Source organism: Hippoglossus hippoglossus, chromosome 9 (assembly GCF_009819705.1).
Source record: "Hippoglossus hippoglossus isolate fHipHip1 chromosome 9, fHipHip1.pri, whole genome shotgun sequence".
Classification (NCBI taxonomy): Eukaryota; Metazoa; Chordata; class Actinopteri; order Pleuronectiformes; family Pleuronectidae; genus Hippoglossus; species Hippoglossus hippoglossus.
This window is the reverse complement of record NC_047159.1, coordinates 26,098,159-26,217,532: the sequence shown is the minus strand read 5'-3', so window position 1 is coordinate 26,217,532 and position 119,374 is coordinate 26,098,159. Positions and strand designations below refer to the sequence as shown.

Below are 119,374 nucleotides of genomic sequence, written 5' to 3'. Positions count from 1 at the left end.
GAAAATCTAAAAATGATAAATAATAAAGATCTGTTGATATGTTTGACCCTATGGGGTTAACAGGACTGGTGGAGGTGTTTAATGCCTCAAAATGGCAGAGATCTAATGACACGACTATCAGCTGCCAGAAAACTGGAAAAAAGTACAAATAAATCTTCACTCAACAATATGTCACACGTCAATAGAAAAATACAGCATTTAGGCATCATTTAAGAAAATTATATCTAGACATGTCCTCTGGTCTGATACAGTTAACATGTCAGTGGTGCCTAAGGTCAATATGATAATATATATTTGTATAATAAGTGTATAATAATCATGTAGCGTATAATAATCACAATACAGTAGTAATGATGATGGAAGGATAAATGTAAAACCACAATAAATGTTTAAAAAAACGAATTTGACAAAAGAGCTGGGTAATGAATTTGATTTCACCTAAGAATTATTTATTTTTCAGTTATTTGCCAAAACATATAGAATATGTAGACAGTTAGCCATTAATAGACAATACAGTCCAAATTAAAAATGAAAGGTCAATTAAATTAAAATAAATACAAGTAAAATTACATATAAACAAACAAGTTCATTTAATTTAAATATATATAAATAAAAGAGATGTCAATACATGTGATAAATGAAATCCAGGGTCATAGAAAGTCATTCTTTATAGTAAAACAGTGCATTAACTTTTTGGTAAGGGCTAATGTCTCCATGTACAAATTATATTATATAATAAAATCATTAAAGTTTGTGGAGGACTGATTTGACCAATCATCATTATAAGGAATTATTTTATCCGGAAGAAAGAGGAGGAGGAGTCTTGTCGTCATTTCCGGTGCTTCTGTAAGTGGCTGGCGGGAAGCAGCAGTGTGAACACAGCAGCAGCGTCAGTGTCCAGCTCTGTGACAAAATGTCCCGTATTCTGAACGGAATCGTGGCGGTGTGTCCTGACCTGGGGATCGGGAACAGGGGGAACCTGCCCTGGCACCCTGTCAGACTCAGGTTAGTCACTTTCATGGAAATCATGAAAAGCTTCAGTCTGTTTAACAGACGAGCCGCAGGTTAGCATCTGTTTACACAACAGAGGAAGACACATGGCGGCGGCTCACTGCAGCAGAAACAAATAAATCCTGTCGTCTTCTCTTTCAGCAACGAATTCAAACATTTCAGAAGCATGACAGCGACTCCATCTGAGAAAGGTACCGAAGTTCACCTGGTTCACTATAATCATGCCTGGTTCAGAGGTCAAAGTGTCTTCCACAGTTAAACATTCACTGTTTACAAGTTTATTGAAACCACAGACTGCACGACTGTACACACTAAAGCCTGAAAGAGTTTTATATCCTAGTTAAACATTCACTTTATTGAGGTATTTTGAAACCACAGACTGTAAACATAAGAAACAAATAATACATGAACGTACTAGAGCAGAAGCTGAGATAAACTGAAGTAAGGAAACAGGTTTAGTGTGTACAACCAGACAACAGCTAAAGGATTTACACTGCCTATAAAATATTTGTAATGTAACATTATAGTCATTACACCAAGCTTATTGTGTAAATAGTCTGGATGTAGTATCAGGCTATGCAGTTCCTATGAACAATCACCCATTTTATTTGTATAGCCCATATTCACAAATTTGTCTCAGACAGAAGAGCAGTACATGTTCATGATAAAAGACAGTGTCTAACTTAAATGTAAAAGTATTTATACAAAAAAAATGTCTGAATGAGATGAAGGGAGCAGTAATGGTAGTATATGTGAGGAGGAATATTGTATATCTATGCAATCTAGTTGTAATCATACTCTATCAGCTGCCACCACTATGCATCATCATGATCCTCGATCACGATCGACTATGTGGCCGCAGCAATGATCCTAGATCTGCAATGATAAAGCACAAGGACTTCTGGGAAGAGGTCAACTCCATAACATGTATTGATGAGACATTAATGTTATAAAGAGGGAGAAGAGGAAAGAGAAGCTCCGTGTGTCATGTGTCCTCCGGCATTCTAGTCCTACAGCATAACTAAGAGCAGGTCTAAGACAAGCCTGTACCAGCTCTAACTATAAGCTTTATCGTAAAGGAAGGTTTTAAGCCGACTCTTAAACGTACAGATGGTGTCTGCCTCCCGAACTGAAAGTGGGAGATGATTCCACAGGAGAGGAGCATGATAGCTGAAAGCTCTGGCTCCTACTCTACTTTTAGAGACTTTATGGACAACAAGAAATACTGAGTTCTGGGAGCGCAGTGCTCTAGTGGGGTGATGTGGTACCTACTGTATATATAAACGTTTTTCTTAACAGCCATTTTGTAAAAAAGGACAAATACTTAAATGACATAAAGCCATCATCTCAACAGATGAAGCCAGTGATGTGAACAGCACTTTATATCTACTGATTTCCTTTATAGTATCGTGGAGAGGACTCTAACCTTGTTGTCCTGCAGGTAAACAGAATGTGGTGATCATGGGCAGGAAGACGTGGTTTTCCATCCCGGAGAAGAACAGACCTCTGAACAACAGGATCAACATCGTCCTCAGCAGGCAGTGCAAGTATGTGTCACACACAGTTATAGCTGACGCACGACAGTGTGTACAAATGAAATACACTGTAGATACACTGCAACCTGCTTGTAGTGCTTTCTATTTGACTGAGTTTCTCAGTGTGTTCAGGTTCTTTTGTGAGCCTCTACAGCAGTAGTCCAGTAACCCTGCCTCATATAAATAAACACTGAGTGCTATTAACATGTAATTGCTGGCTGGATTGCATTCAGAGGCCATGTTCCTTTCTTTTTGAATGAATGAGTTAATGCTACATATAATAACAGCAGTGTAGTTATCGGGTGATTGTTACACCCAGGTTCACATCCACAGTCCTGTCTGATTAGGTTCAGACACTTCAAATCTCTGTAATTCATGAATTCTTGTTTGACAGAAATTGTAGTTTGATGAAGTCCAAAAACAATTATCAGCATGAATTGATGCCATTAGAGGTGAGGAAATGTTTTTAGTAATGTAGGTGAAGCGACCCTGTAAGTCAATAAGTAACACGATGGTCAGTTGGCAGGATGTTAGCTGCTCAGAGTCACTTGAGCAGGGGCTACGGGGGCTAACGTGGAACGTGCTTCACTTTGCATCAGTGAACCAGATCAGACCTGGTAATTACATCTGTCCTGAGTGATCAACACCCAAACGCGACCCGTGATCTGATCAGTCCGACCAAATTCAGATGTGGTCTGGGACGGACGTGGCCACCTTCTGTGTGAACGCAAATGTGCTGATGTTATCTGACCCGCTACAGTTTCACAGCATATTTTAACACTTCTCAGTGCACAAACGTTGATTTGTTTGTGGCAACCGTACACTAGGTAAAAACAACAGCATTTGGTCTTCGTGAACAGAATGTTTATTTGCATCTAGAGCGGAGGAGAAACATTCAGGACACATTTTAATACCAGGTGTGAAGAGACGAACGCCGAGCTGTCCACTTGTAATTGGGTCTCTCAGGACGGATGTTAATACCTGGTTTGAACAGGGCCAGTGACCTAATACAACTCCTTGTGTTCCCACAGAGCGCCCCCTGCAGGAGCACACCATCTATCGGCAGACTTCAGCTCGGCTCTCAGGCTCGTCGACACAGAGCTCGCTGACCAGGCCGACCAGGTCTGGGTTATAGGAGGCAGCTCTCTCTACAAGGTACTGCATGGAGCACCCAGGGTGTGCACTGGTCACAAGTGATTTTCTAACAATATAAATAAATAACCACAATGGGGGAGAATTTTAAGTCACAGAAATTCTTACTTCATAAACGTTTTTGGTTTAAAAAAAAAAAAAGAAACTGCTGAAGAAATTGGTCTTTTTTTAAACAGAATTCAATGAAGTGCTTCTGGAAAAAGAAAGGAAATAATATCCAAATACTATTTAATTTAGCAGAATTTTACTGTTTTAAAATCTGATGGTCGTGGTGAACCACCTCAGGATACAATTAAACTCCACACAATCCTGCATCATATACAAACCCCTTTTCTCTCTGTAATAATTATTCCTTGAATGCTTTGGGTTACCAGGAGATGATGGAGAGCCCGGGGACCAGAAGACTGTTTGTCACACGAATACTGAAGCAGTTTGACTGTGACACTTTCCTCCCGGAAATCAGTCCAGACAAATACCGGCAGCTGCCAGAGTAAGATCAGCACACATGTACATCACCATTTTGTGGGTCATTTAGGATTAAACTACAACCACATTCGCAGATGCCGATATTGGGGAGTAGAAATTTACAGATACTGATATATCGGCCAATATATATATTTAAACACTATTTGATTAATGATTCCTAAGAAGTCATTATAAATCCCTTATGACAAAAAAGAAATTGAGGCTTTTTACAGGATATTTTACAGTTGAACCATAACCTTTAAAAAATGATAATCGAGATGAAAACACAATTACAACCAACTATGTAAAACTTGAAGTAAGAACATTAACATGTATTTATGTAAAATGTCAACACAAATTCACATCTTTTCTGCATTGTTTTACTCTGTAAAATACAAGTTTTAATATCGACGTAAATCACAAACATAATATGATATTGATATGTCTGTGAAAGGCAAATATTAGTTAGTTAGGTTTGTATTGTACTAACTAGTTAATTGCTGAGGTCTTGGGGCACAAAGAACGCATCAGATGAGTGAAGAAATCAGATGATCCGACTGCTTTGAAAGAAACCAACAGTTTAAAATAAAACCCACGTTGTCCTTTAATGCTGATGTAAGCTAACATCTGCATCATGGTCACAAAACCAGATTTATTTTCAGTAATGTCTCTCCAGGCGTATCTGGTTAATACAGCTCTTGGCTGTTGAATTTACACAAATAGTGTTGTTGAACCTTTTAACATTCATGTATACACCAGATGGGCTGCACAGTAAAGTTTGTGTCTGCCACAGGTTCCCAGGAGTGCCACAGGAGCTGCAGGAGGAGAACGGTATCCAGTACAGATTTGAAGTCTATGAGAGCATAGAGCCATGAAGAGGAAACATTTTTAAAAAGCCTTGTGATTTTGTAAATGGCACCAGAGTAATGTAACTGCTGGTTTTTAATGTGATTTGTACAGTTGGGTGCTGTCATACAAAGTTGTATTTTCTATATATTTTCTTGCAATAAATTTTGATTTCAGCTATACTGCAGTCATTTACAGGGGGGGATGTAATTATTAGAAAAGGGTTTATCTTAAATACAATCATATTTTATTCGACATTTTACAGCAACACCAGCTAAATAGATTGTTACTGTGTGCTCCTCAGCTGCGAGGGACACATAATCAACTCCAGTTATGGAATCAAAGGCTAACAACTTAAATCTAATCTATTTCTCATGATTTCATCCATCACATTTGGCTACATTGTGCTTCTCTGAGCTGCATCTGCAGCTCTCTGCACCCTGTTCTATATGAAGACACTCTTGTGTTGTCTTGGCTGTTTTGATATACAACTACAAGCAAATTTTTCTGGACATTTTTTAATTTCCTTTACAAAACCACAACATAATTTTTCATATTAGAATTTTGTGTGTAAATTAGACTCCAATTTCTGCTACATGTGCATGTAAATAAACCCAGATCCACAGAGGAATAATTTTCCTCATGGAGGACACAATGAATGCTGGACGAGTGCCTGGGATGGAGCAGACAACAGCTTTGTTCCCAGGTGTATTTCAAGAGATGGCATTGTGACATATCACCTGACATAACAGCACATATGTTGGATTACATTCCAGAGCTGAGTTTGATGTGAAAATGTCCGTATAATGTATCAAGTTACACAGTAAACAGGAAATTGTAAGAGATGAATCAGTATGAGGAAAAGAACAGTAAATTTAAACCTCATGGGTTGTGTGTTCACACATAGGAGAAAATATTTTTTCTCCTCAAGTTAGAAAATCTAAATCAATCTCAGGCCAATAGGTGACTTCTATTTTACTCCATCACTAACTTCAGAATATAGTAATGTGTCCTCAAAGTGAGTGAAAATTCCTGTTGTGTAATCCTCACCAAAACAAATCTGTCTGCAGCCTTGAACTTTTCGGTGACGTCAGCTGCACCATTGTCATCGCGCACATCTTAAGTCTAAATACGTGAAGGTGAAAAAATTAGTCGTACCTGCGCAAATGCTTCACCAAAGACCACCGTCTGCTGCTCATAATAGGATGTGCTGTCATTGGCTGCGTGCTTCCTGCTCCTCAGCAGCCATAGGCCAGCCTCTCGCTCTCATCTGATGAATATCTGTCTCCACACTCTTCACTTTCATCAGTCATTCCCCTGCACGGATGTCTGCTCTCCACACTCCTCCTCAGCCTGCACAGCGACGCTGACCCATCAGCTGTAGGGGTCCTGCAGTTTGAACAGCCTCCATGGTAAAGAACCAGACACATCCAGGTAAGTTTGTGCACATACCAACGATAACCTGAAGTGTTGAAAGTAGTGTCAATGTTAACAGTTGTGCTTTTGGAAATAATCTTATATTGTGTTGCTGCATTTGTGTGCCATACATTTTCTAAAATGTTCTCTTAATTATGCAGTAAAAATTATACGTATAACAGTAGAAATGATGATAAACACCTCATCATGCTCAAGTCGGGAGGATACAACTCATGTAAAACCGTTACTTCTACCTCAAAAAACGTTTTACGGCCTTGAAACAGGACTCGTCACTGAGGATGTTTCATCCTGGTTTGGTAGACAACAATGTGGTATATCCAGTAAATAATGCATAGATAATCATCTGCTTGTTCTGATAGCCACATGTAATCATAATTTTGAATATGTTCATGTGGTAAATGACAGGCAGCACAGGATTCTTTTCATTAAAATTGTCCTTGCAGGGTTATTTCTGTCGCTTTCAAAAAAAAGAATATATTCCTGGTACATAAAACCCCAGTACTTTACTTGGATAAATAATCATACTGATGTCTTTACCTGAGAGAATGGAATGAAACATATCTAGCCTTCACTTGTGGAGTAATGGTAAGGAATGACATTTTCTCTGCGGTCTCTGTCATTAGCTATTCTGTCTGTTTTGGTGCGAGCTGAAGGCCAGGCTCAAAGAAGCACAGATGAGGCTGAATGTCAACCAACTGAACAGGCTGCTAACAAAGGTTAAACCCTCCTGATCTCCACATATACAGCTTTAGTCCTGCCTAATTAACCATTACAGCATTGTACAGATAGTTACAATAGCACTAGGTTCAGTAATGCATACCCATAAAGTTAGGGGACTTATGAGAGGCAGATTGAAGGAACAATGTTCAACCTCTGTTCAGAAGAGCACAAGATATCTCTATTTGTAGTTGTTATGTTGCACCTATAGTTGTGTTTAAAATGTTTAGTTCCTTTATTTCCCATAATGCTATCAATAGTATCTTTATGTCCCGTCCCTGTTGGGTGAATCCCAGTGTCTTCAAGCACCCAATTTGTAAAACAGGTTAGTTTCCAATCTCCTGTGGTTAATATTATTGGTTATTTTATTGGTTACAGATTTTACACACTAAACTATTAACTTCTAAAATATGATTCAGTGTTACAGATCAAACAAACAACAGTTTATACCGCAGTTAAAATGAGCTCCTCTCCAACCAGTTACACTGGTGAAATGTTGCTAATGTGATGCTGCATTAAAAACAATAGCTCAATTATATAGTATCTACATCTCTGATGGTCTAAATCAAGCCATGCTGTATATTTCACAAGAGCTTCAACAATCAGCCCACAAACTCTGCTCTCATGTTGTTTCAAACATTTTAGTAACAATTTATAAAATTACTTAAAATTGATGTTTAATGTTCAATGTTTTGAAAACTTAAAATGTTTGGCGTTTAGATTGGTAGTAGGATAGTTTAAAGGGGAAGTCCAGTATTTTTCAACCTTGGCCCTATATGTTTATAAATGTGGGCACGTACAGGAAATGAATGGCACTTTTGGAATCTGTGTACTAAGGGCCTGTCCCAATTCACCCCTTAGCCCTACCACTAAAAATCCATGAAAAGTACAGTTTTACATTCACCCATTCACACACACATTCATACAGTGTATCTATGTGCAGCACTTCTCTATGGGAATAAGCTATTTAGGGTTCAGTATCTTGCACAACTTCGGCATGCGGACTCGGCCAAAGGCAAAATCTTTTGTAAGTACCATTCTTTTACACATCCACATTTATAAACCTAGAACCCAGGTTGAAAAATACCAGTTTCCCTTTAACATTAGCTTAAAGAGTTAGTGTGAAGGCCATAAAGCACAATATGGCCTGATCATTAACAGTATTACACATGCATGTAACATTGTGGAGGTGATATCATTGGGTAAAATCTAGTTTCAGGATCAGACAGACGTGCAGTGATGGGACTTTATCTGTTTGGTTAATAAAGGTGGTCTCTGTTAGGCTAGGCTACGGCACAATCAGGATGTACAGATAATTCAGATGCCACAGTGTATACACTGAAAAGTACACCAACACTTTGACCACTTAAAATGTGTCATCTAATGTATTCACGTACATGCGTACCCAACTGACACACACACACTCTACTCTCAGTCACAGTTTGATAGATTCTGAGAAACTCAAGGGCACACACACAATTTGCTGCAGGAATGAATAGTGGCTGTTCAGGAGAGGATGAAAATCTATTTGTGTTCTCATGTCTGATGCTGGAAAAAGGACCGAACAGATGTTGTGCCCTTAACTGTCGCTTTTGCGTCGCTTCCCATCTTCTGAACAAACAGCTGATGGAATGTTTGGAGTTTTAACTGTTACCATTGTGAAACCTCATTGTACACTGGCAACTATACAAGGAATTCTTGAAGTATTTTACAAATGCAGACATGTGCGTCATCTTCAGAGTTCAAGGTTGAAAAAGCAACATCACCTCAGATATAAAGACATATGTTATCATTTCTATGGGCTGTGTAGGTGAGTGCCGTTCATATAAGGGCCTCACCTGCAGCAGCAGAGTAACAGAGAAGAGCAAAGACAGCACATCAGACGAGCATGTATCGTAAGTATGCCAATATTTCTGTTTGCAATCTGATCGTAATACATGCAGAGAAGCCTGGGAATGAGTTTGTGATTGTGGATCAGAGAAAAAAAAAGATGTGAACTTTGCAGTTTATCTGAGGCTCTGACTTGAGGACCCACAATGTAAAGCCACCAACAGCTGCCCACCTCATACCTGAGAACTTCCTCTTCCTCTATTGCAGGCACTCGGCTGTGGATCTCCCATCAAACACTGAAGGTGAACTGAAGTTATCAAAGATCCTTACAATGGATGAGTCATCAGAGGTTCGAACAGATGGCAATTCTCTGCTAAAGGCAGTGTGTCTGAGTCGTCTGCGTCTGACTCGGCTGCTCTTGGAGGGCGGGGCCTACATAAATGAGAGTAACGAACATGGAGAGACACCGCTTATGGTAGCCTGCAAGACACGCCACACAGATTCCCAGAGTGTACCCAAACACAAGATGGTTCGGTAAGTTCATGATTGGTGAAAGTACGTGTTTTTTGTTGAGGATTACTAGCTTCCACTTTCTTGGTGTAATAAATGTGATCTTCACTCCCAATAGGTATCTTTTGGAAAGTGGAGCTGATCCAAACATCCAAGACAAGACAGGGAAAACGGCTCTGATGCACGCATGCCTCGAACAAGCTGGAGCTGAAATCCTTTCACTTCTTCTGAGCAGTGGAGCTGATCCAACTCTGGAGGATCACACAGGATTATCAGCATTGGTTTATGCAGTCAATTCAGGAAACAGGGATGTCCTCAGGGTCCTCCTGGATGCCTGCAAGGTGAAGGGTAAAGAAGTTATCATCATCACCACCAACAAACTGCCATCTGGCCATCAGGTGACTAAACAGTACCTCAATGTTCCTCCACCTCCTGACCTCGAGGAGCGTCTCCATTACACTCCACCTTGTTGCATGTCTGCATATGAGGTCCAGCTGCAAACCTCTCCAAAGGGCTCCTCAGTGGGTGCTTCCCCTTTTCTTGGCCACAGGGATTCCCAGTGTTTATGCTCAGGGCCTGGCATAGTCATATCTCAACCAGGTTCTCCAATCCAACATCCTAGTCCTTTATGTGTTCCTACAGTGGATAAGCGACTTAATCTCCACAGACTACACTCGGAGCCTCGGACCAAAAGTCCTTCCCTGCTGCTCCAGCAGAGCCAGACCTGCTCCCTGACGGAGGAGCCAGTGGAAGTTACAGCTGAGGAGGACTGGTCTCTCAAATTCACCAGCTTTGCAATCCATGGAAGACCTCCTGCTGTTTCACGCCACCTCAGTATCGATGTCAAAGAAACAACAGGGCTACTGAAAGCACTAGAGAACACGCCAGGACATGAGAATAGGGGAGGAGGTGGAAGAAGAGGCTTTGGTAGAAAGATGTCATATGACAGTGCTGCAAGTTCACTGCATTTTACTTCACACCCAAACCTGCATCAGGACAGTGTCCCCTTTCCTCATGAATCCAGTCCTTTGGAGGAAGATTCCTCCCTCTGTCTTAGACAACTGAATGTTTCAAGTCTAAAAAATGTGGTCCGTCGGCGGAACATTGGTATGAACCACTACAGTTCAGACTCTCAGTTACCACAGTTTGGCAGCAGAGAAAATAGCACCAAGAACAGTGGTGGAGCTGGAGTGGGATCAGAAAGGCACAAGTTAGTCAACAGCAGGTCCTCCACTCTCTCAGGATCCAGGGAGTCCTTGGAGAGCGCAGCCCAGAGACGAGACACAGCCAGGCTTGAGCGTAGAGGCTCAGGGACCTATCTTCTGGATCACATTGCCCACACTCGCCCTGGATACCTTCCTCCCCTGAATCCCCATGCTCCCATACCTGATATCGGGGTCAGCTCTAGCACTTCCCACCCTTTGAGTGGAAGTAGTAAGACGCTGAATGGTGTAAATACAGGGTCAAAGCCTATTCTACCATGTGCACCTGTTTTTCCGAGGAATCTAAAAGCCAAGAAAATGCTGTGGAGACGCCACTCAATGCAGAGTGAGCTTATAAATCAGCTGGTCAACTTTGAGGAAACTTTTGGCCACTAGTATAGAAGATGTAAGTGCTTTTGTCCATATCATACATTTCTGTACCATACATGTGGTACCATTGCTGATGCCAGTTCATGTGACCTCGGTATGAAACTCAGTGCGAAAAAAGAAACTAAACAAATGTTTCATTTTCTAAATTTGCATATGCTGAAACAATTTTCCTCAACAGCTCCTACAACAGAAAAGTTTCAAAAGTGAGAAATAATATTGCAAATATGAAACACAATTCAATGCTTACAACATGGTAGTTCCAGAAGAGTAAAACACTGCATTAATGTACCAGTCTCAATATGTAAAGCTCACACAGATCTGCTGGGTCTTTAGTCAGCATGTCTAGTCCAGTGCATGTCAACGGTTGGCACCTACAAATCTCTCCATCCCAAGGCTACAAGAAAGATTAAGCTAAAATGACATGCATACGGGTGCTGCCACTTTTGACATCATTTGGAGTTAGAATCTGCACAGTAGTAATCGTAGAGTAGAGCTGCAGTATCGAGGTTCCACCGATACACATGCTTAACCAATGGCAAGTCAGTCTTAGATGTCAATCATGACTTTTCATTTTTTATAGCATCAAATTATTGATACAAAAAAATTATACAAACATGAACATTTGAACATTTATTTGTCTACATTACATGCAGTAAGACATTGTCTTGTTTGTCAGTGATGGTGTCTTCTATGTATACTGGCATTATGCCAATTGGTTTGTGTTATAAGAAATACCTAAAATCATGGAAACCATTTTTGCGAAAGATTTATTTGATGTGTTCTTTGCCTTTTAACCTTTTAATTCAGCCCATGTCCTCTTCACTAACATGGAGGAGGCAGCAATTTATTATCCATACTCGAGCCAGCCACCAGGGAGCAATGAAGATGGTTTGGCTTCACTTTTGGGGAGCTGTCATTCTGTCCATCTTTATATACAGTCAATGCTGAAATAAGTATAATTGGTCCCACACAGTCATGAAACAGATTTAAAGCAGCTGAAGTGACTTTGAGCAGCTTTGTCAAACCTGACTGTTGCTCACTGCTCCTCGCGTATTTAATTAATGCTGATTGAGCGGCTTCCCTCTGTTCAGCGCACAGGAGAAAGAACCCAAGTATTGTTGCTTGCAGCTAAGGTAAATATATATAAAAATATATTATGTATATCAAGTCTTATATTTTCATTTTACAGTGGCATTATCAATGTATAATTGTTTTGCTGGCCTGAATTGTAAAGATACATGTATAATAATCAACAACATTCACCTGTACTTCAAAGTTACAACTTTTTATACTGAAACAGTTGTCAGGGGTGTCATAAATGATGTCACAGCATATCAAGGAGCTGTGCGTATGTACATAGGCTACAGGACTTGAAGATTCTTCACCTCTCACCCATAAGGCTTCTTCTTGATTCCCGGTACTGAGCTGTCTTTATGAATGTGTCTGTTGTCTACTATAGTGGTGTGGGTTTAGTGAAGGTGCTCCGGTTTCCTCCAACAATAAAATAATACATTTATTATATCATTCATCTGGCTTTATTGTCATTTTTTTATAATAAAATATATTCCTTATCAATTTCCACAAGGGGGTCTCCTCTCCCTATAGTTTTACTTGTATTTGCTATTACTGTCCATATGCAGTATGTTTTCATTTCCATTATCTTTAACATAGTCGAGCTATTTCATTGGGTGTATTGGATGTATTTCATTTGTCAATCATTTGTCTTTGTGTGTGATTTTTTTGTACATGAGAAAGACTGTGTGGTCAATATGCTGTTTTTTGTTGTTTTTAATCATCGAGTCATAATAACTATACTATATAGTAAGTATAATAATATTTTACTACTGTAAAAGTAGTTTGGAAGTCCATGGCTTCATTTGTGGGCAGTAATTGTCTTCCTGTGCACCAAGAACACCGCTCAGATCCAGGTCATGTTTCCCTACAGAGTGGCCAGAAGCAACACTTTAGTGGTACATTCAACCTTCAATGTTCCTCTACAAACTGTGTAGTATTATACTCTGTATTTTCAGTAAAGCTATTCAATTGAAAATGAGTTGCTTTGTATCAGGATGAGTCACTTTAAGTTATGATGATGTTATATTTTGGTGAACATTGTGCATAAAGTGAAAACAAGGTTGCTTCGGACTTTTTCCTCAGCGTTTTATTTGCAGAGAATAAAAGCCGTTATCAGCAGAGCTCTCACAGCAGAACTGTGATGCCAGTGATAATGAGACCAAACAACTTGAGTAAATATTTTATTAAAAGAGGATTGTCCCAGGATCCATCTCACATCCATACACTGTAAACACGATGCTGTTAACATCTGCTGATGTCTTCAACCTCACAGTTTGATAGAAAATCATCTGACAAATCTCTGCTCAACACAGATCATCCAAACTAATATTTCCCTCCAGCTCATTGACACCAGTTAGAGGACAAATACCATTTCCATTGACATTGTTCACTACAATGTCTTAGTGAGTGGATTATCTGAACTACTCAAGTGCATTCGTAAAGTCTGAATTAACCAGATGTGATACAATACACATACAGTATTTGGTGGACTTATTTACTTACTTCATTGTTTAGGGTTCTATGTAATATGTAAAGTATAAAAAAAAATCTACATTTGAAAACATTCCTATTCATATTGTCTCTTGTACTTTGTCACTTGATCTCTTAACCATAGTTTTAAATGGAAAAATGGTCTGTGTATTTAAAAAGAGCCTTTATAGCCTTCATGACCACTCAAAGCACTTTACAGTACAGGTTTTTGCCATTCCCCAATTCACACACACATTCATACACTGCATCTATGTGCAGTACTTTGTCTATACTTTGGCATGCGGAGTGAGCAAGACTGGGATCAAAATACCAAATTCTGGTAAGAGGATGACCACTCTCCCCCCTGAGCCACAGCTGCCCAATCACCACTGTACACTACTTTATACACTGTACTTACTATTACTTCTATTTTACAGCTTCAGTTTCTAATTACTTTGCATATAAAGATTTTACATCTGAAGATCAACTTGATATCAATGTAAAATAGGTGCATTTTCATACAGCACATTAAACCAATGTACTGCTTTGATACCAAGTATCAAGGCATTACATCAGCTACAGCTAAAACAGCTACAACAGTGAAACACTACTGCTACAGGCAGCTCTGGTTCAGGAAGTAGAGCGGGTTGTCCACTAACCAGAAGATCAGCGGTTCGATCGCTCTCTCCCCCATTCCACATGCCAAAGTGTCCTTAGGCAAGATACTGAATCCCAAATTGCCCCTGACAACTCCAGTGGTTAAACTTGTCACCTGTGACTACAGTGATGTACAGGGGTACGCCATGACCCTGTCACTAAAATCAACTTTGCTGTGTGTGGTCAGACGGGAAACAGACTTTGTAACAGAGACTTCATCAATATACTTCACTTTAGTTCCTCTTGTTAAGATCCTGAGTGATTCTGATATTGCCACTAGAAATGTAACTCAAAGGTACATTTTGGAGGATTTGTCAGTGGCTGTTTGTAAACACACTATTCAAAGATGGCCCCTCTTCCCCAGCTAAAAGACAGAGCAAAGGGCAGCACCACCACACACTTCTAGTGGGTAAGAAACCCAAGTTATGCATTAGGGAAAGGTCTTAAGACTTAAGTCAACTCCTTGAGTGGTCCTGACTCCCCTGGTTAGACAGAGCCAAGTTTCACAGTCCTCTCTCTCCACCTGGGGGCATCAGTCGTCTGTCAGAGTTCAGAAAACAACTTGGTTTGCAGTGTAGTTATTCTAAGTGATTGTCTCCTCCTGTCAGACTGAGCTCTGTCCTTTGACAGTCAGGCAGGTCATAGTAGATTCTACTAATGTCAACATTTTTTCTGTAGGGCATTAAGTCCTGTGGTGAAAATATGTCACTCTGGCTGGTCCACACAGTTAGACTGTACCTGTGAACGACATGGGACATCATAAACATTTCGGTGAGATATGTCAGCGCCACAAATAATTACTCATTCAAGATGTTATCTGTGGCTATCTGTTACCATAATTAAAAAAAGACTTTTCTCTACTCTTAACCTGAACTGTTATCAACTGTGACATCGGGCTCATAGTGTGTGTGTGTGTGTGTGTGTGTGTGTGTGTGTGTGTGTGTGTGTGTGTGTGTGTGTGTGTGTGTGTGTGTGAATGACACTGGATCTGTTCCTTTGTTAACCCACAAGCAAGCAGTGGATTCAAATCTTTAGCTTTAATAATTGCAAATCTTAGATGCATTAACTTTGCCATTTACCTGTTGCTGAATCAAAAAGTGTTATTTGAGTATTTTTATTATCAAAATTGCTCCCTTTCCTGAAAAATATTAAAATGCACTGATGGCCCAATATATTCTGTTTTCTAAGTCAACAGAGGTTGAGAGCAAAGTTAGTACAACCCACATTTACAACATGGCATAATGACGTAGTGATGAGGCAGTGATGAAGTAATGTTGATGTGACTGACTGGCCTCACCATGTATATAATTACCTGTCTGACTGCTGCAGCAGCCATGTGAGCTGAGAGAACGACTGGGCCAGGAGAGCTGCACGTACTGGGAAGGTGACTGGATGTTTCAGGGATCTACATATCTCCTCAATCACATGCACCATATCCCAGCTGTATCCTGGAAGAAATGAAAACAAAACATCAATGGATGCCTACTCACGGTATCTACAGTTTTACAAACCATCTACTGCAATTCTTCAAATAATGACCAGAGCCTTTGTTTACCTCAACTGCTTAAGGTTATAGGTCTTATTTGGTTGTTTTCATCCGCACCTGTTTAAGTTAGCAGTGTGCTGTTACTACAAATTCAACATTCAACCGTTTCAAAGTAAAAGCCCTCTAGTATTTCAGTAGACAAACCCTTACAGGTGAATACAAAAATATATATATATTTTTCATCAGTTATTTAAGAAAGTGAAAATCTAATATATTTTAGACTCATTACAAGTCAACTTAAATGTTTTAAATAAATTATTTTGATTTCGATAATCACGATCTACAGCTCAAAAAAACAACAACACTTATCTCAGAATATTTGAATTTGAGTATGGGTTTAATTATAGTCTTGGTTAGGATGATAAGTTTACAACATCATGCTCGAAATCCTTTAGACTGATGTTGGCTTGCTGTGTCAGAGTGGTGACTTTTAATGTCTAGAATCTAGACCAGTGGTCGCCAACCCATCGATCGCGATCTACCGGTCGATCTCCCAGTCTTCACTGTCGATCCCCCAACTCTCTGGACTCACTGGCTGTCGTCGCGCCGCAGATCAGCTGTGTGTCGGTTGTCTGTTTTTCACACGCGCTGTGTGTCCGCTACTGGCGGTGGAGTTGCAGGTTCTTGTCCTTCAAGAACAAGTTGGTTTATGTACTAAACTAAATGTCAGGACTCTACGGTATGAAGATGCGCATCTTTCGGTCTGTCGATAACAATCAGAACCCCAATGGAACAAATGATTGGATTCACAAAGTGAAACGCTGTAGTGCTTTTACTTTGAAACGGGTTCGGAAAGTGTTGTAAATACATTTGTGTCATAAACAGATAAACATTGTGGTTCACAGCAGAATAAACAGAGAAAATGATCTTTCACCTGAGTTTTAATGTTTATCCAATGAATTTATGTCACAAACAAATGGTTGCAACACTTTCTGTATGCCTTTTTCAAAATAAAAGCACTCCAGCATTTCTGTTGATGGAATCCATTCCCTTGTTTAAAAAGTTTTTTTTATTGTGAAATATTTGCAGGAGTGGAAGATGCACAGCTTCATACTGTGTAGTACTGGTATTTATTTGAGTACAAGGGACTTCTTTCATACAAGGCAATAATCATATTTGTGGCCATATTAAAATCAAAGCCTATATGTAAAAACATTGTGCTGCAGTAGCAGCTCCTCTGCACAACATGATGTGGAACTGAGAAGCTACATATTATGGATATTATTTTGAATATTGTGCATTGAATAGAAAAAGTTGCACAACTGCCTCTCTTTGTGTATATTTATTTCTTGTACATTCAGCCTTTAACAGAAATTGCAAAATATAATAAATATGACCCTCCTACGTGGGTATTTTGGAAGATATCAGGGTGGTAGATCTCGGCTTACGTTTGGAATTAAAAAGTGATCTTGGGCTCGAAAAGGTTGGTGACCACTGCTCTAGACCTTAGTATGTACAGTGCCTTGAGATAATGTATGTTATAATTTCGAGCAATACAAATAGAATTTAATTGAATTTTCTCACCTGCTGAATCTCAACAAAAGAGAGTGAAGACTTTGAGGAGTTAACTTGATACAGATCTACATGCAAACACAGCCAATGGTAATGAAGTGTCATCACCTGGGTTGTCTGTCCCAGCAGTCCATCCTGTCGTCCAGCCGAGGGAGAGCACAGCGTGAGTGGGGAGAGTTGTCACGGCAGAAAGAAAAGCGTGAGGGTCCAGAGGTGTGGCCCGTCCACCAGGACCAGAGACAATATCTGCGTTGATCCACACAGGACGGCTCAGGTCAGGCAGCACTTTCTCCAGCAGAGCCACAGATGGAGACACTGCCTCCAGGCTGCAGGGAGAGTTAACCACAGGGTTAGCATCACACACAAAGCAGCGCATTAGTTAGAGGGAATAGAAGGGAGTCTCACCTCTTAAAGTCAAGTTTTATTCCCATGTGGTGCTCTTTCACTGCTTCCAGCCACTCCTTCAGTGTGATGTCGCTGTCTGTGTCAGGGGGGTGTGCCATGATTGGCTCTTTGGGGTCATGACCTCTCATGATTATGTCTGCCTCAATCATATGAGTGGGACCTAAGGGTCACAGTTGGTCAAACTGGTCATTGAAAAACCCATTAGCTGATATTATACCAAGACTTTTGAAAAACAATATGCACAATTTGCATATTTGATTTACTCATTTAGGGTTGTGTATATTTAAACCTACACAATGGGAAGTTTTTATTGTAAAAAATAAGTTGAACAAACTAAATCCTTCTTCCTTTAATGTTAATGTTGCACAATTGATTTGGTGTTGGCTATATTATCATAATTTTTATTATTAATAAATATACTAATGAAATATACGTTGTGAACTTACTTCAGTTTGTGTATCAGTACTTGAACATCTTTAGGAAATTGTAACAATATTGCGTTTACACTGATAACTGTGATACTCTAGTCATATGATAAGTCTTTATAATAAGCTTTGAATTATTCCTTACTGTAAGACGAACAGGTCAAAGTCACAAATCCACGAGCTTTAAACTAGTTTCTCTGTCATTCTCACTAAAACTGAGAAAAAAAACTCACTATGTCGCTCTGTGTCAGTGATGGCTGGTCCGTTTTTTGCAGCATTTTATCCTGATGTATTGTGCAACTTATATAACTGACTATGTCATTATGTATGTAAATTAACTATAAAATGAAAAAATCTATTCATTCAGTATTTAACATGTATCTAAAAAGGACTCCAAGTCCAATGATACTAGTTAGTCAGCAGGATTACACAAAAACTACTCCACTGATTTCCATGATATTTTGTGGAGAAGTGAGGCATGACCCACCCCTCTGACCCCCTTCCGTTAACATAGTGAGATAGGGAATAATGTAGGGATGCACGATATGGATTTTTAACCGATAATTACATACTCCACATGGCCGATACCGATAATAATTTCACGTTTCTTAAGAAGAAGTTCATGGCGTGTAGTTCATGCACACCTGAGGGTAAAACTGCAAAATATAGTAAGCAAATATGGATGAATAAATATTACAGTTATAACAGTTCTGACTCAGTTCTGAGTATACATTTAGTATTTTAGTGAAGTGCATCAGAAAACTTCAAACAACTTTAGGTGGAAGAGGAAAATTTCTCCTTCAAAAAGACTTTAAATGAAATATTTTGACATCTCAAATAAGACATGTCAATGTATTAAAATACTAATTCAGATAAAATACTGAGCTGCAAAGCTAGTCGCCAGCAGCTTTAAGTTTAAGAGTTTGTAAGTTTTCACATGGTTCATTTAATAAAGATGCTGAAAAGAACCAGTACCATCTCTGGCTGTGTGTGGGAGAACCCGGTGGCATGGTCTACTGCCACAGAGGCGCCCAATGTGGGGCTCCACGCAGCCAGAAACGCGGACCGGCGAGCGGAGATGGCGCGGGTACTGTTGGCGGAGGACTTCGGAGCGATATAGATCGTGCATCCCTAGAATAATGTATGGATTTTGAAGAAAAGAATCTGACATATTTAGAAAACTGATATCTATGAGTGTGTGAAATGATTGAATTTAAGGAGAGTTTTGGGACAAAATGCACTCCAGTGCCAGTCTAATTGCCTAACGGATTACTCTGTTAAAGTGTACTGTTTAGTTTATAGACAATCCTGCTGAAACTTATGTAGTCTAAGAGAAGGCCCCTCCATTCATCCTGCCTTTCTGAAGCTTCAGTTTTTTGCTCAGGCTTGTCTAGAGAGTTGTTGATTCAACGTATTTAGAAGTCTGTTGACTTGAAGTACATGGAGAGGTGTGTGAAGTTCTCTCTGGCGGTATATCTGATAAACTGGCAACTGAATGTGTATGGAAGGTTAAAATAATATGCCCAACTCACACAGCCTGACAAACCACCATAGATTTAAATCAGTGTCTCTGTGACAAGGAGTCAACAACACTGGACCTTAGAGGGTAGGATTAATAGGTGGAAATGCTTCTAATATGTAATAAATGTTCAGATAACTTGATATTGGCCTAGTCCCACCAGGATATGAGCACTTATTTTTCATCTCATTGGGACTGTAGTGCTGTAGTTTTGGATCAATTCATCATGTAGGAATCATAAAATCAACAAAACGTCTGAGCATGACTGAGGCACGCATTTGTATTTAAGCTCTAACTAGTAACTTCTTTCTTCTTGACAGATTGATCTACAGATTATATTCTTGATTATCTGTCTGATCAATAAAATGAATTCTACATTATAGCAGTACAGAGGAGAGATAAGCTGCAAATCGTCACATTGAATAAGTAAAAGATTGTGTTAATATATCAGTTTCTCCTTTTATCTAATGGATCAGTCAGTCAGCTCTGCTCCACATACATTCTCAACAGGCAGTTTGATGACTACAGTGTCTACAGAGACAGACTACAGTCAGCTGTAGTGTTATACTGAAAGCAAAGTTTTATAGTGTTTATAATAATCAGCGTTGCCACAGGACCAGTATTTTATTAGTCTATATGATCTGGTAACACATGTATGAATGACACAATTAACTACCACCGACAGTGAAACAGGTTTTTCTACAAACTGACATAATGAGAACAGTTGGCTTTTATGTCAACACCAATGAAACCACCAGGAGGTGAGCAGAGTGCAGTCATGGAGAGAATGTATCATTTTAACTTCTGCAGCCACATTTCAGCATTTAAAAGACAGCTGGTGATTAGGAAACAGATAAAACGGTTTGAAAATAAAGTTTGTTCCTTGGACCAACACAAAGTCTGATTTAAAGACACATAACAGTGCCTTCAATTTTATTTGTAACATCAAATGAGCTGATATCTTGGGAAGCCCTATTTCTGACAATGAAATAAAAAAACAAGGCCTTGATATTAGAAACACAAAGTTATAGTTATAATATAAAACTTTGAAGCTCTATTTTATACTTTTTATCTCATAATAGCATGTGTATTTTATATTATCGAGGATGAATTCCCATTTTCTTTCTCTTTCACTGGTGGAAATGGTCTTCAGCAGACCAATGTGTGGTGAGCTGGGTGGAGGTGTTATCATGATAAAGTCCATCAGTGATGTGATCAGTCATGTTGTAGTGGACACACACCTGTCACCGCCTCGTGCAGTCTGCTCCTTCTGTTCACTGCGTGACACCATCTCACCTCAGCACCGTCCCTCCGCCTTATCTGCCTCCGACTCAACAAGTAGTCCAGAGTCCCGTCACACATCCTGCCTGTGAACTCAAGAGTTAATGGTCGTGTCCATGTTCACCACCACACCAGAGCCATGACACGCAGCTCAGCTGACTTAAGCGACAAGAGTCCGCCGTGATGTTAGCTAACAGGACATGTGTGAATAATATCACGGAGCGCAGCTGAAAATAGTTCGCACACTTCACATGTTTCTGTCCTTTCACTTCCAAACAACATAAAATGTAAAACAAGCGCTTCAAAGGAAACCAGTGAGACAGAAGTTGAAATATTAGTGTCTCACCTCCACTAAGAGACACAAGCTCACACGGTCACGTCAGCAGTGAAATACACACTCCACTTCCGGTTAGGCGCTTTCAAAATAAAAGAAGGGCCACCTCCGGTGGGAGGCCCTATTGTATTTCGAAGGATTTGTATTTCCCTTTTGGGGCTTTTTCAGGGCCTAGACATGCTCAAATTGTTACCAAAGTTTGCAGGGAATTCAAAACCCCAAAAAGTAATTGTATTCTGGAGTAATTTGAAATGGGCGTGGAAAATTGGCTCAACAGCGCCATCTAAGGAAAAGCCCCTCAGTTAGCTTTCACCGATCTTCACAAAAATCGTAGCCCAGGTGTATCATGACCAGACAAACAAAAAAGGTCAGAGGTGCAATTGGAAAAAAGCAACAGGAAGCCTGCCATTTTGACTTTAATGGCCATTTTCCACATTTTCCACATTTTTACTTTGACGAACTTGTCATAGGACTTTCATCAGATTTCACCCGAGGTTGGGAGGCCCTATTGAAATTGAAAGGATTATTATTATTATTATTATTATTATTATTATTATTATTATTATTATTATTATTATTATTATTACCCTTTGGGGGACTTTTTCAGGGCCTAGACATGCTCAAAAGATCATGAAACTTTGCAGGAAATTCAAGACCTACGGTAATTAATTAATTCTGGAGTAATTTGAAATGGGCGTGGCAAAATGGCTCAACAGCGCCCCCTGGAACGCAGCCCCTATGTTTTGGTATATTTGATTTTATCACATGGTTTGACCGTGACGTGGCGTTAAAGTTTGATGAGTTAAATCAAGATGATTGAGCTACACCTGCAATATTGGTCACTAGAGGGCAGTGTAAGACCATGGTTTGCCCAAGGCACAAACTCTTCACCCCAGGGCTGAAGAGTTCGTTCACACATTGTTAATATGTTACAAACTAAATTAAACTTACGGATGCTTGTCAATTAATGTTGAGAGATAACTTTAGTTCATGATTAAGAGTAAAATGACAATTTTTAAGTGTACGTTACACGCTCTGACCGTGGCGTGGCGTAGAATTTTGATGATTCGCCAAAAAAGAGGGATTTCATATAACTCCTGTGCATTGTTCCATCAGCCTCAAACCTCATTCACACATTCACAGTCCCGCCCTGATCAGATCCATGTGTCAATATTGACTCGTCGTCAAAGCCCCCCCTGCTGGCTACAGGAAGTGACATGTTTTATACTTTGATGCACTGCTCCTGGCTGCTTTACAATACACAGCTCAAATGAGCTCAGTCAAGTCATTGGACCATGGTCAGAATTGTGACATTTTCTCAAACCTTGTAAACATTGAGGTGCGACGAAGGTTCATCCTTCGCCAAAGGAGACGATGTTGTCATAACTCCGCTGTGCATTGTCCTATCACTACCAAACTTCTGTCTCCTGATCAGAGTCCAAGCCTGAACAGCTCTATGTGTCAGTATTTCCTCAGTGTCATAGCGCCACCTACTGATTCGCCATGAAACAGGAAGTACTTTGTAAATCCACTCTGCATTATCCAACTGGCCCCCAAATGCTGACCTATAATCACAATCCTGACCTGAACAGCTCCATATATTAATATTAGTGCAGGGTCATAGCGCCACCTACTGATCAGTGTGAAAATGAAGTTGTGGTAACATTGTCCAATTGACACAATATTGCTCACGCTACCTCAGAGCCCCTACTTGAACAGATCTATTAGTCTGTACGTAATAATAGTGATGGCGCCACCTACTGGCAACAGGAAGTAAGCTTTGTTTTACAACTATCATTCGATTTACATAACATTTTCAGTGTGATGTGCAAATGATAGCGTGGACCGTAATGAGCAATTAGCAGGCAAGGATAGTCATCGCGTGACGGACGCAGGAAGTGAAGTGTTTGTCCTTGCCGCAGTGCGCAAAACGCATGCAACGCGGAGATGTGCGCTTGGACATTGATCGATCTCTCCACTAACCGCAACAGGCTTCAAAATGCCTGTGCTCGGGCCCGTTAGTGCTACAACGTAGCCCTAGTTGTAATTAAAACCTTTAACCCTCCGTCTTTCGCTCCCCTGTCCTCTTCTACCTGTCATTTTTATCATGAGCATTTTAACCAATTTTAGCATTTATTCAATATTTTACAGAGTGCCTCCTGTGCATACAATATATTATGTGCTTTTATTATTCAAGACATGTTTAATATGCATTTAAATAACAAGAAACCCCTTTATTCAAGCACTTATTACAGGGTTTCAGTGTATGTGTATGAGTTATTTCAGTTTCCTAAGCATTAATGTCCATATACTGAACAGAATTTTAAAAACAACCCTCTGGATATGAAATAAATGTCATTACGTGCACTTATTAAAACCAGCAGAAGAGCCAGTGAGAACAGATGTTTCACTATCAGACAGAACGTCTTCACCAGGCCGCAGTGATTGTGGAGCTGGACGGGACCCACACTCCTGACATGATGGTGCAGGACTAAACATGAACATGCTGAACATGTGAGTTTCATCATGAAGAAAATTTACTTCTCTGTAGTAAATTGTTTCAGTATCTGTAGACTGTGAATCTGGTTCATCAAAATAAAGAAAAATTGCTCAACTGTATGTTAAAGAAAGAAAAAGTATTTAAGATATTTAGTTGTACTTGATGTGTCCCAGCTTTTCATGGGCTCCGTACATTAATTATAATGGAGAGAAATCACAATTCATTTACACACCATGCAGCTTGGTGAAGAGACTTCCCTGCTCCAACATGAAAGTGCAGCACCCTGCACAATTAAAGCCAGGTCCATGAAGAAATGCTTGTTCCTCTTTGGGTGTTGAAGAAATTGTTCTGCCTTTATAGAGGCCTGATTTAGATCCCAGCCTGCACCTTTGGGATGAACTAGAACACAAGCTCAACCAGCCAACACAGGTGGTATCACAGTGGTCATACAGGACCTAAGAGCAGACACGGAAGCAGGTTCCAGCTAAAAGAAAACAGCTTTTTAATGCAGATTTCAGTACACAGGAATCAATCCGATGAAAGCTAAAGTACCAGAAATCCACAGGCTTAAAGGCAAAACTCGAAAGGTGATAAAGGTCATACACATAGGAACTGGACTGACTAAATGCTGGAATGCTATGCTCAAGGTAACAAGACAAACTGACAAAAACAGGAGGGAAACACAGATACTAAATACTAAAGAGAGGTATGACACATTTGGACATGATAGGATATCTGGGCGCAGGGAAAACAGGAGAATCAGAATTGAATGACCTGAAACGAAACCAGATGTAAGTTTCTAAATAAAACAGGAAATGAGACAACAAACATGAGGACTGACAAAAGGTATCTTTACTAAATGCAAGGATTTTACTGAGACTCTTTTGGCTGAATGGTAGCAAATCTTGGTACCGATACACACAATCTAGGTGAGTGGAAAAATACTCTAAGGGGCCTGTGGGAGGGAGGGGGGCCATTAGACTTTTTACAGGTTAGCCCCCTCAGAAACTTTAACTTAGCTTGAATTTATGGCCTAGCCATCACCAAGTCGGCTGGTCCTCTGCATTCAGTTGGTGAACTGGGAGGTTAGAGATGATGCTAATCCTTTATATGTGAGACATATAGAGATTATCATATGTGAGATTGATCCTATGTAAAGTTTACTGTAAGATCTACTCTCAGTGTCGAGGCAATGCAGGACTTTGTGGAAATTCACATGACCAAACAATGGTTTGAGGATTTGATCATGCCAAGGTCACATCATAAGGAGGTAACAGGACAGGATTTTATCTCATGCCCTGAGAGATGCTAGAGAGGCAAATCAATGTTGGCTAAGGGTATACTTGTGTCATCGTAACTATAATCATGTATTTTAACACACTGTTATGATGTTTGAGGCCAGGTCCGTTATCAAAGTGCTGCTCATTGTGGGAACTGTTGGGTTTCTGTAAAATTCTTAAGGTCTTAACCTTCGATGTAAAGTGCCTTGAGATAATGAATATCACGATTTGGCGCTATACAAATAAAATTGAAATTGAATTAAAGTTACACCATCTCTCCTGATCCTGTGAAAGGACAAACTTTAAAATCTCATCACTGGTATAGGGTGACTGCTCTCTTCAGGATTACCTCCTTGTAGAACAGGAAAGAAAAATAACACGCCACACACCTTTGCTTGTGCATGTGGCACACCCTGCAGAGCTTGTCTAACCTGCCAGGAATGCGGAGCTAGTAGGAGGGCGCAGTATATCCACAAAGGCAAGACAGACTGTGTGGGCAGACAAATTGTGTGAACCATTTGCTGTGTTTTATAGTCCCAGCAAGACGGTCCAGGTAAGAGCTCCCTGAATATATACAGTACTATATATATATATATATACAGTACTTGTGTGTTTAGCTTTTCAGGACAAATCATATGTTTTTACCTAATGAGGCTTCTCTCTTTGATAGAACAGTGTACTCAGCCCTGCCTGTAGTATGGCTGTTTAAACTGCCCTGAGTATGTGTGTATCTACATTTAACAACTTAAGGTTTATTCTTAAACCTTTATTATGCTCTTTGGTTTATGCTTATTGTTTTTTATGTAACACAAACATAAAATTCTGTGTAATGATTCAAATTTATGGCTACATTTGTGTATGCAAAATGACATAGTTCGTTTTTAAATTATAGTTGTCTCTTTTTATCCATATACTGAATTTATGAAATGTTAATGTCCATAAAGCCTGATGAATAGATTATTAATACTACTACTACTACTACTATTTCATGTTTAACTGAGTTAATGCCTTTTTGTTGAACTGATGTCTGTCTGGCAGCACAGATGCCACGGAAAAAAGCTGTCGGCACATCCGGCGCCACCAGGCGAAGGGTCTGGTGGCGTTTGAGACAGCAGTGGAGGATGTTGGGGGTGTTTGAGATCAACCCAGAGCACGAGTTCTATCATCTGACATGCGTAATTAAAGAAGGCATGCAGGCTGTAATCCAGGCCTCTATGGACACACCACCTGAGGTGAACGCTCATCTCATTTAAGGCCACTGGTTGGATGTAAACATGATCATGATCTTAGGAACTCTTGGCCTTTTTACACAGGATACACTCACAGAGGAGCATTTCAAGGCAGAGGAAACTCAAACCCACGAGGCAAGTGATCATATCACTTGTTATTCTAACAGCAACTTTGAATGCTTTGAATATTTGAATGCCCTTGGCCATTCATAATTTAATTTTGTTGTTCTATGAGTTCCTCTAAAATGTGTTTTAATCCTTAACTTCCAGGGCTTTGAGATACAGACGTTTGCAGCACCAGTATTTGCTAAACTGAGGCGTTCACTGGACATCACAGAGGAGGAATATCTGAACTCCCTCTGCTTGGGTGGCTACTACCTCCAGTTTGTCAGCAACTCTAAAAGCAAGGCAGATTTCTTTGTCACGTGAGCATGATCATCTGAAACACACATTGACTAACCCTTTACCTAATTTCATGATGACTCTGATTTCAAACTAATCTGACACCAAAGTGCTCATTTTCAAGCACAAAAACACACATACATATTCACATGTACATGCTTCAGCCCAGGAACTATGTCCACTTTTAAGGATTCTGCACCTCAAACCTGCAGGGCCAGTGGAGGAAGTAGTGTGGCTCTTATAAAGGTGTTAGGGGTTTGGAGGTTGAGTGAAACGTATGACAATAATGACAATAAGTGATTGGGTCATATGCTGTGTGTTGTACCCCCACACAGAGAAGATCCACATTGGTTTGTGTGTTTTTAAGAAAGATTTTTATCATTTTCTATTTCAACATTTTTGTTTGTATAATTTGTTGGGTTCCCAGCAGGGGTATGGGATCTACCATTTTGGTAGTTATTATTTTGTTCTAAGATTTAAGATCTGCTTCAGAATGGTAAAGTAAGGATTTAAAATATGCTATCAGCATTTTTACTGTTAGGTTTGCAGAACTGGTGCCTCTGTTGCCATAGTTCATGTCAGCAGCTGTGGCACAAAAAGCAGCACATCTAACTCTGCCAATACAGTCAAATAATTAACCTTAAACCATGAGCTTTCTCTAACCTTAACTATACAGTTCCACGCAAGTGTAGAGAGGGAGAATTTTAAAATTGTTGACTCTAGATATGAAAAAAACACTGTCATTTATCATATTCAGGGTTTTTCTGGTAATGAGATTGACGTGGCTGTGCTTGGTTTCAGAAATGACAAGTGGTTCTTCCTAAAGACCCAGAGCAGAAGGGAGGTCAGGTTTCTCCTGTCCAATCTGCAGGCATACATGGACCACCTGGAGAAATACCCTCACTCACTGATGGTGAGATTTCTAGGTAAGAGGTCTGGGTTAACAGGGTGAGTCACCTCCACTGCTGACACAGATGTGTCCTGTTCCATCATGACACATTCTGTTGAGGACAAGACCACTAACCTGTACTTTTCCAATCAAAAGAAGTGTTGCTTATTATACCTGAATTCACTGCTTCCCAATTTTTTATATTGACAGTTTCACTTTTTAAAGCATATAGGAAAATCAGGATTTAATAATGTGCTTCCTTCTTTTCTCTTTCCAGGTGTCTACAAGATTGTTATTCCAAATCAAATAAAGGTATTTCCTCCAGATAACAAGTCATTATATCCAATATATCCTAACAGTAACAGTACTACAATGCAGTGATGTCTGTCCGCTCTCCAGAAGTACTTCATCCTGATGCAGAGTGTGTTTTACCCTGATGAGAGGATCAATATCAGGTAGAGCATCTATGTTCACCCTGAGTTCTGCTGTGTGGATCTCTGCCCGGTATATAAAGTGATATTTCTGTTGCACAGATACGACATTAAAGGCTGTGAAGTGGGTAGATGGACTAACCCTGACACCGGGGGAAAACAAATGATAAAAGTGCTGAAGGACAATAACTTTGAAGGGCAGTACATTGCATTAGGTGAGTGTCCTCACCCCTGCACTTACTCTACTTGTTTCCATAGTCATATAAATTGTAAGGGCACACCGAATGGAAATGTTTGTGTGGTTGCTGCAGGTCAAGACAAACCCTGGTTTGCTGATCAAGTGAAAGTGGACGCTGCCTTTCTTCAGGGGCTCAATGTGCTGGACTACAGTCTCCTGCTGGCCCATCAACCTCTGCACCGAGACGAGCGCGAAGGAAAACACTCTTTGGCAAATCTGGTTGTTCGTGCCACAAAGTAGGTTTCAAATGAGCAGGTACTGATTGTTGTGTGTCAAAGGGAGACAGTGGTGGCTCCTCTGTGCACAGAGTGCTTTAAAGCTCTGTTCTAGGTTCCATTCTACTTTTTTCACTATACACTTCCACTTGGCCAAATATTACTTAATGATGATTGGGAATGCATGGCCATTAGGGTCAATTATTTAATTTTATTTAAAGAGCCTGAAAGGTACACACATGCTGCCTGGTCTCTGCTTTCCTCCATGTTGCTCCTGCCTCCTCTGTGGATGAAACTAAGTTGCAAGTTATGGCTGAATATTCACAAGTTTCGTCAGCGACTCCCGAAGCACATGAGACTTAATGAAGTCAAACACTTGTTCTGAGGAATATGAATATCACTGTCTTCTCCCCAGGACATGCAGCAGATGAACAGTGTGCTTAATTAGTAATTTAACCACACTAAACATTTTACCTTGGATCAGGACAAATGAACAGATTTTAGATTTTTTTAAACATTCTTTTTTTTTGACCATCTCAATAATTTCTATGGAAATGATTTATGGAACTTAATGAAAAAAATCAGTGTGTGAAATTTGCAGATTGATTGAATTTAAGGGGATTTTTGGGCCTTGGTGGAGGTTTGCGCGCTACTGCGTGTCATTCTAGTCTGTAATTTAACAACAAGTGGACCCATTAGAGTTGGTCGCCATCAGAGATGAACTTCAGCATTTCTCTGGCAACGCCATGCTCTACTCATGTCATGAGTAGCTATGTTGGAGACCCCACGGCTACAATGGCAAAGGGAGAAGGTGTAAAAATTTGTATAAAAAGTCACTTTGACTTTGACTTGACTCAGAAGATAAAATCTCAGTTTCTCTCTAAACAATTGGAATTACTTGCCATAGATGTAGAAATGGGTTATGACTAAAGATTTGCCTTGTAAGACAGGCCTGATTATTATCTTCCAAACTGTAAAACATTAAAGATGATAATCGGGCCTTAAGTCAAACTTTTAGGGCACTTGAATATTTAATGGAATTCTCCTTCAGTAGAGAAAGTTAAGGACATCTATGATAATTCAAATCTTACACTGATGAAATGAAACTAAATGGCCACAGTACAAGGCTAAGTGAAAAGCTAGCTGTGATAGAGAGGATGAAGGATCATACAGTAGCACTGCACTCTGTTGTGCACATGAAAAGTGTCAACAATACTGTAGTTGTGTAAAATATGACGAAAATATGACCACAATATGGTTTAGTCCTGACATCCCATTGCCATTCATTGATCTACACTGCCCATCATAGCACTCTTGAATTGGGCATCCTGCTCCTTTAGGTGTGAGAAGCACTGCTACTTTTAAATGGTCAAACACTTCAAAAGCCACAAACAAACCTAATCAGAAACCTTAAAGGGATAGTTCACCGAAAAATGATCTACATTATCTACTCACCACTATGCTGATGGAGGGGTGGGTGAAGTGTTTGAGTCCACAAAACACTTTTTTAGTTTCAGGGGTAAACAGTGTTGCAGCCAATACAGTTGAAGTAAATGGTGACCGATTCTTAAAAACAGAAAAAAAAGGAGGAAAAAAAACAGAAAATACTTCCATACTGCTTCAGTGATGTCATTCAAGTGTCTGTAAGCCCCGACATTCAACTTCGACTCGAAATGACATCAAAATGCTTCACCCACCCCTCCATCGGCGTGGTGAGTAGATGATGACTATCCCTTTAAGCAATATTCTTCAGTCTTGTGTATTTATGTAATTTGATGTCATGAATGAATGAAAAACATGAATCCAGTTTGTTAGACTGACTTTGTTGGTGTTTCATAGTAAGCTCTGCTCGTGTTCTGCAAATTTTTCTCTCTTTTATAGGTCTGTGGACTTAGATGTTAGTCCCACAGAGGAAGACCCCCCCACAAACCCACTACTATCAGAGACCCGGGGTGAGAGGGTACCTGATACCACAGACTGTGGGTCAGGCCAGCCACAGGCAGCAGCTGAGAGTGCTAGTGAGGGGATCCCCCTCCAGGAGATAAACTGGGCCGCTAAAGAAACCAGGACCGACTCAGTGCTCCAGGATTTTCACGAGCATCATCACAGGCTTCTGCCCAATTGCAAAAATGCCATTCATGTGATTGATGGGCCGGACCGACGCTACTTTGTGGGCATCATTGACATTTTTACTGTCTACAACTGGAAGAAAAAACTGGAGAACCTGTGGAAAAGCCTCCGTTACCCAGGCAGAGCCTTTTCCACGATGAGACCAACAAAGTACTCACGCAGATTCTGTCAGTGGATGCAGGAACACACTCAATGACAAAATGAAGAAAAAACATTCATCACTGACAAAAACACAACCTGCTATATAATCCCAAAAGTCCACTGGATGGGTCTGTGACTCACACTGACTCTGAAGTTTGTAATTCACTATACTGTGGAGTCCAAAAGCCAAGTGGTTTTCTTATTTTTATTTCTTATTTTCAAAGATAAAACCACAAGATTAAGTAAAACAATTCAAAGTGACTCTGTACATGTGTGAGTGTAACTTTGAGTTGTTATACTTGCAGATGGCTGTAAGATGCTTTTGAAACACCAGTAGTTGTGTTGTATGTGTTTATCGCAGTAACACCGGTACAGTCTTCCTGCTTGAATTATGCTACGTTATTGTAAATGAACAACGCAATCAAAGAGACTGTTCAAAGAAAGTGAGACACGACTACAGACCACACAGATGAATCTGTCTGAATGTTGAATAAATAGCGTATGAGACATCCGTCATGTTTGGTGTGCTTCTGAGTCTTTCTTTATTAACTTCTGGAGTTGAAGAATTTAATTCAAATCACAGCAACTCTAAAGGAACTTCACATAGTAAGATCAAGACCTTACAATACTATAGAGAAACCAACAGTTCCCACAATGAGCAGCACTTTGTGACTGTGGAGCGAGAAAAACTAAAAACTACTTTTAACTGAAAAAAACCTCCAACAGAACCAGACTCACTGTGTATCTGTCTTGACCATTTGGGTTGAGCAGAGAAAAATGGTAGAGAAAGAGGGGAGGAGGGGGGGGGGGGACCGGGAGAGGGACAGAGAGAGAGAGAGAGAGAGAGAGAGAGAGAGAGAGAGAGAGAGAGAAAGCCACTGTAAATTGTACTATCGATTGGTGGCATCGACTGGGCAATGTAGTGAAGGTACTGAAGGTGTTGTGATCCAACATAAAAAATACCGTAGATACATTTAATAGTTTGTACTTTGTTATACTGGTTGAACATAGAGCTGAGTTTGTGGTTGTGTTTTTGTTGTTCAGAGTAGCCTACATAGTTTGATCTCTCTGTTAAGTGCAAGACGTCTCTAAAATTTAAACGTTTTACTTACTCATTTTTCTCTAATTCAGTTCTTAAACATGACTATAGAAACAAGGAGGGCAATTGGCTGAAACGGCACACACTGATGTCTGTTTTACTTGGTCTTAATTAAAAATATTACCCAGTTCCTTCATCAGTGGCTGGTCATCAGGACACCAACCTGAAATGGTCATCCTCTCTCACCACAGAGTTAAACAGCTTCTTCAAACTGCCTGAAGATCAAGAACGCTCCAGTTAAGTACTCCAGGCCAAATTAAGAGAATCTGCACAAGTGTACTCAAGAAGGACAAAGACCCCAAGCTGCCTCCAACTGCAAGACGCAGAGGGCTGAGAGTCCATGATGAACAAAGCAAAGAACAGAGACAATGATATGAACTTTTAAGGCATTAAACTTCTCCCATCATTTGCAAAATGTATTGTATATGTGTTATTGTTTTTAACTGAATACACTTCAGTAAAAACATAGAGAATTACAGGATCATTCCTTTTCTCATAACTTAGGCCATGTTTAAGTTTGGTGTTTGAGTCAGCTTGCATGATTTCATTTGATGAGTCAGAAAATGGCTAGAAACTACAATAGAATATATTAATGGTTTCTGACGGCTGAAGTAATTATGACTGCTGGCTGACATGAGCTGGAAGAAGTAGTGAAGTAACAAAGTCCAGAAAGGCAAGAGGTTGTTGATGTTTGTGTTGATTTCTCATGAACCATGACCACAGTCAAACCTTAAGCAAGCAGGCTAATTGTTTTTATGACAAATTGCTTTTGACAAAATCAATTTGACATTTTTTTAATCTGGTTTAAATTGAAAAATTGAGGGGGTAGCACTGGATATACAGTTTCAAAACTTGGTAGTTCTGTATGAAGTGTGTGATAAACCCAAAAAGACCAGACATGTGTAAGAAGTACATTATTTAAAGTTTATTAGTCACAGTTCACATTATTTTGTCACACCTATAGTGTGCACATGGCTCTGCTCTGAAAAAGGACAAATCCTCTCATTTTCATACAGAAATGAGGTTAACACTACTTGAAGTTTACTGCAGCCACACGGAGAACATATGTTTAATGTTTGAACTTCTAAGTAAACATGATGAGTTGCATTATACTGCTTCAGGACTCTGAGGTTATTATAGTATGAACCAGCTATACATAAAACTGTCACAAAAATTGACTGCTTATGATGAAATGTATGTTGAAAGGCTGTAGTGCATTAACATACAATTTCATAATTCCTGACTAACATACACTCTAATTTATGTTTGAGAAAAGCTAAACAAATATTACACCCTGTTGTTAAATTAGATCATTAAAAAAATGTCCTGCTGTTCTCGGACTTCCTCCAGAGATCTGATGGAGTTCTTTGTATTTTCCCATTTTCACTCTTCTCACAGATGCAGTGTCTCACGAACTCCATGACAAGCACAAACCTGGGTTGTTGTCACTGAACAGTTAAAATCACTTTCTAAGAGACACACTGGGGATCTTGACACAATTAAAACTATCTTCTTTTACTAGCAGGTTTTGATACTTGATTAAATTTACTGCATTCATTTACAGTTCTGTGTTCTGCTGAAGTCTCCTTGAGCAAGTCACTGGACACGGGTATCAGCAACATGTCTGTACCCTACTTCATTCACACATGTGTGTTGTGGACCAGTAGCTGGCAGGTAGTCGCAGCCTTGATGGATGCTACGTCCTAAGATTATGTGGAGCATTCTTCGTTCGGGGTCAACCTCGGATATGAATTTCTTCATCCTGTGAAAAAGATGGAAAATCAAAAGTTACATTATTACTTATATATACTTATATTCCTTTATTATTAGTTATTTGTGTTGTGTGTCTGTATTAATCAAAATAAAACAAGTGATTGGGAAGTTTTATTTTTACACTTTTTTTATACATACTGTTTCAGCCGTGTCCGCTGTCTCCTCTCCTTCTGTTTGCTCGCTGCCGGCGGTGAACGCCTCAAAGTCAGACAGAGCGCTTTCCACAGCCTCCTCATCATAGTCTGTCTGGTATTCATCAGACATTTCCTCTGAAGGCAGACAGGACAAGACAACATGTCCACCCATTTTTGTCATTTTAGATGAATCATTTTTCTGTATTAATTATATAGCTTTTCACAAAGATGTTAGATCATTTGGACTTAAAAAACCCTTGTCAGATCTTATCCACAAACTTCTGATATGAACAAAAGGTAAAAAAATGTATGTGGATATTATATCAGACATGTATCTGACACTGCAGATCATGTCTTTGTAATTCCTTCAATTGTATTAGAGATTTTGTAAAATAAATAGCATTCAAAGCTATTGCCTAAATACCATGAATCAAATGCAGCCATTTATATTTTGGGGAATTTTCTCCATGTATATGTATATGACATTTTCAGTTGATAGTTCAATATGTTATTGATAACTAACCATTGATTAGGGCATTCTTCACAGGTTCTATTCTTGACACAATCTCCGCCAGGTCTGTGAAAGAGGCGTTCGGGCACGTGACCACCTGAAAGACACATTGCATCATTCCAATGAGTATGTATCAGCTTCAGTACATCACATTTAGATAATACATTTAAAACATCAACTGTCATCAAAAAAACACCTACTAAAAGTTTAAATAACAAAAGATTTATTTTCATGTCTGTGTAGATCAACCTACAGCCTATGAGATCAACAGAGACCTTGTGATGACAAAATCTTCACCTATTTGATATAGCCGTAGCTTTCCAATTTTGATATAAAACTTGTTTACATATTTTAATCTATGCAAACTTGATTGCATGCACTGGCATTTTGTGTAACTTTGTGCACATTTAAATCCTGGTATTGTCTATATGTTGCATAGCCCAAGCCATGTGATATGTATTTCTCCCAGTTGCAGAGGACGATTCAAGATACAGTAGTTGGGGGCAGTAAATTGGTACATTGCAGTACAAGGCAGCAGTGTACCAATAAAAGAGGAGGAGATTGTGCACATGTAAACACAGCACTTGGCCTTCACAGATTATATAACCCCCTCACAGACTTGTGACAGTCATGCTTCCCTATCGGATGTGCTGAACAACTTTTAAGCACAATTTGACAGATTGTGCAGGGAATCGAGTCATTTGATCCGGGAGTGTATATTGACTGTATCCATTCTCATTTCAGACAAAACCTAGATGTTAGTGGGTGTTATTGTTTTTTTTTTTACCAGTGGGGCTTGCTGATAACACAGCAGTGGTGGGCCTCATCATCAACAATAATGACACAGCTTACTGCAAGTAGAATCAAATAAAACAACTTGATAACAGTTTTAAAATCTAGATTTTACTCACATCGCCAGGTTTGGTCTTGTGGAAGTCTTCCAGATGTCTGTCCTTCAGCATACTGTCCACCACCCCGCTGCGCTGCCACACATCGAACAGTGTCTTCCCGTGCTGGTATCCAACCTCCTGCGTTCAAAGTGACAGGGGGTTAGGGTGAGATTTACGGGTGGAGGAGACATGGAGAATGGCATTGAGAAAAACAGAGGGGAAACTCACAGCAATCTCGTCGAACTTGCCAAACTCTAGGGTGCCGTAGTGGTTGATGGGCGGTCGAATGTACTCGCAATACTCACTGTCTTTGACCAGTTCCAGCTGCCGCACGCAGCAAACGTAAGCGAGCCGGGTTTGGATCTCTGCCATGTTCAGGACCTGCAAGTGGAAATTCAACCACTGATCGGAAACAGAACCTGTGCATCTCTGTAAACCTCATCACTTAAGAGCAGGGTCTGTTACCTGTAGTTGTTGTTGACTATAATGGAGCCTAGTGTTTGTGAAATATGGTCATGCAGAGTAGAACCATGCAGTGGGTCTGGTACCTGCGGGTACGCGGGCCGGCAACTAAAGGTTTGTATGTTTTTTTTCTGGAGAAATGAGAAATTAAAACGATTGTGCATTATTTTTACCATCTAAATCCGCTTATATGAAGCCTAGTCTGCACAAGGATTTATTTCATTGAGAAATCCTGTAACATAACTTTGAACTACTTCCCTTTCACTCAAATAACCGTCACTACGATGTCACCACTACTAGCTAGTACATCGAAATGGATCATATAAAGACAAAAACAGCCAGTGGTGAATAAGTTCTCAGGGGCTTGGCTGCTTGTAAAAAGGGCCAATAGCTGGCCCAGCACATTGTTTTGGAGGAAACACACTGACAGCTGCAGGAGCTCTGGTGTGTCATGATTCTGGACTTTGACTCTTAAATAAGAGTATTTTAAGTTTTTGTTGTTTTGGTTATATTATGAACTCTTTTGTTTTCTCTGAGGAAATTGTTTGGAATGTTTAGATCATTTTATTCTTCTGAAATAGGTTATGTTACCATCTAGTATCAAACTGAAAAGAAAATGGCTGCTACATGAACTCCATTTGTTTTGTGAATAAAACGCCTATTCTGTCAACACCGACAGAAGTCAACTCCGTCAGATCTTCTGTCTGACAGAGTTGACATTCAAAGGGAAGGAATCATTTGTGTTTATTGTAATTTGAGTCAAATATGGATTATTAGTTTGTCTAATAATATATAAATACTAAAAATGTGGCATTAGCATTTTTTATTGCTTTTGTGAATTAAACTCTATCAGGGTTTAGTTGAGGGAACATAGGGCTTACACACACATAATGGTGAAGATACATAGACACACTCCCTCTCTAGTACAGGAAAATATGGTTAATAATATTGAGTGTTCTTTTTGTGTTTTTGTCTCCTCCGTCAGATATGGGTCAACCCCGTCAGGTCTATGTAGCCTCTGTCCGATGAATATTTTGAGAATATTTCAGTATGATATTTCATATTTTTTGAGGAATTGTTGGTCATATGTGACAATGTAGTCCGTCTCCTAACATGACAATGTTTTTTTTCTTAAAAACGTTTTGATAGGTGTTTAAGGTAAAGTTAAGTTCTATTATACAATTTTCTTGAGGGCTCTGTCAGCCTTGGTGCTATTTTGTTTTTGATATAGTTTTTATAGGTCAAGCTTAATGTAAGTTTAAATTAATTTGTGTTTTTGGTGTCTGATGGTGTTGACACAAGATGGCAAGGCAAACAGCAAATTTTGTTAAAAAAGAGAAAATTTGGGAGGTTGTATCAAAGCATAGCTCAGTAGCTTAGTACATGGTAAATACTATACATACATGTAGTTTAATTTGTCTGAGCTTAAGGTTTTATTTAAATGTTTTATTTAACATTGGATCCAGTTTTGTCCCACTTTTCAAGAATCAGTGAGATACTTTTGCAAGAACACAACTCAACCACCAAAATGAATGACTATCTATCTCTGAATGACTATCTATGTAACGTGTATTAATTCACGGGTGACATATGTTAACACATCCAGGAGGGTCTGGATATGACTTGGAGATAATTGTAATAATAATTTACAGACGACAGTGTACCTTGACCTTCTCAGCCAGTGGGTTGAACCGTTTCCACAGCAGCCACCAGCCGTTCAGAGAGTCACCGTAGTTGGTCAAGTTGGTTTCATCCTGGCTTCCAACATCAATTGCAATCACAACCTTGGCCCCCATTGAGTGTGCCACATCAGCTAGATACAAAAATAGGACAAATGCACTTAAACAGCATTCTAGGTCTTGAGTGTATTTCATAAACTGACCATGAAAAGGTTTGACTTTTATCTTTTAGGTCTGCACTTCTTTAAATATTTTCCTGCTAACAACCAGGTTTTCTTGAATCTACTGTGATGCTTAAATTATTCTCATAATCTTAGGTTATGTGAGCTAACAGACCATCAGCACTGCACTGCCACAGTAAGAAAATCCACCAGAGCCCTTTTTACTTCAACAGAAAAAACCTTGTACATGGTAGATTCTGATAACTTAAATGCAACAGGTCATCTCTTCATGGCATTCTTCTCTTCAACATACAGAGGACTGATCCTAAATGAGTGAGGTTTTTAACAAAGTTTTAACTTTAATTTGTAAATCTTAATATCTCTCTCTTCCTTATAACTTCTCCTGGAGGAGAGGTGTACCTCTCCTGCTCACCCAGCGAGGGAGACATTCTCCCAACCCAAGCTCTTCCAACCTCCATGCAGGCCTGCCAGAAGCCTTCCAAAAAGGCAGCAACCCTGAGAGCCTGCTTAAGGGCTTCAACCCAACACAGAGTCTTGCAGGCAGAACAACAACAACAACAGGAGTCACAAACCAGCAAGACCACTTCACTGGACTTCAAACAGCACATCAAAAAGGACATTTTCCCCCTTTTCATGGACTGGTAACACAACTGGGCTTAAAAGTTAAACTTAGCTTACTTCATACAGTTGGGCAGTCGAAGGGCATCCACGGCAAGGATATAATACTTCTGGGTACTTGTGGTGAAACAGGACCATAGCACAAGTTGAGCCCAAATGTCAGTAAAACTCAAAACTGATTGACTTGATTCAAGGATACCTGTGATGGCATACACACTTCAGAAGACACAGATCCAGCATGAAAGCAGCCATAACACACATATTACGTTCCATCTTTTCGATAACTGTGAGGGTATATATAGGTCCAAAGACATGATTGTGAAATCGGCCTTGTTTTGTTTTTACCGTACCTAATAGTAATTTGAATGAAACTCCCTTAAAAGGAGTACATCGCCTGAACAGGGACTTGAACCCTGGACCCTCAGATTAAAAGTCTGATGCTCTACCGTCTGAGCTATCCAGGCTTCGAGAAATGTATCTTTTGGACGAAAAATTTGCAACAAGTCCAAATCCCCTTTACATACTCATACACTACTTCCAACAACGACAACCTACCACTTCATACAGTTGGGCAGTCGAAGGGCATCTACGGCAAGGAAAAACGAATACTTCTGGGTACTTGTGGTCGAACAGGACCATAGCCCAAGTTGAGCCCAAATCTCAGGAAAACTCTATACTTGCAGACTTATTGACTTGATTCAGGGAAAGCTGTTATGGCATACACACTTCAGAAGACACAGATCCAGCATGAAAAATGCCATAACTCACTTATTAACTTCCAAATTGGATAACTCTGAGGGTATATAAGCATCCAAAGACATGATAGTGGAACAGGACTTGTTTTGTTATTACCCTACTGAGGAGTATTTTCCATGTAAGTCCTATTAGAGAAATATATCACCTGAACAGGAACTTGAACCCTGGACCCTCAGATTAAAAGTCTGATGCTCTACCGTCTCAGCTACCCAGGCTTCGAAAGCAATTTCATTTCGATGAAAAATTCGCACGAAGTCCGAATTCCCCTTTACATACACATTCACTGCTACCAACAACGGCAACCTACCACTTCATACAGTTGGGCAGTTGAAGGGCATTTACGGCACAGAAAAATGTATACTTCTGAGACCTTGTGGCGGAACAGGACCATAGCACAAGTTGAGCCCAAATCTCAGGAAAACTCTATGCTTGCAGACTTACTGACTTGATTCAAGGATACCTGTTATGGCATACACACTTCAGAAGACACAGATCCAGCATGAAAGCAGCCATAACACACATATTATGTTCCATCTTTTCGATAACTGTGAGGGTATATACACGTCCAAAGACATGATCGTGAAATCTGCCTTGTTTTGTCTGTACCTAATAGTAATTTGAATGAAACTCACTCAAAAGGAGTACATCGCCTGAACAGGGACTTGAACCCTGGACCCTCAGATTAAAAGTGTGATGCTCTACCGTCTGAGCTATCCAAGGTTCAAGAGCTGTATCTTTTGGACGAAAAATTCGCAACAAGTCCAAATCCCCTTTACACACACATACACTACTTCAAACAACGACAACCTACCACTTCATACAGTTGGGCAGTCGAAGGGCATCTACGGCAAGGAAAAACGAATACTTCTGGGTACTTGTGGGCGAACAGGACCATAGCCCAAGTTGAGCCCAAATCTCAGGAAAACTCTATACTTGCAGACTTATTGACTTGATTCAGGGAAAGCTGTTATGGCATACACACTTCAGAAGACACAGATCCAGCATGAAAAATGCCATAACTCACTTATTAACTTCCAACTTGGATAACTCTGAGGGTATATAAGCATCCAAAGACATGATAGTGGAAGAGGACTTGTTTTGTTATTACCCTACCTAATAGTATTTTCCATGTAAGTCCTATAAGAGGAATATATCGCCTGAACAGGGACTTGAACCCTGGACCCTCAGATTAAAAGTCTGATGCTCTACCGTCTGAGCTACCCAGGCTTCGAGAGCAATTTCTTTTGGATGAAAAATTCGCACGAAGTCCGAATTCCCCTTTACATACACATACACTGCTACCAACAATGGCAACCTACCACTTCATACAGTTGTGCAGTTGAAGGGCATTTACGGCAAGGAAAAATGTATACTTCTGAGACCTTGTGGCGGAACAGGACCATAGCACAAGTTGAGCCCAAATCTCAGGAAAACTCTATGCTTGCAGACTTACTGACTTGATTCAAGGATACCTGTTATGGCATACATACTTCAGAAGACACAGATCCAGCATGAAAGCAGCCATAACACACATATTATGTTCCATCTTTTCGATAACTGTGAGGGTATATATACGTCCAAAGAAATGATTGTGAAATCGGCCTTGTTTTGTTTTTACCGTACCTAATAGTAATTTGAATGAAACTCTCTTAAAAGGAGTACATCGCCTGAACAGGGACTTGAACCCTGGACCCTCAGATTAAAAGTCTGATGCTCTACCGTCTGAGCTATCCAGGCTTCGAGAGCTGTATCTTTTGGACGAAAAATTCGCAACAAGTCCAAATCCTCTTTACACACACATACACGACTTCAAACAACGACAACCTACCACTTCATACAGTTGGGCAGTCGAACGGCATCTACGGCAAGGAAAAACGAATACTTCTGGGTACTTGTGGTCGAACAGGACCATAGCCCAAGTTGAGCCCAAATCTCAGGAATACTCTATACTTGCAGACTTATTGACTAGATTCAGGGATACCTGTTATGGCATACACACTTCAGAAGACACAGATCCAGCATGAAAAATGCCATAACTCACTTATTAAGTTCCAACTTGGATAACTCTGAGGGTATATAAGCATCCAAAGACATGATAGTGGAAGAGGACTTGTTTTGTTATTACCCTACCTAATAGTATTTTCCATGTAAGTCCTATAAGAGGAATATATCGCCTGAACAGGGACTTGAAACCTGGACCCTCAGATTAAAAGTCTGATGCTCTACCGTCTGAGCTACCCAGGCTTCGAGAGCAATTTCTTTTGGATGAAAAATTCGCACGAAGTCCGAATTCCCCTTTACATACACATACACTGCTACCAACAACGGCAACCTACCACTTCATACAGTTGGGCAGTTGAAGGGCATTTACGGCAAGGAAAAATTTATACTTCTGAGACCTTGTGGCGGAACAGGACCATAGCACAAGTTGAGCCCAAATCTCAGGAAAACTCTATGCTTGCAGACTTACTGACTTGATTCAAGGATACCTGTTATGGCATACACACTTCAGAAGACACAGATCCAGCATGAAAGCAGCCATAACACACATATTATGTTGAATCTTTTCGATAACTGTGAGGATATATATACGTCCAAAGACATGATAGTGAAATCGGCCTTGTTTTGTTTTTACCGTACCTAATAGTAATTTGAATGGAACTCCCTTAAGAGGAGTACATTGCCTGAACAGGGACTTGAACCCTGGACCCTCAGATTAAAAGTCTGAGGCTCTACCGTCTGAGCTATCCAGGCTTCGACAGCTGTATCTTTTGGACGAAAAATTCGCAACAAGTCCAAATCCTCTTTACACACACATACACGACTTCAAACAACGACAACCTACCACTTCATACAGTTGGGCAGTCGAACGGCATCTACGGCAAGGAAAAACGAATACTTCTGGGTACTTGTGGTCGAACAGGACCATAGCCCAAGTTGAGCCCAAATCTCAGGAATACTCTATACTTGCAGACTTATTGACTAGATTCAGGGATACCTGTTATGGCATACACACTTCAGAAGACACAGATCCAGCATGAAAAATGCCATAACTCACTTATTAACTTCCAACTTGGATAACTCTGAGGGTATATAAGCATCCAAAGACATGATAGTGGAAGAGGACTTGTTTTGTTATTACCCTACCTAATAGTATTTTCCATGTAAGTCCTATAAGAGGAATATATCGCCTGAACAGGGACCCTCAGATTAAAAGTCTGATGCTCTACCGTCTGAGCTATCCAGGCTTCGAGAGCAATTTCTTTTCGATGAAAAATGAGCACGAAGTCCGAATTCCGCTTTACATAAACATACACTGCTACCAACAACGGCAACCTACCACTTCATACAGTTGGGCAGTCGAAGGGCATCTACGGCAAGGAAAAACGAATACTTCTGGGTACTTGTGGTCGAACAGGACCATAGCCCAAGTTGAGCCCAAATCTCAGGAAAACTCTACCTCTACCGTCTGAGCTATCCAGGCTTCGAGAGCAATTTCTTTTCGATGAAAAATGAGCACGAAGTCCAAATTCCGCTTTACATACACATACACTGCTACCAACAACGGCAACCTACCACTTCATACAGTTGGGCAGTCGAAGGGCATCTACGGCAAGGAAAAACGAATACTTCTGGGTACTTGTGGTCGAACAGGACCATAGCCCAAGTTGAGCCCAAATCTCAGGAAAACTCTATACTTGCAGACTTATTGACTTGATTAAGGGAAAGCTGTAATGGCATACACACTTCAGAAGACACAGATCCAGCATGAAAAATGCCATAACTCACTTATTAACTTCCAACTTGGATAACTCTGAGGGTATATAAGCATCCAAAGACATGATAGTGGAAGAGGACTTGTTTTGTTATTACCCTACCTAATAGTATTTTCCATGTAAGTCCTATAAGAGGAATATATCGCCTGAACAGGGACTTGAACCCTGGACCCTCAGATTAAAAGTCTGATGCTCTACCGTCTGAGCTACCCAGGCTTCGAGAGCAATTTCTTTTGGATGAAAAATTCGCACGAAGTCCGAATTCCCCTTTACATACACATACACTGCTACCAACAACGGCAACCTACCACTTCATACAGTTGGGCAGTTGAAGGGCATCTACGGCAAGGAAAAACTGAATACTTCTGGGTACCTTGTGGCGGAACAGGACCATAGCACAAGTTGAGCCCAAATCTCAGGAAAACTCTATGCTTGCAGACTTACTGACTTGATTCAAGGATACCTGTTATGGCATACACACTTCAGAAGACACAGATCCAGCATGAAAAATGCCATAACTCACTTATTAACTTCCAACTTGGATAACTCTGAGGGTATATAAGCATCCAAAGACATGATAGTGGAATCGGCCTTGTTTTGTTTTACCCGTACCTAATAGTAATTTGAATGAAACTCCCTATAAGAGGAGTACATCGCCTGAACAGGGACTTGAACCCTGGACCCTCAGATTAAAAGTCTGATGCTCTACCGTCTGAGCTATCCAGGCTTCGAGAGCAATTTCTTTTGGATGAAAAATTCGCACGAAGTCCGAATTCCCCTTTACATACACATACACTGCTACCAACAACGACAACCTACCACTTCATACAGTTGGGCAGTCGAAGGGCATCTACGGCAAGGAAAAACGAATACTTCTGGGTACTTGTGGTCGAACAGGACCATAGCCCAAGTTGAGCCCAAATCTCAGGAAAACTCTATACTTGCAGACTTATTGACTTGATTCAGGGAAAGCTGTTATGGCATACACACTTCAGAAGACACAGATCCAGCATGAAAAATGCCATAACTCACTTATTAACTTCCAACTTGGATAACTCTGAGGGTATATAAGCATCCAAAGACATGATAGTGGAAGAGGACTTGTTTTGTTATTACCCTACCTAATAGTATTTTCCATGTAAGTCCTATAAGAGGAATATATCGCCTGAACAGGGACTTGAACCCTGGACCCTCAGATTAAAAGTCTGATGCTCTACCGTCTGAGCTATCCAGGCTTCGAGAGCAATTTCTTTTCGATGAAAAATGAGCACGAAGTCCAAATTCCGCTTTACATACACATACACTGCTACCAACAACGGCAACCTACCACTTCATACAGTTGGGCAGTCGAAGGGCATCTACGGCAAGGAAAAAACGAATACTTCTGGGTACTTGTGGTCGAACAGGACCATAGCCCAAGTTGAGCCCAAATCTCAGGAAAACTCTATACGTGTAAGAGAAATATATCGCCTGAACAGGGACTTGAACCCTGGACCCTCAGATTAAAAGTCTGATGCTCTACCGTCTGAGCTATCCAGGCTTCGAGAGCAATTTCTTTTCGATGAAAAATTCGCACGAAGTCCGAATTCCCCTTTACATACACATACACTGTTACCAACAACGGCAACCTACCACTTCATACAGTTGGGCAGTCGAAGGGCATCTACGGCAAGGAAAAACGAATACTTCTGGGTACTTGTGGTCGAACAGGACCATAGCCCAAGTTGAGCCCAAATCTCAGGAAAACTCTATACTTGCAGACTTATTGACTTGATTCAGGGAAAGCTGTTATGGCATACACACTTCAGAAGACACAGATCCAGCATGAAAAATGCCATAACTCACTTATTAACTTCCAACTTGGATAACTCTGAGGGTATATAAGCATCCAAAGACATGATAGTGGAAGAGGACTTGTTTTGTTATTACCCTACCTAATAGTATTTTCCATGTAAGTCCTATAAGAGGAATATATCGCCTGAACAGGGACTTGAACCCTGGACCCTCAGATTAAAAGTCTGATGCTCTACCGTCTGAGCTACCCAGGCTTCGAGAGCAATTTCTTTTGGATGAAAAATTCGCACGAAGTCCGAATTCCCCTTTACATACACATACACTGCTACCAACAATGGCAACCTACCACTTCATACAGTTGGGCAGTTGAAGGGCATTTACGGCAAGGAAAAATGTATACTTCTGAGACCTTGTGGTGGAACAGGACCATAGCACAAGTTGAGCCCAAATCTCAGGAAAACTCTATGCTTGCAGACTTACTGACTTGATTCAAGGATACCTGTTATGGCATACATACTTCAGAAGACACAGATCCAGCATGAAAGCAGCCATAACACACATATTATGTTCCATCTTTTCGATAACTGTGAGGGTATATATACGTCCAAAGACATGATTGTGAAATCGGCCTTGTTTTGTTTTTACCGTACCTAATAGTAATTTGAATGAAACTCCCTTAAAAGGAGTACATCGCCTGAACAGGGACTTGAACCCTGGACCCTCAGATTAAAAGTCTGATGCTCTACCGTCTGAGCTATCCAGGCTTCGAGAGCTGTATCTTTTGGACGAAAAATTCTCAACAAGTCCAAATCCCCTTTACACACACATACACTACTTCAAACAACGACAACCTACCACTTCATACAGTTGGGTAGTCGAAGGGCATCTACGGCAAGGAAAAACGAATACTTCTGGGTACTTGTGGTCGAACAGGACCATAGCCCAAGTTGAGCCCAAATCTCAGGAATACTCTATACTTGCAGACTTATTGACTAGATTCAGGGATACCTGTTATGGCATACACACTTCAGAAGACACAGATCCAGCATGAAAAATGCCATAACTCACTTATTAACTTCCAACTTGGATAACTCTGAGGGTATATAAGCATCCAAAGACATGATAGTGAAAGAGGACTTGTTTTGTTCTTACCCTACCTAATAGTATTTTCCATGTAAGTCCTATAAGAGGAATATATCGCCTGAACAGGGACTTGAACCCTGGACCCTCAGATTAAAAGTCTGATGCTCTACCGTCTGAGCTATCCAGGCTTCGAGAGCAATTTCTTTTCGATGAAAAATGAGCACGAAGTCCGAATTCCGCTTTACATACACATACACTGCTACCAACAACGGCAACCTACCACTTCATACAGTTGGGCAGTCGAAGGGCATCTACGGCAAGGAAAAACGAATACTTCTGGGTACTTGTGGTCGAACAGGACCATAGCCCAAGTTGAGCCCAAATCTCAGGAAAACTCTATACTTGCAGACTTATTGACTTGATTCAGGGAAAGCTGTTATGGTATACACACTTCAGAAGACACAGATCCAGCATGAAAAATGCCATAACTCACTTATTAACTTCCAACTTGGATAACTCTGAGGGTATATAAGCATCCAAAGACATGATAGTGGAAGAGGACTTGTTTTGTTATTACCCTACCTAATAGTATTTTCCATGTAAGTCCTATAAGAGGAATATATCGCCTGAACAGGGACTTGAACCCTGGACCCTCAGATTAAAAGTCTGATGCTCTACCGTCTGAGCTACCCAGGCTTCGAGAGCAATTTCTTTTGGATGAAAAATTCGCACGAAGTCCGAATTCCCCTTTACATACACATACACTGCTACCAACAACGGCAACCTACCACTTCATACAGTTGGGCAGTCGAAGGGCATCTACGGCAAGGAAAAACGAATACTTCTGGGTACTTGTGGTCGAACAGGACCATAGCCCAAGTTGAGCCCAAATCTCAGGAAAACTCTATACTTGCAGACTTATTGACTTGATTAAGGGATAAGCTGTTATGGCATACACACTTCAGAAGACACAGATCCAGCATGAAAAATGCCATAACTCACTTATTAACTTCCAACTTGGATAACTCTGAGGGTATATAAGCATCCAAAGACATGATAGTGAAATCGGCCTTGTTTTGTTTTTACCGTACCTAATAGTAATTTGAATGAAACTCCCTTAAAAGGAGTACATCGCCTGAACAGGGACTTGAACCCTGGACCCTCAGATTAAAAGTCTGATGCTCTACCGTCTGAGCTATCCAGGCTTCGAGAGCAATTTCTTTTGGATGAAAAATTCGCACGAAGTCCGAATTCCGCTTTACATACACATACACTGCTACCAACAACGGCAACCTACCACTTCATACAGTTGGGCAGTCGAAGGGCATCTACGGCAAGGAAAAACGAATACTTCTGGGTACTTGTGGTCGAACAGGACCATAGCCCAAGTTGAGCCCAAATCTCAGGAAAACTCTATACTTGCAGACTTATTGACTTGATTCAGGGAAAGCTGTTATGGCATACACACTTCAGAAGACACAGATCCAGCATGAAAAATGCCATAACTCACTTATTAACTTCCAACTTGGATAACTCTGAGGGTATATAAGCATCCAAAGACATGATAGTGGAAGAGGACTTGTTTTGTTATTACCCTACCTAATAGTATTTTCCATGTAAGTCCTATAAGAGGAATATATCGCCTGAACAGGGACTTGAACCCTGGACCCTCAGATTAAAAGTCTGATGCTCTACCGTCTGAGCTACCCAGGCTTCGAGAGCAATTTCTTTTGGATGAAAAATTTGCACGAAGTCCGAATTCCCCTTTACATACACATACACTGCTTACCAACAACGGCAACCTACCACTTCATACAGTTGGGCAGTCGAAGGGCATCTACGGCAAGGAAAAACGAATACTTCTGGGTACTTGTGGTCGAACAGGACCATAGCCCAAGTTGAGCCCAAATCTCAGGAAAACTCTATACTTGCAGACTTATTGACTTGATTCAGGGAAAGCTGTTATGGCATACACACTTCAGAAGACACAGATCCAGCATGAAAAATGCCATAACTCACTTATTAACTTCCAACTTGGATAACTCTGAGGGTATATAAGCATCCAAAGACATGATAGTGGAAGAGGACTTGTTTTGTTATTACCCTACCTAATAGTATTTTCCATGTAAGTCCTATAAGAGGAATATATCGCCTGAACAGGGACTTGAACCCTGGACCCTCAGATTAAAAGTCTGATGCTCTACCGTCTGAGCTACCCAGGCTTCGAGAGCAATTTCTTTTGGATGAAAAATTCGCACGAAGTCCGAATTCCCCTTTACATACACATACACTGCTACCAACAATGGCAACCTACCACTTCATACAGTTGGGCAGTTGAAGGGCATTTACGGCAAGGAAAAATGTATACTTCTGAGACCTTGTGGCGGAACAGGACCATAGCACAAGTTGAGCCCAAATCTCAGGAAAACTCTATGCTTGCAGACTTACTGACTTGATTCAAGGATACCTGTTATGGCATACACACTTCAGAAGACACAGATCCAGCATGAAAGCAGCCATAACACACATATTATGTTCCATCTTTTCGATAACTGTGAGGGTATATATACGTCCAAAGACATGATTGTGAAATCGGCCTTGTTTTGTTTTTACCGTACCTAATAGTAATTTGAATGAAACTCCCTTAAAAGGAGTACATCGCCTGAACAGGGACTTGAACCCTGGACCCTCAGATTAAAAGTCTGATGCTCTACCGTCTGAGCTATCCAGGCTTCGAGAGCTGTATCTTTTGGACGAAAAATTCGCAACAAGTCCAAATCCCCTTTACACACACATACACTACTTCAAACAACGACAACCTACCACTTCATACAGTTGGGCAGTCGAAGGGCATCTACGGCAAAGGAAAAACGAATACTTCTGGGTACTTGTGGTCGAACAGGACCATAGCCCAAGTTGAGCCCAAATCTCAGGAAAACTCTATACTTGCAGACTTATTGACTAGATTCAGGGATACCTGTTATGGCATACACACTTCAGAAGACACAGATCCAGCATGAAAAATGCCATAACTCACTTATTAACTTCCAACTTGGATAACTCTGAGGGTATATAAGCATCCAAAGACATGATAGTGGAAGAGGACTTGTTTTGTTATTACCCTACCTAATAGTATTTTCCATGTAAGTCCTATAAGAGGAATATATCACCTGAACAGAGACTTGAACCCTGGACCCTCAGATTAAAAGTCTGATGCTCTACCGTCTGAGCTATCCAGGCTTAGAGAGCAATTTCTTTTGGATGAAAAATTCGCACGAAGTCCGAATTCCCCTTTACATACACATACACTGTTACCAACAACGGCAACCTACCACTTCATACAGTTGGGCAGTCGAAGGGCATCTACGGCAAGGAAAAACGAATACTTCTGGGTACTTGTGGTCGAACAGGACCATAGCCCAAATTGAGACCAAATCTCAGGAAAACTCTATACTTGCAGACTTACTGACTTGATTCAAGGGATAAGCTGTTATGGCATACACACTTCAGAAGACACAGATCCAGCATGAAAAATGCCATAACATCACATTATTACTGTTCCAATCTTGGATAACTCTGAGGGTATATAAGCATCCAAAGACATGATAGTGAAATCGGCCTTGTTTTGTTTTTAACGTACCTAATAGTAATTTGAATGAAACTCCCTTAAAAGGAGTACATCGCCTGAACAGGGACTTGAACCCTGGACCCTCAGATTAAAAGTCTGATGCTCTACCGTCTGAGCTATCCAGGCTTCGAGAGCATGTATCTTTTGGATGAAAAATTCGCACGAAGTCCAAATTCCCCTTTACATACACATACACTGCTTACCAACAACGGACAACCTACCACTTCATACAGTTGGGCAGTCGAAGGGCATCTACGGCAAGGAAAAACGAATACTTCTGGGTACTTGTGGTCGAACAGGACCATAGCCCAAATTGAGCCCAAATCTCAGGGAAACTCTATACTTGCAGACTTATTGACTTGATTCAGGGATAAGCTGTTATGGCATACACACTTCAGAAGACACAGATCCAGCATGAAAAATGCCATAACTCACTTATTAACTTCCAACTTGGATAACTCTGATGGTATATAAGCATCCAAAGACATGATAGTGGAAGAGGACTTGTTTTGTTATTACCCTACCTAATAGTATTTTCCATGTAAGTCCTATAAGAGGAATATATCGCCTGAACAGGGACTTGAACCCTGGACCCTCAGATTAAAAGTCTGATGCTCTACCGTCTGAGCTACCCAGGCTTCGAGAGCAATTTCTTTTGGATGAAAAATTCGCACGAAGTCCGAATTCCCCTTTACATACACATACACTGTTACCAACAACGGCAACCTACCACTTCATACAGTTGGGCAGTCGAAGGGCATCTACGGCAAGGAAAAACGAATACTTCTGGGTACTTGTGGTCGAACAGGACCATAGCCCAAGTTGAGCCCAAATCTCAGGAAAACTCTATACTTGCAGACTTATTGACTTGATTCAGGGAAAGCTGTTATGGCATACACACTTCAGAAGACACAGATCCAGCATGAAAAATGCCATAACTCACTTATTAACTTCCAACTTGGATAACTCTGAGGGTATATAAGCATCCAAAGACATGATAGTGGAAGAGGACTTGTTTTATTATTACCCTACCTAATAGTATTTTCCATGTAAGTCCTATAAGAGGAATATATCGCCTGAACAGGGACTTGAACCCTGGACCCTCAGATTAAAAGTCTGATGCTCTACCGTCTGAGCTACCCAGGCTTCGAGAGCAATTTCTTTTGGATGAAAAATTCGCACGAAGTCCGAATTCCCCTTTACATACACATACACTGCTACCAACAATGGCAACCTACCACTTCATACAGTTGGGCAGTTGAAGGGCATTTACGGCAAGGAAAAATGTATACTTCTGAGACCTTGTGGTGGAACAGGACCATAGCACAAGTTGAGCCCAAATCTCAGGAAAACTCTATGCTTGCAGACTTACTGACTTGATTCAAGGATACCTGTTATGGCATACATACTTCAGAAGACACAGATCCAGCATGAAAGCAGCCATAACACACATATTATGTTCCATCTTTTCGATAACTGTGAGGGTATATATACGTCCAAAGAAATGATTGTGAAATCGGCCTTGTTTTGTTTTTACCGTACCTAATAGTAATTTGAATGAAACTCCCTTAAAAGGAGTACATCGCCTGAACAGGGACTTGAACCCTGGACCCTCAGATTAAAAGTCTGATGCTCTACCGTCTGAGCTATCCAGGCTTCGAGAGCTGTATCTTTTGGACGAAAAATTCGCAACAAGTCCAAATCCCCTTTACACACACATACACTACTTCAAACAACGACAACCTACCACTTCATACAGTTGGGCAGTCGAAGGGCATCTACGGCAAAGGAAAAACGAATACTTCTGGGTACTTGTGGTCGAACAGGACCATAGCCCAAGTTGAGCCCAAATCTCAGGAATACTCTATACTTGCAGACTTATTGACTAGATTCAGGGATACCTGTTATGGCATACACACTTCAGAAGACACAGATCCAGCATGAAAAATGCCATAACTCACTTATTAACTTCCAACTTGGATAACTCTGAGGGTATATAAGCATCCAAAGACATGATAGTGGAAGAGGACTTGTTTTGTTATTACCCTACCTAATAGTATTTTCCATGTAAGTCCTATAAGAGGAATATATCGCCTGAACAGGGACTTGAACCCTGGACCCTCAGATTAAAAGTCTGATGCTCTACCGTCTGAGCTATCCAGGCTTCGAGAGCAATTTCTTTTCGATGAAAAATGAGCACGAAGTCCGAATTCCGCTTTACATACACATACACTGCTACCAACAACGGCAACCTACCACTTCATACAGTTGGGCAGTCGAAGGGCATCTACGGCAAGGAAAAACGAATACTTCTGGGTACTTGTGGTCGAACAGGACCATAGCACAAGTTGAGCCCAAATCTCAGGAAAACTCTATGCTTGCAGACTTACTGACTTGATTCAAGGATACCTGTTATGGCATACACACTTCAGAAGACACAGATCCAGCATGAAAGCAGCCATAACACACATATTATGTTCCATCTTTTCGATAACTGTGAGGGTATATATACGTCCAAAGACATGATTGTGAAATCGGCCTTGTTTTGTTTTTACCGTACCTAATAGTAATTTGAATGAAACTCCCTTAAAAGGAGTACATCGCCTGAACAGGGACTTGAACCCTGGACCCTCAGATTAAAAGTCTGATGCTCTACCGTCTGAGCTATCCAGGCTTCGAGAGCTGTATCTTTTGGACGAAAAATTCGCAACAAGTCCAAATCCCCTTTACACACACATACACTACTTCAAACAACGACAACCTACCACTTCATACAGTTGGGTAGTCGAAGGGCATCTACGGCAAGGAAAAACGAATACTTCTGGGTACTTGTGGTCGAACAGGACCATAGCCCAAGTTGAGCCCAAATCTCAGGAATACTCTATACTTGCAGACTTATTGACTAGATTCAGGGATACCTGTTATGGCATACACACTTCAGAAGACACAGATCCAGCATGAAAAATGCCATAACTCACTTATTAACTTCCAACTTGGATAACTCTGAGGGTATATAAGCATCCAAAGACATGATAGTGGAAGAGGACTTGTTTTGTTATTACCCTACCTAATAGTATTTTCCATGTAAGTCCTATAAGAGGAATATATCGCCTGAACAGGGACTTGAACCCTGGACCCTCAGATTAAAAGTCTGATGCTCTACCGTCTGAGCTATCCAGGCTTCGAGAGCAATTTCTTTTGGATGAAAAATTAGCACGAAGTCCGAATTCCGCTTTACATACACATACACTGCTACCAACAACGGCAACCTACCACTTCATACAGTTGGGCAGTCGAAGGGCATCTACGGCAAGGAAAAACGAATACTTCTGGGTACTTGTGGTCGAACAGGACCATAGCCCAAGTTGAGCCCAAATCTCAGGAAAACTCTATACGTGTAAGAGAAATATATCGCCTGAACAGGGACTTGAACCCTGGACCCTCAGATTAAAAGTCTGATGCTCTACCGTCTGAGCTACCCAGGCTTCGAGAGCAATTTCTTTTGGATGAAAAATTCGCACGAAGTCCGAATTCCCCTTTACATACACATACACTGCTACCAACAACGGCAACCTACCACTTCATACAGTTGGGCAGTTGAAGGGCATTTACGGCAAGGAAAAATTTATACTTCTGAGACCTTGTGGCGGAACAGGACCATAGCACAAGTTGAGCCCAAATCTCAGGAAAACTCTATGCTTGCAGACTTACTGACTTGATTCAAGGATACCTGTTATGGCATACACACTTCAGAAGACACAGATCCAGCATGAAAGCAGCCATAACACACATATTATGTTCCATCTTTTCGATAACTGTGAGGGTATATATACGTCCAAAGAAATGATTGTGAAATCGGCCTTGTTTTGTTTTTACCGTACCTAATAGTAATTTGAATGAAACTCCCTTAAAAGGAGTACATCGCCTGAACAGGGACTTGAACCCTGGACCCTCAGATTAAAAGTCTGATGCTCTACCGTCTGAGCTATCCAGGCTTCGAGAGCTGTATCTTTTGGACGAAAAATTCGCAACAAGTCCAAATCCCCTTTACACACACATACACTACTTCAAACAACGACAACCTACCACTTCATACAGTTGGGCAGTCGAAGGGCATCTACGGCAAAGGAAAAACGAATACTTCTGGGTACTTGTGGTCGAACAGGACCATAGCCCAAGTTGAGCCCAAATCTCAGGAATACTCTATACTTGCAGACTTATTGACTAGATTCAGGGATACCTGTTATGGCATACACACTTCAGAAGACACAGATCCAGCATGAAAAATGCCATAACTCACTTATTAACTTCCAACTTGGATAACTCTGAGGGTATATAAGCATCCAAAGACATGATAGTGGAAGAGGACTTGTTTTGTTATTACCCTACCTAATAGTATTTTCCATGTAAGTCCTATAAGAGGAATATATCGCCTGAACAGGGACTTGAACCCTGGACCCTCAGATTAAAAGTCTGATGCTCTACCGTCTGAGCTATCCAGGCTTCGAGAGCAATTTCTTTTCGATGAAAAATGAGCACGAAGTCCGAATTCCGCTTTACATACACATACACTGCTACCAACAACGGCAACCTACCACTTCATACAGTTGGGCAGTCGAAGGGCATCTACGGCAAGGAAAAACGAATACTTCTGGGTACTTGTGGTCGAACAGGACCATAGCCCAAGTTGAGCCCAAATCTCAGGAAAACTCTATACTTGCAGACTTACTGACTTGATTCAAGGATAAGCTGTTATGGCATACACACTTCAGAAGACACAGATCCAGCATGAAAAATGCCATAACATCACATTATTACTGTTCCAATCTTTCGATAACTGTGAGGGTATATATACGTCCAAAGACATGATTAGTGAAATCGGCCTTGTTTTGTTTTTACCGTACCTAATAGTAATTTGAATGAAACTCCCTTAAAAGGAGTACATCGCCTGAACAGGGACTTGAACCCTGGACCCTCAGATTAAAAGTCTGATGCTCTACCGTCTGAGCTATCCAGGCTTCGAGAGCTGTATCTTTTGGACGAAAAATTCGCAACAAGTCCAAATCCCCTTTACACACACATACACTACTTCAAACAACGACAACCTACCACTTCATACAGTTGGGCAGTCGAAGGGCATCTACGGCAAGGAAAAACGAATACTTCTGGGTACTTGTGGTCGAACAGGACCATAGCCCAAGTTGAGCCCAAATCTCAGGAATACTCTATACTTGCAGACTTATTGACTAGATTCAGGGATACCTGTTATGGCATACACACTTCAGAAGACACAGATCCAGCATGAAAAATGCCATAACTCACTTATTAACTTCCAACTTGGATAACTCTGAGGGTATATAAGCATCCAAAGACATGATAGTGGAAGAGGACTTGTTTTGTTATTACCCTACCTAATAGTATTTTCCATGTAAGTCCTATAAGAGGAATATATCACCTGAACAGGGACTTGAACCCTGGACCCTCAGATTAAAAGTCTGATGCTCTACCGTCTGAGCTATCCAGGCTTCGAGAGCAATTTCTTTTCGATGAAAAATTCGCACGAAGTCCGAATTCCCCTTTACATACACATACACTGCTACCAACAACGGCAACCTACCACTTCATACAGTTGGGCAGTCGAAGGGCATCTACGGCAAGGAAAAACGAATACTTCTGAGACCTTGTGGCGGAACAGGACCATAGCACAAGTTGAGCCCAAATCTCAGGAAAACTCTATGCTTGCAGACTTACTGACTTGATTCAAGGATACCTGTTATGGCATACACACTTCAGAAGACACAGATCCAGCATGAAAGCAGCCATAACACACATATTATGTTCCATCTTTTCGATAACTGTGAGGGTATATATACGTCCAAAGAAATGATTGTGAAATCGGCCTTGTTTTGTTTTTACCGTACCTAATAGTAATTTGAATGAAACTCCCTTAAAAGGAGTACATCGCCTGAACAGGGACTTGAACCCTGGACCCTCAGATTAAAAGTCTGATGCTCTACCGTCTGAGCTATCCAGGCTTCGAGAGCTGTATCTTTTGGACGAAAAATTCGCAACAAGTCCAAATCCCCTTTACACACACATACACTACTTCAAACAACGACAACCTACCACTTCATACAGTTGGGCAGTCGAAGGGCATCTACGGCAAGGAAAAACGAATACTTCTGGGTACTTGTGGTCGAACAGGACCATAGCCCAAGTTGAGCCCAAATCTCAGGAAAACTCTATACTTGCAGACTTATTGACTAGATTCAGGGATACCTGTTATGGCATACACACTTCAGAAGACACAGATCCAGCATGAAAAATGCCATAACTCACTTATTAAGTTCCAACTTGGATAACTCTGAGGGTATATAAGCATCCAAAGACATGATAGTGGAAGAGGACTTGTTTTGTTTTTACCCTACCTAATAGTATTTTCCATGTAAGTCCTATAAGAGGAATATATCACCTGAACAGGGACTTGAACCCTGGACCCTCAGATTAAAAGTCTGATGCTCTACCGTCTGAGCTACCCAGGCTTCGAGAGCAATTTCTTTTCGATGAAAAATGAGCACGAAGTCCGAATTCCGCTTTACATACACATACACTGCTACCAACAACGGCAACCTACCACTTCATACAGTTGGGCAGTCGAAGGGCATCTACGGCAAGGAAAAACGAATACTTCTGGGTACTTGTGGTCGAACAGGACCATAGCCCAAGTTGAGCCCAAATCTCAGGAAAACTCTATACTTGCAGACTTATTGACTTGATTCAGGGAAAGCTGTTATGGTATACACACTTCAGAAGACACAGATCCAGCATGAAAAATGCCATAACTCACTTATTAACTTCCAACTTGGATAACTCTGAGGGTATATAAGCATCCAAAGACATGATAGTGAAATCGGCCTTGTTTTGTTTTTACCGTACCTAATAGTAATTTGAATGAAACTCCCTCAAGAGGAGTACATCGCCTGAACAGGGACTTGAAACCTGGACCCTCAGATTAAAAGTCTGATGCTCTACCGTCTGAGCTATCCAGGCTTCGAGAGCAATTTCTTTTGGATGAAAAATTCGCACGAAGTCCAAATTCCCTTTACATACACATACACTGCTACCAACAACGGACAACCTACCACTTCATACAGTTGGGCAGTCGAAGGGCATCTACGGCAAGGAAAAACGAATACTTCTGGGTACTTGTGGTCGAACAGGACCATAGCCCAAGTTGAGCCCAAATCTCAGGAAAACTCTATACTTGCAGACTTATTGACTTGATTCAGGGAAAGCTGTTATGGCATACACACTTCAGAAGACACAGATCCAGCATGAAAAATGCCATAACTCACTTATTAACTTCCAACTTGGATAACTCTGAGGGTATATAAGCATCCAAAGACATGATAGTGGAAGAGGACTTGTTTTGTTATTACCCTACCTAATAGTATTTTCCATGTAAGTCCTATAAGAGGAATATATCACCTGAACAGGGACTTGAACCCTGGACCCTCAGATTAAAAGTCTGATGCTCTACCGTCTGAGCTATCCAGGCTTCGAGAGCAATTTCTTTTCGGATGAAAAATTAGCACGAAGTCCGAATTCCCCTTTACATACACATACACTGCTACCAACAACGGCAACCTACCACTTCATACAGTTGGGCAGTCGAAGGGCATCTACGGCAAGGAAAAACGAATACTTCTGGGTACTTGTGGTCGAACAGGACCATAGCCCAAGTTGAGCCCAAATCTCAGGAAAACTCTATACTTGCAGACTTATTGACTTGATTCAGGGAAAGCTGTTATGGCATACACACTTCAGAAGACACAGATCCAGCATGAAAAATGCCATAACTCACTTATTAACTTCCAACTTGGATAACTCTGAGGGTATATAAGCATCCAAAGACATGATAGTGGAATAGGCCTTGTTTTGTTATTACCCGTACCTAATAGTAATTTGCATGTAAAGTCCTATAAGAGGAAGTATATCGCCTGAACAGGGACTTGAAACCCTGGACCCTCAGATTAAAAGTCTGATGCTCTACCGTCTGAGCTACCCAGGCTTCGAGAGCAATTTCTTTTGGATGAAAAATTCGCACGAAGTCCAAATTTCCTTTTACATACACATACACTGCTACCAACAATGACAACCTACCACTTCATACAGTTGGGCAGTCGAAGGGCATCTACGGCAAGGAAAAACGAATACTTCTGGGTACTTGTGGTCGAACAGGACCATAGCCCAAGTTGAGCCCAAATCTCAGGAAAACTCTATACTTGCAGACTTATTGACTTGATTCAGGGAAAGCTGTTATGGCATACACACTTCAGAAGACACAGATCCAGCATGAAAAATGCCATAACTCACTTATTAACTTCCAACTTGGATAACTCTGAGGGTATATAAGCATCCAAAGACATGATAGTGGAAGAGGACTTGTTTTGTTATTACCGTACCTAATAGTAATTTGCATGTAACTCCCTATAATAGGAGTACATCGCCTGAACAGGGACTTGAACCCTGGACCCTCAGATTAAAAGTCTGATGCTCTACCGTCTGAGCTACCCAGGCTTCGAGAGCAATTTCTTTTGGATGAAAAATTCGCACGAAGTCCGAATTCCCCTTTACATACACATACACTACTACCAACAACGGCAACCTACCACTTCATACAGTTGGGCAGTCGAAGGGCATCTACGGCAAGGAAAAACGAATACTTCTGAGTACTTGTGGTCGAACAGGACCATAGCCCAAGTTGAGCCCAAATCTCAGGAATACTCTATACTTGCAGACTTATTGACTTGATTCAGGGAAAGCTGTTATGGCATACACACTTCAGAAGACACAGATCCAGCATGAAAAATGCCATAACTCACTTATTAACTTCCAACTTGGATAACTCTGAGGGTATATAAGCATCCAAAGACATGATAGTGGAAGAGGACTTGTTTTGTTATTACCCTACCTAATAGTATTTTCCATGTAAGTCCTATAAGAGGAATATATCGCCTGAACAGGGACTTGAACCCTGGACCCTCAGATTAAAAGTCTGATGCTCTACCGTCTGAGCTATCCAGGCTTCGAGAGCAATTTCTTTTCGATGAAAAATGAGCACGAAGTCCAAATTCCGCTTTACATACACATACACTGCTACCAACAACGGCAACCTACCACTTCATACAGTTGGGCAGTCGAAGGGCATCTACGGCAAGGAAAAACGAATACTTCTGGGTACTTGTGGTCGAACAGGACCATAGCCCAAGTTGAGCCCAAATCTCAGGAAAACTCTATACTTGCAGATTTATTGACTTGATTAAGGGAAAGCTGTTATGGTATACACACTTCAGAAGACACAGATCCAGCATGAAAAATGCCATAACTCACTTATTAACTTCCAACTTGGATAACTCTGAGGGTATATAAGCATCCAAAGACATGATAGTGAAATCGGCCTTGTTTTGTTTTTACCGTACCTAATAGTAATTTGAATGAAACTCCCTATAAGAGGAGTACATCGCCTGAACAGGGACTTGAAACCTGGACCCTCAGATTAAAAGTCTGATGCTCTACCGTCTGAGCTACCCAGGCTTCGAGAGCAATTTCTTTTGGATGAAAAATTCGCACGAAGTCCAAATTTCCTTTTACATACACATACACTGCTACCAACAATGACAACCTACCACTTCATACAGTTGGGCAGTCGAAGGGCATCTACGGCAAGGAAAAACGAATACTTCTGGGTACTTGTGGTCGAACAGGACCATAGCCCAAGTTGAGCCCAAATCTCAGGAAAACTCTATACTTGCAGACTTATTGACTTGATTCAGGGAAAGCTGTTATGGCATACACACTTCAGAAGACACAGATCCAGCATGAAAAATGCCATAACTCACTTATTAACTTCCAACTTGGATAACTCTGAGGGTATATAAGCATCCAAAGACATGATAGTGGAAGAGGACTTGTTTTGTTTTTACCGTACCTAATAGTAATTTGAATGAAACTCCCTCAAGAGGAGTACATCGCCTGAACAGGGACTTGAACCCTGGACCCTCAGATTAAAAGTCTGATGCTCTACCGTCTGAGCTACCCAGGCTTCGAGAGCAATTTCTTTTGGATGAAAAATTCGCACGAAGTCCGAATTCCCCTTTACATACACATACACTGCTACCAACAACGGCAACCTACCACTTCATACAGTTGGGCAGTCGAAGGGCATCTACGGCAAGGAAAAACGAATACTTCTGGGTACTTGTGGTCGAACAGGACCATAGCCCAAGTTGAGCCCAAATCTCAGGAATACTCTATACTTGCAGACTTATTGACTTGATTCAGGGATACCTGTTATGGCATACACACTTCAGAAGACACAGATCCAGCATGAAAAATGCCATAACTCACTTATTAACTTCCAACTTGGATAACTCTGAGGGTATATAAGCATCCAAAGACATGATAGTGGAAGAGGACTTGTTTTGTTATTACCCTACCTAATAGTATTTTCCATGTAAGTCCTATAAGAGGAATATATCGCCTGAACAGGGACTTGAACCCTGGACCCTCAGATTAAAAGTCTGATGCTCTACCGTCTGAGCTATCCAGGCTTCGAGAGCAATTTCTTTTCGATGAAAAATGAGCACGAAGTCCGAATTCCGCTTTACATACACATACACTGCTACCAACAACGGCAACCTACCACTTCATACAGTTGGGCAGTCGAAGGGCATCTACGGCAAGGAAAAACGAATACTTCTGGGTACTTGTGGTCGAACAGGACCATAGCCCAAGTTGAGCCCAAATCTCAGGAAAACTCTATACTTGCAGACTTATTGACTTGATTCAGGGAAAGCTGTTATGGCATACACACTTCAGAAGACACAGATCCAGCATGAAAAATGCCATAACTCACTTATTAACTTCCAACTTGGATAACTCTGAGGGTATATAAGCATCCAAAGACATGATAGTGAAATCGGCCTTGTTTTGTTTTTACCGTACCTAATAGTAATTTGAATGAAACTCCCTCAAGAGGAGTACATCGCCTGAACAGGGACTTGAAACCTGGACCCTCAGATTAAAAGTCTGATGCTCTACCGTCTGAGCTACCCAGGCTTCGAGAGCAATTTCTTTTGGATGAAAAATTCGCACGAAGTCCGAATTTCCTTTTACATACACATACACTGCTACCAACAACGGACAACCTACCACTTCATACAGTTGGGCAGTCGAAGGGCATCTACGGCAAGGAAAAACGAATACTTCTGGTACTTGTGGTCGAACAGGACCATAGCCCAAGTTGAGCCCAAATCTCAGGAAAACTCTATACTTGCAGACTTATTGACTTGATTCAGGGAAAGCTGTTATGGCATACACACTTCAGAAGACACAGATCCAGCATGAAAAATGCCATAACTCACTTATTAACTTCCAACTTGGATAACTCTGAGGGTATATAAGCATCCAAAGACATGATAGTGGAAGAGGACTTGTTTTGTTATTACCCTACCTAATAGTATTTTCCATGTAAGTCCTATAAGAGGAATATATCGCCTGAACAGGGACTTGAACCCTGGACCCTCAGATTAAAAGTCTGATGCTCTACCGTCTGAGCTACCCAGGCTTCGAGAGCAATTTCTTTTGGATGAAAAATTCGCACGAAGTCCGAATTCCCCTTTACATACACATACACTGCTACCAACAACGGCAACCTACCACTTCATACAGTTGGGCAGTCGAAGGGCATCTACGGCAAGGAAAAACGAATACTTCTGGGTACTTGTGGCGGAACAGGACCATAGCACAAGTTGAGCCCAAATCTCAGGAAAACTCTATGCTTGCAGACTTACTGACTTGATTCAAGGATACCTGTTATGGCATACACACTTCAGAAGACACAGATCCAGCATGAAAGCAGCCATAACACACATATTATGTTCCATCTTTTCGATAACTGTGAGGGTATATATACGTCCAAAGAAATGATTGTGAAATCGGCCTTGTTTTGTTTTTACCGTACCTAATAGTAATTTGAATGAAACTCCCTTAAAAGGAGTACATCGCCTGAACAGGGACTTGAACCCTGGACCCTCAGATTAAAAGTCTGATGCTCTACCGTCTGAGCTATCCAGGCTTCGAGAGCTGTATCTTTTGGACGAAAAATTCGCAACAAGTCCAAATCCTCTTTACACACACATACACGACTTCAAACAACGACAACCTACCACTTCATACAGTTGGGCAGTCGAACGGCATCTACGGCAAGGAAAAACGAATACTTCTGGGTACTTGTGGTCGAACAGGACCATAGCCCAAGTTGAGCCCAAATCTCAGGAATACTCTATACTTGCAGACTTATTGACTAGATTCAGGGATACCTGTTATGGCATACACACTTCAGAAGACACAGATCCAGCATGAAAAATGCCATAACTCACTTATTAACTTCCAACTTGGATAACTCTGAGGGTATATAAGCATCCAAAGACATGATAGTGGAAGAGGACTTGTTTTGTTATTACCCTACCTAATAGTATTTTCCATGTAAGTCCTATAAGAGGAATATATCGCCTGAACAGGGACTTGAACCCTGGACCCTCAGATTAAAAGTCTGATGCTCTACCGTCTGAGCTATCCAGGCTTCGAGAGCAATTTCTTTTGGATGAAAAATTCGCACGAAGTCCAAATTCCGCTTTACATACACATACACTGCTACCAACAACGGCAACCTACCACTTCATACAGTTGGGCAGTCGAAGGGCATCTACGGCAAGGAAAAACGAATACTTCTGGGTACTTGTGGTCGAACAGGACCATAGCCCAAGTTGAGCCCAAATCTCAGGAAAACTCTATACTTGCAGACTTATTGACTTGATTCAGGGAAAGCTGTTATGGCATACACACTTCAGAAGACACAGATCCAGCATGAAAAATGCCATAACTCACTTATTAACTTCCAACTTGGATAACTCTGAGGGTATATAAGCATCCAAAGACATGATAGTGAAATCGGCCTTGTTTTGTTTTTACCGTACCTAATAGTAATTTGAATGAAACTCCCTCAAGAGGAGTACATCGCCTGAACAGGGACTTGAAACCTGGACCCTCAGATTAAAAGTCTGATGCTCTACCGTCTGAGCTATCCAGGCTTCGAGAGCAATTTCTTTTCGATGAAAAATGAGCACGAAGTCCAAATTCCGCTTTACATACACATACACTGCTACCAACAATGACAACCTACCACTTCATACAGTTGGGCAGTCGAAGGGCATCTACGGCAAGGAAAAACGAATACTTCTGGGTACTTGTGGTCGAACAGGACCATAGCCCAAGTTGAGCCCAAATCTCAGGAAAACTCTATACTTGCAGACTTATTGACTTGATTCAGGGAAAGCTGTTATGGCATACACACTTCAGAAGACACAGATCCAGCATGAAAAATGCCATAACTCACTTATTAACTTCCAACTTGGATAACTCTGAGGGTATATAAGCATCCAAAGACATGATAGTGGAAGAGGACTTGTTTTGTTATTACCCTACCTAATAGTATTTTCCATGTAAGTCCTATAAGAGGAATATATCGCCTGAACAGGGACTTGAACCCTGGACCCTCAGATTAAAAGTCTGATGCTCTACCGTCTGAGCTACCCAGGCTTCGAGAGCAATTTCTTTTGGATGAAAAATTCGCACGAAGTCCGAATTCCCCTTTACATACACATACACTGCTACCAACAACGGCAACCTACCACTTCATACAGTTGGGCAGTCGAAGGGCATCTACGGCAAGGAAAAACGAATACTTCTGGGTACTTGTGGTCGAACAGGACCATAGCCCAAGTTGAGCCCAAATCTCAGGAAAACTCTATACTTGCAGACTTATTGACTTGATTCAGGGATACCTGTTATGGCATACACACTTCAGAAGACACAGATCCAGCATGAAAAATGCCATAACTCACTTATTAACTTCCAACTTGGATAACTCTGAGGGTATATAAGCATCCAAAGACATGATAGTGAAATCGGCCTTGTTTTGTTTTTACCGTACCTAATAGTAATTTGAATGAAACTCCCTCAAGAGGAGTACATCGCCTGAACAGGGACTTGAAACCTGGACCCTCAGATTAAAAGTCTGATGCTCTACCGTCTGAGCTACCCAGGCTTCGAGAGCAATTTCTTTTGGATGAAAAATTCGCACGAAGTCCAAATTTCCTTTTACATACACATACACTGCTACCAACAATGACAACCTACCACTTCATACAGTTGGGCAGTCGAAGGGCATCTACGGCAAGGAAAAACGAATACTTCTGGGTACTTGTGGTCGAACAGGACCATAGCCCAAGTTGAGCCCAAATCTCAGGAAAACTCTATGCTTGCAGACTTACTGACTTGATTCAAGGATACCTGTTATGGCATACACACTTCAGAAGACACAGATCCAGCATGAAACCAGCCATAACACACATATTATATTCCATCTTTTCGATAACTGTGAGGGCATATATACGTCCAAAGACATGATCGTGAAATCTGCCTTGTTCTGTCTGTACCTAATAGTAATTTGAATGAAACTCCATCAAAAGGAGTACATCGCCTGAACAGGAACTTGAACCCTGGACCCTCAGATTAAAAGTCTGATGCTCTACCGTCTGAGCTATCCAGGCTTCGAGAGCAATGTCTTTTCGATGAAAAATGAGCACGAAGTCCGAATTCCCCTTTACATACACATACACTGCTACCAACAACGGCAACCTACCACTTCATACAGTTGGACAGTTGAAGGGCATTTACGGCAAGGAAAAATGTATACTTCTGAGACCTTGTGGTGGAACAGGACCATAGCACAAGTTGAGCCCAAATCTCAGGAAAACTCTATGCTTGCAGACTTACTGACTTGATTCAAGGATACCTGTTATGGCATACACACTTCAGAAGACACAGATCCAGCATGAAAGCAGCCATAACACACATATTATGTTCCATCTTTTCGATAACTGTGAGGGTATATATACGTCCAAAGATATGATTGTGAAATCGGCCTTGTTTTGTTTTTACCGTACCTAATAGTAATTTGAATGAAACTCCCTGAAAAGGAGTACATTGCCTGAACAGGGACTTGAGCCCTGGACCCTCAGATTAAAAGTCTGATGCTCCACCGTCTGAGCTATGCAGGCTTCGAGAGCTTTATCTTTTGGATGAAAAATTCGCAACAAGTCCAAATCCCCTTTACACACACATACACGACTTCCAACAACAACAACCTACCACTTCATACAGTTGGGCAGTCGAAGGGCATCTACGGCAAGGAAAAACGAATACTTCTGGGTACTTGTGGTCGAACAGGACCATAGCCCAGGTTGAGCCCAAATCTCAGGAAAACTCTGTACTTGCAGACTTATTGACTTGATTCAGGGATACCTGTTATGGCATACACACTTCAGAAGACACAGATCCAGCATGAAAAATGCCATAACTCACTTATTAACTTCCAACTTGGATAACTGAGAGGTTATATAAGCATACAAAGACATGATAGTGAAAACAGCCTTGTTTTGTTATTACCCTACCTAACTAACTTCAAAGTAACTCCTTTTAGAGGAGATCATCGCCTGAACAGGGACTTGAACCCTGGACCCTCAGATTAAAAGTCATCTACGGCAGGGAAAAATTGTGGTGGAACAGGACAAGTTGAGTCCAAATGTCAGGAAAACTCTATACTTATTTACTTGATTTAAGGATACCTGTGATGGCATTCACACTTCAAAAGATACAGATCCATGTCGACATCAGGTACACATTCCAATTAGCTATAACAACATCCCAAAATGAAACATTGTAAATGCTTAGCCATTGCATAAAGAAACTAAATAGTTTGAAGGGTTTAAATATTTTTTACAAGAACGTAAGGCCTGTTTAAGAAGCTTGAATGAGTTCATTAGAATATTCTAATAGGCAGCAGCTGTATCCATAACAGAAAATGTTTCCTCATCCTTGTCAGTTGTGCCCTATCAACATGCTAATAAACAAAAAATAATGGTCTCACACAGAAAATTTGATTTAGATTTTTACATCATTATCTCTCATATGAAACAGGAACAGAGCTCCTCACCAGGCAGGTTGTTGATGTAGCCTCCGTCCATGAGTAAATGTCCATCTTTAGGATCACACAGAGGGGGCAGGTAACCAGACAATGACATACTGGCCCTGACATACCTCCACAACGAGCCTGAGCAGGAGAGAGGTAGTGGTATAATTGACTGGTTGAGAGATATCTGAAAATGGAAAAAATCTTCAAATCTTCAGCTCTATGCGCAGATTTGTTTCAAAGATTTAGCAGATTTCACTGCCTACATGCAGGATTTTGTCATTTTGTCTAATCTGTATTGAATTGAACAGACCATTTCCATTTTGGGACAGTCGTTCTGATCAATAAATCACTCTGCTGCTGCTAGTAAGTCTCCAGGGATTCATGAGGGATGACAGAAATATATCAAATGTTGATGTCATTTTTTAAAGTAGAAATAAAAGTGTGACAGACCGTCAGTGTGTACTCTCATGGAGGAAGCTGTGATATCTGTTGTGATGTTGAAATAAGGTAGCCACAGGTCCTAGGAGAAGAAAGAAAAAGCAACATTTGTGAGCATGACTGTAAACACTTATGCATATTATAATAAGACAATAATCATAGAACCACTGGACAGAGGACAGAAAAGATATGGATTTTCAGATTAGACACCACTATACCAAAAGGTCTCAACGACAAGTAGCCTCATTTTCTCCACAGCAACCCCCAATAATATTCCCATTTCTTCCCCTCCCAGACTACCACTGCCGCCTGGGGTCCCCCTGCCCCCCCACCATAATTCTCATTGGCTGCACAGGTCTTTGGCCCATTTTGAACACACCTTTTTTAATACAGGTGCAATTGTAAGACCTGTGCTGTGTTTCACTAACAAAAACGTTTTTATAGACAATTTTGATAATTAATATTACACAAATGTTTTATGCATGCCCGTACTGCACTTATTTTTTATAATATTTATTTCTTGAACATTTTGTTCTTGTAGTTTGTTCAATGGTGCTCTTTTTCATGTTTTTGTCTGTTTGTTGGGCTTTCTCTTGATATAAACATTCAGAAAGGCCGTCCCTTATAACCCTAACCCTAAAACAAACCACCCCCCCACCGAGAGAACTGTCTCTTTAACAGAAAAAATTGGGGTTAGGGTTACTGAAGTGGTTTGGAACAATTTCAATCTCCTGTAAAAATCTGCTCTGCCTAACTGCTGAGCTCTAGCTCTTTGTAACTAATGTGAAACTTTTAGATACATAAATATGTGGCTTAATATTACTGGCAGCTGAGAGGTTAAAACAAAATATTTTAAATAAAGCCCTCATCTTACCTCGATCTGTTTGTCCTTGAAGACAGAGCTAATGCTGGAGTTAAAAGACGCTCCAGAAAACATGGAAGTAATTGGGTAGGTAAGATCCAATATCTTCTTAAAGTATGAGGTCATGTCCTGGGGAAGGAGGGAAGTTACAAAAGTAAGTTAAAAGAAAGTTATGTACTGATCGGTAAACATCATACCTGCTAAAACATGTTGCAGGCAAACAAGGGTCCAATTTGAAAACAGAATCATAACAGAGTATTGTCATAATAACAAAAATAACTTGATTTACAACAATTTTCTATTACTGACAAAGATTTAGCAAGAGAAATTCATTGTTTTCAACCAGGATGAGAAACGTTTTTGAACATAAGTGTGTATCTTCATTGTGATCACACCATAGCCCATTCTCGAGCCCGGACCCTCACGCGACTGTAGCTCTTCTCCTCAGCATACAGCGCCCCCATGAAGGAGCCGATGGAGGTGCCGCCCACCAAGTCGATGGGGATCCCTGCCTCTTTCAATGCCCGTAGGATTCCAACCTGAGAGCAGCCCCTAAAAAAAAAAGATCCATCAAAATAAATATTACAGGTATATCTTATATCACTTTTTCCAAGTACTGTTAAAAATTTTATTTTAAATGTTTGTCTCATATTCACAGTCTTTCTTCATTATATAAAAACCCCAGTGGAGTGAGGTTTGATATATTTCTATGACTTTGTTAAAAAATAATGTTTCAAATCCCAATAAATAGATAAGAGAATGTTATTTAAAGACGATTCACACATGTCACATGACTTGTTCAAATTACAAAGCACAGATACTTGTGTGGCACTCAGCACACAAACCCACTCAAACAACGGAGGCAAGGAGAGCATCATCTATCTGATGTGTTCATATTACTACCAGGTGTCTCCGGTCACAAATGAGGGGAACACAGTCCCTACCTCATCAGAGCTCCAGGACAAACAGCAGCAGAGAGAAAAGGAAACATAAATAATCAGAATGTCCATATTATACACATCATATACTAATGTAAACTGATTATCAGTTGGTTACTGTCTGTATTGATAGTTATGCATGAAGGTTCCATTTATCCTCTTCTAATGTTTCATTTTAATACTGAAATAAATGAAGTCAGAAAAGCAGATAATTATCTGCTTTACACGTAATGACATTTTTCACATGTCCTCCAGTGCTGTCCTCTACTGGACTGATTCTGACATAGGTTTAATTTATCCAAGATTGAATAACACCATAAGAAATACTATTTTTTTTAAATAAATAAATCACAAAATCAACAGTAAAAAATGTATGATGCAGCTACGTTCATCTGTAAGCAAAACCAAATGTGGTAACAGCCAGTGGTGTAGAAAGTACTGAAACATTTTTAAAAAGTCCAAATAAATTGACTATGGTAAAAGTACCACATTAACCATTATACTTAAGTAAAAGTAAGTACTTGCTTTTAAATATGCTTTAAGTATTAAAAATCAAAGTACTTGCAGAGTGTAGCCTATTCCCCAATGTCTACTACATCATTATGGCTGATTCTCGGTGGTGGCCTCTTCTGTATCCATTTTAGTTTTTTCTTGTTTTTCACCAGTGATAGTGCTGCTGCGGGCACACTGCTCTCATTGAAGGAGGCAGTGTCTACTATTATTTCTTGTTATTGATCGCTTATAAAATTGTCCCAGCCCCCTCACCTCCATCACAGAGGATCAATCAGCACAGGTGAGAGCTGTTAGCTGATTAGTCCTCATGCTTAAGAGGCAGCGTCTGAGCTGCGTTAAGGGAACTGGGAGAACACTTGGGAAGACTCAGACACACAAGACACTGGGAGACTCTTGAAGAGACCAACGGAGCTGTAAAGCTAGTTGCCTTTAGTTGAAGTTAATTTATGTTCGTTCAAGTGTGTGTCTGAACTTAATAAAAATGCTCAAATCCAAATGGTTCGTCTCTGGCTGCTGTGGTGAGAGCCTCGTGGCATGGTCAACTGCCACAAAAATATAAAAAACAAAGTGAACACTTAACACAATGCATTGCAAAAATGAAGTGGAGTTGAAAGTAAAATAAATTTCACAACTTTTTTAGATACAATTCCTAAATTTTACTTAAAGTTTACTCATCAACTGGATCAAAACATAAGTAATATGTGAAAGTACCTAATTCCCAAAATAGTGAACTTGATTCAGCTTGAGATTGCAGGGTATGTGTTTGATTCCTGAGACTCAATCTCACCATGTTAGTGTGTTAAATGTGTATGTGTTCAAAACTTCAGTACCTGGCACCTCCTCCACCAAATACAAGGGCGATGCTGTTTCCTGTCAGGATCCTGGCCAAACGGGAGAAGTCAGAATGACGATCTGGACATTTTTCAAAAACACGCTGGTACAACTCTCTCTGGAGATCACACACACAAACAAAAGCAGGTGTTAAGCATTTGCAAACTGGCTAGACATCCCAATAACAGACTTGAGTAAGTCAGGGTTTAATACCAGCTGAGGTAAACTGCGCCTGGAGAAGACTCTGCGGGGGCAGGACAGGTGATGGTGTCTGGAGATCCAGCTCCGCATGTTGAGCCACTCTGCCGTCCCTTTGGGCTGCGGGCCGTCCTCCCTGTGCAGCAACACCAGCTGCTTCTGGGCCCGAACTGCACTGCCCTCCAACATTCGCTCCAACTACAGGTGGAAAAAATGTAGCAAGTAAAAGAAAGAGAATATAACACTAAATATATAAATATAATACTGTGATTTTATGGATGTAGCTATACATAATAGCATTACAAGTCACAGGGAAGTAGTAACTTCAGGAATCAGCTTAGTTTAAACATCAAACACGGTAGCTAAGTTGGCCTATCTGACGGTGATACTACCAACAGCTGATTGAAGCCTTTCTCCATGGTGCTTCAAACGGTAGTTAAGAGTGAGACTCATGTCACAAAAGTAAGAATTGATCCTAATTCAACTAATTTAATTTAACTTTTAAGTATTACAGCATTTTCACATTCCAAATCAATACCAGAGCTAGAGAAACTAAACCAAAATATTTACCCTGCATGCCTAATGATTCCCCATCATATGATGTCATATAAGTGACATCAGAATCAGAAATAAGAAATACTTTATTGATCCCAGGGGGAAATTGTGTGACATCATGAATAAGTTAATGTAGAGACAAGAGACACCCATTCAATTTTGTTGCGGATCCTTAGCAGGGGGAAGAAACCATTCTGTCATTCTTATCACAATATAAAAAGTTAACATTGCCTGATTGAGGTATATACAACACATGCTTAGGCTGTGCATCACCCCTCTGATGCTTTTCATTTTAACTAAAAACAAATAAAAACCAAGAATTTTTTTTTTGTGTCTTGTGTCAAGAAGGCAAACCTGAGCAGCTGCTCAGGTTTTCACTGACCTCGCCTACAGTGGGCTCCTTTTCACCCAGTCCCACAATGATGATGCAGTCAGCCTGGCGAATGCAGCGCTGGGTCCAAGGCGTGAGGCCAGAGTCAGACTGGTAGAGGACTATACGATGGATGTCTTCCTGCTGCCCAAGCCAACTGGACAGACGGTACTCGTGGACACTAAAGAGGAGACGTACAAACATCAGCACCATGTCAACTGTTAAAACTAAATGACATCCCTGAATCTTATGTCTTTTTGTCTTTAAGAAATTTAAGTATAACAATTCAGCAACACCGCCTGTGTCAGAAAGAAAGAACCAGACAACATAACCAGTCATATCTCATCAGACTTTAAAAAATCTGAACTCAGTCTCATCTGGCATTACTTTACTATTTACAGAAAAATGACTTAATCAAATGTTTACCTGTCCAGAGCAGCAGCGCCAAGTCGCTGTTTGATAATGTCACTGGTCAGGAGTTGAGTGGGACCTTCAGAAATCAGAAACATGTCAAGCAAGGTTTTTTCTAACAAGACCTATGAAACTGCTGTGAATGAAAGTGAAGTAGAATGCATCATAGAGCAGATTCAATGTCTGGTTCTCCTAACCTCAAACAAGTGGACACGTATTTTATATAAAGTAGGTTTAATCATCTGTAAGTACTGCAGGTCTTCACTGCTGTACATTACCTTTATCTGTGTGATTTTTTATCTCTGTCTGTAGCAACCGTTTCATTGTCACACACCTAAAACTTTAGACTTCATGATTGAACAGAGACTTTCTATTTTACTTTTTAATGGAGGCTCTTTTGGTCCAAAATCAGCAATCAAAAATATTTAAGTGTTTGTTACATGTTAAGCCTCATTCAGTAATGGTGTAACAAGAAAAATTATTGATGCAAGGAACATGGAATATCAATGACTGACAATGTGCAGCAGAGGATGAACCAAAATAAGAGCAAAACCATTAGAGGGTGCACTTCTACAATCCACTGTTTATACTAAGACAAGAGGTAAGTTCAAGAATAGAGAATCAATTGTCTATCAATTTGTTATGTAACACCAAAATGGTGTTTGAAATAGAAATCTGCTCAGGCTCATGGTACGTGTGTGGATGTTTAAGAGAGTTTGTATGAGGGTCAATAATAAATCATAATAAAATATTTGTATTGTATATGGAATAGAGAGGCCACATTTGTATTTGAATTAGTATAATTTGTGTTTTGCAATTGTTGTGTAGGTTTTTTTAATGTGTGTGAATGAATGAGTGTGTGTGTCTGTGTGTACCGATGCCACTGAGCGCATGCTGCAGCTCCAGAGTGAAGGAGGTGAGAGGAACCTCCTCAGACACAGGCAGGATGGCAACAGTGGACAGGTTGGAAGCTGGATTCCCTGCATCCCACTTACTGGTCGGGGTGTTGAGAGCCAGACTACGAGCTGCAGGATGAAGGATGTTTCTCTTACTAGATACTGTATTATAGATACTAAAACACATATACAATATAATATACTAACAGGAATTCCATACATTTAACTACTTTTTGTTGCTTTCTAGCCACACTGAGTGATAGATTTTGTAAGTCAGCAGGCAGTTAATTTTAAAGTCTTCACATGATAAAAAGTTATGTACCTATTGTTCATAAAGCAGATGAATTCAGTCCCATGCTGACATACACTAACAAAAAGAGAACATATGTACCAGCCAGGGGTCCATTGATCTGCTGCATGTTGCCCAGGATCTTCTGTCCCAGCAGGTGAATCAGCCTGGTGACAACTTGAGGATACCTTCTCTTGATTGAGTTCAGAGCTCCTTCAGGAAGTTTGGCCAGCTCAGAGTCTCTGACAGCGTGGACTGTGGTGGCTCGGTTCATGTGTGTCAGGGCCTCAACCTGATCAATCCACACAACAAGAGTTGTACTGCAATTTGTAGTGTAGTGTATTGTAGTGTTTCTCCTAGAAGTGTCTTTATTTATTTAAATTTAAGAGATGTTCTCTTCACACTGACCTTATGGTTTTTGCAGTTAATAATAATTTTTAAAAAGAATCACAATTCAAACCCAGCACACAATGCTACACGCATGTCAGTTTACGATGACTCACCACGCCTATTAAGTCACCGCGACCATACTCTCCAGCCAGCTCCTTCTTTCCATCATCCTTTGCAATGACAGAGCGAAGTCGGCCACTGAGGACGATGAAGGTGCTGTCTGATTTGTCTCCTTGTCTAAAAACAATAAGGCAATCAGGAAATGGCAACTTCCAACCCTACTATGCCTTCTGCTGTCACAACCAGTGTTTCTTTTATGTTCTTGTGTCACCAAAACACAACAAAACAGTGGACATTAAACACCTTCACCAAGGACGTTATGTTTTCATCTTTAGCTCCATAGAGAAGATACCTGTAGACAGCACGGCCGGCCTCCAAAGCCATCCAGTCCAGGGCGAAGTCGATCTGTCTGACAAATGGGGACACCCTCTTCACCACAGTGTGAGCTACATTCAACACCACCCTGGGCTCCTCGCGCATCATCCTGCAAGCACAAGAAAAACACACGTCTGTAGTTTACATGTGTCTGAACCTAAAAATAAATAACTGAATGTTTTGTGCCTGAGCCTGATCCTACTCGTAGAAATGAGCCTTGGATATGGAGAGGAAGGTGCAGTCTCTGTGAGCTCGGACAGTGAAGATGAGCGGCTCGCCTGTCAGAACAGCCAGGTGACCCACCATCTCACCCGGTCGGGTGATAAACAACAGGGTGTCCTCCTCGCGGTCAATCATACGCTGGTAAACATGGAGCATACCTGAGATGACAAATGCCACGCTCACATCCTGTAGATAGATACAAATATTCACACTTTATTTAATCTGCAAAACTGTTGAACTGTTACTTTCAATTCAATATATTATGTGGGACTATAGGCTATTATCAACGAGGGTTTCTCCTTAACAAACATTGAAAATGCATTATGTGAAAAAGAAACATGGTGTTTTCAGGAGAGTCCACAGAAATTAATTTGATAAACTAAATAAAAATATTTCAACTGCTCCTGTTCATCAGTTCCCCCTCAGTGCCTCCCTCTTTCTCAGCCAACAAACTCTATAGGGGCAGAATTACCACACACCACTTGGTTTATCTTATCTTTGATAAACATTAAAGCTACACTGATCAATATTTGTACGTTAATAATATACAAAATGACTATGTGTAATGTAGGTGCTCTGTTGTAGTGAAAAAAACTGTGAATTATCACCAACTCTTCAGTCACCCTCAGCTCTATATTGTTTTTGCGTCTTTGCGATTACTGTAATTTAAAGTTACCTGAAGTTAAGAATGACCATGTTTTCATTATCTTAGAATGAGCCCTTCATATCTACATCATGAGCAGGTCTTCTTCTATAGCAGCCGTTCCCAAACTTAAGAATGTCGCGGCCCAATTTGAAAACTGAAAAAATTGTGCGGCCCACCCACACCTTTAATCACAACTATAAGATCCACACACAGGACTATAATCATCTATTACCAAACACATTATTCATTTTATAGCTAAAATAATTGTATATGAACGTAGGCATATGCAGTGCAAATCCAATAACATCCACATTTAAGCGTAACAATTTGCAAAGCAACCAATGTAAAACAACATGAAGTGCAAATAGGGTATTGTTAAAAATATATTCTTGCCTTTTTGTATAACAGAGCACAACAAGAATATCAGGGAGAAGAAAAACACATTTGAGGCGTAACCAAATATACTTAAGGCGTTTAAGGCCCCCCCCCAAAAAAAACGTCCATAAACTGACATTAACACTGGAATTCCTCTAGTCTGACACTTCAAGCAGTTTATCTCGATATACTTGATATTGACATATCGTGTAAAGTGACATCGTGTCACCTGTAACTCACCCAACCAATGAGAGGGGTGATGTTGCCGCGTAGCTGGCTCCGATGCTCTCTCAGCGTGTTTTTAAAAGATGCTCGAGGCTTGGATAAATATTGTCCGTTTAGTTTCTAAACGGCGGCGGCGCACTTTACATGGTCCCAGGGTCTCGTGAGCTCGCATCTCAGCGCACACACACACAGTCCTCTGGGCCAGCGACAGGTCCTCACTTGAGTCCTTTCTGCGAGTCCTCTTTTTAGTTTTGAATGAGTCAGTTGAACTTTCTGATTCCCCTTCGTCATCAGCAGCTTTCCTCTGCTTCATCTTGCTCGACCCAGCAGATAACAAAGTTCTCCCTCACCTATGATTCCCCCGCGAATGATGCGTTCAAGTGTTAATGTGACGGTCAGCAAAAACAATGACACCTGCTATATAGGTCAGATAAAATAAGAACAACGTGGAAAAAACCAATCATAAATGTTTTGTGGTAATTTATTGCTTACTTACAAATCTGAAACTTTTTTATCTGTTTATTTTCTGATGACCTCTCACGGCCCACCTGCAGTGGCTTCACCGCCCACCAGGGGGCCGCGGGCCACACTTTGGGAATGACTGTTCTATAGAATCCCCCATTTTAAACTGTTGAAATCCGTGTTTCAGGAGTTGCTCCGACCAAACCAAACACAGGCTCTAGAGAGGACCCCTCACGTCTGTGCGTTACCTGAGGAACTGTAGGTTCTGCTGCATACTTGGAAGAGCAGAGTGAAGTGAGACCTTTGAGTAAATAAAAGATACCTTATGGTGTTTCTGATCATTAGTGACCCTATGGAGCAATGTTCTTACATGTTTTTGTTTGTTTGTTTGTTTGCGAGGACGCACAAGGGCTCACATCTCACACAAACCTCACCTGACCTGACAACATAGCTCCAAAGATCATTGGGGCACACAAACACCCTAAAGATGGTGATTCTCAAAGGTTTCAGAGGCTCAGCAACATTTCACATTATTATGATTCTTGACTTTCACAGCACTTTTTTCCTTTTTTACTTTATTCTCTTTTTCTCTACTGAAGAAAAAACCTTTTATGACTCTATAAGAACAAAATATGATTTAGCAAGGAAATCTTTAACAGTTGCAATTGGATCATGTGTTTTAAGACATTTTGGGATTGTGATGTCATATATACTGAGAGGAAAACGTAGCCCTTGTTTGGTGCTTTAATAACCTGTTGCCTCCTCAAAGAGCAACACATTAAGTTTCTGTGAGTGTTGGTCCAACAGACTGACCTGGTCTCCCTGACGGGCCACAACAGTGCCAGCTTTAACCTGGCGAAGATTCACCCTCCCCTCCAGTAGATTGTGGTCCTGATGACATCAAATGACAGGTTAAAGACAAAAAGGACTCATTATTACCAATTACTGGTTTCAGTTTACATTTGACACATTACATGTGCTTGGTATTGTAAGCTACCTGTATTTGGATGACCTGCAGCAGGTCCTTTTTGGCAGCTTGGAAAATGGCATTGACTTTATTCTGGTGGACGTTTCCTGTTCCAGCATCACTATATTGGTAAACAGCTGACGGAGTGTGCTGCATTGTGACACTCTTCTTCAGAATAGACTGAGCAGACAGACAGACACAGACAAATATAATGGTCAATATAATGGACATTAAACAACAACTGGGCACTCATTATAAGGGACCCTACCGTGTACCATGTTAATTTAAAAATGCATTAGAAAGAGAGTGACACACACTATCCTCTAATCTTAGATTGAGCTTCATTTCCTTTGTGAAAAGAATTACTGTGCATCCCAATTACTGGGCAGTGTGGCTTCTAATTCCATAAGGGGAAAAAACAGTGGTTGTCTGAATTCACATATTCAGTAAACCTGACCTTAAATCCCTGCCATGCAACCTGTCAGAAGAAGAAAGACAATTCTTATCCAGAGACCTTCACAGGACTGTGAGGTACTGTCTCCTCTTTGGCAGCTCTGTCCCGCTCATAAACTCTGTTGAGGGCGAATGACATTTCACCTGCAGGAAAAAAAAGGTTTAGTATCAGCAACAATACTCATTGACACTACACCAGTTAAAATGGCGAGATGGGCAAGCATGTCACTATGCTGATGTGTCTTAGAGGATGCAGCATCTGTTACTGTTGAATGAACTGCTGATACTTCTCTTGGTGCTAGTTTTCACTGCAGCAGCAGTGACATTAACCTCAGCTCTTTGGGAGGAATGCAAGGTTTTGAAAGTGTCTTTATTTTCAATGTTTATTTACTTTTCACATGTGTAATATTTCTATTTTAAACATTTTATACAGTTTGAATCGACTTACAAGTGTATGCAGAGTTGACATAATTCAATGACATCATATATTACACAATCTCTACCCCCATTCTATTCTGTCAGGCTATTGTCTGACAACAAATTTGACTCTGGGAGCAACGGCCACTAATTTGGGGATTCCACTGTAGATTGTTTATAGAGTTTACAGAGATTATATATGACCTATCAAGACAAGAAAGACACATAAAATGATATACTCTATGTGTGTATCTTTTTTATAAGAAATGGTACTTTGTGTGTATACAGTACCTGTAACAGCCACTGGGGTAGAAAGAGAACGAGATTTCTTGTATTTTGATGAGGAGATGTCCGAGAAGTTGGTCGTTTCTGTTGTAATGTGTATCAAGAAAGTAGAACAGAACTTTAGACAATCTTTATACACACACAAATTACTGTGACCTGACAGGGATAATGTTGAAAGAATGCTGCTGTTTCCAACCTGAATCAGTTTTTTCGGTGCCCAGATTATCAGAGTGCGAAGGCTGCCTGCGAAGGCCTTTGTGTGAATGAGTCTCACCCAGAACATGCGCCACTGACACAAGGGAGATGGCTTGACTCTCCTGTAACACAGGCAATTAGCATTAGTAAATGAAAAATTCTATTCAATTGTAAAGCTTCTCTTACTGAGTGGTAGAATATGGTTAAAGGGACATGGTGGGAGGAGGTCAGCCAAAATGTGCTCCACCTGTGAACTGATGGGTTTATTAGATTTAATAATAGTCTGCATCAGTGATTTTGAACCTATTCGAGTCACAACTTACCATTTTAGAACTGCAATCATCAACAGATGTTCCTACACAAATTTCCTTATATTTTTAGTTAAATTTAGAAATAATGCTTTGTTTATGATGACAGGTTTTTTTGCCCCGTCACTTACTGTTGTTGGTTTGGTGGACGGGTTGGGTCGCTGGTGGTACCACACCAGTCCTGACTGATCAGATGAGGAAGCTTAAATGTGTTTCTCTGTATCATAATCTTCCACGCCATAATTCTGAACCTCATGATTAAATTGTGCTCAACTTTGACTGTTTTCTCAGACTTGACTCTGGACCTCCTAATTTTGGGTTAGGGTCAAAGATTCCTTGTCTAAAATATGTAATTTTATTTTGAATACAGTACATTATTCTATTCTATACAAACATCTAGTGACCCCCCAGAAATTATCTTGTGACTCATTTTGGGGTCAGGCCCCAAGGTTGAGAATCACAAGTCTACATCATTATTATATATTATATATAGTATAGTATTATAGTTATAGTTTACATTATAGTATATAATATATATAACAATATTATAACAACAACTATATAATTATATTATAACAACAAATTCATCCAGTGCTTTGATACACAGCGCTTTCTCTCCCTCCGTGCCAGGGATCGAACTACCGACCTTCTTGTTAGCAGACAACCCTATCTACCTCATGATCCATAGGATGTTTTAAAAATGGCCCTTGAGGGAACAAGTTTCCCCACTGCTGAGTTACTACTATTTCTTTTACTTTCGAGACATTGTTGCATACCAGAGTAGAGAATGAAGTAGATGTGTGTGGGGTTGACAACGATAGTAACACACAAGATAAAAGTGAGGTGATCTGATGTCAAATATTTTGATGTCAGACCACACAAAGTAAAGATGAGTTAAAAAAGAGAAACACTACCGTATTGAAAAGTTCAGTGGTCAGGCCAAGGTAGTTGTGTAAGGCAAGGAAAGTCACTCTCTGAAGACGCACCATGATTATCTATGAGAGGGAAACAGGATAAGACGGAGTGTACTGTTCATACAAATAATAGAATAGAAAGATTGATAGAAAGGAAGACAAAACACATGAGTAAATGGACACTGAAAATGATGCTGTTGAATGTTTAACGCTGACTGAGAAGGTACTTGCAATGTCTATATCTGTCAGTGCACAATTTACCTGAATGACTCGAACAAGAGTTTCGGGATATTTGTCAAAGACTGACTGGAAGGCTGCAGCTGGAAGACGCAGGACAGTGGAGGAAACTGCAGCTCGTGCTGACACTGTCTTGTAAGGTGCTGGGTAGCCCTGAAATAGAAAAAGAAAACTTTGTGGAGAAAACCGGACGCTATTACAGCAAAAAACTCACAGAAAGTAAATTAAGTCATTCTACAGAATGTTGTAATGAGAATAAAGCGAACAGCACAGAAGATGAAGATAAAATATAGACATTTTACAGAATGTAAGTCACTGTTCTGGTTAAAGCAAGCCTGGTGGTGTAACTATATGTTGTGTGTAACTGGACCACTTTCCCCCCATACTGTGTACATTTAAACAGGCCTGCACACAGATAAAGACCAAAAGGAGACAAAGGGTGATGAGTAACATCAAACGTACAGTGATAATGTCTAGGATACTGAGCAAACTGTGAACACTGTCTCCTGGTAAAACTTCCTTCACCACAGCATCTGTACCGTCCTGCAGTGAGAAAACAATCACATTTTAATATGACAGCAAAAGAACTTCCAGAACACAGGTTAGATTTCCCACACACACTGATCATCAATATACACAAAGCAGAGAGCAAATGGGTGACAAACGTCTTAGTGACTTTGTGATGCTGTAGGTGTTTCAGCGTTGTGCTCTTACAATCTCGCGGATGCACAGCTCCAGGCGGCCATCTTGAACCACGTAAATACTGTCATCCGTGTCACCTGGTCGGAAGAGTCCCTCTCCCTGGTGCAGCTGAATCAGCACCATGTGACGACACAGCTCCAGAAAGAGAGGCTTCTCAAAGTGGCCCAGCACCCTGGTGACAACACATATGATATTATATAACTACTTATGACAATTACCAAAATTTCACACTACATAACAATGCAAGTTAGGGAATTCCCACGGTAAAAAAAGAAATTAAGGTCTGTTCAGTCTGAGGTAGAGTAAGTCCAGTTCTGATTCTGTACACCTGAATCATGACAGTGATCTGTCCTTATGTTCTGATCTGTTGCTCTCCTTAACCTTAGTTTGACAACACCTGTAGTTACTGGGGGTAAAGGCAAGTTCAGTCAGAACCACTTTCATCAAGATTTATTTGATTTCAATAATTGCAATAAGTTATATTTGGTGAAATAGCTCTGTTCTGAGACCTCCCTGCCCTCATGCATATGCATAAGGTAGGGAGAGAACACCCCCCTACCCTTCCATGAGCCTTAATGGAAAGTAAGGCAGGGAGGGTAACAGCTAAAAGACCCCAGCACAGAACAGAGCAGACATCAACGCATGACACTGATTAGGCCAGATTCAGTAGGAAAAGGAGGTGCTGGGGTCGAGGTGGGATGTGAAGAGGCTTGCTGTGGAAGCAGGAAGAGTAGGCAGCTAAAATACAACGCACAATTTGAGCTTTGCCAATTGAATTAATGGAAAGGGATCAGCTGAGCCATCAGCCAATCGGGCTGGCATAGAGATATGCTGTCAGCTGACATACTGGATTGTGGCTGAGCTTGACTTTGTGACTTGCCTGAAGTGACGATATGCTCAATTTGATTTTAAAAATATACGTCTCTTGAGTTCTTTTCAAAAGCACATATGTATTAACCACAGCAAACACACCATGAGTAAATGGTTTGTATTTATATAGTGTTTTTCCAGGTCTTGATGACCACTGAAGGCACTTTATATTACAATTTGCCATTCACACACACATTCATACATACTTCTTTGTTCTATGAGGGGAAATTCGGGGTTCAGCATCTTGCCCAAGGACATTTCGGCATGCAGATGGGGAAGACTGGGGATTGAACTACTGACCTTCTGGTTGGAGGACAAACGCTCTACCCCTCAGCCACAACTTATCTTTGTTTTATCTAAGGTTTGAATGTATCGTGTAGTTTTAATACAGAAGTCTACAGATTTAAACTAACAGTGTTAGGGTTTCCACATTATGTGATGTGTGTAGATAAAGGTGTGGATTGGCGGTTGTTTTCCTGGACTGTGCAGTGATACTGTCATGTCCTGTGATTCGATCCACCATGGGTACACAAGTGGAAACTTAGGCTCCACCGTTAACAATAAAAACTACTAATAGTGAGACATGTCGTCTCTTTCTTTGGCATTTCCATTAGAAATTATAATTTTAGTGGATGAATTTATGTTTTTTTTCTTTATTTACGTGTTTAATGGAAATTAATGGTTATTGCTGGACTTTGTGCAACATTGAAAAAGTAATAAGAATTACTCAAAAAAGTAATAGAGATACAATAACAGAATGCAAATACATTACATTGAATGACTGTTGCAATCATGCATGGAACTAAATACATGTTATATAGTGATAAAAACCTTAAGGATTAACGTGCCTCGCTTCTTTAACAGATGGTTGCTATAGGAACTGCCATCCTCTTGATAGTAACTGTCCATCCACAGTCATACTTGTTTGATGTTGAAAATCATAATAGCTTGCAACATATAGATTCAAACCTCTGGTCTAAAAAATATATTTTATATTTAAGATAAAAAGGGAAAATATCCATCACAATTTTATGAAGCTCAAGATCTTTATCTTCCAACTGCAACAGGAGAAGATTTGCTTAAAACTTTACTAAAACTTTTCTTTGATTGGTTGATCATCGCAGTTGTATTGTTCACATTCTAATACAATGACCATTGATTAGTTCTATATCACTGTGGGACCACATAAAGACTTAATTCCTTCTCATGAGGAGCAGCTCGATTTTACATACCTGACATTTTTCAACATGTACAGCACCTCAGAGGGGAGATGGGAGTTCTGCACATCAAACTCAGTCAGGTCAGCCTCCAGCAGACAGGGAGGGGGCTCCTTGGGCTGAAGGGTGGGGGGCTCCCTCCGGATACGCAAGATCCTATCACGACATGCACATATAAAAAACACATTTGTCATATATTTTGTCTACAAGCCATGTTTGATACAAGAGCTGCGACTTCAAAATTAAAAACTCTTAACAATTATTTTATAAAGCCTTTAGTAGTTATCTTTAAATAGTTTGTTTAGACTCACTTGCGAGCTATAGACAGAACTTTGGTCCTCTTCCTAACTCTCTGTCGAGAGGCTGAGTTTGAGTTAGAGGCAGGGGGAGACGACAACGTCTGAACCTGCAACAGCACAAGATAAATCATTTGGATCATTGAAACAAACTATGGCAGCATTAGTGATAGTTAATATCCTCATTTTGGGAGAAAAAAAATCCATGTTGCAGCAGCAGGGGACCCTTGAGATAGAAAGGACCTTTTGCTAAATGTGTAATACATGTTATGTCTATAATCACAAGCAACACTGAGTTTGATGTTTAAGAAGAAACTGACCTTTCTCATGATCTTTCTGCCATAGAACATCACCTTGTCTCTCTTCCTGAAGCGATAATGAGGAACACCAGCCTCCACCTCTGAAACACACCACACAGCCTCTGTAAGATCATCTGCAATCTAAGTAAGCTATCAACCAGTCGATGCCTCTCATGCTCACACCTGAGAATAAGAAAATCCATGCACTCACAACCAAGTGAACAATGTTTGAGCTGTACACTTTCCCTTTAAAGAATGAATAAACTACATGATTACTTTTACATTTGCATGTACATAACTTTTTAAAATATTATCAACTACCTGACTTATAACTGTTTAGACCTAACTCATAAACTGCATGCTCATATGAAAAGTGAATGTTTTCTCTGAAACACTAACAAATTGTAAAATCATCTAATATGAGTCAACAGCTAGTTAATGTACAGGTATAACCAGTATTTATTTATACACTGAAAATGTTTAGATATAAATTAGACATAAATGTGCTCTAGAATAGAACAGGGTGTACTGCATGCTGGGCACTGACTTGATTGTTTGTATCTTCTGTAAAGAAGGAACACAACCACTCCAACGACTGATATGACTGTCACAGATCCAATCAGCACTGCCGTCCACTGGAAGAAAAACAGGCAAAAATATCAAAACATTTATACACAACAGTTCATTGAACAGTTAAACAGGTCATTGAAAAAGCCCCTGCCTGTTCATGCTTTGTCTGCAATAACTGCCGTGACTTTAATGCTTAACCCAAAAAAATAGATATATAGATATTTGTGCTAAAAGACAAGAAAATGAAGACTGATAATAATATGTTCGTTGCATTCCTTAAAACAAAAAAACTGCCATTTATATGCCTCAGTCAAATGACTGGAGTCAGAAATTGACTGTCACCATATTGATTTCCATCCTTTCTTCCACAAGCTGCTGCATCCTGGCCTTGAGCTCACTGCCGAGAGGAACAAGGCTCTGAAACAATAAGAAACAACAAAGGGGGAATGACATCAACTGGACTCGGGGGTCGGCTGTGATCAAAGTGTGTAGGCAAACAGAGCAGAACAAGGATTATGTTCAGTTGAAAATTTGACAACAAAAACTTAATCCATACATTTTCTTTAAAATGTCTCCAAATAAAGGCACAATAATCAGCTGAATATCATAACACATTGTAGAGTATTTGTAAAGCATTTGTCTTGTTATCCACAGAGCTATTAAAACTCAAGTGTTGTCATAACCTTGTGCGTAAGTGATTTGCCAAGGACGTGGAGCTTAACTTTTAAACAACTAATGCAGTGCCCGTTCTAAACCTGTCTGTTTGTTATGGGCTGTTCTCTTGTCCTGTGTTAATGTTCAGGAGCTACTTTAGAATTATTCTTTGTCATTAGTGAGTCCTCCTCAAACAGTTCTACAATAAACTGTCACTTTTTATTGCTTGTGTGCAGAGCTTTTTATATACAGTCCATGGTGCAGAGTGAAGTTAAAAAAACTTTGAGTTTATCTTACCTGGTTTATCTGCAATGATGATTTTATAGTCAATGTTTTTAATAAAATAAAACTGAATTTGCTTTATTATTTATTATTGTTCTCATGTGTGGCATATGATTTTGAATGATTTACTGAACTGCTGTTGTTTTTCATATATTGCATGTTGGCAATTTCAGATGTCCGTTAAGTAACCGACCCAATCTTCAGACCCAAGTTCACAACTTTTCAAAATGAACCCCCTGTAATTCTGCTCGATATTAAGTATGATAGCAACAAAAGGTAGGTTGTGCTTTTTCAAATTGCCAAAGAGGAAATGATTCTATGAATGTTGCTGATATGACAGAGATCAGCCAGCACCTGAGACACACGTGAATGTTTGTGTCGGTCCAATATGGTGCAATAAAAAAAGAAACAAATTGTTTCTATAATCTGGGAGTGATTATTACACACAGTTTGATCCTGTTGCCGAGAACTGCTGTAGAAGAAAGCATGTTCCACTCGGTTCCCAGACTGAGGGCGTGCTGCCCCGCCCCCATTGACTGCTACAGAGTAATGGTCACCTTTTTATTCAGTTTATTAATATTGAGCGTTTTATATGTCCAAAACACACAAAATTTGACACTGCACTTCCTTGGGTCAGTAAAAATACACATGCCAAGAGTGAAGCCGATAAGATGAGTGCTTCCACATACAGACAGACAGACGTTTGAGGAATTAGTAGGTAGATGAAGGGTAATGAAGGTGTTGAGGACATACTGGGTATATGATGCAGCTCTCCTCTTCATTGTCGTCCTCCATCCCTGTTTAAAGACAATAATACAACATTTTAAAAGGCAGTCTCTAAGAGTGAAATTAAAATGTGATCAACACTTTAAAGGTCCAGTGTGTAAGTGTTAGGGGAAAGGGATCTATAGGCAGAAACTTAATATAAGTGTGTTTCATCTAAATTGTAGAAATTGTTGTTTTCTTTGTTGGGCCCTTTATATTTAAATACTTTATATTTATATTGGGAGAGGGTCCTCTCTATGGAGGCTGCCATGTTTTTTACAGTCGTCCAAACTGGACAAACTATATTTTGACAACTGAAGGCTACCACAGGTTCTCTTTAATGTTTGGAAGGGGAGGGTGAGGTGAGCGGTATTCAGCTGGAACATCACCGCTAGATGTCAATAAACTCTACACACTGAACCTTTCATATTTTAAACTAAGAACTGTAACATTTCATTTGAGATTTAGTTTTTGCAATAATTAAGAAGACCACAGGTGAAAAGCTGCTGCCATTATATATTAATAATAGCTTATGACTAGAAGCCTTGAACATTGATGTCGTGTTCTACTCCCAGGGTTCCTACACTTGTAAAACAACACACACATGGACTTTACTCAAGCCACACTGAGTAGGGGGACGTGCAGTCAGCTGACTCTCAGGTCACAGAGGCAAAGGTCTGTGGGTGAAAGACCACCTCCCCACCCGACTGAAGCAAAAGAGGTGTTTGTAACGAGACACCCCAGTCCTCCTCCTCCTCCTCCTCCCCTGCACTTTAACACTGCTTCAGTCCAACATGGCCACAAACACACAACTCTGGAAAACGGTCCAGAGTATCAGTATCAATAATATCAGTCATTTTAACAGCGAGTCAGAAGACTTTGACCACAACAGTGGGACAGGTCCCCGCTGACATGACAACATGCAGTGTGCAGGTGAAGCAGATGAAGTCACACTTTTAATGGTGTGATATTAACCTGTAGCTGATACTTATGGAGAAAGAAGAGAGGTGAAAGTTCACGTTAAAACCAGCAGACATTAACTTTCCCATTCTTCTCTGACAGCCTGTGCCCGCGGGCTCATCCTCCTCCTGAGGTTACAACCCGCTACACTACACAAGGACGAGACACATGTGAAACACACACGCAGCAAATGCGCACTGACAGACAACACAACAAACACGAGTTAACACACTTAGCTTCAGCGAACATCTGCCAACTACACTGACCAAACAGTTTTTCACACTTACCTTTCTTTTTTCTGTCAAAGTTTTTGAGCATACATGCCTCAACAACAGTGTAAAGAGAGCAGGCTGAAACACAAACTGTATTTCCGGTCATACTTCAAACTAAAACCACAGAAATGTGCGGAGACGCCGATTTGACGCAACAGGCTGTATTTTAAGTTGATTTTCAGTGACACAAATTATATAAATATTTAAAAAGAGCAATTGTTTTGTGCGTAATTTGTTCACATCTTATTATTCAAATAAACTTAAACTACAAATACTCTAAAAAAGAAAACTAAAACAAACAGTTGTACAACAACAGGGGTTATAAACAAAGTTGTACATAAACAAATACAAAATGATACTGGTAAAATAAACAGAGAAAACATAATATTGGTAATATAGACAAATAACATGATATAGATAATATACACAGGTCATATATAATGTAGGTTAACAAAAACAGAGAACTTATAATGTGGATAATATAAACAGATAATATATAATGTATAATAACTAGGGCTGTCAAAAGTAACGCGTTAACGCGGGATGATTCATTTGTCGCGTTAATTTTTTTAACGCATTAACGCATGCGCAGAATGACCCGCTCCATGTACCCATACCCGCCCCCGCTCACTCGCTCAGAGCGACACACGCAGGGAGATCAGAGCTCGTTCAAGTGAAGCAGCCGGTCAGTGACTTTGTAGAAGAACAGTGAAACACAGAGTTTCTCTGGTCTCAGCTGCTCAGTGATCAGAGCAGAAGCTGCAGCTGGTTGGTACCGAGCTGGAGTTTCTGTGTCCTCCTCTACGGAAGCGTATTGCATTCACTTGGAAAAAAAAAAAGTTCTGTTTTTCTGAGATAATTATCTCGGAAATTCCGAGATAAGTTTTCATTAAAAAAAAAAAAAAAAAAAAAGTTCTGTTTTTCTGAGATAATTATCTCGGAAATTCCGAATAACTATGAACGTGAACTAGTTCATTTTCATCTGCATGAACTGAACTTGGAACTCGTTCTTTTTAAGTGTGAACTGGCTCAAAACTGCTTCTATAGATGAGCTCAGATTCAGATTTCACATTCACGTTTAATTGTGTAAAGGTTTGGTTGTTTGATTGATTTAAAAAAGAAAAGAAAAAAAATGTATTCATCCATCCTATATTTGCAAAAAATCTTTTTAAAAAAGAGCAAAGGCTAAGATGCCCCAACTGCTTAGGATAAAGGTTCTTTGAGTTTGTTAAAAAAAAATGTTCTAACTAACATCATCCTATGTTTGCTCAGAGGCATAGCAAAGAGACAGCCACATTTAATTATGGTGTGGTATGTTTTTATTTAATTAAATTTTTCAATCTTTATAACTATCATTTGGACTTGTCATCAATAAAAAACATGTTAAATGTATATATCCGCCTTCTGTCATTTATCTTTCAGTTCCCACAACAATATACATAGAAAATGGGGATTTTTCAGGCATGTAGAAATGGGGATTAATCGTGAATCGTTAAAAATTGTAATGTTGGACAGCCCTAATAATAACAGATAGTATGTAATATGGGAAATATAAACAGAATGTGATATAGATAATATAAACATATAATATATGATATAGGTAAGATAAACCAATGTCATATGATATAAACAGATGATATATAACATAGATGATATAACAGATAATATATAATATTGATAATATAAACAGATAATATATAACAAAGCTAATAAACATATATATTGAAATTGTATCAGTGTATCAAATTTGGTGCAAAAATTGAATGTATCAGCTTTATATTTTAGGAGGTAGACAATGAACTATTAAAAAACGGCTTCATTCAAAAACACAAGAAGACGTTTTTACCACTTTACATTTATGTATGTGGAACAATGCCAGTCAGAGGTTACCATTTTCCAAATTCTCTACTTTAAACCAACAGTACATCTTAAAACTAAAGTATAAAAGTATCGTAGACATGATCCAAAGCACAGCGACAGATTCTGTTTTTTCTACATCTTATTTTGAAGGGTGATTCTCTTCCTGTCTCTGTAGCTTCACGCACGCAGTCCCTGACAGATGAAACGTAGTATCCCGGAATTTGATTGGCGGATGGCGGCGCTCCTCAGCCAATCACTGCACATTTCTTTACACTGTCACACACGATACTGACACAGGAGCGACTGTGTGCTCAAGGTGAGAGGAGATAAATGTTGCATTATTTCAACTATATGTATAAATGTGTGAGCGGTGTACAATTATAATAGTTTAAACTGTATCTAATATTTCATCTTAATCCACAGCTAGCGTTTTAGCAGACGACGTAGCATCCAATAGCTTGTAAGTTAGCTAGCGAGTGAACGAGATATCAGTTTACTGCGGGCAACACAGCAGGTTTATCATGTTTTCCTCATCTGATTTCTACTCCACATCGAACAGTGTGGTAAAAACTCTTAATGAATTTAATTGAACAAATTCTGTTTATAAACTCAACTGGGGAAACTGCAGCTTGTATACAACAACACTGTCTAGGCCAGAGGGCATGCAACATATAGGAACCAAACAAAACACTCAACAAAATATTTGGGGGATTGACAATCTATGAAAAACCATGTATCAGCTCAAGAAGCCAAAACAAACATTTGGAAGTAACTTGAACGCATCATAGTTGAAGACGGTGATTCCATTGGACTTATTTAATGCTTGCTATATATTGTATGTTTTTTATTCATTTGCATTTACATGATTATAAGTAACTGTTCCTTGTGAGAAACAAGATGACACCTTATGCTGGTGGAGAATCCCAGCTCCCCTCTCGTACTTGATATTTTCTTCATTCAATTTCATGCCTTCTCTGCAGGTTTTCTCTACTCTTTGAGGAGGAAACTGTGGCACCATGGGTGTGTTATCTACTCTGATGAGGGGTCTGGTGAGAGGAGCGGACAGGATGTCTGAGTTCACCAGCAAGCGAGGATCAAGGACTCATAATAAAGGCAGGGGCGCAAGGCCCACTGGACTGAATCTCTCTAGCAGAAAGTTTCTGGCCATAAGAGCCATGATTCCTGAGTTTGTGGTGCCCAACCTGGAGGGATTCAAGCTAAAGCCCTACGTCTCGTATCGCTCACCCAGAGGAATTGAGCCTCCCCTCACAGCACAGAGTGTGTTTGCTGAGGTGGTGGCCCCTCAGATCAAGAAAGACTTTGAAGACGGCACCTTCAGCAAAGAGCAGCTAGAGAAATATGGATTTGAGCCCACACAAGAAGGGAAGCTCTTCAAGCTCTATCCCAAGAACTATGTGCGTTAAAGATACTTGTAATGTATTCACAAGTGAAGGCACAGGTTTCTGATCAACTGGACATAAAGCTGCAGATCCACACGTGACACTTTGAGGAGACACATCACAACTAAGGCTGACCTTTCGGTTCAGAAAACCAGTTTCCTTCATGTCGTTGATTTTTCTGTTACTTAAGTGACCAAACAGAATAAACTTGAGATCAATGTGACAGAATTGTTCATTCATTATTGCATTATTATCAGCCGAACAGTTCGAGCTAATCAGCATTTACAAGTGGGTTGCGGGTTTGCAAATGAGCATGATTATTCAGAGCGTTTTATTTGTTTGTTTCTCTGAACTTCTTAATTAAAAAAAAAAAAAAAAAAAAGTTCACTAGTGACAAAGTTGAGATATACACAATGAATGCAGAAGTTGTCATTTATTTGTCAGAAAGTGCAATGAATGTAAACAGCGGTAAAAAGTGACCTCTTCACATTTTAATCTACAACTGTGATGTTTCCAAAATCATCAAATGGCAAAAATCACCTCAGATTTCAGGGCAGCAGCACAGACGCTGACTTAACAGATGCAAAGAGGGTTTTCTAGAGGAGGTTCACTACTCAGTCTTGATATCATCCTTCATTAAGCTGGTCGGGGATAAAAATCAAATCAAGCACATTAAACCTGGTCAAAATGCCAATAACAATTAAATCAAAGATACAAGGGGCCTGGAGAGGTAGAGGATCACAGAGATAATTTCCCTTTGAGACTCAACAGCCATCAGAAACATTCACACATGCTGCATGGTTCCCTGTATGTTAAATTCATGCTGGTCGTCAAACAAGGTGTTTCAGAGGAAAAAATGTCTAACAAAATGAGAATGAGTTACGGGTGAATGGTTATATTGTAATAAACAGTATAAGGACTGTACATAATCTGTTTAAATACAAGTTTATAAAAATCAATGTAATTATGAAAATATAGGGTTTTGTTACTTAAACATTTTGCGATAAGGTATTGCAGAGGGAAAGGAACTTGATAACAGTATGTCATAGCTGGGCTTTGGTTCATTTTATAATTTGATAGAAGATGTTTGCTGCTCAGATTCCTTATGAGCCTCATCTATCGTCCAGTCCCAGCGCCACACATGCATCATATGGTCATAGAATGAGCAGCTTGCGAGTAGACAGGACAGTGAGGGGGCATCACCATCAGGGTTGAGGGCAGGGCCTGCTGTAGGGGTGGAGGATGGTGCTTCAATGCCCTCTGGGATGTATCGTCCGGCATCATCCTCCAGGGACGTATCAAAGCTGGCAGTGGGAGATTCGTACTGAATCCTTAGGTGTCCCCCTCCTCTGGTCTCTATGAGGCTTTCCTTTGGTTCTCCAGGGGGAGGGGAGCAGGGAGCAGGCTGCTCCAGGGACAGTCGGGACCAGTCAGCTCCGTACGCAAGTGAGTTGTGGAGGATGTAGGAGGCGACGACAGGACAGGCTCCTCCACTGGCCTCTGGACAGTGACAGGAGAACAACATGGTTACAGTGAAACTCTGTGCTCAAACAGCAACTGTTTGAGCACCAACACCCAGTATTTGGACAGTTACATGTTTTGTTCTTCAGGTCCTTTTTGCATGAACAAACAAACACAAAAGGCAAAAAGTCATAAAATAATTTTCTTTCTTGTGAACTACCTTCAAAAATGTTGTGACATTAAATGTCAATAATAATAACAAATGTTATCTGATGCATACAGTATGAAGGGTTGCCCGGATCAATTCGAAGCGAAGGTTTAACTCAAGACAATGCAAGCATCTAGAAATCAAATCTTTTTTGTTGAAGTAGTCAAAGTAATGGTGGATTAATGGATAAAGTTCCTACAGCCATTGGAAGAAACTACATTTCCACGCTTGTATGTTGACTTTCAAAGTTCACATTTGATACCAGAGCGAGTTTTTCCTTCTTCATCTCTCATTCATGCTCACCTAGGGCCTGCTGGCAGTGAAGGATTTGAAAGTCGTTGTGCATGCAGGCTGCCAGCAGCAGGTCCTGATGGGTCGGATGCCACTTCAGCCTCCACACTCCACCACCCATGGCACTCTCACTGAGAGGCTGCTGCATGTTCCTGCCATCCCACAGCAGAACCTGCTCATCATAGCTGCAGGAAGAGAAGCCAATACCAAGACTTACAAACACATTGAAATCACAATTGACACATAACAATTTACGTCACTGGAATATTTACCTGCCTGTAGCCAGGATGTGTTCCCGATGTGGATTGCTATGAATACTGCACACACCCATTGAATGCCTTTCAGAGAACAAGACAAAAGTGTCACTATGCTTCTATAGTTCTATGCCTCTAAATGGACAGTCCGGATTCATGCATCAGTACTCACCTTTTACTGGTAAATGTGGGGCAGGAGGGACCCACCCTGAGATCCCAACCCTTAAGTTTGCAGTCATCACCACCTGGTGAGGAAAGACATAGAATGTTTACATGCAGGGATTAAAAACTTGTGCTCAAAAACTAGTTATGGTTGATGACGAAACTGGTGGTATGTTGCTCTCACACATATACTGTATGTAGACACTGATATGAAACTTATATTACATTACATTTCATTTAGCTGACGCTTTTATCCAAAGCGGCTTACAATAAGTGCATTCAACCATGAGGGTACAAACCCAGAACAACAAGAATCAAGAAAGTACAATTTTCTTCAAGAAAGCCAACTACAAAATGCTATAGGTAAGTGCTACTGAAAACTTTTTTTGCTTTTATAAATACTTGAAAGGGAGTGATAATTTTTGTTAAAAACAGTTTGTTTAGCAGTTAATGTAAAAGCTTTTATTATCTGCATATAAATTGGACAATGTGTTGTAGAAAGAGTAGTAAAGCAAATATCCCTTGTCAGGTCTTGCCATCTGAGTGGGTCCCCTGCTGCACCATACATTTATATATATATATATATATAAAATAACATTTCAGAAAAACACAACACCATTAATAAAATATTAATTTTTCCTTTTCTTTACTTGTGTCAATAAAGCATAGAGGAACAAATAATAGATGTATTTAGGTCATGCGCTGAGTATTTCCTTTAACTGAGATTACCAATCTGCTGATCCCAGATTTGCTTTGTTAAGGTAGCATCACTCAACTAAGTTTACATCCCAGCAAAAGTGGAGGAGGCAAAACATCCCTGATTTCTATGTCTAACTTTTTTCTTCTTCTGTGGGATTATCAAACATTTCAGGAACCTGAAACTAAACTCAGGCTACAAAGAGCTGTGTTTGTGAAACCGTGTTGAGATCAGTAAGTACTATAAATCCACTGAGTGAAACTGAGCTTACAGATAGCGAGAATATGTTTGTTTTTATCCACAAGTTTAAGACAATAAAATAACATCATACACAATATGCTCTTGTATGACATACTATAGTTGTTACATTAACTTCTTCAATTGATAAGTACCTATAAAGGTACATAAGCCATTTTCAGACATGAACTCAGAAGGATGTCTGCACAATTGGGTCCAGACTGTTTTCTGAGTTTGCCTTTCACACGTGAACAACACAGCAGGAGATACTCCACTCAGACGCATTCACAACAGAAATCTGAGAATCCAGCTGTGCTCTCATATCAGCTCGCTCAGACAAAGTTCTTACTAGGGCGCTGGCCAGAGGAACTCCACAGAGTGTCAAGAGACTATCATGCAGACATTTGCATTCTGACATACGGCCCTGTCGGAATAAAAATGAATATCCATGTTCATATATGAGATAAAATATGACCATTTCGATAGGCTTACGGCCAAAAAAAGAAAGAGGTACGGAAGGTGACAGACCACCGTTTTAAATGGGCGTTACCAGAGTAAACCAGCTGTGTATTCCAGTATGAGAAGGCTGAGATCCAGGCCTCAAAGTTGTGGGCCTTCCACTGCGAAAGAGATGTCAGAGCACCCTCAGCCAGAGAGAGCACGCTAACACAGCCTGCGGAGTCACTGCACACTACCCGCACATCACTGCTGCTGACACAAACAGGGGACACATCAAAATCAGAACTTGACACAATCACACTGACTTATTTACAAAATATGATACTGCTCATTGGAAAACTATCTCACCTGTCCATTCTTCCAGTGGACCAATCTAATGACAGAGCCAGGCGCTCTGCGCCCACCTCCAGACTTCTCAGAGTTTGCAGACTGCAGCTGCCATCCTACTGGATACACACGTTCATAAGTGCAGAACACAAAAACAGCCACAACAAGTCTAACTGACAGTTGGATTTACTGTGGTAGGACAGGCTGCTTTCAAACAACATAATACATTTTTGTTCTGAGATGTGGATTATTATTGATCATGTGTGCTGTCAAAAACCATATATGCTGACTTTGTAAACAAACATCAGTTAAATGCAGAATGATATAAGACTTCAGTGACTGTGATTACTCTGATGTCATAATTTCTCACCTGACTGTCAGACAGTGTGTACAGCTGCAGCTCCCCTGTTGCCGCTGCTGCTCCCAGGACTGCCTTTCCTGACACTGGCACATGGCACCTAAGAATATGGAAAACAATCAATAAGAAGGAAGCAAAACAGTGAAAGACAACAGTCACATTGGTCAAGCCTGATTTCTTACCACTTCAGATCTAAAATAGCAGCAGTGTCAAAGCGCTGCAGCTCGGTGAGAGGAGGACCCACTGATTCCTCTCGCCGAAAGTCAAAAAGGTACAATCGACCAGTCCGTCTCGGCGTGGCGTCCTCTACTCCTACCTACAGGAAAAATGCATCATGCATCAGGCTACAGCAGGACACGAACAGGAGCTTCAATGAGTGTAACGCTATTGTGTACCTGCTACTGCTGCATGAAATAAATCACAAAAAGCAGACTTAAAATTACTCAGTATTTTTTGTTTGCAATGAACATCACATTTCACTATACAGGCTTCATATGGTGAACATTACAAAACAACTAAAATTCGAACATTTAATTGAATTACAGGGTTCTTTGATGAGTCAACCAAAGTTCAGTCCGCAAGACATAGGGCATTTACATGTTTCGACACATTTAATCTTAAAAAAAACTAACTAATAAGAAATTTTGTTTAGTAGGTTAGGATTCCTTGAGTTGATGTGGAGAATAGAGCTTGACTATACCCATATTACGGAGTTAAATACATTTGGAATGTGAAAAAGTCAATGATTACACATGTCATTTTCAAACCCTTACGAGAAAGAAATGTATCTGAGGCTTGAGGTTTTACAGGTAAATACTATTATAAATAACTATAAACAAAAAAACACATACAATCAAATACACAGAACAAATAAACATTATACAGATAATACATATCTTTGCTGCATTGTCTATACTGTACTAAATGTAATTTCGTAAACATAAACTGATATTGATATGTCTGTGTATTTTTATCTGATGTACTTACTGACATCAAAGGCAAACAAATGTTTACTTTAAATTATATGGAAACGAACTAAATTAGTGTTGACAGGCATGAGTTTGTGTCCATATGACAGGTGAAGGATGTACAACACAGTTGGGCCTGATCTTGTTTAAACTCACCCCTTTGTGTAGCTGATAAGTCCCGCAGACCAGGATGTTGTGGCACGGGGACACAGGACACCACTCCACCGTGTCAGCGCTCAGCTCCGTGTCAAACACTTGCAGACTGCGGGTCCTCGACTTCCAGGCCATGGCCGCCTGCTCTGCATAACATCCCTGTGCTGGTGCACTCACTGAAAGCAGCAACAACACGTCTCAGCTGCAGAACCAACAGTGAACTCAGATACATCTGTAAGTAGCACGTTAATACTGGAGCAACATCACCTAGCTACCTTGGCTAACTGAGTTAACTGTTTGGTAGCTAGCTAGCAGGCTATTATTAACTCACTGCGGTTTCACGCAGCGCAAACTGTCATGTGCGGACATTTAAGAGAGTGAACAGATACTCGGTGATTAATGGAGTCAAATGAACCTTTCATCAATGGTGAACATACATGCAACTCATCAGTGTCAACAAACTCACATGTCGGTCTGCCCGGTGCACTAGTTCCTGGCTGGAGAGTAGTGACGACAAGTCACATGACCAAGCAGCGCCCACGTCATGAGTGAACGGGTATTTTTTCCAAATTTGACAACGCAAGAGGGAACAAGTAAACAAAAGAGGTCAGCTTGAACATGGACTGTGGTAGAGCAAATAAGTTTAATAAGGACATATGTACATTTATTGTTATTCTGATCAATGTTACCCCCTTTTGGAGGTCCAGTGTGTGGAGGTCTGTAAACATACATGCGTCTCAAAGTATTTGCTCCTTACCTTTTTTGTGTGTTATATATTTGACAACATTGATGTATTGTCTATACCAGCTATGTAAATAACAACCTACCAGTAAAAATAGCATGTTGTCAACTCCTTAAAGGGCCCATATTTTACACTTTTCTGGGATTTGAGGTATTGGTCCCCCTAAGAGGATATATCAGTGGTTTAAAGTCGCAAAAAACTGCTGCAATGTGTATTTCCATGTCCTCTCTTCTGCCTCCTCTCTGGAGCTGCAGACAGAACAGGCTGTTTTCACCTGCCTCTTGAGCCCCTCCTCTGATTGGCTGACTGCACTTTGAGTGACACGCGACCAGGCCTATCACTGGTCTCATTCTGGCGCATTTACGATCTCTCTGGTAAACACAGCTGAAAGTCACGTTGTTATGTTTGGATACCGCTATAGAAGACCAGCCATATATTTACAGTAGGTTTCAACAGGATGTTTCTGAACGGTAAGTTACACCGTCCTCATGTTTGTTCAAGTTTTAGCAGGACAGTCGGCCAATGTAGGAGTAACGTCCCGAGTCACAGTACAGAGTTTCACAACGGAGTTTCAATACAGATTAACGTCTACGTTACGTTCAGAGGCTGGACTGGTACCGGCTTGGTGGGGCTGAGAGACGAGTGCGATCCCGAATGACATCATACGGGGGAGGAAGTACGAAACGAGACGTTTAGATAACATATTTCTTAGAATTGAATGAGTGAAAAAGTCCGCAGAGTGACTGTTTTCATACTTTGAGGGTCCCTACTGACCCCCTTCAAGTAATTACGGATAGTAAAAGCCCAGAAAATCTATTTTACACAATATGGGCCCTTCAACTAGTTATTCTACCTCAATGACCAAAAGATGGCTCTCTCCTACATCTAATCTGAACCATTTGTGAGCAAAATATGACACAGCAAATAATCAATTCACACAAAATATCTCCCCACTGTAATGCTGGCAGTTAAAACCTGAGCAATGCTAGATATTTGACAATTCAAAGAAGCCTTTTCAAGTGCATTAGAAGAGACCAACAATTGCAACACTCGGATGATACACATCTAGAAACAAATCTGAGTATATACACTACCGTTCAAAAGTTTGGGGTCACCCAGACAATTTCGTGTTTTCCATGAAAACTCACACTTTTATTTATCAAATGAGTTGCAAAATGAATAGAAAATATAGTCAAGACATTGACAAGGTTAGAAATAATGATTTTTATTGGAAATATTAATTTTGTTCTTCAAACTTTGCTTTCGTCAAAGAATGCTCCATTTGCAGCAATTACAGCATTGCAGACCTTTGGCATTCTAGCTGTTAATTTGTTGAGGTAATCTGTAGAAATGTCACCCCACGCTTCCTGAAGCTCCTCCCACAAGTTGGATTGGCTTGATGGGCACTTCTTGCGTACCATACGGTCAAGCTGCTCCCACAACAGCTCAATGGGGTTGAGATCTGGTGACTGCGCTGGCCACTCCATTACAGACAGCATACCAGCTGCCTGCTTCTTCCCTAAATAGTTCTTGCATAATTTGGAGGTGTGCTTTGGGTCATTGTCCTGTTGTAGGAGGAAATTGGCTCCAATCAAGCGCTGTCCACAGGGTATGGCATGGCGTTGCAAAATGGAGTGATAGCCTTCCTTATTTAAAATCCCTTTTACCTTGTACAAATCTCCCACTTTACCAGCACCAAAGCAGCCCCAGACCATCACATTACCTCCACCATGCTTGACAGATGGCGTCAGGCACGCTTCCAGCATCTTTTCACCTGTTCTGCGTCTCACAAATGTTCTTCTGTGTGATCCAAACACCTCAAACTTTGATTCGTCTGTCCATAACACGTTGTTCCAATCTTCCTCTGTCCAATGTCTTTGTTCTTTTGCCCATATCAATCTTTTCTTTTTATTGGCCAGTCTCAGATATGGCTTTTTCTTTGCCACTCTGCCTAGAAGGCCAGCATCCTGGAGTCGCCTCTTCACTGTAGACGTTGACACTGGCGTTTTGCGGGTACCATTTAAAGAAGCTGCCAGTTGAGGACCTGTGAGGCGTCTATTTCTCAAACTAGAGACTCTAATATACTTGTCTTCTTGCTGAGTTGTGCACCGGGGCCTCCCACTTCTCTTTCTACTCTGGTTAGAGCCCGTTTGTGCTGTTCTCTGAAGGGAGTAGTACACACCGTTGTAGGAAATTTTCAGTTTCTTCGCAATTTCTCGCATGGAATAGCCTTCATTTCTAAGAACAAGAATAGACTGGCGAGTTTCACATGAAAGTTCTCTTTTTCTGGCCATTTTGAGAGTATAATCGAACCCACAAATGTGATGCTCCAGATACTCAACTAGCTCAAAGGAAGGCCAGTTTTATAGCTTCTCTCACCAGCAAAACAGTTTTCAGCTGTGCTAACATAATTGCACAAGGGTTTTCAAGGGTTTTCTAATCATCCATTAGTCTTCTAAGGCGATTAGCAAACACAATGTACCATTAGAACACTGGAGTGATAGTTGCTGGAAATGGGCCTCTATACATCTATGTAGATATTTCATTAAAAACCAGACGTTTCCACCTAGAATAGTCATTTACCACATTAACAATGTATAGAGTGTATTTCTGATTAATTTAAAGTTATCTTCATTGAAAAAAACAGTGCTTTTCTTTGAAAAATAAGGACATTTCTAAGTGACCCCAAACTTTTGAACGGTAGTGTACATCGGCTTCTCTATTCCTTATCTCACACAGATATTTATTATGGACAAGGGATCTACCTTTGGACCAGATGATTCAACATGGCCTGGTTCCTCTGCTTTGCAGACGACAACCAGTTATACTTGTCAATAAAACCAGAGTAGTGTTATCAATTAACTAAACCTCATGCATGTTTTCAGGACATAAAAACCTTGATGACCTGCAATTTTCTCCTATTAAACTCAGATAACACAGGTTCTAATACTCTGCCCTAAACACCTCAGGGATGCATTACCTAATGACATAGCTACTCTAGATGGCATTGCCCTTGCTTTCAGTGAAACCATCAAGAATGTGGGAGTTATCATTGATCCCGATTTTTCCTTTGATACTTATTTAAAACTCATTTCAAGGATTGCATTCTTTCACTTGCGTAACCTTTAAAAAATCAGGCATGTCCTTTCTCAAAAAGATGCAGAAAAATTGTCAGTGCCTTTATTACATCCAGACGTGGTTATTGTAATTCCTTATTATCAGGCTCTACCAGTAAGTCTTTAAAGACTCTGCAGCTTATCCAAAATGCTGCAGCACGTGTCTTGACAAGAACCAGGAAAAGAGATCACATCTCTACTGTATTAGCTTCACTACAGTGGCTTCATGTTAAATTAAGAATATAATTAAAAATTCTCCTCCTCACCTATAAGGTCCTTAATAATATGGCACCATTGTACCTTAAAGAGCTCATAGTACCATATCACTCCACTAGAGCACTGCGCTCCCAGAATTCAGGCTTACTTGTTGTCCCTAAAGTCTCTAAAAGTAGGAGCCAGAGCCTTCAGCTATCAAGCTCCTCTCCTGTGAAATCATCTCCTGTTTCAGTCAGGAGGCAGACACCCTCTCTACGTTTAAGAGTCGGCTTAACTTCTTCCCTTCCTTGTGCTTTATCGTTTGCAGATACAGGATCGCTGCTGTGGCCACATCATGGATCGTGATGGTGGATTGTAGACTGTGATCGTGGACCATAGATTATGACGGTGGATGGCGAATCAGAGATCGTGATGGTGGATCGTGATCGAGGTGGCAGCTGATTGTGATGGTGGATCTGGATCATGGATAGTGGTGATGGATCATGATGTTGGATTATGGATTGTGTCAAAGTCAACATTATATTCGATTCTGCCATATGTACAGGACATAGCCGGGATTAACGTCGGCAGCAACGACTCCCGGCTTCGTATGTCGGAGGTCACTAAAGTTAATGTGGAGTCGGTGTGTGCTTTCGCAAAAACGATGTCGGACACAGTAGTTTTCTCTGGCCCTCTCCCTAACACAACAGGTGATGACATGTTTAGCCGCATGTTGTCTTTTAACCGCTGGCTGTCGAGGTGGTGTCCTGTAAACGGTGTGGGCTTTGTAGATAATTGGCAAACTTTTTGGAGGAAACCTGGTCTTGTTAGGAGAGACGGCGTTCATCCCACTTGGGATGGAGCATCTCTTTTATCTAGGAATATTACCCAGTCTATTAAATGACAACCCAGAGTTGGGACCAGGACGCAGAGCTGCAGTGCTAAACACGTCTCTGCGCTCCCTCTGGATCAGTCACACAACCACAAACCCATAGAGATTGTGTCTGTCCACCGTCCCGTTACATTATTTAAATCAAACAATAACAGAGGGAGAATTCCACACAAAAATCTAATACAAATTAACACAACCTCTGCAACAACTCAGGAAATAAAGACTTTTAAATGTGGTCTGTTAAACATAAGATCATTGTCATCAAAGGCTATTTTAGTTAATGAACTAGTCTCAGATCATAAAATAGATTTATTGTCCCTCACTGAGACCTGGCTGCATCCTGATGAATATGTCAGTCTAAATGAATCTACTCCCCCAAGTCATGTAAATACACACGTTCCCAGAGAATTTGGTCGAGGAGGTGGAGTTGCTGCTATTTTTAACTCCAGTCTATTAATTAATCCTAAACCTAAACTAAGCTACAACTCATTTGAATGTCTTGTTCTTAGTCTTCCACGCCAATCCAAGAAACACCAACAGCCAATCATATTTGCTGTAGTTTACCGTGCCCCTGGGGCTTATACTGAATTTTTAACAGAATTCCCTGAGTTTTTATCAAACCTAGTCCTAAAGACCGATAAAATTATTATTGTTGGTGACTTTAATATTCATGTTGACAATAATAAAGATAGCCTTAGCGTAGCATTTATTTCGCAATTAGACTCAATTGGTTTCAGTCAGTGTGTACACCAACCTACTCATTGTTGTAACCACACACTTGACCTTATATTATCATACGGTGTCAAAATTGAAAATCTAAAGGTACTTCCGCGCAATCCAATTCTATCAGACCATAATTTAATAACCTTCGATTTTTCACTATCAGAATATATGCCACTAATAATGAACTCATTTTCAAGATGTTTACCTGATAGTGCTGTAGCTAAATTTAAGGAAATAATTCCGATTACATTTAAACCCGTACTATCCGTCGATATAAACAACAAATTCATTAAAAACCCTAGCTCCACTGAGATTGACCATCTCGTCGATAGCTCTGTAAGGTCATTACGATTAACATTAGACTCAATAGCGCCTCTAAAAAAGAAACATATAAAACATAGTAAATTAGCTCCGTGGTATAATTCCAAGACACATGAGTTAAAACAAGTATCAAGAAAACTAGAAAGGAAGTGGCGCTCCAGCAACCGTGTTGAAAATCTCCTAGACTGGAAGAATAGTGTTAAAGCATATAAGAAGGCCCTCCACAAAGCAAGAGCTGCCTACTATTCAAAACTAATAGAAGAGAATAAAAACAACCCCAGGTTTCTCTTCAGCACTGTAGCCAGGCTGACTGAGAGTCACACCTCCACCGAACCCAGTATTCCTCGATCCCTAAATAGCAATATCTTTATGAATTTCTTTAATGATAAAATTCTAACCATTAGAAATCAAATCAACCATCTCCTGCCCTCAATTGGCACTAATACCCCATCAAGAATAGAAAACTCAGAAACGGCCAAGAATCTTACCAATTATTTAGACAGCTTCTCTCTGATCAGCCTCGATCAGCTGACCAAAATAATCTCATCTTCTAAACCAACAACTTGTATCTCAGACCCCATTCCTACAAAATTACTTAAAGAAATTCTGCCCCTAATTGACAGTTCATTACTGAACACAATACATCTGTCATTATCATCAGGATATGTACCACAGTCTTTTAAAATAGCTGTAATCAAACCCCTCCTCAAAAAACCCACCTTAGACCCAGAGGTTTTAGCCAATTATCGTCCGATATCTAATCTCCCCTTCCTGTCTAAAATCCTAGAAAAAGTTGTAGCCAATCAGCTGTGTGAGTTTCTCCAGGAAAATAATATATATGAAGACTTTCAGTCAGGGTTTAGAGCCAATCACAGCACAGAGACAGCCTTGGCAAAAGTCACTAATGATCTTCTAATAGCTTCAGATCAGGGGTTTGTGTCTGTCCTCGTTCTGTTAGATCTCAGTGCAGCATTTGACACAATTGACCATAATATTTTATTACAGAGACTAGAACAGTTAATTAGCATTAAAGGAACCGCCCTAAAATGGTTTAAATCCTATTTTTCAGACCGCTCCCAATTCGTGCAAATTAATGATGAGTCATCTGTGCGCACCAAAGTTAACCATGGTGTTCCACAAGGCTCTGTGCTCGGCCCAATTTTATTCTCATTATATATGCTTCCACTTGGAAACATTATCAGGACACACTCGGTAAATTTCCACTGCTATGCGGATGACACCCAGTTATACTTGTCAATAAAACCTGAACAAAGTAATCAAATAACTAAACTCCAAGCATGTCTCAAGGACATAAAAACCTGGATGACCCGCAATTTTCTCTTATTAAACTCAGATAAAACAGAGGTTCTAATACTTGGCCCTAAACACCTTAGAGATACATTATCTAACGATATAGCTGCGCTAGACGACATTGCCCTTGCTTCCAATGAAACAGTCAGGAACTTGGGAGTGATCTTCGATCCTGATTTATCCTTTAATTCTCACTTAAAACAAATTTCTAGGACAGCCTTTTTTCACTTGCGTAATATCTCCAAAATCAGACATGTCCTTTCTCAAAAGGATGCAGAAAAACTAATCCACGCCTTTGTTACATCCAGACTGGATTATTGTAATTCCTTATTATCAGGCTCCAGCAGTAAGTCGTTAAAGACTCTGCAGCTTGTCCAAAATGCTGCAGCACGTGTCCTGACAAGAACCAAGAAAAGAGAGCACATTTCTCCAGTATTAGCTTCGCTACACTGGCTTCCGGTTAAATCTAGAATAGAATTTAAAATTCTCCTCCTCACCTTCAAGGCCCTCAACAATATGGCACCATTATATCTTAAGGAGCTGTTAGTACCTTATCAACCCACTAGAGCACTGCGCTCCCAGAATTCAGGCTTACTTGTCGTCCCTAAAGTCTCTAAAAGTAGAGTAGGAGCCAGAGCTTTCAGCTATCAAGCTCCTCTCCTGTGGAATCATCTCCCACTTTCAGTTCGGGAGGCAGACACCATCTGTACGTTTAAGAGTAGGCTTAAAACCTTCCTTTTTGATAAAGCTTATAGTTAGAGCTGGTCCAGGCTTGTCCTAGACCTGCTCTTAGTTAGGCTGCTATAGGTTTAGAAGGTCGGGGGACACATGACACACGGAGCTTCTCTTTCCAGCTTCTCCTTCCTCTTCTCAATCTTTATCACATCAAAGTAATTCATATCCCATCAATACATGTTACTGACTTGACTTCTTCCCCGGAGTCCCTTTGCCTTATTGTCCGCAGACCCAGGGCCGCGGCTGTGGCCACATCATGGATTAGGATCTGGGGATCACGTATCAGAGATCGTAATGGTGGATCCAGTATGGCGGATTCTGCATCGTGCTGGCTGATCGTGACAACAAAGGCAGATCCTTTATCGTGTTGGCATCAGATACTGGTAGTGGACCACGACCGAGGTGGCAGCTGATGATGGATCCTAATGGCGGCAGTGGACAATAACTGTATAGTGGCATCCGATCTTGATGGTGGATCATGATCTTGCTGGCTGCTGACCATGGACTATGATTGCAGCAGGACTGCTCGATACATAGTATTTCTCCTCAGACACTTGACCATTAATGACATTAATCCACCAATTCACTGACCTTCAGTTATACTTCAAAATGTTTACCCTAATCAATGCTGCTAAAAACCTTTATCTTGATGTTCTCCTTTACACTTGGCATCTATTGCACTTCTGTCCGTCCTGGGAGAGGGATCCCTCACATGTGGCTCTCTCTGAGGTTTCTACGTTCTTTTTCCCCTGTTAAAAGGGTTTTTAAGTAGTTTTTCCTTACTCTTGTTGAGGGTTAAGGGCAGAGGATGTCACACCATGTTAAAGCCCTATGAGACAAATTGTGATTTGTGAATATGGGCTATACAAATAAAATTTGATTGATTGATTGATTGATTGAAATGCTGTTTCTCTCTGATCCCCAGTGTAAATATATACAGTGCCTTGCATAAGTATTCACCCCCCTTGGACTTTTTCCCATTATGTACTGTTACTAACTGGAATTCAAATAGACTTAAATAAACTTTTTCCCGTTTGATCAACAAAACATGCATAGTACTTTGGAGGTGCAAAATAAATTTTATTGTGACACAAACAATAATGAGAACAAAAAAGTTGACATCTGTTGGGTGCATAAGTATTCACCCCCCTGTGTCAATACTTGGTAGAACCCCCTTTCGCTGCAATTACAGCTGCAAGTCTTTTGGGGTATGTCTCTACCAGCTTTGCACATCTAGAGATGGAAAGGTTTGTCCATTCTTCTTGGCAAAAAAGATGAAGCTCAGTCAGATTGGATGGAGACCGTCTGTGAACCGCAATCTTCAAGTCTTGCCATAGATTCTCTATTGGATTGAGGTCTGGGCTTTGACTGGGCCATTTTAAGACATTAACATTCTTTAATCCAAACCATTCCTTTGTAGCTCTGGCTGTATGTTTAGGGTCATTGTCCTGCTGGAAGATGAACCTCCGCCCCAGTCTCAAGTCTTTTGCAGACTGCATCAGATTTTCTTCAAGGATTTCCCTGTATTTGGCTCCATCCATCTTTCCCTCTATTCTGACCAGTTTCCCTGTACCTGCTGAAGAGAAGCATCCCCACAGCATGATGCTACACCACCATGTTTCACTGTTGGGATGGTGTGCTCAGGGTGATGGGCAGTGTTGGGTTTTCGCCACACATAGCGTTTTGCTTTGAGGCCAAAAAGTTCAATTTTGGTCTCATCTGACCAGAGCACCTTCTTCCACATGTTTGCTGTGTCTCCCACATGGCTTCTGGCAAACTCCAAACGGGATTTTTTATGGATCCCTTTCAACAATGGCTTTCTTCTTGCCACTCTTCCATAAAGGCCAGATTTGTGGAGTAGACGACTAATAGTTGTCCTGTGGACAGATTCTCCCACCTCAGCTGTGGATCTCTGCAACTCCTCCAGAGTAACCATGGGCCTCCTGGTTGCTTCTCTGATTAATTTTCTCCTTGTCCGACTCTTCAGTTTGGGTGGACGGCCTCCTCTTGGTAGGTTTGCGGTTGTGCCATATTCTTTCCATTTTCTTATGATGGATTTTATGGTGCTCAGAGAGATGTTCAAAGCTCTGGATATTTTTTTATAACCTAACCCTGCTTCATATTTCTCCACAACTTTATCCCTGACCTGTTTGGTGAGCTCCTTGGTCTTCATGATGCTGTTTGTTCAGTAATGATCTCCAACAAACTCTGAGTCCGTCACAGAACAGGTGTATTTATACTGAGATTAAATTGCAGACAGGTGGACCCTATTTACTAATTATGTGACTTGCAAATGTGACTTGTGAATGCAATTGGTCGCACCAGATCTTTGTTAGGGGTTTCACAGTAAAGGGGGTGAATACATATGCACTCAACACTTTTCAGATTTTTATTTGTAAATAATTGTGAAATCCATGTAATATTTCCCCCCACTTCCAAATGATGCACTATTTTGTGTTGGTCCATTACATAAACTCACGATGAAATAAATTTTAATCTGTGGTTATACCATGACAAAATGTAGAAAAGTCCAAAGGGGGTGAATACTTATCCAAGGCACTGTAAGTAGACAGAACATATAAATATGCAAAAACAGAACTTATAAGTACGCAAATTAATAAGTAGACAGTATGACATCACGATTGTTATGGTGGTGATGGATCATGGTGGTGAATCAGGATGGTGGATTGCCAATCGCGGTGGTGGATCATCATTGTAATGGCGGAAACTCTTTGTTTTTTCAGATTTACGGATAATCTGATAATCAGATAGACGGTTCAGTAAGATTTCATATGATACTTTGTCCTTTTTCAACCTTCTCTCAGCTTGCTGACATACACGTTTGAGAGTATGGATAGAGTCGTTTAACCATGGCTCCGAAGGTGCTGTAGTGCGTTTCATCCTCAAAGGAGCAACAGAGTCCAAAGTGCTTGTGCAGGTTAAGTTAAAAACAGTAATAAGCTCATCAGCATTGAGAACATCACATCTATCCGAGTTATATAGCACAAACTCTTTAAAAAAAGCTGAGAATTGCAACAGAGTTTAACAGTTAATTACACAATGGCAGCATGCAGGAGGAGAAGACTTGACCACAGAGCAAGGGATTTTAATAATGAAACAGGCAGATGATCTGGTAAAGATGTATCACAGAATTCATTTTCATGAACACATAGGCCATAAGAAAGCACCAGGTCTAATGTGTGGCCCTCTTCATGTGTGTGGCCAGAAAAGCTGAAATGTACTGTTCTCTCAATCTGTTTGGGAACAAAGTTAACTATCTTTGAGAGCTTTATTGTAAATTAGATGTTAAAAACTGTAGTAATACCCTCGACTGCTTCAGGTTTGAGAGGGTACTATGGTTGATGAGGCCTGTAATCAGATTTAGGTGTGATCACAACTGGTTGCATGCCTTTAATTAAACCAACATCATGTTTACCTTGGGCTCACAATGTCTAAGGGACTTCCTGTAAAGCTGGAATGTTTGTGATGTCACATGTTTCATTCAAATGTGCAGATGTGTGCTGCTTGTCTGGTACCAGTTGAACAGCTCTGAGTGTGTCAGCATTGCATGTGTATTTTTGTCTGTACACCTTAAGTTCAGAATTTAAGTGAATCAATGTACCTTATTAAATCTCTGCTTCAACAAATTTCTTGACCCATGGTCCTAAATCTTGCCATCTGTCATGTCGGTGTTTTGCAAGAGGAACATGTGGGTATGATCCAGGAACATCAAACAGAGAATCAGATGAACACCTGTTTGAACAAGGAAATTATGATATTGTGTTAGCAAGTGATTTAATATCATGTAGTAAAAAGACTGATACAGCACATCTATGCTTACTCCAGAACATACAATTCAAAGTCAATCTTTTTTCAAAATCTGCATCGCTTCCTTCATGTGTGCGTGCATTGCAGTGTAGGTCATCAGGTTTCATGTGGGAGGTTTCTGTGTTGAGTGTGAGTGTGTGTGTGTGTGCTTTATTAACAAGTTCAGAATTTACAGAAGTTATAGCTGATGTGCAGAGTTTCCATTCATACACATAAACCGGCGGTTAATGGCTGTATTTCACAAATATGTGATTATCAAGTCCATTTATTCCAGTTACTTTTAACCCCTTAGGTGTCGGAATGAGACAGATTCCCAACATGCACATCCCTCCCCATAATATTTAGTGGGCAGCATTCTGAAAGCGAGAATGAATGTTTAAATTTGCCTGTGACTTCATCTGTGTATGATAAAGGAATGGTAAAATTCTTTGAATTTGTAGCTCCCGAGACTACAAGGAATGTGACAGGTTTGCCATGTACAAGAAGTGTGTGTGTTGGCATATTTTGATTGGCTGCAGATGAATAATGCATGTATGTGCCTATAGATGGTGTGTTTTCTAACTTTTGTCTATTCTCTAATGTTGCTATTGCTTCCGTTATCAGTGTGTGTCTGTATGTATGTGTGTGATGCTTTCAACAGTTTGTTGTGTAGGTTGTCTCTCATCATGCATCAGTATGGTCTAATGCGTTGGCTCCTCCCCCTCCTGAGCATCCACTAGAAGTCAGTCACTGCTCTGGCTGTTGGCCTTTGGCCCAATGCCCTTTCTCACCACAAGTGAAACAGACATTTGGCAGGCGATGTCCTCCCAGGCCACCTCTGCCTCTGCCACTTCCTCTTCCTAGCCCTCTCTGTCCTTGAAACATTGTCTATGTAGATGTGTAATTCTTTGTCTTTCTTTAAAACTTTCTTCTTCGAGGACCAAACATACATCTAATACATTAAAGCATGACCCGTGACCTTCCAGGGGTTGGAGGACGTTGAAAGTTTGTCCAGGTCTTGATGTTTTAGCATCGGATCACAATAAGGTAGTTGGGGTAATGTGCATGTGCTTGGGCTTGGGTCTGTACTTGACCTTGGTCGATTCCCGGTTGTTGCCTTCGCGGACGACTTGGTGGAGCACAGTCAAGGTCGGACTCCTGCATTTTAACACACTGAGATACAGATGTGATTTTTTTCTGTCCCTGCCTGTGTTTTTCTGTCCCTTTTTTGTGGTTCATCTAACCATAAACTGAATGCTTTCCATTCTGCATTAAACTTAAGGTTGCCTTTCTTTCCCTTTGTCTCTTTTTCTTTCTCCTCTAACTTCTACTTTAGTTGAGTTAATTGCCTTATACTAAAACTTCCGATCGATGTAAATCCACATTCTGTAATCCAACAACAGATTTGTCACCATAATTTGTGCTCATGTATAAGATGTTTGGACTTCTGACAACATCTTCGTCCTGTTGATGTTGTGATGACCCCCCCTGCTTCTATTCTGTTTGTCTTGGTTGTGCGCTTTCCCTTTCAGGAAGTGGCAGCAGAGGGGAGAATGAGGTTCACCTGGGCGGCTGGTCTCGAGCCTATTTAACTGGCTGGCTCAGTCTCTCTCTCAGCTCCTACATGTGGTCTTGGGTTTTGTGTTCCACTCATCCATGCACTTCAGTACATTACTGAATTTTACTGACTTATTAGCATCTTGGTTTCTTTTTGTAAATAGTTTGCTTTAATAAACCCTCACTTGTTTGATTTACCACCATTGGTGTGTTCTCCCTCCTATTGTATGTCTTAACCGTGAGCTAGTTCGTGACAATGTTCACTGGCACCCACAGTGAAAACAAAATGAAATGAAAAGAAAAAAATATATGGAAGAATTAGGTCTTCAATGAATCTCCACAGGACTTCTATTCAGTTTACCAGAAAGTAATTAATTTTAGTATTCCCCCAAAAATATGACCTATTGTAGTTAAAAGTAGACATTTTTTGTGAGCTCTTTCTCTCTCGTCTTTCTTCGGAGATCAGAGGACGTGTATTTTTTGTTTCTTTGCACACACAACTCAGCGCATTACCTTCACTTCATTTAACCTAGCAAGGTTAATTTCTAAACTTTGATTAAGGTAACCTCTATAAGGTTACCCTCCATGTTTTCTATTTAAACCTTGGTTAAAAGACAAAATTAAGAGTACACCCAATTGTAGCGCAACACAACCTCTTACTCCTGATATTAATTATTCCAAAGAATAATCAACAAAATTAAGACCCTTTTTTTTGTAGTAATACGATTTTCAGATTCTCCCAAATAAATCCTGTCAATCGCAGTGGCGTGTGAGTCTGCCCTGGATCTCAGGTCCTCTGTCTCAACCAGTAGTTTTGTGGGGAGGATGTGGCTGAAGAATTTTATTCAGGACGTGCACATGACCTGCGAAGCCAGAGTCCAGAAAGCCTCACTCGAGCGATCCCACTTCTGACAACAAGTTTGTGGTTATGTGTCTCCACAGGACTTATATTCAGTTTACTAGCAACAAATTAATTTTAGCATTCCCAAAATAATATGAACTTTTGTAGTAAAAATAACATAATGAGGATTTGCTAAAACCATAAAGTTATGAAAGGGTTAAAATTCATCACATGTTGAAAGATGGTTAAAATGCTAAAATGGTGATGTATGGAGTAACTGTGTGTGTGGCAGCCTCTGCTCACAATAATATGAATTGATATATATAATCACCCTACGGTTGGAGTTTATTCGTATCTGTGTGACTGACATATTTTGAGCTCCCTTCTGGGTTTGGATGGGGCCGAAGACCCACCTGGAAACCATAGAGAGGGCCTGCCAGGAGCTACAGGCTACAAACAGTGTTCTCCGCTGGAAGGTGAACGATTTAGAGGGCCATTCCAGACAGTTGAATTTGAAGTTTGTGGGAGTCGCAGAAGGTGCGGAGAAGTGACATCCTAAGGCCTTTGTGTCTGAACTGATCATAAAACTTTTCGGCCAGACTGCATTCTCCAGGGTGGTCGAAGTGGACAGAGCCCATCGTATTCCGAAACCCCGACTGACGTCAGAGGGAGACATCACCCTTGTATTAGGATTGTGCTAGGGTGCACATCGTTTCCGGATTATACATCAGAGGTGATCAATCAGCGACAAGCCTTTGGTAAAGTCATCAAGACACTTCGCGCGGCTAATGTGAAAACTACTCTCCGCTTCCCTGCCAAGCTGCGCGTTGAGCATAATGGAAAGACTACAACGTTTACTTCAGCGGAGGATGCAGAGCATTTTGCTAATGCTTTACCCTCCAGCTGGTGCTACAAACTCATGTGCTGGTAAATCGAACAAAAGTGAGCTGCAAGATGGACTAATCGGTTGGTATCTGTAATAGTCTGAGATACTGTTTTGTTTACTTGTTATTCATTTGTATTTGATAGGGTGATTAAATACAAGTCTTTCATTTTAAAACTGAGCAAAAGAAGGCTTAAATATTGGTTACCACATTGGTTTTGAACGTGGGTGAATTCATATTGCTGCCTTGCTGTTTCCCTAAGAAGATGGGCCAACCTGTTTGGCCTAAAGGTGGGTTAGGGTGGGAATGGGGTATGTTTTATGTGCCAGACTGGGGAAGGTTTCAAATATTATTTAAATGTGAAAAGCCTACTGTTTGTGTTATATTTGGTGGCATTTATGTATATAATGGCAGGAAGGCTTAGAAATATGCCTACTTCTGACACCATTTTCACAAGAAACGCATATTAAACGTTCTGATCAAAGTAGACTCAGGTCAAATTGGTTTTCAAAGGTTTATCATCTACATTTTCCTCCAAGGCTGGGGGGGGTCGCTATTTGGTTTCAGAAATCTGTTCCATTTCAATTATCTCACCTAAATACCGACCCTAATGGTAGATATGTGATCGTCTCAGGAAGCATCAATAATATTCCTATCACTTGTCTTAATATTTATGGTCCTAATATTGATGACCCTGACTTTTTTCTGAAGGTTTTCAATTTATTATCTGATCTGAATTCTACTAACTTAATTATAGGCGGTGACTATAATTGTTACCTAGATCCCTATCTCGATCGCCTTTCTACACACCCTGCGCCCTCTATCAATTCAGTGGGCACTGTGAATAATTTGATTAAATCCTTTAACTTAGTAGATATATGGAGAATACAGCACCCAACTGATAAAGAATATTCATTTTTCTCACATGTGCATAAAACATATACCCACCTTGATTATTTTATTATCGACTCTAAGCTGATCTCAAATGTATTACAAATAAGATATCAGGGAATCTTAATCTCCGATCACAGTCCTCTTGCCATGTCCTTTTATTGATGCAAGACGGTAATTTTAACGATTATCTAAAGGCAGCCATGAATGATTTTTTTGTTAACCAACAATAATGGGGCCGTCTCAGATTCTATTTTATGGGAATCTTTTAAGGCTGTGGTAAGAGGAAAAATTATCTCACATGAAGCTTCGAAAAGAAGGAAAGGCATAAACGCCTTGCAGAAATAGAGGTGCTGCTCTCTGTAGCAGAGAAGGCATACTATTCTCCTCGGCCCATAAAAGATCTATATTACATTAGAAATTGAAGAGTGAATATAACATTATTTTGAGTGACCAAGTTAATAAGCAAATACTTAAGCTGAGACAAAACCAATTTGAATTGAATGATAAGCCAGGTACATTTTTGGCCAGGCAGTTGCGGGGTTCACAGGCAAGTAGGTCCATTCTTAAACTCAAGTCTTTCACTGGTGAAACTTTAACTAATCCACGTGATATAAATTAATACTTTAGAGAGCTATATTCAAAGTTATACACCTCTAGCTGTAATGCATCTGATGAAGATATCGAGAAATTCCTAGATTCTGTTGAATAACCTAAAATAAGTGACTCTGCTAAACTTGATCTAGATACAAATCTTACTGTTTGTGAAATTAAATAGGCAATAAAATAATTTCCAAGCGGTAAGGCTGCAGGTCCAGATGGATATTTCCACAATCTTTTTATGAGGCAAATATTTGTCTAATACTTAAGAAAGGGAGGGACGATTCAGATCCGCTGGCATATAGACCCCTCAGTCTATTAAATTATGATCAGAAATTGGTAGCAAAAATGCTGGCCACTAGGCTGGGCAGGCATATATCCTCATTAATACATCCTGATCAAACAGGCTTTGTATCGGGCAGATTCTCTTTTCTTAATACCCGAAGATTATTATTATGTAGTTATCTCGTTAGATGCAGAAAGGGTGTTTGATCAAATTGAAAGGAGATATATGCACGCCACATTGAGACATTATGGATTTGGTGAATTTTTTCTATCACTCATCAAGAAGCTTTATGCTTGTCCTACATCTGCCATTCTCACTAATGGGAACAGGTCATTACCTTTTAACCTGAAGCGTGGGACAAGGCAGGGCTGCTGTGCCAGTCCTCTGCTGTTTAACTTAGCACTCGAGCCTCTGGCCATTAGTATAAGGCGGCATACTGATATTGGGGGAATTAATTAATTCTATCGGACCCCCCATTATCCCTTCCTCCACTCCTCTCGCTAATTAAATGTTAAGGTGGTTGCAATTGGAATCGAACGCTGCAAGAAACAGCTCTCTGTCAGCTCTTCTGTTTTCTACTAAGGATTATTCAATGCATCTATTGAAGGACAATTTTGTAATAAAAAATTCACTTAAAATTTAAAAAAAGATTAAAACAGTGAAACATTTCCGTTACATTCTCCTATTTGTTTTAACCATAATTTTATTCCATCTAGATCTGATCAGGCGTTTATTTAATGGAAGGATAAAGAACTGACTACTATTGCAGACTTGTACATAAATAATCATTTTGCATCCTATATGGAGCTGAAAGAAACCTTCTCCCTACCTCAAGCTCACTTTTTCCGTTACTTACAAGTTAGACATTTTGTTAAAAATAATATAAAAAACTTTGAAAACCCAGCAAAGGAACATCCTTTTTATGTTTTAATGAAACAACATCCTAATTCTAAACATCTTGTTTAAAAATTTGTGACACTATTTTCTAATGAGTCTGTTGTATCATCAGAATATATAAAATCTGCCTGGGAGGCAAATCTAGGTGTAGAGTTGACCGACAAGATGTGGAGAGAGGGGATGGAGAGGAACTATATGGGCTCAATTAATGCCAGGTTGCAGTTGATTCAATTTAAAGTAATGCACAGATTACATTATTCCAAAGAAAAAATGTATATAATGTAACCTAATGTATCTGATGTATGTGACAGATGTAAATCTGCAAATTGAACCTGACGCACTGGTTGCCCTGTTTGGCTGTTATGTAGGTTCTCTTGCACTGCCACAAACTGTACAGCAGACCCTTATGTTTCGTATGCTAGTTGCAAAGAGAATACAACTCAGCGAATGGAAAGCTACCAGTGTTCCTTGTTTCTCCAGATGGTTAATGGAACAGGTTTCAGGGATACATCATGAGAGACTTCGGAGCAACATGCATGGTTTTCATGAAAACCATGCAACCACCGAGGGCTGGGCGAAGTGTTTGAGTCCACAAAACACTTAGGAGTTTCAGGGGTAAGCAGTGTCTTAGCGAAGGCGAACTCTTCTTTACATGTAATAAAGCAACAGAAAAAAAAAAAAGTACATGCCTCCATTCTGCTCGTGTGGTGTCATTCAAGTGTCCGCAAGCCCCGACATTCATCTTCGACTCGAAACGGCATAATTTACACCTCGTTCTGTTTTCACATTTTCTGTTGTTTTATTACGTTTGAAGAAGGAGTCACCAGTTACTTACATTTTATTGGATTCGGCTGCAACATTGTTTACCCCTGAGACGCCAGAAGTGTTTTGTGGACTTAAACACCTCACCCACCCTTTCATCGTCATATTGGTGAGTAGATGAGTGAATTTTTTTATTTTTCTGTGAGCTATCCCTTTAAGCTATAATAGCGTTAAACTGTGATCTACATAGTAGTCTTGATGTGGGGTCTGAGATCGATTGCTTTGGTCTCCACTGACCTAGGGGTAACCCTGGTCTTTTCCTCATTACAGTAAAGTTCTTACTGAGGAAACAACATCACATCACTCTCGTGATTCTTTATCCACATTTTCAGATATATTGTGGATTTTGAATGGAATTAACATGTCGGTATGATTTTGTCACAAGTTTCTAGAGAATGTTCTTGCATTTTGAGAATGTTAGAGCTGAGTTTTTTGCTGACAGTACTGAAGTACTGCGTGTATGTGAGTTCCCGTGTGTAAATGGTTTAGTTGTAGCTGTGTCAAGTGAAGCCACCATTTTGTGAATCTACATGTACACAGATGAACTTTAACTGAGTTCTGAAGGGTGTTATATGTGAGTACTGAGATTAAGCTATTTTGTACTTGATAGTATCGGAGACAGTGAGAAATATCTCAGGTAATACTTTGAATACTGTTTTAGTGTAAATAAGGTATGCACTCTCTGTGGATCTCTTCTTATGTAATTGTTTATTTTGTACAAATTCATTTCAGTAAGGTTCTTACTGAGGAAATAACACTCACATCACTCTAGTGATTCTTTATCTCCATTTTCAGGATGTAACACAATCACCTCTTTTTTATTTCATCTACTCAAATGGAAAGTAGTAAAAAATTGTTGTGTGACATATAGTGAAATATTATGGACACATAATTGTAAATTTTGTGGCCACCTAAAATGACACCTGTTCCATTTGTTCAGATTGTTAATTCCAACAGCTCTTTGGGTTCTTTATTGTCTCTTGCTCCACCTATCTGATTCTCCACACATCCTGATTGAGTGCAGCTACTGAGTTTGGCACCATCAGTCCTGCATAAGTCCTTATCCTTTTCTCCTCAATCATATTACTTACTTCTCCTCCTGTAAGCCTTTCCCTTTGTTCTTTGCATCTTTTAAAGCATGGCCTACACAGGCTCTTCTCACATACCAGGTACATTTCCTCCTCTGGTTTAGATTTCTTCTGTAGCAGCTCCTCACCATCCTCCTGAACATACGATAGAGGATTTCGTTTCATGTTTAATTTGGTGAGGTTTTTTAGGACATGCAGAAAGTCTGGTAGGTTGATGAAGAGGTTATCAAACAGGCAAAACTCTTGGAGACTGTCTAGAGCCAACATAGTGGGAGGTAGGTTGTCCAGCTTGTTCATCCCCAGATTGAGACACTTCAGACTGATAAGAGAACCCAGAGTGGAGGGTAAACCTGCCGAGGTTAGGAAATTGTTAGAGAGGTTGAGGTGGCTAAGCACCACCAGGTTACCGATTGACTCTGGCACAGACTCCAGTTTGTTGCTGTGCAAATCAAGCCATCTAAGTGATGAGAAATTCCCAAAGCTGTCTGGGAGTTTCCTAATCAGGTTGCGGCTGAGGTCCAACTCATCGAAATTGGTGAGCTTGAGGAGACACTTTGGGAAGATGGTTATACCCATGTTGCTAAGGGTCAATCTGCGATGTCCATCTGGTGTCATCCGTATCGCCTTTTTGGCTATCTTGAGGGTGACCTTAAACCCTTTAGCTTCCTTTCCTTTGGGCATGATACATATTTTGTCTTAGATTTTCTAATTTGAAATGAATCAAGTGATCTTGCCAACAGCTTTAGTTCATATTAACTGTCCATTCAGCTTGAAGGCTCTCGCCCCTGGTAATCCTATTTCACAAAATGTGGCTGAGTTGAATGGAAAAATCAGGAATTCAGCATTTGCGTTGTGGTGCAAACCTGAAAAATAAAGTTTGTCTTTTGAGAGTTTTATTAACTTCCACTCTGAGAAACAATGCAGCAAAAGAGACTGAATCACAGGGTGTCGATCTTAGGCAAGATCAAAGAACATTCAATCTCTATGAAGGAGATAATCAAAGCTGTGAGTTATCCTTTGATAAGAAGTTGCAGCCTGGTATGATTTTGCAGCCTGAGCAATCATGTTCATGGTTAAATTCCTTACTTGCACAATGTAATGTGATGTACTTCCATTTTTCGCACTGCCCGTCTGTTCAATTCCTGTTGATGCCAGACTGTTACTCTCGCGTCCAACTTGATCTCCACACAGTGTTTTCTCTTTCTTCAACCTTTTTATCAGTCTCACAGTTAGCTTTTTAAATATCGTAAATAATATCTACTATACATATTTTGTATATGGAGTACATTGTTAGCATTTTTGATTGTGTTTTGTGATAGGCTCTAGTACTTTGAAGAAGTCGACAGCAGCACAGAGGACATTATGTGGTACTGACCCAAATACATTCACAAGATCAAGGAAGATGATATGTAGATCTCGCTTCTCACACTTGGCTGATAGGATTTGGTGCCAGATCATGCTAGTGTGTTCTAAACGTTCCAGAGAACCCTGGAATTCTAGCTTTTTGGACCAATGTATCCACCAGCTTGTTTTTTACCAGATGGCTTATCAGCCTTTGGGCTATGATGCTAAACATCAGCTGAAATTGGCTGATGTAATTAACAGTCAAAATGTCAAGTAAATTTCAATCACTATATTTCAAAGCTAAAATTATAATGGACATGTTGTCAACTCCTAACTAATTATTCTGCCTCAACGACCAAACGATGAATCTCTACCTCTACTGGTCATGTCCTCAATCCCAGATTGAGGACATATTCCCAGCAAGCTAGTAAAAATGTGTGTCTATGCTGTCTTGAGTTACTTCATACACATGCTGAAAAAAACAAGACCAACATTTGACTAAGAACAAAACAATCTGAGTACACTCAGAGTACACTGAGTACCTGACCCTTTGTGGTTGAAACTAGCATCTCATTGTTCGCAACTTGGGTGGGATACTGGCAATAATAGTGAGTGAACAAACACACTGGTGCAGTTAGAACTCAGTTCATGCTGGATATTTCATTAAGTGAGTAATATTTCTGCCATCTTCTATAATTCAGAGAAGCTTTTGTAAATGATTGCATTGCATCTCTTACAAACAACTGACCAGTATGGGGCTTGAACCCATGACCTTGGCGTTATTAGCACCATGCTCTGACCATCTGAGCTAACCGGCCATGTAAATAGTCAGCGACTTCGTGAAAACAAACATCGCTGAGAGGCTGAGGTAGGGCCTACTAAATTGAATGACGCGCTGATCCAAAAATCACTGCAATCCGTAAAAATGTGTTTAAACTTTTATTAAAGAAAAAAGAATGTCTACCTGATTGTCCATGCACAAACTCATAGATTAAATCGATCAAACGCAAAATAGCAGGTTGCATAACGAAGTTTAGCGGTCAACATAAAGTACAGCGCCCCCGGTCACCCTCTTTCCTTCCTACACAGGTAAAAAGGTGCTTAAATCAACTATGACACCCGTTGGTCAGGTCTGGTCCCTGTAGGAGTTGAGCATTAAGAGAGATTCCTTGGAAGCTTGCCCCACAGTCAAAAACAACCATGGTCTTCCTTTTAGTGGGATGGTAAACACTGTGGTGCGCAGGATGTCGTGCGATGTGGTGCGGGATGTACCAGACCTTGCCATCAGTTCATTCCAATTCCTCCTCTGGCACCCTTTAAGCATAACCTTTGACACAAAGGTCATTCATCAAAGGCACTGTAGTCTGCATGCAATGATGGATCCTTCCAAAGTCTCCTCTTCAGGTGCAAAGCACGCTGTTCGACAAATGTCCTGTTATTTGGCATATTGAGTTCCTTGTTTCTCAATGGCAGTCGGATTTGATAATGTCCATTGTGGCAGTTGACCATGCCATGGGGCTCTCACCACAGCATCCAGAGACAAACATTTGGGTTTTAGCATCGTTTATTAAGTCCAGACACACACTTGAACAAACATAAATAAACTTAAAGCGACTAGCTTTACAGCTCAGTCCTTCCTGGTCTCTTAGTGAGTCTGCCAGTGTCCTGTGTGTCTGAGTTCCTGAGTGTTCTACCACCCTGAGGCAGCTCAGACGCTGCCTTTTAAGCATGAGGATCAATCAGCTAACAGCTCTCACCTGTGCTGATTGATCCTCTGTGGGCCAGGTGAAGGTGCTATCTCAGCCCCCTCACCTCCACTCACATTTATTAACATTGCTGAGTTTGTCACCAGATCCATGAACTTATTATTGACATTCCAGGTTGCTCATCCATAACGCTTTCAGAAAAATCTGTCTTAAACTGCTGCTGCCAAAGCTCATCCAAATTAACAACTGATACTCTGTTCACTGATAATTCTGGCAACACGCAATCCATTGCATTTCCACTTTCTCCTTTCAGTGGTCCATTTACAGTCCAGCCCAGCATTGTCCTGATTGCATAGGGTCCACCATTAAAACTGCGAATGACTTGCAATGGTTCCAAGGCCATGGGAACATTCTTCACTATTAGTAGCTCAATTTCTGATTCATCTCTGGCAGATAAACATGTTTCAAATGAGGCCATCTTTGCAGATTCTTTTCTCTTGTAATATTCTCCCTGTGGACCGGCATGCATTCCTTGGTAAATGTTTTGGGCAGTTAACAAGAAATGATTACATTTTAAGCCAGCCACCTCCAACCCAGACACAATATGGCTGCTCACAACTTTCTCTTGGCCCATGGCCCCAGTGAGGCCAAGCTTGTGCATCAAAGCTTCTGTACAAAATACTGCTGTGCTTCCTTGGTCCAAGAAGGCATAGGTGGTAAGGATCTTGCTGCCCTTCTTTGACTTAACTTGTACAGGAACAATAGGAAGTTTACAGTTATGATCACTAGCCCCAGTAAGACCAGTCAAGACTAGGGTGCTGTCCAATATTAACTCAGATTTCCTTTCTGATTGGTCAGAGTCGTTTCTCTTTTCTTTTGAAGGAATGTGAAGTATATTTGGATGTTGGAGACCACATTTTGCACTGGAAGTCCGTTTTCTGCATTCTTTACTGATGTGTCCAATACACAAACAGCCAAAACCGACACCCTTTTCCCTCAAGAAGCCTATCTTCTCTTTGTGAGGTCTTTTCTCCAACTCTGGACATGCATCAGACGTCGCTGAGAGGCTGAGGTAGGGCCTACTTAATAAACAGATGTGTTTATCTAAAAAGTCAGTTGTGAGTTAATGTTAGGTTTATGATTATCACTCCAGGGACTTTAATTTTATGGCCTCGGGAAGCCTGAAACCTTATGGTGTCTCGGACATCTGGTGTTGGGATTTCAATCCAGGGGTCACTCCAGGGGTCTAAGCTAGAAATGAAGCCAGGATGTCCCCCACCCTAATAAAACATCAAAGAAGATAATGAGTAACTTTTCTTACCTTGTGGGAGGGGACTATGAGCTATAAGTATTCCAATTCTACTGTGTTCGTTGCTCATTTTATAATGTCCTTCTGGTGTTTGTACTGTGAGTCCATCTGCAGATGTAGAATTAAACTTACCGAAAGACAACTGTATGACTTTGTGCTTGATTTCACAGAAATTGCCAACACAGGATCAACTCCATTTATTTTTCCAGTGTTCATTATGCACAGGGTGAACAACAGTGGAAGTTCAGTATGATGTGGTAAAGGATTCACCATGCGTTTTTGAGATATTTTGTACAGACACACATACACATGGTGAAAAAAAATCTTAAATGAAAGAATATATTTCATGGAGCAATCTTTCTGCCATGTTTTCTAATTCAGACTTTTGTAAATGATGCATTGCACTCCGCTAAACCTTAAATGAGAGATCTAAGACCACGTGGCCTAATGCAGAGGTCTTCAACAGGGGGTCAGCGGAGGTACTGAAGGGGGGTCGCGAAATGTTTGGTTGATTAGAGATTTTTTTATATTTTTTTAATTTAAATTTTATTTTTTCAACCAATTTTTTACCCACGAATTTAAATGTCTTTAAATACACATTAACATGAATCCAACATATTGAAGCGAACAGATAAATGGAGGCAAACGATGTTATCTTTCAGTCAGCAATGCACACATATATATATATATAGTAGGGGGTCCCTGCTCCATCTCTCCATCAGTTTGGGGGTCCTTGGCCTGAAAAACGTTGAAGACCCCTGGCCTAATGGACAGACTTCGAAGATTGAGGGTTCGAGTCCCTTCGTGGTTGAATGTCACTCAATTTACACAAATATCAACAGTGTAGTGCCTTAAGTAAAGACTGAAATGGTGGATGTGGTGTACACACAATGAAAAAAAACAAGACCAACAATTGACTGAGACCAAAATAAATCTTACTGTATGAAGTTGCTTTTCTATTCCATATTTCAGGTGTTCAATACCCTTTGTGCTTTAAACTAGCTTCTTATTGTTCACAACTTGGGTGGCATAGTGGCAATAATGGTGAGACAACAAACACACTGGTGCAGTTAGAAGTCAGTCCATGCTGGATATTTCACCAAGTGAGAAATCTTTCTGACATTTTCTATAATTCAGGGAAGCTTTTGTGAAATGGCATTGTATCTGTTACAAACAACTGGCCAGTAAGGGGCTTGAACCCATGACCTTGGCGTTATTAGCACCACGCTCTGACCATCTGAGCTAACCGGCCACATAAGTAGTGAGGATCAACTGCATTTATTTCTCCAGTGTTCATTTTGCACAGGGTGAACAACAGCAGAAGTGCAGTATGATGTGGTAAACGACTCACCATGCGTCTTTGAGATATTTTGTACACACACATACACATGGTGAAAAAAAATCTTAAATGAAGTCAGATATTTTTTGGAGCAATCTTTCAGCCATGTTTTGTAATGCAGAGAAGCTTTTGTAAATGATTGCACATTTGCATCTGT

The 119,374-nt window shown here is 40.4% G+C and overlaps 8 protein-coding genes, 1 long non-coding RNA gene and 51 other non-coding genes across 67 annotated transcripts; 4 read left to right on the top strand and 56 right to left on the bottom strand.

The window, feature by feature from the left end:
• The first annotated feature begins 842 nt into the window (after positions 1 to 842).
• Positions 843 to 5,191, top strand: dhfr (dihydrofolate reductase). Of its 2 annotated transcripts, XM_034595874.1 has the most exons (6): positions 843 to 1,005; positions 1,153 to 1,202; positions 2,453 to 2,558; positions 3,578 to 3,701; positions 4,073 to 4,188; positions 4,957 to 5,191. In XM_034595874.1, exons 1-6 carry the CDS (start codon positions 914 to 916, stop codon positions 5,036 to 5,038), a joined length of 570 nt encoding a protein of 189 aa, XP_034451765.1. In that variant the 5' UTR covers positions 843 to 913; the 3' UTR covers positions 5,039 to 5,191. The 2 variants fall into 2 exon arrangements, with proteins under 2 accessions (XP_034451765.1, XP_034451766.1); XM_034595875.1 differs by lacking the exon at positions 1,153 to 1,202 and having other exon boundaries at positions 871 to 1,005.
• Positions 5,192 to 6,344: 1,153 nt separating this feature from the next.
• On the top strand, positions 6,345 to 11,101 carry ankrd34bb (ankyrin repeat domain 34Bb). The gene is made up of 3 exons (XM_034595778.1): positions 6,345 to 6,443; positions 9,261 to 9,527; positions 9,622 to 11,101. The coding sequence occupies exons 2-3, from the start codon at positions 9,325 to 9,327 to the stop codon at positions 11,099 to 11,101; spliced, it is 1,683 nt and encodes a 560-aa protein (XP_034451669.1). The 5' UTR covers positions 6,345 to 6,443; positions 9,261 to 9,324.
• Positions 11,102 to 13,337: 2,236 nt separating this feature from the next.
• fam151b (family with sequence similarity 151 member B) lies at positions 13,338 to 21,347 on the bottom strand. Its single transcript, XM_034595847.1, has 8 exons — positions 21,331 to 21,347; positions 20,945 to 21,186; positions 17,760 to 17,919; positions 17,463 to 17,680; positions 15,609 to 15,744; positions 14,783 to 15,034; positions 14,114 to 14,258; positions 13,338 to 14,035 (listed from the first exon to the last, which is right to left on the bottom strand). Exons 2-6 carry the CDS (start codon positions 21,063 to 21,065, stop codon positions 14,875 to 14,877), a joined length of 795 nt encoding a protein of 264 aa, XP_034451738.1. The 5' UTR covers positions 21,066 to 21,186; positions 21,331 to 21,347; the 3' UTR covers positions 13,338 to 14,035; positions 14,114 to 14,258; positions 14,783 to 14,874.
• A 3,900-nt stretch (positions 21,348 to 25,247) lies between these two features.
• Positions 25,248 to 31,489, top strand: LOC117767857 (phosphatidylinositol 4-phosphate 5-kinase-like protein 1). Of its 3 annotated transcripts, none has more exons than XM_034595808.1 (10): positions 25,248 to 25,651; positions 26,142 to 26,330; positions 26,412 to 26,462; positions 26,598 to 26,752; positions 27,531 to 27,655; positions 27,896 to 27,930; positions 28,018 to 28,073; positions 28,152 to 28,264; positions 28,361 to 28,523; positions 30,384 to 31,489. In XM_034595808.1, the coding sequence occupies exons 2-10, from the start codon at positions 26,142 to 26,144 to the stop codon at positions 30,826 to 30,828; spliced, it is 1,332 nt and encodes a 443-aa protein (XP_034451699.1). In that variant the 5' UTR covers positions 25,248 to 25,651; the 3' UTR covers positions 30,829 to 31,489. The 3 variants fall into 3 exon arrangements, with proteins under 3 accessions (XP_034451699.1, XP_034451700.1, XP_034451698.1); XM_034595809.1 differs by having other exon boundaries at positions 26,137 to 26,330; XM_034595807.1 differs by having other exon boundaries at positions 26,102 to 26,330.
• Positions 31,490 to 32,775: 1,286 nt separating this feature from the next.
• Positions 32,776 to 85,077, bottom strand: pnpla7b (patatin-like phospholipase domain containing 7b). 4 transcript variants are annotated; one of them, XM_034595727.1, is made up of 35 exons: positions 84,998 to 85,077; positions 83,733 to 83,778; positions 82,386 to 82,460; positions 82,021 to 82,108; positions 81,495 to 81,574; positions 81,190 to 81,284; positions 80,894 to 81,034; positions 78,804 to 78,963; positions 78,552 to 78,632; positions 78,114 to 78,242; positions 77,853 to 77,933; positions 76,632 to 76,752; positions 76,442 to 76,519; positions 75,795 to 75,877; positions 75,311 to 75,460; positions 75,127 to 75,204; positions 72,586 to 72,791; positions 72,361 to 72,492; positions 72,062 to 72,185; positions 71,661 to 71,850; positions 71,249 to 71,398; positions 70,389 to 70,452; positions 69,975 to 70,143; positions 69,053 to 69,235; positions 68,839 to 68,957; positions 66,953 to 67,109; positions 66,570 to 66,686; positions 65,708 to 65,777; positions 65,279 to 65,395; positions 37,307 to 37,455; positions 35,409 to 35,561; positions 35,202 to 35,318; positions 34,303 to 34,387; positions 33,784 to 33,914; positions 32,776 to 33,634 (listed from the first exon to the last, which is right to left on the bottom strand). In XM_034595727.1, exons 2-35 carry the CDS (start codon positions 83,772 to 83,774, stop codon positions 33,608 to 33,610), a joined length of 3,942 nt encoding a protein of 1,313 aa, XP_034451618.1. In that variant the 5' UTR covers positions 83,775 to 83,778; positions 84,998 to 85,077; the 3' UTR covers positions 32,776 to 33,607. The 4 variants fall into 4 exon arrangements, 3 of the variants coding, with proteins under 3 accessions (XP_034451618.1, XP_034451617.1, XP_034451619.1); XM_034595726.1 differs by having other exon boundaries at positions 33,784 to 33,911; positions 84,997 to 85,017; XR_004614945.1 differs by having other exon boundaries at positions 33,624 to 33,634; positions 35,486 to 35,561; positions 84,997 to 85,017.
• On the bottom strand, positions 38,513 to 38,585 carry trnak-uuu. Its single transcript has one exon. It is a non-coding gene; the product is annotated as a tRNA-Lys (tRNA).
• trnak-uuu lies at positions 39,020 to 39,092 on the bottom strand. The gene has a single exon. It is a non-coding gene; the product is annotated as a tRNA-Lys (tRNA).
• Positions 39,525 to 39,597, bottom strand: trnak-uuu. Its single transcript has one exon. It is a non-coding gene; the product is annotated as a tRNA-Lys (tRNA).
• trnak-uuu lies at positions 40,032 to 40,104 on the bottom strand. The gene has a single exon. It is a non-coding gene; the product is annotated as a tRNA-Lys (tRNA).
• trnak-uuu lies at positions 40,542 to 40,614 on the bottom strand. Its single transcript has one exon. It is a non-coding gene; the product is annotated as a tRNA-Lys (tRNA).
• Positions 41,049 to 41,121, bottom strand: trnak-uuu. Its single transcript has one exon. It is a non-coding gene; the product is annotated as a tRNA-Lys (tRNA).
• Positions 41,559 to 41,631, bottom strand: trnak-uuu. The gene has a single exon. It is a non-coding gene; the product is annotated as a tRNA-Lys (tRNA).
• On the bottom strand, positions 42,797 to 42,869 carry trnak-uuu. Its single transcript has one exon. It is a non-coding gene; the product is annotated as a tRNA-Lys (tRNA).
• trnak-uuu lies at positions 43,308 to 43,380 on the bottom strand. The gene has a single exon. It is a non-coding gene; the product is annotated as a tRNA-Lys (tRNA).
• Positions 43,816 to 43,888, bottom strand: trnak-uuu. Its single transcript has one exon. It is a non-coding gene; the product is annotated as a tRNA-Lys (tRNA).
• trnak-uuu lies at positions 44,121 to 44,193 on the bottom strand. Its single transcript has one exon. It is a non-coding gene; the product is annotated as a tRNA-Lys (tRNA).
• Positions 44,629 to 44,701, bottom strand: trnak-uuu. The gene has a single exon. It is a non-coding gene; the product is annotated as a tRNA-Lys (tRNA).
• On the bottom strand, positions 45,139 to 45,211 carry trnak-uuu. Its single transcript has one exon. It is a non-coding gene; the product is annotated as a tRNA-Lys (tRNA).
• Positions 45,646 to 45,718, bottom strand: trnak-uuu. The gene has a single exon. It is a non-coding gene; the product is annotated as a tRNA-Lys (tRNA).
• On the bottom strand, positions 46,154 to 46,226 carry trnak-uuu. The gene has a single exon. It is a non-coding gene; the product is annotated as a tRNA-Lys (tRNA).
• trnak-uuu lies at positions 46,663 to 46,735 on the bottom strand. The gene has a single exon. It is a non-coding gene; the product is annotated as a tRNA-Lys (tRNA).
• Positions 47,171 to 47,243, bottom strand: trnak-uuu. The gene has a single exon. It is a non-coding gene; the product is annotated as a tRNA-Lys (tRNA).
• Positions 47,680 to 47,752, bottom strand: trnak-uuu. Its single transcript has one exon. It is a non-coding gene; the product is annotated as a tRNA-Lys (tRNA).
• On the bottom strand, positions 48,190 to 48,262 carry trnak-uuu. The gene has a single exon. It is a non-coding gene; the product is annotated as a tRNA-Lys (tRNA).
• trnak-uuu lies at positions 48,698 to 48,770 on the bottom strand. The gene has a single exon. It is a non-coding gene; the product is annotated as a tRNA-Lys (tRNA).
• Positions 49,212 to 49,284, bottom strand: trnak-uuu. The gene has a single exon. It is a non-coding gene; the product is annotated as a tRNA-Lys (tRNA).
• Positions 49,724 to 49,796, bottom strand: trnak-uuu. The gene has a single exon. It is a non-coding gene; the product is annotated as a tRNA-Lys (tRNA).
• Positions 50,232 to 50,304, bottom strand: trnak-uuu. The gene has a single exon. It is a non-coding gene; the product is annotated as a tRNA-Lys (tRNA).
• On the bottom strand, positions 50,742 to 50,814 carry trnak-uuu. The gene has a single exon. It is a non-coding gene; the product is annotated as a tRNA-Lys (tRNA).
• trnak-uuu lies at positions 51,250 to 51,322 on the bottom strand. Its single transcript has one exon. It is a non-coding gene; the product is annotated as a tRNA-Lys (tRNA).
• On the bottom strand, positions 51,760 to 51,832 carry trnak-uuu. Its single transcript has one exon. It is a non-coding gene; the product is annotated as a tRNA-Lys (tRNA).
• trnak-uuu lies at positions 52,267 to 52,339 on the bottom strand. Its single transcript has one exon. It is a non-coding gene; the product is annotated as a tRNA-Lys (tRNA).
• On the bottom strand, positions 52,571 to 52,643 carry trnak-uuu. Its single transcript has one exon. It is a non-coding gene; the product is annotated as a tRNA-Lys (tRNA).
• trnak-uuu lies at positions 53,081 to 53,153 on the bottom strand. Its single transcript has one exon. It is a non-coding gene; the product is annotated as a tRNA-Lys (tRNA).
• trnak-uuu lies at positions 53,589 to 53,661 on the bottom strand. The gene has a single exon. It is a non-coding gene; the product is annotated as a tRNA-Lys (tRNA).
• On the bottom strand, positions 54,104 to 54,176 carry trnak-uuu. Its single transcript has one exon. It is a non-coding gene; the product is annotated as a tRNA-Lys (tRNA).
• On the bottom strand, positions 54,611 to 54,683 carry trnak-uuu. Its single transcript has one exon. It is a non-coding gene; the product is annotated as a tRNA-Lys (tRNA).
• Positions 55,121 to 55,193, bottom strand: trnak-uuu. The gene has a single exon. It is a non-coding gene; the product is annotated as a tRNA-Lys (tRNA).
• Positions 55,628 to 55,700, bottom strand: trnak-uuu. The gene has a single exon. It is a non-coding gene; the product is annotated as a tRNA-Lys (tRNA).
• trnak-uuu lies at positions 56,136 to 56,208 on the bottom strand. Its single transcript has one exon. It is a non-coding gene; the product is annotated as a tRNA-Lys (tRNA).
• Positions 56,644 to 56,716, bottom strand: trnak-uuu. The gene has a single exon. It is a non-coding gene; the product is annotated as a tRNA-Lys (tRNA).
• trnak-uuu lies at positions 57,156 to 57,229 on the bottom strand. Its single transcript has one exon. It is a non-coding gene; the product is annotated as a tRNA-Lys (tRNA).
• trnak-uuu lies at positions 57,666 to 57,738 on the bottom strand. The gene has a single exon. It is a non-coding gene; the product is annotated as a tRNA-Lys (tRNA).
• Positions 58,174 to 58,246, bottom strand: trnak-uuu. The gene has a single exon. It is a non-coding gene; the product is annotated as a tRNA-Lys (tRNA).
• trnak-uuu lies at positions 58,683 to 58,755 on the bottom strand. The gene has a single exon. It is a non-coding gene; the product is annotated as a tRNA-Lys (tRNA).
• On the bottom strand, positions 59,191 to 59,263 carry trnak-uuu. Its single transcript has one exon. It is a non-coding gene; the product is annotated as a tRNA-Lys (tRNA).
• trnak-uuu lies at positions 59,699 to 59,771 on the bottom strand. The gene has a single exon. It is a non-coding gene; the product is annotated as a tRNA-Lys (tRNA).
• trnak-uuu lies at positions 60,207 to 60,279 on the bottom strand. The gene has a single exon. It is a non-coding gene; the product is annotated as a tRNA-Lys (tRNA).
• trnak-uuu lies at positions 60,715 to 60,787 on the bottom strand. Its single transcript has one exon. It is a non-coding gene; the product is annotated as a tRNA-Lys (tRNA).
• On the bottom strand, positions 61,225 to 61,297 carry trnak-uuu. The gene has a single exon. It is a non-coding gene; the product is annotated as a tRNA-Lys (tRNA).
• trnak-uuu lies at positions 61,732 to 61,804 on the bottom strand. The gene has a single exon. It is a non-coding gene; the product is annotated as a tRNA-Lys (tRNA).
• On the bottom strand, positions 62,240 to 62,312 carry trnak-uuu. The gene has a single exon. It is a non-coding gene; the product is annotated as a tRNA-Lys (tRNA).
• On the bottom strand, positions 62,748 to 62,820 carry trnak-uuu. Its single transcript has one exon. It is a non-coding gene; the product is annotated as a tRNA-Lys (tRNA).
• On the bottom strand, positions 63,256 to 63,328 carry trnak-uuu. Its single transcript has one exon. It is a non-coding gene; the product is annotated as a tRNA-Lys (tRNA).
• trnak-uuu lies at positions 63,761 to 63,833 on the bottom strand. Its single transcript has one exon. It is a non-coding gene; the product is annotated as a tRNA-Lys (tRNA).
• trnak-uuu lies at positions 64,271 to 64,343 on the bottom strand. Its single transcript has one exon. It is a non-coding gene; the product is annotated as a tRNA-Lys (tRNA).
• A 1,974-nt stretch (positions 85,078 to 87,051) lies between the features above and the next one.
• Positions 87,052 to 88,481, top strand: mrpl41 (mitochondrial ribosomal protein L41). Its single transcript, XM_034595891.1, has 2 exons — positions 87,052 to 87,154; positions 87,817 to 88,481. Exon 2 carries the CDS (start codon positions 87,853 to 87,855, stop codon positions 88,258 to 88,260), a length of 408 nt encoding a protein of 135 aa, XP_034451782.1. The 5' UTR covers positions 87,052 to 87,154; positions 87,817 to 87,852; the 3' UTR covers positions 88,261 to 88,481.
• Positions 88,482 to 88,654: 173 nt separating this feature from the next.
• On the bottom strand, positions 88,655 to 94,363 carry dph7 (diphthamide biosynthesis 7). Of its 2 annotated transcripts, none has more exons than XM_034595804.1 (10): positions 94,278 to 94,363; positions 93,815 to 93,987; positions 92,873 to 93,006; positions 92,703 to 92,790; positions 92,354 to 92,448; positions 92,097 to 92,254; positions 90,623 to 90,695; positions 90,469 to 90,534; positions 90,209 to 90,381; positions 88,655 to 89,736 (listed from the first exon to the last, which is right to left on the bottom strand). In XM_034595804.1, the coding sequence occupies exons 2-10, from the start codon at positions 93,944 to 93,946 to the stop codon at positions 89,303 to 89,305; spliced, it is 1,353 nt and encodes a 450-aa protein (XP_034451695.1). In that variant the 5' UTR covers positions 93,947 to 93,987; positions 94,278 to 94,363; the 3' UTR covers positions 88,655 to 89,302. The 2 variants fall into 2 exon arrangements, with proteins under 2 accessions (XP_034451695.1, XP_034451696.1); XM_034595805.1 differs by having other exon boundaries at positions 94,249 to 94,333.
• Positions 94,364 to 110,439: 16,076 nt separating this feature from the next.
• Positions 110,440 to 115,895, bottom strand: LOC117767931. The gene is made up of 3 exons (XR_004614967.1): positions 115,756 to 115,895; positions 115,664 to 115,666; positions 110,440 to 110,450 (listed from the first exon to the last, which is right to left on the bottom strand). It is a non-coding gene; the product is annotated as an uncharacterized LOC117767931 (long non-coding RNA).
• LOC117767881 (leucine-rich repeat-containing protein 18-like) lies at positions 113,421 to 114,200 on the bottom strand. The gene has a single exon (XM_034595848.1). It carries the CDS (start codon positions 114,198 to 114,200, stop codon positions 113,421 to 113,423), a length of 780 nt encoding a protein of 259 aa, XP_034451739.1.
• Positions 115,896 to 119,374: the final 3,479 nt, after the last annotated feature.

Excerpts from the sequence above, each read along its gene's own strand:
- dhfr (XM_034595874.1), top strand. The coding sequence starts at position 914 with ATGTCCCGTATTCTGAACGGAATCGTGGCGGTGTGTCCTGACCTGGGG. Across the intron at positions 3,702-4,072 it reads GAGGCAGCTCTCTCTACAAG|GAGATGATGGAGAGCCCGGG; the intron begins GTACTGCATGGA and ends TTGGGTTACCAG. Across the intron at positions 4,189-4,956 it reads AAATACCGGCAGCTGCCAGA|GTTCCCAGGAGTGCCACAGG; the intron begins GTAAGATCAGCA and ends TGTCTGCCACAG.
- ankrd34bb (XM_034595778.1), top strand. The coding sequence starts at position 9,325 with ATGGATGAGTCATCAGAGGTTCGAACAGATGGCAATTCTCTGCTAAAG. Across the intron at positions 9,528-9,621 it reads CCCAAACACAAGATGGTTCG|GTATCTTTTGGAAAGTGGAG; the intron begins GTAAGTTCATGA and ends CACTCCCAATAG.
- fam151b (XM_034595847.1), bottom strand. The coding sequence starts at position 21,065 with ATGTGTGACGGGACTCTGGACTACTTGTTGAGTCGGAGGCAGATAAGG. Across the intron at positions 17,920-20,944 it reads ACTGCACGAGGCGGTGACAG|GTCCCACTCATATGATTGAG; the intron begins GTGTGTGTCCAC and ends TGTGACCCTTAG. Across the intron at positions 15,035-15,608 it reads CTGCTGCAGCAGTCAGACAG|GTACAGTCTAACTGTGTGGA; the intron begins GTAATTATATAC and ends TGTCGTTCACAG.
- LOC117767857 (XM_034595808.1), top strand. The coding sequence starts at position 26,142 with ATGCCACGGAAAAAAGCTGTCGGCACATCCGGCGCCACCAGGCGAAGG. Across the intron at positions 26,331-26,411 it reads CTATGGACACACCACCTGAG|GATACACTCACAGAGGAGCA; the intron begins GTGAACGCTCAT and ends CTTTTTACACAG. Across the intron at positions 28,265-28,360 it reads AGGGCAGTACATTGCATTAG|GTCAAGACAAACCCTGGTTT; the intron begins GTGAGTGTCCTC and ends TGGTTGCTGCAG.
- pnpla7b (XM_034595727.1), bottom strand. The coding sequence starts at position 83,774 with ATGGAGGACGACAATGAAGAGGAGAGCTGCATCATATACCCA. Across the intron at positions 72,186-72,360 it reads GCCGGCCGTGCTGTCTACAG|ACAAGGAGACAAATCAGACA; the intron begins GTATCTTCTCTA and ends TATTGTTTTTAG. Across the intron at positions 35,562-37,306 it reads CACTGGCTGAGAAGGTCAAG|GTCCTGAACATGGCAGAGAT; the intron begins GTACACTGTCGT and ends TTCCACTTGCAG.
- mrpl41 (XM_034595891.1), top strand. The coding sequence starts at position 87,853 with ATGGGTGTGTTATCTACTCTGATGAGGGGTCTGGTGAGAGGAGCGGAC.
- dph7 (XM_034595804.1), bottom strand. The coding sequence starts at position 93,946 with ATGGCCTGGAAGTCGAGGACCCGCAGTCTGCAAGTGTTTGACACGGAG. Across the intron at positions 90,696-92,096 it reads TACACAGCTGGTTTACTCTG|GTGGTGATGACTGCAAACTT; the intron begins GTAACGCCCATT and ends TTTCCTCACCAG. Across the intron at positions 90,382-90,468 it reads CACATCCTGGCTACAGGCAG|CTATGATGAGCAGGTTCTGC; the intron begins GTAAATATTCCA and ends CTCTTCCTGCAG.
- LOC117767881 (XM_034595848.1), bottom strand. The coding sequence starts at position 114,200 with ATGCCCAAAGGAAAGGAAGCTAAAGGGTTTAAGGTCACCCTCAAGATA.